Consider the following 144,179-nt stretch of genomic DNA (forward strand, 5'->3'; position numbering starts at 1 on the left):
TTCATGATATCTTCAGAGATAAGTTATAGATAGGAATTAGCATTTAAGAAACCTTTGAAATTCACTGAAAAAACCATAGGTTTCAGGGCGTTATAGTTAGGAATTGGCATTTAAAAAACCTTAGAAATTCACTGAAAAAACCAAAGGTTTCAGGGGCGTTATAGTTAGCTGGACATTTCCCTCGTACAAAACCCTAGAAATTCCCCTGTTATAGTTAGTTCAGCTAACTATAACTCGCGCCCCCGCAATGCACTGCTGATGACGTCACATATTACATCACTCATGACATGGTCAGTGACATCACTGATGACATCTCAAATGACATCACTCATGTCATCACTGATGACATCATCCATCTGATAAATTAGTGTTTCTTCTCACACCCTAATATAACCTTTGATACACCGACTCAAAATTTCAGACGGCCATTTTGAAAATCATAGATACTCCAATACCAATAACTACATACCCACTCATTGACTCTTAGGTCTACATACACCTCCACTCACTCACCTGTACAGTCACTCATACTTACAGTCACTCCGTACAAGACTATCATATGCATTTATAGACCTAGATAGACACTCACACACCACCAATCATCCATTGAGGTACTGACACACCTAGTCAGTTGTGCAAGTAATTAAACACATTCCAATTTACTCACCTATGCAGTTAAACACACTAAAGTTCACTTACTCATAAAAATAGTACCACATTCTTACGCTCTAATAGAATCATTGATACAAGCACACACTCATCCATACAGCCACTCTCACAATCACACACTCTCACATATACCCACTTATATACTCTTACACACATATATACTGCCTTTCACATATGTAGTTAGTCACACATGTACCACTGAGATATACATTCAATCCCTAACACACCCATGCATACACTCACCCAACCATACAGTCCATCACAGATGCACTCTTAAAACCATGCATCCATAGAATCACCCACTCACACATCTATGCATAGAGTCACACACACCCTACCCACACAAACACTCAGGCACCCATACAGATACTCAGACAACCAATCAATAACCCATATAGACACTCATATAGATATTCACAAAACCATGCAGCCACTTATACACCTACACACAGACACATACAGACATTCACACAGTTTAGTCACTAGTCTGCAGTAAGATACATTTAATGACTCACTTAAAGAGTCAGTTACGCACCTACAAAATCATCCATTCACACACTTGTGTACCCACTCATTCTTAAACAGACCTTTCCCTATATATATTAAACATATTAAAACTGTACAGAAACACATACCTACTGGATGATGTCATCAGTGATGTCATCAGTGATGTCATTTGAGATGTCATCAGTGATGTCATCAGTGATGTCACTGACCATGTCATGAGTGATGTAATATGTGACGTCATCAGCAGTGCATTGCGGTGGCGAGAGTTATAGTTAGCTGAACTAACTATAACAGGGGAATTTCTAGGGTTTTGTACGAGGGAAATGTCCAGCTAACTATAACGCCCCTGAAACCTTTGGTTTTTTCAGTGAATATATATATATATATATATAGGACAAGGAAGCCAATAACACGCTTCAAAGCCTTTCTTTACTATCTCAGGGTCCAATTCACAAAATATTTTGATCAAGAAAATAATATTCATGGGAAAAGTGTTATCTTTAGATGTATATGGGTCTGGAGTACAATTTCCATAGTTTCGATGTGAATGCATTTTCCACAGTCATAAATATAAGGGTTTGGAGCGGGCATGGCTGTTCTGGTGGAAACAATCACCAAGTCACAACTTCTTGAGTATTCACCAGTATTTGCAATCATTTTTCATCCGAGTTCACCCGCATGCACATGGTAGGCATTGACAAATGGCATGGAACACCCGCATCTTTTTGTGCACGTGCAGAGGGAAGATATTCTCCACAAGGAGACATGTTTTTCAAGTGGAGAAAAACACGGGGGAAAATGTGCATCCTCTACTGGCACTAACTGTAGGACTGTTCACCAAGAAAATCTAATGTATAGGTCATATAAGTCCTATTTTTGTGAATCGGCCTCTCGGTCGTTAGTATTCCACACAATAACAGAGCAGGGGCCATCACGTGGAAGAGCACCTTTAACACTCAGAATAGCCTTAGGAAGAAAGCCTGTAATGCTATTAGAACATTCCACCCAGTGACGTAGAATAGTCTAAATAAAAAGGGGAAAGATAAAAAGCAAACATTAGGAAATTTGAACCGAAGTTCTATACCAGCAACTACTGACCCTCTCCTACTTACTGTTTTCAATGTAGTTTGCAGCGTTCTGACAATCTAATGTATTTATATACAAAGCTTCATAATTATTGAGATATTTGGGGCATATAACGTTTTGGAAATGCTGCAAGTGCTGGATGAATAGATCCTAAGTGTACCACGGAGTAAACCCACAAAATGCAGAGACCTCTGGGTAGAACAGGAAAGTGCTAGTCTAGCAAAACGCTTGGCATCGGGCAGCACAGTAGGGCACCTTGCTGTGCTGCCCTACGCGAAAGTGAAGGGGCAGGAATACATCGTATTTAAACAATGCAGTGAATTCCTGTCCTTTCTGCCTGTGCTGGGCCCGTTTTGGAAACTGAGCATCAACGTAGGCACGGGTGCTTCCATTGCAGGGAGGATTGTGTTTGTGCAGAATGGGGCACCTTCCTGCACAAAAACAATCCAACAAGGCATATTTATTTTTCTATGTGTGTTGCAGAATGCAGCACACATGGAAAGAGGTAACAACAAGAAGAAATAAACATATTTCTTTCCTCTTGTTACACCTCATGTCAGGAGGAGTATGGATTTGACGCTGCCCCAGGTTTATATCACTTTGTAAATCTGGAGGAGCATCAAATTCCATGGGTTTTGCACGGGAAAACGCACCACAACGCCCATGGAATGCCTCCCAGGCGCAGAGTAAGGCAGCTCAGCAATTTGACCTGTGTCGCCTTACTCATGATCTGTGAGGCCACTCAAAGCCATGCAGGGTGGCTTTGCATGACTTCCTTAATCTTGATGAGAGACCTGTGTCACACATGTACCACGGTGCGTGGTACAAACGTTAGACAGGGCTCTCATAAATAAGCCCCTTACTGTGGCATTGCGGAATGGTTATTTTCGTGAAACTAACTGTTGAGTGTTTTTTCCACACATTTCTTCAATTTGGCAACTTGTATTGACTGATAATTGCCATTGTTTCCACCACAGAAATCAATTCATTTGCCACCCCTTGCCAATGAATGGAAAATGCTGAATATTATTAATGTTGTTCATGAAGTGGAGGAACAGTCAAGAAATTGGCAATGGATTCTGGTGATTTTACTTTTCATTGAAATTTTTGGGCCATCCCTAAACCTGAATAAGGTTCCGTAGTGGCGTGTATTTTTCCTGCTGGTGGGTTTTGATTGAGCAGTTGCAATTCAGATAAGTACTTTATGATCTGGGCTCCCAGGGTTTATGGTGGAGGTGAATTTAGAATTTTGGGTGACAGCCTTTCCATTTTCACGACATGTGGAAACATTTACTGTTGAAGCCTCCCTTGAATTTCTGTAAATGAGATGTATAGCCCTGCCACTTATTAACCTGACTACCTGTAAGGAGATTGAGGTTTTCAAAAGATGCTCAACTTAGCCCTATACAACCGAAGAGTTTTATGTGTCTCCCCTAGCACCAGCAATACCATGACAGAGACGTTCCTAGGTGGTCATTGACACAGAAGACATTTGTTTTTTTGTTTACATTGGTAGTAGGATGTGGCCGTGTTTAGGAAACGGGGGATATGTTAATTCAGAGTTAAATGAAGGAGAAAAAACTGCACTGCTGGCAGGCTGCCTGGTGGGTACTGGGAACATGTCTATGAATAATGTCTGAACAATATCCCAAGAATTAAAAGGCTCTTATTTTTCATGACATTCTTCCGGTGACATTTTTTGAACTGGCAGGCAAGAGGAAATAATTTCACAAACCCATCCACCCACTTAACTACTAATCCCTGTGTGTGCAGCTCTGTCCCTTGATAATAACATCAATGTTGTCATCAAGCTCTCCCCTAGGTCATAGTCCAAAAAGCAGGGGTTTCACAGGAAGTGAATTTACAGGTGGAATGGAAAATATTTTGGTGTCCTAAATATACTTTCTCTGTTGTAATTAGGGTACTGATGTTGGTGCTGTATCTGGTAAAACCACCAACTAAGGATCTGCCATTTCTAGGTGGCATAGGATGACTTTTGTAGGTGGAGGACCTCATGATATCACTTTGCCAGAAAAGTACAATAAGTATTCCAGAGAGAGAAAGGGTTACAGGTCAGGAGAGGATGTGGCCTAATGGACAGATTTCTGCCAACCATTTAGTTTAAAGAGTTTTCATTGACAAATTAAGGTGGGCTTCTATGCGTCTCAGTCATATGTGGAGATTGTTCATTGTGTTACTGATAAAAACCCATATACTTTTACTTTACTGTAATCTTTGGACTGTTGAAAATAAACCAAATAGTCATATGAACAAATGGTCATCAGTGCTGGGATACTTTGACCATTAATTCATACTAATATATTAATGGAGGAATTTGTAAGATCCTCACACCTATGCATATGTAACTGGGAAGCATCTGCTAGTGTACCTGTTTATTTGTTAATATTGTGATATATTATTAACCTAGCCATACCGCTCGATTTAGCTTTAACAGTTTGGACACAAAATGCTTTGGACATGCATCTTTTTAATATTTAATAACTGGTTCACAATCTGCTATGATTCAGAATGCAGCTTGAGTAGAATGTTAATAGTGGTCCAGTAGTATTCAAATTGTTTGTATTCACTAAATGTTCTGCATTGTAAATGAAGACTATATGATTAGCAAATAAGTATTTGCTTAGTATTCTGCTAGTGTTCAAGAAGTATCACTTACATATCAGTAGCCTTCATGCACTAGCCTTCCCAAAAAGAATACTACAGAATACTAAAATAAGCATAAAATAGTCTTCGAATGCTATAAAAAGACAGGTCAACCACTAAATGTAGTATTCAACTTCGGTAAGGGAGGCCTTCCTGTTCCTGGGCCTGCCTAGTCCAGCATCTAGACAGTGCATATGCCTTAAGCATATGCATGGTTAAGGCACGCCTGGTTATTCTTGCGGGGAAAAAGCACATGTGGCGTAGCCCACGTTCTAAAGGACATTTCCCCGTCCACAGGCTTTTTATGTCATGAAAGTGGATATGACTCACAAATGTAGTGTTTTGCTTCATTTTTACTTAATACAATTCAATGTGTGCATTTCCCGTACAGTTACAGTTTGTGATGCCTACATTTACAGTTTGCTTATTTCAAAATATTTATATGAAATTACGCAAAGATGATTTTCCTGTTCATGTTGAAATACAATACTTTTATTTAATCTTTTATAGTGGCGTCCTCCGAAACATAATGCTATACGAGATAATGCATCTGTTGAAATGGCACCTGCTGAAATATTTGTTGTCGAGAAATCCGTCATGCAGAATGCACCAGAAGCAGTCCTTGGCAGGTGCAAAGCGGAGATTAGTTATTGCTCAGCACTTTCATTCTCTTGACATAAACAGAAATGCTTTTCTGAAAGCAGCACAAAGGGCCAGATTCAAGTGATTGAAATCACATGCATAGTGGCAGGCCACCTGAAATATTCAAAAGTGTTATAGAAAGATGATAGCATCGGTTAACAGTGAGAAAGAGAATCTGCTGTTGTATACAAAACACATGCTCTGCTCCTCACGTCGCCATTTTGGGTTAACAACAGCTGACAGTTATGTATCATTTGTCAGTAGCATGGCAGCTGTCTCTGTCGGCATATAGATTAAGCAGGTATTATTTATAGTGTGATAGGTGACAGTCATGCTTGGAATTCAGGCGTACACATGTGTGAATCTAAATTCTGGAGGTGACTCTTTAAAAATCGATATATTGTTTCAAACTAATACAATTGCACTGAGAGAGTAACACAGAAGTGGACCAACGTTTATACTGTTTTATCAGACTACATTTCTAGACCAAAAGATGTGGACGAATGAGAAATCAAATTTCTGCTGCCTTGTAGGAAAGTGGGAGTATTATGTGGTGGGGGTGGGTTAGACCTCACCATGTAATACTATCACGATACCCCAAAGATGGTCCTTGGACTCACACTAATAAATCCTTAGCTCAGGTTTTACTAGAGGAACATGAGTTAAGCACCAACATGGACAATAAGTAATTGACACGATTTGAGTGAAATCCGACACAAAATTTCTAAACATAAAGTACATTTTTATCTTAATTAGACACCAAAATGAACAGAATAGCATACATGGAACCGGAGTTACAGATTTTTGAAGCAATATAAAATTAGTGTAGGATAATAAAGTGAAACGTTATCATTGCAGGCACTTGCAGGTCGACTTTCGGGCACTTGCAGGTCGACTTGCGTCGTACCGTGCAGGGTAGAGGTGATGTGGGTCCCAGGATCAAGCCCCAACAGTCAGTTCAATTATACCTGGCCTGTGGAGCCTGGGTTGAGAGTTGTTCTGGCTGTTTTTGGTGCTGAACAGGACCCGTGGAAGAGCTGCTTTTACCACTGAAATGGTGTTGCGGGGTAAAAGGATGCAAAAAGACAACATCGGTGTAGTTGATAACGTCAGTCAAAGGTTGGATGGAGGTCCCTCTTAATGCAGTGTCGAGTAAAAGAGTTGATTACTGAACTGGCAATCAACAAGGCTTGGCAGCAGTAAGTAGAGCAGAAAGTAACTTCGATGTCCAGTGGTCCACGGGAACGCGGAACCTGTCTGTAACTTTGTGGAAGGCATGACTACAATTCCCGCAGTGCAGAAGACTATCTGGATTTGGGTGATTCTTCTGAGGGCCTGATGGTCAGAGATTCTTCAGATCTGCAGCGTTGTTTTACCTGCAGTTCGCAGGGGACTTGTGCCACTAGGCCAGGGGAACCAGAGGGTGCTTCAGGCTTCCACAGTGGTCCCTCTGTCTGGGGGAACTGAGAGATAGCCTAGGACGAGTCTCAATCAGGCAGTTCCAAGAGCTTTGCCACAGGTAATGTGTATCCCACTTTTGCTCTGTGCAAGAATTGTTGTCGCTGGTACAGGTCTCTTCTTATGTCCTGTTTGATGCAGGTTGTTCAGAACTGAGGTTATGATGTCAGGGGGTCACTTAAATCCTAGATTTAGGGGAGTTAGGGGGTGTGGAAAATAGTTGCCAATGAGTAGCTATTCCCTGCAGCTACTCTGCCCCTGTGGTGACCACATCCGGGAGAGTGGTTTACTTTTTCTTCCCAAAACACTCTATTGTGCTGCTTCTAAAGATGGCAGAAATCACATTTTAGTGTCCAAGCCAGGCTGCTCACCCTAGAGGTGTGGCTAGCCGTCTGAGGCTGTACACCTCCTTGACTAACTCATTTCCTGCCTGTCTGGATGCAAATGTGCCTGGGGCAGGGGGAGGGCTGTGTCCTGTACTGGGAGTCATCCCTAATGCATATCAGCAGCAGTGCAACCTTTGCAGCCACCTCTTTGAAGTGCCACTTCACTAGCCTTCTTTGGGAGGTGGGAGGTGGGAGGTGTGACCTCCTTCTTGCCCAACCCCTTGTCCCTGACTCCTGGGAGTGTTCACACTCCCTGGCAGGTAGTCAGAATCCTGTCTTGGTGGCAACAAATGTGGAAGCATGGGATTGCCGGCCAGAGCACAGAGAAACTGGGGCAACAAGGTAGGCAAAATCTAAGGTAGCCACCTGCCAGCATGCAACATTGCCTTTGACGCAAGATTCATGTCAAGGGTGTGAAGGAACGTTATTTAGTACCAAACATGACATATTTCAGCAGTACCATAATGGAACTGCCAACCTCAAGAATGCCCAGAAGGCAGCCCATATTATCCTATGGACCGCTAACACTTATATTAGTTTACAATGGGAAACGCCTCCATAGGAACATATACGCTTGCTCTTATGTTTCCTCACCTTTAATATATGGTATTCTGCCTCCTGGGCACAGGGGGTCTTACTTTTGTGTGCCTGACATATATCAAAAATAGTGAATTGACTGTGCCACACATGGTGATGGCCCAGTCGAGTTTAAGCAGTTTGCACTTCTCCTGCAATCTGCAATAGCAGGCCTGCAGTCAGTAGTCTACTTGGGTCACTCAGATTGGCGCACAACCATGCTGCAGCCCTGAGGACCCCTTTACCACCTATGCCCTGGGAACCCCTGGTACCATATACCAGGGACTCATAATGGGTAAAGTATTTGCCATTTTGGGATTACTAAGTCAAACATAACAGTTTTGGGAGAGAACACAGGCACTGGGGTCTGTGCAGCAGACTCCAGCGCACCATGAAAGTCATAACCATCAGCATTTGGAGCAGAAAGTGTGTGTGGGGGTGATCATACAAAAGGGCACTTTCCTACATTACCATTCACTTGATTTCAGAAAATCCAAAAAAGTGTAAATCCCAGCATCATCTGAATCACACACAAAAAGATACCACTGTGACAAAGTCCCCTGATTAAAGGAAAGTCCCCACTGCCATACAAACGTAGCATAACAACTCTATCATAAATGTAGATTTATAAGAACAAAGGGATACCAGTTCCCACTTAAGAAATGGTGGAAATTAAAACAAGATCACGTTGCCATCCACTAAAGCTCTTCTGGTTAAACAAATATATTTTATTAAATAGTACATTAAATAGTACAGCTAGCAAATACATTAGCAATCACTAGAAATTCTATTTTGAAAGTAGAAATTCACTAATACTGTTTTTTTATAACTAATATGGCAGTATTGCAGGGAAATGGTTAATGTTATCTGCTGTGTGCTATACAGGAATTTCAGACCCTGCAGCCACACTGACCTGACCAACCCTATCCCTGGACTGTGGGCACCACTTCTGCTTGAAAGGAGACAGGAGGCAGGAAAGCTGGAAGAACACTGTGACGGCAAGACAAATAAATGGGTGGAGGGAAGCTCTCCCAGAGCAGGAACCCTATGTAAGAGTTAGGTAAGCAAAAAAATTAAGAAACTGCATACACTATTCCCCTAACTGGTTATTTCCATGACACAATTGGAAAGCAGAAACATGCAGTTCTATAGGGCAGTGATACTCTACATCTGGTGACAGAGGTTGCGACCCCACATGTACTCCTGAACCATTTTGCAAAATAAAGCACACGTGGGTAGGAGCTACCAGCTGCACTTCACACACAGCCTCAATTATGGGTTCAGTCTGGTGTGTGACCATCCTGATTCGCACACACCACGAACCGAGAGGGTTCATGTCTGAATGGGTCAGACTGCCAACAAGGCATGCCATGCAAACCAGGTGGAAAGCAAAACAGTGCCATTGACAGCAGCAAGATCCCACTACAAACACCCATAACAGATCAGCCCCAACTTATTTGGCTCGGTCACCTCCGGGGTTCGCAGCACTCTGTGTATAGTGGCAGCCTGATGAGGATGCCCATGATCTTGGATGTGAGACCTTTTGAAGTGGTGATTTTGAAGCCAGGCGTATCTCATTGCAGTACATTAGAGCAGCAATCAGCCAGTCAGGTAAGCTCCATAATGGACCAGCAGTACACTGTGGTCACATATGCTAACAGCCAGAAGCACCACTAAATAGAAAGAAAAAAAACAAAGAAGTAAGTTTGGACAATAAAAACATTTTTTTTAAATCTTGGAAAGCCTCTAGAGCAAATTTGTGTTGCCAAGTGACTTGCATGGAAAGACATGCATAAGCCAGTCTAAGGTCTGTTTTATGGACACACCAGCCTAAATCAGGTGTTCTGGAATCTGAATAATTAATAAGATGAAGACTGCATTTATTCATTTGAATATGCAAAGGTGGCTGGCATTTAACCTTCATCGTGTGCCTGCATGCAGAGACGAGCAGACCTGAAGAGCAGTGTCAATAGCTTCTAGTGTGCACGTAAGTGGCAGTGGTTCAATCCAGGGATCAGCACAGCCTACAGGGAGTGGCAAGAGAGGCCAACAACCCCTCTGCAAGGGTAATCATGTCAGCCAGGGAAGGGATGTCCAGTTCCATTTCCGTCACCCACCACGGTTTGACTTTAAACCCTCCCTCATTAAAGGTCCCGGAGAAGGGAAAATGGCATAGCTGATTTAGGTCTAGGTCTCATCTTGGCCCAACACACACCAGGCCTAGACTTCCCAGGCGGCCTATCGGATATGCTAGTTGGAAATTAAGTGAGATGGAAAGTGTCTACTCTCAACTCAAAATAGAGAGTTTTGATGTAGTGAGGACCGTTGACCATCAGTAAATGTTCCTATATGAAAAGTCTTTCACAATTGTGCTGGACCAGCAGGTGGTACTGACCATGTACAGAAACAAAAGAGCCAAAATCCCACCAAAAATAGAAAGGTGGAGAACACACCTCATGAAATACGAGTTCAAGATAATCCACATGCTCAGAAAGGACTGGATCCTTGCAAACCAAGTATCAAGACACCCACTTTCAGTAAAAGAAGAGAAGCCAAGCAGTGCCAAGCTATAATTAAGAGCCTTATATATAGTTTGGCAGTTGGGTTCCATCAAAACGTAGCAGATATCCCATCAACCATATTACAAGTGCCATAGGCTATAGTTGCAGCTGTAACGTGGCATCTGCAACATCCACCAAACTCTCAACAAGACCCTATGTTTTGTGAGTTTTCTTACAAGTTACCAAAAATAGATCTCTTGATCACAAGTTAGCCTACAACTCTATCTTATTAATTACAGCGATACAGGGGCTTATGCATGTGAAGGTCATATCCCAACAATGTACTAATGGACATATTCCAGCAACACGTGCCATAGAAAAACATGTTCCTTAAGAAATGCTCACGCCAGTATGTGGCATTGCATGGCAGAATGTAGTCCTTCAAACACAAGAACACTCTGGACTACAAGATAAATAGTATTGTTGGTAAACTGTTGATAAGCATTTTCTCCCTCTTCTTTACGGTTTGAATATGTCAACACGCAGTCAGCAAGAAGACTAATGGGCTAAGCCTTCAGTCTACCCTTCAAGGTAGTTGCTGGACATGCACACTGTGGGCTCAATTCACAAAGGTAAACGTAGACCTGAAGTCTAGGGGCCCAATTTACTAAGGTAAACTTAGACCTGATTAAAACTAAACATGATGGCGGACCCACTAGCACAAATCCCACCTAAACTGTATATCCCCAAATAATCAAACATAACATATATCTGATATGTGCACTCTATATCAGCACCTGTTGTTAATGTTCAATCCAAAACATAGGACTCTACAAATGTAAAAACCCAGTGAGGTGCACCAAATTGATTATTTTTCTTTTTTTGGTTATTAACAACAGAAACGATCCAAAAAGGAGGGGATTCCCAATTGTATGCAAATATTCCTTTATTCTGTAAGTTGTTTAAAAATTCTTGTATTAGAAATATATCTGTGCTTTCTGAAGTGCTAAGTTTTATAAATATGGAATTGTATTTGTGATGTAATTTAAGCATATTTTTCGGGTTCATAAGGAATAAATATAGGATGTGGGTTTGCTCTTCTCGTTTATCTGTATGTAATTTTGTTGTGTAAATTCTTTGTTTACTTTTATTGCTGTCTTATGTTATATATTTTATGGATTAATGTGTTTATTTATGTCTATATATATTGTTTTTATAGCTGTGAATAAGTTTAGTGTGCTGGATGAAACACGTTGGCTGTTAGCTTGCAGATTTTTTTTATATAAGAATTTTTAAGCGATTTACAGACTAAAAGAAGATTTGTTTACAATTAGGAATCCCTCCTTTTTGGATTTCTTATGTTGTTAATATCCAAAAAAAAGAAAAATAAGCAATTTGGTGCACCTTACTGTGTTTTTAAACTTAGACCTGATGTCTAACTTTTCCATTGTGAATCAGGCCCTATGACTTCAGGATTAAATTTAGACTTTAGGTCTAAGTTTACCTTTGTGACTTGGGCCCTGTGTATGATTTTATTGCAATGCTGTGCACGTTGTCCAATACTTGCTTTCACAAATCACTCATATACGCTGTCAGTAGACTCTGTGTGTGCATAATGTTGTGGAAATAGTTAAGGGAGAAATGAATATGCTGAGCCTCATCAACAAGGTTATACAGCAGGGTCAAATATGCCACAAACCACGGGCCTCATTCACCCCTTTTCCGAGGCACTAGAGCCTTGAATTCCTCTTGTGCTCTTTGTTCACTAGAGGACTGGCAGATGGCAGAAGTGGGCTTTACTTAAAAAAGCGTACTTTTTTAGTACAAGATCCACTGGAACAAATAATCAGTTTGGTGACAAGAAACACTTGCAATATTCACTTGCAGCATTCATCGGTATCCTTCAAAAAAATCTGAAATTATTTGCACATCACATTGATATCTGTGCATTATTTATTTACATGTAAAATAACCTGACATTTATTGTTTGCTACGTTCCTCAGTGAGGCTTGTTACTCCACTCGGCATTATGACTGCTCCCTTGTGTAGTGGACATCAGATGCCTATCAGTATGCAGAGTATTGGGGTGTGGATTTGCAAAAGGGGAAGCTAGCTAGAAAGCTAAAAGGGGGGTAGAAGAGGGTTAACCATGGTGTTCATTCAAGAGAAGTTAAATGAATGGGACGTTTTCTCCAAGCCATATTGCATTCAGTTTTGAAGATAGCTCAGACTCTTTCGGGTTTGCTGTCTAATATTTGGGTTGATTTACAATACTAGTCTGACCATTTCTCTTTATACAGTTTGTAGTTTGTAAGAGGGTATGCATTGCTCTCTTTCCATCTCAAGACATCATGAATTATGAATGTCATTACATCATAGTGTTAAAAATGTAATGATCTGGCACCATATGCCCTTAAATTGAACATCATTAAATTGAGTAATATTAGCACCTGGTATTTACAGCACTTGGAAGTGGCAGAAGTGCTGTAAGAGCTACAGTAATTAGAAAAATTGCTACACTGAGACCTGGAGAAACTGCTTTATCGAATTCTTGAAATTTCATATTGGATTGAAAAACTAATGAAATTAGCTTTGGTTAAGAAATTCTTCAGATGACTAAGATTTGCTTCAATCCTTATATTTCTCCAATAACCTATCTCTGATTCACTAAGATTGGTTTTCCCTCAAAAGTGCAAATATTGAGTCTGGAGAGGCGCTTGTGTGGTTTTCACCCACTCTCACCTGGAGGAATTCTTTCCATACAATGCATCAAATAACACTATGTATGTGATAACCCCGTGTTGTTTGGTACAGAGTCCTAGGGGTCTATTATAATGGCGGAGGATCGCCACCGCCATACGGACGGTGGCGATTCGCCCGCCAATATCCACCGCCTGCATGCAATTTACCCCCGCCTGATTATGTTGCCGGGGGTACCGCGGCGGACGGGAAGACTGTCCGCCGCTTTTCCACCCAGTCGATGAGTCGACTGGGCGGAAAAGGTTTGAATATGGTGGCGGTGTCTGTTAGACATCGCCATCCATATTACTATGCATGCGGGGATCAGCCTTTCCGTGGCGGCCGCCACAGAAAGGCATGCGGATTTTGCTGTTGGGGGCCCGTTGTGGGCCCCCAGGTCGTTAGGGGGGTGCACATGGAGGGTACCTATGGTACCCCCTTGCATTTGCACGGACAAGGTGGCAGGCACCACGCGGTGACTGTCACCTCCTGCATGCCAATGCACAACGTGCATTCCCAGCATTGAGGAGGGCGGTGCTGTGAGCACCGCCCGCCACAATGCTGGGAATAGAGGATGCCACCGCCACGGTGGTGGTGGCATCCTAATTGCCGGTGCAGGACCGCCGCACTACTGGCAGCCGGTCCCAGCACCGCTAGGGTGCGTCTGCCTGCCATCCTAATAGGTCACTTAATAATTACTCATACAAGTAATATTTTAGGGTATAGCCTTTGGAGATTAACAACATTTGGATATGTGCATGTTGTCATAATAATATGATACTACTAACATTTTTATCTTAAGTTAAACTCTATACACAGGTTGAGTCCTTCTCATAATAGTGTGAATTATTCACTAATGTGAACTATGCTGAGCTCCTGTAGAAACTTGTACAAAGCATTGGTTTCCAAACCACATTGTGCAGGAACAGGTCACTAAGAGACCAGTCCAAGTAACAGGTAACATACTATGGGCCAGATGTACCTAGGTTCTCGTTTGCCTTTCTTAAAGAGCAACTAGATAGGAATCGCTATTTTAGAAATGCAAACGGATATAGGAAATGGCATTGCATTTCCGGCTATAAGTGAAATAGGATATGGTTGGCATTTCCTAAATTGCGATTTCCTAATAGGAAATCACAGTTTAGGAAATGCAAAGCCAACGGTGCCTCTGGGCTTAAGGCCCCCCTACAGGCACCCCGAATTTCTTAATGAACATGTAAGTGCACATATGCCTGCGGGGCATATGTGTCCTTCATGTCACAATAAAAAAATACATTTTTAATGCATTTTTTTATTTTGCACATGGTTACCATCTACTTAAACTAGACGGTAATTGCATTTCCTAAATGTCCAATTCGCATTTAGTAAATGCTTTGTACATGTGCTTTAAGAATCGCAAATAGGTAATCCCTATTTGTGATTCCTAAATCGCGGTTGCAATTTGCGAATTCTGCAGTGTAGAAATCACAAATTGCGTCTGTTTTTGGCACTTTGTACATTTGAAAAGTCCATTTAGCATTTCTTAACTGTCCGAAATAGTGATTCGGCCCATTAGGAAATGCTAAATGGCTTCGTACATCTGGGTCTTATAAGTGTTCTGACCCAGCACTGGGATGCTAAGCACTCTTGGCCAGCAAAAGCTTTCAATGTCATAGGCAACGACTTTACCCAGACACAAAAGAGTATACACACTTCTCTGTCCTATTGAGAGGAGGACGGACCATGTACAAGCCTGGGAGTTGGGCTTGTAACAAGGGCATTCCCAATGATAAGACAATGGCCCAGTCTCATGTGTCAGAACAAGGTATGCCAAGAGTTTTTACATAGCTTGGTAGGATTGAGAAGAAATGTAGACTACCATTCTCAGTATACATTTTCTAAACCCAATATGATTTGCCTTTGCCAGTGTTAATATTATTGTTATGACTAATTCATATATGCTGTCTAAAATTAATGTACAATAAATCCAGATTATTATCACTAACTTTTCTGTGTATGCCGATTTTGTGGTCCAAAGCTCTGTAGAATCTTCACCTTGCCTGTAAGTTCTCAGCAAGTATGATGTTTTCCAAAAGCTTTTACTTCTGGTGTGCACAATGTGTTACTAGAACAGGCAATACCCAAGGGGCGAGCCCTATTGAGGGTGGAACTGGTCTGGGGTTGCTTCTGTTGCCATTCAGGGAGGACATGGCAGGGTAGTTCAGGCTGGACTGTTCCCAATGGACCAGGGTCAAGACTGATTTGTATATGGCTGATTCCAAACAGGTGGCATGGTGTGCGGAATAATGATGGATTGGAATGTGGTCAGAGCAACTACCAATGGCTGGATTATTTAAAGAATTTCATCCATCACTTTTTGCTTATACTTCAGTGTGATGCTCCAAGTGGGATGGGTATGCCCAGATGTGAGTCTTGTGCACACTGCTATTGGAGCCAAGCAATACCAGGCTGATTTGTCCTAATGAGGGCGAAAACGGTCTTTGGTTGCTTGTGCTCTGGTTCAGAGAGGTCCTGGCATGGAAGTTAATTCTAGTCTGTGACCATTGGAGTAGGGTTAAGACTAATTTTCATAATGCTGTGTCAAAACTGATAATGATGGAGTGGGATGTGACCGAAGTAAATACCAATGACTAAGATTAATTCAAGCATTCTATCCATCACTTTTTGTATACTTCATTGTGACACCCTAAGTGGGATGGGTTTGCTCAGATGTAGATCCAGGGCACACTGTGCCACTGGAACCAAGCTATATCTGACAGATGGGACCTAATAGGTCAAAATCAGTCTAAGGTTGCTTGTGTTTCAGTTCATGAAGGACGTGACCAGGCAGTTTGGGCTGACCTGTTCCAACTGGAGCAGGGGCAAGACTGACTTGCATATGACTAGGCCCAAATACAACCAACATTGTGTGCAAAAGAATGGTGAACTGGGATGCAGCCCTAGTGATTACTAGTGATGTAGATTAATTCAAGCAATCCTTCAGTCACTTTTTGCATACTTCAAAATACTCTGAACGGACGTTCATAATGAAGTCGGTAGTACTTCACTGAAAAGCTTATGTACTTTGCTGTATTAGAGATTATGGGTGAAACCTGCACCAAAGTAGAGTTTTCCAGTAGTTAGGCCTAGAGACTGGCACACCAATCCTATTGTAAACATTGATCTCAAGTGCAAATTCAATGTCTGTTTTTTCCTATCTGTACTGCTTCAGGTCCTTGAGGATTTGTCACATTTCTCATATTCAGCTTGTTGGACCTGACCCTAATTGCAGGGCCACCCCCAAACATTTTACCTTCCTCCTCCCCTTTTTCTGACCTTGTTTTTTGTTAGTTTAGGACTCTGGGCACTTTACCACTGCTAACCAGTGCTTAAATGCAGGTGATCTTTACTTAAGACATGGTACCATTGGTTTATCCACAATTGGCATATTTGATTTACTTATATGTCCTTAGTAAAGTGCACTACATGTGCCCATGGCCTGTACATCAAATACTACAAGCGGGACTGAAGCACTGATTGGGACACCCACTTAAGTAGCCCTTTAAACATGTCTCAAGCCTCCCACTGCAGAGCCAGTATGTTAGGGCAAGTCCCGTGCACTTATACAATAATCAGTTACACAAAGTTAGTGTGTCTTGAATTTGACATGAAGATACTTCAGCGTAGCAATCTTTGTATTTTCTTTAATAGATCATCAAACAAGAGTAAAAACAGCCAGCCGACACGTGTTTCATCAGAGTAAATGTCAAACTCTGACTCTTCAGGGCAAAATGAACAGGAAATCCACCACAAAGAGTATAAGCATTCGATAAGATAGACCAGAATACGGCTTATTCAAATCACAGCCTTGTCGGTACACAGACTGGAACTAAAATTGTATTCAAAATTCTCATTTAAAACAGGATTTGATCCAGGTAAATGACGCCAGTACAAAAACGGACAGCAAAGATCCTTCAAATAATCATAATTACATATCTCAAAGGACAGGGTTCCTTAATAATCACTTGGAAACACGTGTGTGTGCCATCCAAGACTCCGCTCCGACAAGAGTAAGCGTCCTGGCGTCTGTGAGTCCAAACGGAAGTGGTAAAAGAGCCAGTATGTTCATTATTAAACTGCCATGTCGATCTGGCAAGTTAACCTACTTTCCAGGCCCAAATCTTCTTTTTTATTACATATAGGCCACCCCTAAGGTATGCCTCCAGCAGCCCATGGGCAGAGTGGATCACTGACAGAATGTCGAGGAGTAGAATATCGACCTGCCACAATATCGAGGTAAAAATATCGAGTGACAGAATATCGACTTCCTATCGACAAACAGGTAAGTACAAAAATATCGAACCCTAAATATCGTTGTCAATAACATAAATTGCTAAAATATAGACTTTTTTAAATGTCTTAAAAGTAATATAAAATTAATAAAATAATAAATATAATTAAGTAAATCATACTTAAAAAATAATTAAAAACCGTTAAAATTAATAAATAATAAATGTAATGTAAAAAATAAACATGCTTTTTTATTATATATATGTTAACTTAATAATATTATCAAATTTTAAAAACATAATTTAAAATATATTTACATATATATATATATATATATATATATATATATATATATATATATATATATATATATATATATATATATATATATATATATATTCACTTAAAAAACCATAGGTTTCACACACGTTATAGTTAGGAATTAGCATTTAAAAAACCTTGCAAATTCACTTAAAAAACCATAGGTATCACACATGTTATAGTTAGCTGGACATTTCCCTTGTAAAAAAACAATGAAATTCCCCCGTTATAGTTAGTGCAGGCAACCATAACTCACGCGACCGCAATCCTCTGCTGATGACGTCAGATATCACATCACTGTATTTAGACACCTATTTACCCATGTCTTCTTCCATTAATCTTTAGCTATACACATATTACAAATATTTATTTTTCAGAAAGATACATATGTAATCAGTGATGTAATATCTGACGTCATCAGCAGAGGATTGCGGTCGCGTGAGTTATAGTTGCCTGCACTAACTATAACGGGGGAATTTCATTGGTTTTTTTACGAGGGAAATGTCCAGCTAACTACAGCATGTGTGATACCTATGGTTTTTTAAGTGAATTTGCAAGGTTTTTTAAATGCTAATTCCTAACTATAACGTGTGTGAAACCTATGGTTTTTTAAGTGAATTTGTACGGTTTTTTAAATGCTAAGTTATGTATTTATTAATATATATATTTTTTCAGGTTTTCCACCGTGCGCGCACCCTGCGCGCGCTGTGGGCGCTCGGTGCGCTTCGGGCACCGAGCACCCACGATGCGTTGACCGTGCCGTGCGCGCACGCGCATTTTCGAAAAAAAAAAATGTTTTTTTCACCCTTGGGGTCCTTCAGTGACCCCCTGACAAAGGCTAGGGGGTCAGGAACTGTCCACCCTGCCCCCTTTTCACGTTCTCCACCTTTGTTTTTCACTGCCTCAGACTGCGAGAGACAAAATGGCGGCCGACACTTCCTGATTTCGACCGATTCGAATGTTTACTGACATCTAACAACCAATCAGAATTGCGCTTGCGCACGTCACCGTGCGCGCACGGTGCGCGCCTATAGATATGTATGTACTTTTAACTGCAATTTTCTCAGGAACTAATGAACAGATTGACTCCAGATATGCAAAAGGCACATCCCGGACCTGAGGACTACCTCTTTGCCAAATGTAAAGTAATTCTGTTCAGCCGTTTGGGCTGTACCTTGGACTAAAGGTCCCTATGGAAAATTGCACGGGAAAAACGTGTTTTGGGACCCCCCTTTTTTCTCAGTCCCCACTTGACGAATCCCCCCGAGACTTTCAGGGTAGGAGCGGAGCGCCCCACCTATTTTGAAAATTTCGCGAGGATTCATCAATCGGCGCCAAAGTTATTCCAAATAGAATGTTGCGGATTTCCTATGGAAACACGGTCCTAACTATAACTATCTACTGGCGACCGCCAGTAGATAATATATATATATAAACCTATAATATAAATATAAAAATAAATGATATATAATGAGTTACAACATTAAAATAAATATTTTCAAAAAATAATAATATTTTACACTACATTAAATATAATAATACTGAAAACGTTGCATAGCGTAAAGGATAAAATTACTATTTCCACTCCAACAAGTGGTACAGTAGGGAAAGTGTTGGATAGCGGGTGGATAAAAATTACTGTTCCCCCTCCAGCGAGTGGAACAGTAGAAAAAGTGTTGAATAGCGGGTGGGTAAAAATTACTATTCCCACTCCAGTGAGTGCAACAGTAGGGAAAGTGTTGGATAGCGGGAGGGTAAATTACTATTCCCTCTCCAGCAAGTGCAACAGTAGGGAAAATGTTGGATAGAGGGTGGGTAAAAATTACTATTCCCACTCCAGCAAGTGCACCAGTAGGGAAAGTGTTGGATAGCGGGTGGGTAAAAATTACTATGCCCACTCCAGTGAGTGCAACAGCAGGCAAAGTGTCGGATAGTGGGTGGGAATAATGTACTATATCCACTCCACTAAGGAGCCGATTCCGATCCGGGTCGGAAAGCACTCCGACCGAGCTGGATCCGGAGTGTTTTCCGAACGAGCCGGAGTCCTGCAGTCCGACCGAGCGAGTACGTATGCTGCCGGACTCGGTTCGGTCGGACTCCAATTGAAGTCAATGGGAGCCGGTCGTACGACGTGTACATGGGCTCCCATTGACTGAATGGGTACGTCTTGCGCAAGGGCACCCCCTACAGTGAGTACGCGTCGGTGCCATCCGCATCATACATGCCTGCGTTGGGAGGACCCTTGGATCTTCCCCTGTGTCCGAGTCGTAGGACTGCTGGTGTCAGGGGGTCCGACGTGGACCCCCAAAGGCAACCACCTGGACGTTTTGCAAGCCGGACACTCAGGCTCGCACAGGATGTCCGACGCGTGCATCGTACTGGCTCGGTCGTAAATCGCATCCATTGCACGCCACGGTTAGCTTACGACCAAGACGTACGGAGCGGTTTGGACCCGGAAACTACTCGGTCGGTGAATTTCACGTAGCTCGCATAGTACTTGCTCGCTCATACAGCTGTACGAGTCGGGCGGAAAACACATGTACGGCTTGTAGTTTTTCCGGAGGGATCGCGTTCGGTGCCCTTCCGCATCGGATCGGAATCGGCCCCTAAGTGTAACAGTAGGGAAAGTGTGAGATAGCGGAAGGGAAAAATTACTATTCCAACTCCAGTGAGTGCAATAGTAGGGAAAGCGTTGGATAGCGGGTGGGTAAAAATTACTATTCCCACTCTGATGAGTGCAACAGTAGGAAAAGTGCTGGATAGTGGGAGGGTAAAAATTACTATTTCCACTCCAGTGAGTGCAACAGTAGGGAAAGTGTTGGATAGCGGGAGGGTAAAAATTTCTATTCCCACTCCAGCGAATGCAACAGTAGGGAAAGTGTTGGATAGCGGGTGGGAATAATTTATTATTCCCACTCCACCAAGAGTAACAGTAGGGAAAGTGTTGGATAGCATAGGGGAATAATTTAGTATACCCACTCCTGCAATATAATTAACATTAATTAACAATTCATTATTTTTTTCAAAATTAATTTACCTCCCACCACTTTCCCCTATAAACGTCACCTACAATAATGTATATTATTAATAAATTAACATAATTAATTTAACAATTAACTGATTAACTAATTACAATTAACAATACAATTAATAACCATCAAATCTAAATTAATTCACACAATTAACACTTTAAAATACCTTTTAATAAATATAATATAAAAAATAATAAAAATTACATTAAAACTAAATTACTTCATACCCTACTCCCCTATCAACCCTAAACCCACTCCCCCAAAAAGTACACAATTAACATATTGACAAATTAATTATTAATAATTATTATCTAATTAATAACTACTTATTAAAAAGTACCCCAATTAACATAATTACCAATTAATAATTAACTGTTGTTAATCAATTTATAAATAATTAATAATGAATTATTTAACTTAATTAACAATATAAGTTATTAAATACTAAAGTATTAATTAATAACATAATGAATGAATTAATTTCAATTAAATTACTTCCCACCCTATTCCCCTATAAACCCACAACCCGCTACAGAATTAAATTACGCAAAAACTAATTAACATATAATGAATTAATTCTAAATATTTCAAAAAATATATATTATAATTAAATTACTTCCCACCCTATTCCCCTATAAACCCACAACCCGCTACGGAATTAAATTGCGCAAAAATTAATTAACATAAAATTCATTACTTTAAAAAAATTCAAACATACATTACAAAAATAATACATACTTTTAACAAATATACTAACACTTAAAAAACTGAAAACAAAATCGATATTTTTAAAAACTATATTATGACTGTTGATATTACTAACTTTGATATTATGAAAAACAATATTTCTTACCTGCATTTCCATAGAAAATGTGCGATCTTGCACACTTCAAAGCATCTCTTTGAAGTCTCCCTACTTCATATGCTCCAACTGGCTATAAATACTGGGTCTCTGATACCAACAACTCAGAACACTTCTAAAACTGAGGACATTCTACCAGGAAGAAGGACAGCTGTGCTGCCAGAGGGGCTTTCACTTTGCTGAACTGCTTTGCGGTGTTGGCTTGCTGCCTGGTGCTTCTTGCCTGGGAGTGAGAAGGACTGGTCCTGCATCTCTACATCCCAGAACCTAAGCCTGGATTCACCCGGTGCATCACATTTGGAACCGCCACACTGTGAACTGGAGATTGGCTCAATGAACCCAGCGCAACTCTGCAGTTGCATGGAGTAATCTAGCACAACACCTAACTGTGTGGGGACCAGCGACGATCTTGTACTACCACAAGGATAAAAGTGCTTTTGCTCAGCGGACCCTGCGTAGGTCCTGTAGCCGGCACGCGCTCCATCGCGTGTGGCCCGAACTCTTGACTTTGTCCCAATCCAGCGATACCAATTAACTCTATGAGCACTGGTTGCTTCTACGCACTATTTTTACATTTAAACTTTGAAAATTCATATCTTGATTTACTCTTATTGTTTTTTTGTAAATCAGGATATGTCATTGCAAGATGGTACAATCTTAATGGATTTAATGGTGCTGCACTGATTTATTAGTACAATTCTCAACTTTTATTAATGTGATGACACCCTGGCAAAGCCATTAGACCGCCTTTTGATAGCTACACCCCATTACATTGTGTCTTGCATATGTGCGGAATTGTGGTTTTATGCTTTTTGGATTGCTAGTGGTAAGAACCAGTTAGGAGGGCGTACCTATGAGTTAAGAGTGAATTGGAACATGTTTTAATGAATGTATTTGTTACCTGGTACCATCCTTTGTGGATTTAATCATGTTGCACTGGTTTAGTAGGGACAATTTCTACTTTTAATAACGTGGTAACACCCTCGCAAAGAAATTAGACTAACTTTTAATAGTTGCATCCCATTATATTGTGTCTAGTAAGTGAGGAGGGATATTGTGGTTTTAGGCATCTTGACTTGTTAGTTATGTGAACTAATTAGGAGAGTGCCACACTAGGTATTTTCACCTGACATCATGTAAGTATTTGTCAATGTTTGTGTAGTATTCAGTCATGTGTGCACAATTTTTTTCCTTTTACAAGTAAAAGCCCTGACTGGACAAGGATGTATTGGGTGTTGTTTGTTGCATGCCTGCGGAATGGGGTACTAGCCCACACCACCTCCAACTGGGTACTTGGTTCCCAGAAAACAGATGGTTGCGGACCTATTACTTGAAAATGACTCACCTCCTCTCAAACTAGTGGCACACTTTTTTGCACAAGGCCACATGAATATCTCTGAGACCTAGTAAAATCTAATGCAAGTGTATCCCCATTTTGAGTTACGAAACAAGATGAATGAGAACATCTCATCATTTTCTCCCATACTTTGTAAAGTAGCTGTGTGGCTCACTTTAGAAACATTGGAAACAGCCCTGTTGTCCTCAATTAACAGATCAATAAACAGGTACATCTCTGCTCTGGAAGTCATTGGTTCAAAAGATCTGTTGACCATCCCTTGCCACACATTACCATTTACTAATATCAGCTGATCCTCAATTTAAATCTGTAGCTTAATGACAATAATGGCCTCATAGAGCAATGTTGCTCTAAGTTGTAGTTTTCTAAAAAGAAAAACAGTCTGGACTGCATTGATTTAATATTTTATAAATGCATACATGGCAGCTATTCTATTTTTGGCTTATAAAAAGGTCTGTGTGTAGATATATATATATATAAGATTCTCACACTCTGTAAATAGAGAACATCAATCTGGCTTTTCTACTGAAACTATAATTTTGATAGTAGAGGGACTGGGATGGCAGAGAGTCCTTGAACTAAGAAATTCACTCTCATATGGAGCAATTCACGTTGAGGTGTCTCAGAAATCAGCATGTGCCAGATCTTTGGTCACTTGTGAACAGGAAATACTGTGCTGCTAGACCCCTTCTGGCCCCCAATATTGTTAGTTCTCATTGAGAAGTAGCAAAATGATGCAGGCTAATAACCTTTCTAAGGACATTTGAAGGCGCTTTATACCATTTTAGAATAATTTAGTATAAGGGATGTTTTCTGCAATCAGACACAGTCATCTAGCTAGTTTAAATCTGTGGCACATGGCAAGACAGCCGATCTAGATTTCTTGTCAAATAAAATACTCTGTATGCAAACAGGAATATTTTCTATATTTCTGTATTGTTTTAAGGATTTACATACAACGAACAGCAAATTAATTAACAGAAAACAAGTCCCCCACGCTAGATGGGTAAACTATGCATTCAGCGATATTATCAGGCACTTTGTCAAAGTAATATTGCAATTTCAATTGCTACATCATGCCCTATTATGTTATATATTTCACTTAAATGCAAGCATGGAAAGGGAGCCACATCTCTTGACCATATTAAATACTTTGGGGGTCATTAGTATAGGCGGATCGCCACCGCCCATATGGCGGTGGCGATCCGCCCGCTAAAAACCTCTGCCCGCTTAGAATTTCCCCCCGCCACATTCCCATGGCGGGGGGGAGCCCGGCGGACGGAAAGACTGTTCGCCAGTTTTCCGCCCGGTCGAAGAGTCGACCGGGCGGAAAAGCTGCTAACATGGTGGCGGTGTTAGGGAGACACCACCATCCATATTAGCATGTAAGCGGGGACATGCCTTGCCACGGAAAGGCAGGCGGTTTTCGCAATTGGGGGCCCGTAGTGGGCCCCCAGGGATTCTAGGGGGTGGGGGGTGCACATGGGGGGTACCTATGGTAACCCCCTGCATTTCAATGTACAACGTGGCAGGCACCGCGCGGTCACGTTGTGCATTGAAAGGCACAGGCTGCCTTTGTGGCATTGCGGCGGGCGGTGCTCTCTGCACCGCCCGCCGCAATGTTGCAGATGTGCCATGTGCCCGCCAGTGTGGTGGGCGCATACTAATGAGGAGTGCGGGACCTTCGCACCCTCAGCGGGCGGTCCCGTTTCCAGAGGGTATGGCGGGCGGACTTTTTCCGCCCACCATACTAATGGGGCCTTTTGTTTCAACAAAGAATCAATATCTCAAGCTTAAGGTCAGATGAATCTCATAATGAAGGTAGTCTGTCACAGGGATATTCCAACATAGAAAGACCTACAGACCATATGTGTACACACCCGAACTTCATTTACAGTGGGCACCAGGCCATCTGTGATATTCCAATCTGCTTTTACCAATTTCTGTAGTCTTGCTCCCATTGGCTTCCACCTTGACAGCATGGTATGCTTCCACATCATAGCAATAGATCTCTGAGACAATACTGGGTCCAAATGTGCAAATGCAGTGGTTAATTTAGTTCATTTGCTCTATTTCCACTGGTATCAATGAAAGTGAGCACAGATTGGGGGTACCACCAACATCCAACCAGATACCTGAGATAACCGCCTGAATGATCTCCTCTCACAATTTTGATATGATCCAGCACTTTGGCTACATACAATAGAATAATCCTGTTCAACGTGGGCCTTTGGAGCTGTAACAGGAGTCTAGGCAATGTTTAAGAGGGTGAGGTGGAGCGGATGGAGAAGCAAGCTGACAAAGGAGGGGGTAGGGATGGGGTTATAACAACGGAAGATGGGCAGAAGGGGCTGGAGAGCATGTTGACAACAGATGGTGGGTATGAGGGGTTAGGGCAAAAAGCTGACAACAGAATGTGAGTTGGATGGGCTGGAGCAACTTGCTGTTAATGGAGCATTGGCGAGAGGAGCTAAGGAAGCAAACTGAAAACAGAGGGTTGGCTGGAGGGGCTAGGGGAGCAAGCTGACAATGGGCAACAAAGTCCAGGAAAGAGGACCTGGAGGAGCACAAGAACAATTAAGGTTGGGATTGTGAACCATGTGGGAGCACTCAGACAATGGAGGATGGGCAGGAGGGGTTGGGTAAGCAAACTGACAATGGAGGGAGGGTGGCATGGGAGGACAAAGCAAACTGGCAATAGAGGGTGGGCTGGTGAGGCTGGACCAGCAAGCTGCTAATCAAGGGTGGGCGGGAGATGGCTGAGGCAGTAAGCCAACAATGACAAGTGGACTAGAGGGGATGGGGTAACACGCTGACATGACAGGCTTGTACCAGGGGATAAGGGAGCAAGCTGACACCAGAGGGTGGTTGGGAGGGGCTGGGGAATCAAATGGACAACAGAGGGAGGAAAGGAAGGGCTTGAGTGGTGAGCTGACAATAGAGAATGGATGGAAGGTTTGGGGTAGCAAGCTGACAACAGAGCGTTGGCAGGAGAGGCTGGGAAGCAACCCTTCAAAGGACAACAGATGGTGGACGGCAGAGGCTGGAGGAGCACACTGACAATGGAGGAGGGTCGGGAGGGTAATTGGGGGCACATGGACAATGGAAGGTGGGCAGAGGGGACTGGTTAAACAAGCTGACCATGAAAGATGAGCTGGAGAGGATGGGGAAGCAAGCTGATGATGAAGGAAGGGACTGGGCATACAAGCTGACAATGTAGGGCGGGCATGGAATGGTGAAGCACACAGACAATAGAGGGTGGAAAGACGGGGCAGGGGAAGCACATTGACAATAGTGTATGAGTTGGGGCTGGGGAAGCAAATGGGCAATAGAGGGTGGGAGAGCAGTTATGGTGAGCAAACAGACAAGGGGGAAGTGGGTAAGCAAGTGCGGTAAGGGAAGGAAGCAAAAAAGGCAAAGGAGAAAGGGCAAGAAAGAGGAAAATGGAGAGGAGAGAAGTACAAGAGGAATAGAGCTGGAAAACACACACTCACACACACACACACACACACTGATAGAGTGCTTAACCAAAAAGAAGAAAGGCAGTGCCTGAAAAAGAGCACTGGAAGGACAGAAGTAATGGGTCTGTGTTCCAAGTGAGAGATAAACACAGGAAGAGGAAGGAAAGTCTATTTGAGCTGATGATTAACAAGCAAGCAAATGAGAGGGTCCATAAAGCCAACCGATGCTAAGCAATGTGCAGGATCTAAGCCCACTGTAAGCTAACAATCTGTGGTGAAGCAGACTGTGCATGCCCTGTCTTAGTTGAGATCTAAAAATGAGTACACCACTTTTGCCTGGCTTACCATGCTGTTCATACTTCGATCAATCCCATCTAAGTGATTACAGCTGGTAATTTCAAGGTCGCTCAACCCAATAGCTAATCACTCCCTTTTAACCATCTAAAATTGAGTCCTTTGACTTGTCCATGTTCCCTGAGTTTCAAGTGTGTTTCCTTGAGTTTGTGTAGCAAGGCTGAGCTTTTTATATTGTAAAAACAGAATTTTTAACATTTTGTATCATTATTAATGCCTTTCACGCTCCATGTAAAGATAACCAAATTACCAGTGGTAATGCGTTTCCTATTCCAGGATATTCTGCCAAGGGAAAGTCATGGCAGTATTGTAAGACATGTGCCTGTAGGTTTCGACTCAGCTCCCTGACACAGTTTATGAGACGAGCATCTTCAAAATTAAATAAATAACTTCAGAAATAAAATTGAGAGGGCGTTAGAAGTGGTTGGCAAAGTCTAGTGCTTTTAATTTTTATGCCATGGATAAGTGTAGCATTAGTGAGTTTATAGATGGCTGATTGGTTGAATAAGTAGGTGCATTGATGGATTGATGGATTTTATATTGGTGAGTGAGTGCATGGAAGACTCAGGCAGGTTACACCTATCTCACAACAGGAGGCCTCAGACAGCAGTGTTACAAAAATGTAATCAATTACCATTGTTATGCCAGTGCAAGCCTTATTCAAAGACCTGGACCCTTCATGTCTAGCATGTCCACAATATATGAAGAATTACCAAAATGATGTAATTCCAAGCATTCCTTACATCACTTTTTGTGTGTTTTGTGTACTGCCTTAAGTGGCTTGGGTATGCCCAGATGTAGTGCCCATGCTCACTGTGTCACTGGAACCAAGCTGTACCCAGCTGATGAGCCCATAACTTGGGAAAAAACAGTCCTGGTTCAGGAAGGACCTGGCTTGGCACTTCGGCCTGGACTATTTCCAAGAGGAGTGGGGTCAAGGCTGATATACATATGGCTGGGTCCAAACTGAGGTTGCATGGTCAGCAAAATAACAATGGGTTGGGATGCCACCCCAAGCAATTCCAGTGATTAGACACACTGCAAGCATTCCTCCCATCACCTTTTTGTGTGTTTCATGTACCGCTCTAAATGATATGGGTATGCTGAGACATGGGCCCCATGCTCACTGTGTCCCTGGGACCAAGCTGTACCCAGCTGATGAGCCCATAACCAAGGTGAAACCAGTCCTGGGTTGCTTGTGTTCTGGTTCAGGGAGGACCTGATTTGGCACTACAGGCTGGACTGCTCCAGTGAGGAGCAGGTTCAAGGCTGAATAGTATGTGGCTGGGTCTAAACTGAGGTAGCATGGACTGCAAATGAATGATGGGTTGGAATGCTACCCCAAGCGACTGCGAGTGGTTAGACAAATTGCAAACATTCCTCCCATCACCTTTTGTGTGTTTCATGTACCGCTCTAAGTGACATGGGTATGCCCAGACGTGGGTCCCATATCCACTGTGTCACTAGAACCAAACTGTACCCAGCTGCTGAGCCCATAACTAGGGCAAAAACAGTCCTGGGTTTCTTGTTTTCTGGTTCAGGAAGAACCTGGCTAGGCAGTTCAGACTGGACTGTTCTCATGAGAAGCAGGGTCAAGGCTATTTGGATATGGCTGAGTCCAAAATGAGGTGGCATGGTAAGCAAAAGAAGGATGGGTTTCGATGCTACCCTGAGTGTTTGCCAGTGGTCAGAATAATTGCAAGCATTCCTCCAATCACCTTTTGTGTGTTTCATGTACCGCCCCAAGTAGCATGGGTATCCCCCGGACATGGGTCCCATGCTCACTGGAACAAAGCTGTACCCAGCTGGTGAGGCCATAACTAGGATGGAACCCGTCCTATGTTCCCCGTTTTCTGCTTCAGGCAGGGCCTGGCTTTACATTTCAGGCTGGACTCTTCCCATGAGGAGCATGGTCAAGGCTGATTTGGATATGGCTGGGTCGAAACTGAGGTGGCATGGTGTGCAAAATAAGGATGGGTAAGGATGCTACCCTGAGCGATTACAAGTGGTAAGAAACATTGTAAGCATTCCTACCATCACCTTTTGTGTGTTTCATGTACCGCCCTAAGTGGCATGGGCATGCTCAGACGTGGGTCCTATGTTCACTGTGTCACTGGAATCAAGATAAACCTGTGTGATGATTCTATAAATAGGTTGAAACCGGTCCTGGGTTACTTGTGTTCTGGTTCAGAGAGGAGCTGACTTATCAATTTGGGCTCGACTGTTCCAATTAGGAGCAGGGTCACGGTTGATTTGCATATGGCTGTGTCCAAACTGAGGTGGCTTGGTGAGCAAAATAGTGATGGGTCAGAACTACTACCCTGAGTTATTGCAGTGGTTAAACAAATTGAAAAAAATACTCCCATCACCTTTTGTGTGTTTCAGTGCAATTATCACACCATTGTTGGGCACCATTGTTCCTGGAGTGGCAAGAATGACCAACATTTTTCCAGTGCATGCACAAATTAGCTGTTGGGATCATCATGCCAAGAATGCCATGCCCTGTGATAAGAAATACTACTACAGTTTATTTTCAGATTTGTCCAATCACTCTGTCACCTTTAATGCATCTTCATATGTCCACCACTACTCAATATTTCCAACATATTTAGTTTTGCCCCGTTACTCAGTAATCTTTAGTGTATGTTTAAATTTCACTTCTTCACTCTCATTCATCATGAGTGACTGTTTTTTGGCACTCAGAAATCTTGGATTCTTGGCCAAATTCGCACCATTACTTAGAAGTCTTGGCTAAATAGACAAAAGTGCCCCATCACAAATTATTCCTAGCTCTTATTCATCTTTAAATCATAGAGGCTATAATTGAGTGTTCGGATATTCACTATCACTACTCAGTACAAATCCACATTTGCACCGTCACACAGTAAAACTAGCACATTCTATCTGGAAACATGTCATCCTTTTTCCCCTCTCACATCATAAATGTTAAAGCAACCTAATGCAAGAAATCCAGCATGCAAGGAAAGTTGTTTGATCTCCATTCTGTGACTAGCACACTCACCAAATGTTTCATGAAAGATCAGACCTTGCTCTGATGGCAAGGAAGTGGCCGTGGAGCTATAACAGCTCAGAGAGTGACTGCCTGAAAAAGTGTCAGGGAGCACCTGCCGGGGCTAGTACAATGAGCAAGTAAGACTTGATGGTTGTAAAGATGCTGCATCCAGGGTCTTAGATTGTCCTCCAAATTATTTGCATTAACATGGATGTTTGCTCCCTTTACAGTATACATATGTGCCTGAAAGAGGTCATGCCTGTGCACTAGGAAAACCTGTATCTGCAAGCACATTAGCCCAGTCACAACAGACAGGGCTTATATGTACTAACAATACTCCAAGGATCAAATGTTAAAATTGAATAAAGTGTGGGGGATCTGAAAGCAACAGCAAGGGAGTGTGAGATGTGAGCAGGAACAAGTGTGGGCAGGACTGGGCATCCTTATAACCACAATCATTTATATAAAATCTTCACATCTTCAATGTATCGTACAATCATAAATCCTTCGGATTCGTTTGTATTAGAAAGAGAAAATACTATTTTTTTGCACCACTTTATATAGCGCGAACTCGACCCAAAGGTATTGGAGCGATGTACATGAGCACCGTATTTACATTACATATTCAGGTACGGGGAGATTAAGGGGCAGATTTATGTTTCCTGGCGCATCCCTGCAAATCAGCAGGGATGCGCCAGGAAAGATGCGTCACGCAAGTTTACCCTTGCGCCACCACAGATGTGCCGCATTTACAATGCAGCGCATCATGGCGCAAGGATAAACAGATTTGTGACGCATCTGATGGCATAAGGGCGGCGCATTGCTGGAGTCGTGTCGCAAGCACGACGCAATTCCAGCAATGCTCAGGGCCACCCTATGCCTAACATGCTGCGTCAATTCTTACCCCTGCTTCAAGCTTCAAGCAGGCGCAGGGTTTTGACGCAGCATGAACGTAAAAGTGACTCAGTGAAATCTTGTAGATTTCACTGCGTCACTTTTACGGGGCTTCCTGCGACAGAACGCCCACCCTGCATACATTAAACCTGACGCAGGTTTAATGTGGCGCAGGGCTTCACAACGTGACGCATGTAAATAAGCCGCAACTTTTATGCTGCCGCTGCGTCACAAAAGTGACGCAACGATGTTGCAAAAGTGACGCAAGGGGCTTGTAAATCTGCCCCTAAGTGATTTGCCCAGAATCACAGGATGTGGATGCGATCTCGAGACTCGAACCCTGGTTTCCTGCACCAAAGTCGGCAGTTTAAGCCAACGGACCACATCCTCTCTAGTTGTAGTTGTTGGGCTGAACACACCCTATCAGTGCAGTGAACTTGCAAAATGAGCACAAAAGTGTATTAAGCGAACCACAATCAGGAAGCAGATCTGTTTCATACTGTGTCTTAGATTCGCTTGCTCCTTGTCTGGCAAAGATTAATGGGTAAAGAATATACAGAGATCAAAAGGTTTTCTAAAAAAAAATGCTTAAAGGCTAATTAATTGGCAGTTGTGAAGCTGTTTTATGTTCAAACTTTGTTTGGCCCCAGTTCCATTAAAACAACCCATGTAAAGTGTGTGGTGCTAAAATGTAAATCTGCAACATGAAATAATTGTGCATTGTAACGAATTTTAAGCAATATGTATGATATAAAAACCCAAAACAGCAAAAGAATATTGGTTGTGCGTTGTTTTGCTGGTGTTCTATATGTTGGATCTTCTGCTAACTCACGCACTACTTGATCTTTTTTCATTTCTATGAGTGGCCCTAACTCACATTGTTCAGAAATCAGTAGTTCCAGGGCTCATTTGCATACCTCTGATTCCCTAGGAACAGGTGACAAAGTTGTACTATTTCATTCCTTTCAATTTATATTATACAAACAAAGGGGCATATTCTCAAGAACGTATGATAACTACCGCAAAATTAACTTAACGCAACTCTTCACATCGCAGTCTATCGCGGGAAAATAATGCCGTGTTAACGTGGTATTCCCAACACGGCGGTACCATGCAATAGTTTTACGATAGCGCGTCAAATGAACGCGTTAGAATCAACGCGCAGCCGCAAAAATGCAAAACACAAATGCGAAGATAGTAGCGATGACGCCAATCACGATTCAAAAACCAGCAAAAACCAGCCACAGGCCTGCAATTCCCACGCGTCATGCAGGAAAATGCACTATAAAAGTAGAAAAAAACATACAAACAACAGCCAAACAACAGTGAGCGCAATGGAGGTAGCCGGATCAAGTACAGAGGACAACCAGAACCCCACAAGCCCCCCAGAGGACCAGCCTGGGACCTTGGGTCAGGGAAGGGCAAGTACAGGAAGAGTAGGAGGAAGCAGTTCAGTAAGCAGGAAAACAGGATCCTGATAACAGAAGTGGTGGAACACCATCAACTACTGTTCGTCACCTCCACTGTGTCACTGGCAACTAAAAATTGAAATTGGCAGACCATTGTGGACAAGGTGAATGCAGTTGGAGTGCTGAAGTGGACAATGGAAGAGGTCAAGAGGCGCTGGATTGATGTGAAGCGCAAAACCAAGCAGAAACTTGCAAACAACCGGAAGGCAGTTATGCAGTCTGGAGGTGGGAGTCAAGCGCCACAGGAGGAGCTGGATGAGATGGAGAAAATGGTGTCCACAGTCATCAGTGGGGAGATGGTGGCAGGAGTTGGGGGCCCGGACACTGCTCAACATGACCAGACACAACAGCAACAGGGTGAGTAATGACCAGGGAGTGGGGGGACGGGGGGATGGGCACAATGGCACACATGCACAATTAAGCATAGCACATCTGCAGGCAAACCATGCCCCAGATCCCCAACTCCCACCAAGAGACCAATGCACCCAAGTATGCAGCATCTCAGCACTGTATAAGCACAGAAGCCAGAGGCACACCGCATGTAAGGGATATGGGGAAGCTATTTCAGAGCTGCAGGGGCGACTCCCCCAAAACGCAGCACACACACATTACATGCAGAGCACATCAACAACAATGTGGCACAAACTGCAACACGTCCACAACAGAGCAGAGGAAACAACTGGTGTTGCTTGTGCATAGAAACTGGCCAATCACATTTGGCATTGCAGGGAAATGTGAGTTGGCAATGTACAAGTACAAACACACATCCGTGATGTTGTTGGAATGTCCACTGTCCAGCATCAAATAGGCAGTTCCCCCTAAACGGTCACAATGTACTCTGTCATGTAGCCTGAATGTAAACATGTACAATGCGTCAACATACATGTAAACACAATTTTAAACTGCACCTCCCCTTCACATTGCAGGGGGAAATCCAACACCTCCTGTAGAGTAGGCCGAACCTCTCTTCTCTTTTGACGAAGAGGACCACCACACCTTTGACTCCGATGCCCTCCAACAGCTCGTGGAGAGCCTTTGCAGCCCACTTCCAGGAGCAGGGCCGCCCAGCTGCTACGAGGAGAACCCACCCCCTGCAAGAACACACAGCAAGCAGCACCCCCCACCATGGCTGCCTGCCAGGACCCCCACGACGAACACATTGCCTTCCAATGCCGTGTGTTGGGGTGCCAGGAGAAGCTGGCTGAACAGGTGCAGGTGGGGTTCGACCGCATGGCAGCCAAACTAGACGCCATAAGTGGGTGTCTAAGTCCCATCAGGGACCACTTACAGTCCCTAACGGACACCCACTGTCTGCTCCAAGATCTCCAACGAACCATGGCTGACATCGCTAGAGTTGTGACTCTGCGACAATAATGGCTGTCTAGTCAGAGTGCCTCCAGCCATCTCACCCGGGAGTAGGGAAACATGCGGAGGATCATGGAAAACATGGTGCGGACGAGGCGGAAAGAGCGGCTGCCACGGCTGCACACTAGCAAGAGGTAGCTGGGTCCCTCAATGCCCTAAAAACCCTCCTCATGGCATTGCTGCCACAAGGCCTGGCGCTGATGCATGCTGCTGCTACCACTCCATCCATATCTCCAGCCCCTGATGTGTCAGTTCCACACAGTGTGGCAGGCATTCCACCTCCGGCCCTTGAGGTGTCACTGCTACACAGTGCTGGAGACAGAACACCACCATCCACATGTGAGGCACATGCAACAGCAGAGGACAAAGATGCGGATGAATCTGCCTTTGTGGTCAGAAGGTCGCAGTAGCATTCATCTCCGCCATGTGGCCTGTTTCTGCTTGGTTCTGCCCTTTGCATCATCATCACCTTCCACTGTCCCCTAATGAACTCTGAGACACACACCTTGGACCTCGACATGGACTGCCATTTTCTGTTTGGTCACCAATGACCCAGTTATCAGACTGCGGACTGAACTCCTCCTCTTCTGATGTACTTGTCATTCCCTGAGGGACTCTGGCTGGACCTCCACGCACCAACAATGTAAAGTGGGGTTTGCATGGCCCTGTACTGCTCCAGCTGCAACACTCCACAGAATGTTCAATAAACATTCATATTCACACAGATGTGTCATGTCTATGATCTTTCAAGTGTGGAAGTATGGATGAATGTAGGGTCAGTGATTCCCCCTTACGTCCATGTTGCTCATGTTGTGGGACTTAGGTCACAGGGTGACACATTGCTGACTGCGGTCCAGGTGGCGCCAACACTACTACGGACACACACGCATTAGTTACTTCCTTATCCAGCCCAGGATGGAACCACGCCCAGAGACCCGAGGTCATTGTTCACACCCTTATGCTGGACTGGCATACGTCAGGACAGCCCACTCAGCTTACGCTCACAGGGGGAGGTACACCAATGCCACATGTCCCAGGTCTTCCCTGTAGGAATCTGCTGCTCACAGGTCTAGTTGTCAGCATGCCACAGCCACTCCCTCATGGCTGGTTTACACCCACACCACACTCATCTAGCACAGGCGTCACAGGACATGTCAATAAAAAGGGCCTGGCGCACGTGCTGGACGCCATTTCCAGTCTCTAACTGGGTGTCTCTGTGTGGTTATCATTTATGCATGAGGGCCTAGGACCCTGCCACCTCACATTGCCCAGTGCTGGGGGTGACATGATGGCGTCCGCACCATGGGATTCAATCATAAAGGGTCCACGGCTTGCAGTGCACAGGCTTGGTGACACCGGATACACTGCGGCAGGCACAGGCACACCGCCACGGGACGGTGTCTTGCGGTGCACTGAGGTAGGGGCACCTAAAGAGCCTAGCGGGTGTGCAGCCTGCGATGATGCGCCGTCCTGGCAGACTGGACTTGTAAGGATTAGTATGAGCCCTGCTGGACCGCAGTGTAGGCCTGAGCCAGCGGGCAGTGCGGGCCTCCTGCCACGTGGCTTTTCCTCGCGGTTCACATAGTTAGTGGCATCTCAAGAGCTGAGCGGGTGTGCAGCCTGCGATGATGCTGTGTGCACTGATATGGTCTCTGCCATTGCAAAATCAAGACCCACAATCAAGTGTGTGGCACGCGGTGCGGGGCTGCTAGATGTGCAGCGTGCCATGGTCGCGGGCCCCAGAGCTTGGAGCTCCCACCAGCACGTGGTGGGCCCTCTTGGAGACACGCCGGTGGCGGAAGGTGAGCAGTGAGGCCTGGTTGCGCAGGGGCGGGCAATCACCGCTGGGTGGGTGGAGGGGCTGGGGTGCAGCAGCCTGTGTGTGCAGGGGCAGGCAGGTGATGATGGCGTGTGCAACTGTATTGACTCTGCCATTCATGTCTCTGGAAACTGTTTCAGATAAGACACCTGGGGGACTGCAGTGTATACCGGCACGTGGTTGGAGACACACCGGTGGCAGCAGATGAGCAGTGAGGCCTGGGTCCACAGTGTCAGCACTCTCTCTCCCTCTCTTTCTCTCTCCCTCTCTCTTTCTCTCTCCCCCTCTCTCCTTCTCTCACCCTCTCTCTCTCTATTTCTCTCTCCCTCTCTTTCTCTCTCCCTCTATCTCTTTCTCTCTCCCTCTCTCTATCTCTCTCCCTCTCTCTCTCTCTCTCTCTCTCTTTCTCTCTCCCTCTCTTTCTCTCTCTCTCTCTCTTTCTCTCTTTCTCTCTCCCTCTCTCTCTCTCTCTCTCTCTCTCTCTTTCTCTCCCTCTCTTTCTCTCTCACACTCTCTCTCTTTCTCTCGCCATCTCTTTCTCTCTCTCTCTCTCTCTCTCTCTCTCTCTCTCTCTCTCTCTCTCTCTATCTCTCTCTCTCTATCTCTCTCTCTCTCTCTCTCTCTCTCGCTCTATCTCTCTCTCTCTTTCTCTCTCTTTCTCTCTCCCTCTCTTTCTCTCTCCCTCTCTCTCTTTCTCTCTCCCTCTCTCCCTCTTTCTCTCTCCCTCCCTCCCTCTCTTTTTCTCTCCCCTCTCTCTCTCTCTCTCTCTTTCTCCCTCTCTCCCTCTCTTTCGCTCCCTCTCTCACTCTCTCTTTCTCTCTCCCTCTCTTACTCTCTCTCGCTCCCTCCCTCCCTCTCTTTTTCTCTCCCCTCTCTCTCTCTCTCTCTCTTTCTCCCTCTCTCCCTCTCTTTCGCTCCCTCTCTCACTCTCTCTTTCTCTCTCCCTCTCTTTCTCTCTCTCGCTCTCTCTCTCTCTCTTTCTCTCTCTCTCTTTCTCTCCTTATCTCTATCTCTCTCTCTCTTTCGCTCTCTCTCTCTGTACTTTGATGAGTGCATGACACACCTTCTTATCTAGATTTCTGTCTTGCAGGCTGTGACTTACAGAATGTCCTGAGAAGACCCGCCATGACTCTTCAGAATTGTTGTTTTGGGTTTATTCTGTAATCCAAATATTATTTGGATATTATGAGATGAATGTAAGATTTCCCTTATTCTGACCACACATGTTTGTTAGGTGTTGTGATTGTGCGACTTCAGGCAAATTGTTTGGTTCATGATTTAGTAGAGTTAATGTGCAATATCTTTGTCCAAAGTAGGGGTGGGGGGGGTTGGGGGTGCCCGGGGTAGGCCCCGGGGGGGGGGGGGGGGGGTCCTAGGGGTGGTGGTGGTGGGCGTTGTTGCCCTATTGGGGCTCCAGGCTGTATGATCAGTTGCTCCAGGGCGTCTGTTGTTCTTCACGTGTGTCTATGGGCTGTGCTCCCTTGTCTGGTGCCGGTTGTCGTCCAACTTTACACTAGGTAAGAGCAGGTGTTAAAATCCTGCTGCTAACACTCAGCCCACAAGGACGCCACCTGCAACCACCATCACCTCATCAGGACTGCCAAGAGGACCTCCTTCAAAGACCGCCTCGACAACAACGCATACAATAGCAAGGAGCTCTTCAACATTGTGAAGGACTTTCCAACACCAAAGACATCCCGCCATCGCAAGCCCTGTGTGACTCCCTCGACGCTTTTTTCCACCGCAAGATAGCAGATATCCACGATAGCTTCAACACCCAGACAGCCCCAACATACATCAACACAACAGACTCTCCGCACACCATCGACCATGACCCCCTGCTAGCCTGGGCCAATGTGAGCCTCGATGACACCATCATGACCATCATGATCATGACCATGAGCACAATCCACTCGGGCTCCCCGTCAGACCCTTTCCCGCACCACATCTGCAACAAAGCCAGCAGCTCCATCGCACCCCATCTGCGCAAAGTCCTCAATCTCTCCCTTGAGACCACGACCTTCCCAGAGAGCTGGAAACACGCTGAGATCAACGCCCTACTCAAAAAACGCAAGGCGGACCCAAGAGACCTCAAGAACTTCCGGCCTGTCTCCCTGCTTCCGTTCCTGGCCAAGGTCATTGAGAAGATCATCAACAGACAGCTAACCCAATACCTTAAAGAAAACAGAATCCTGGGCCCTTCCCAGGCAGGGTTCCGCAGCAACCACAGCACTGAGACTGCCCTCATCACCGCCACCGTCAACATCAGGACCCTGCTGGACAACGGTGAGAACGCGGCCCTCATCCTCCTGGACCTCTCCGCCGCCTTCAACACCATCTGCCACCTCACACTACACACATGCCTCCACGCCATAGGGATCCGAGACAAGGCTCTGGAATGGACCACCTCCTTCCTCGCCAGCAGAACCCAGAGCGTCCGCCTCCCCCCTTTCCGATCCAAAGCCTCCGAGATCATCTGCGGCGTACCCCAGGGCTCTTCCCTCAGCCCGACACTGTTCAACATCTACATGGCCCCGCTCGCACACTTCGCCCAACGGCATGACCTCAACATAATCTCCTACGCCGACGACACCCAACTGATCCTCTCCTTCACCAAGGCCCATCACAGTCAAATCCAACCTTCACGAAGGAATGAAGGCCGTCGCCGACTGGATGAAGATCAGCTGAACACGGACAAGACGGAGGTCCTCATCCTCGGCTCTAACCCTTCAGCCTTGGACAACTCCTGATGGCCGACGGCACTGGGGGCAGCCTCGACACCCACCAACCATGCATGAAACCTGGGAATCATCCTCGACTCAACACTCTCCATGACCAAGCAAATCAACGCCGTCTCCTCCTCCTTCTTCAACACCATCCGCAAGATCTACAGGTGGATCCCGACAGACACAAGAAGAACAGTCACCCAGGCCCTCGTCAGCAGCAGACTCAACTACGGAAACACCCTCTACGCGGGAGCCCTGACCAAGCTCATCAAACGTCTGCAACGCATCCAAAACGCCTCTGCATGACTGATCCTCGACCTACCACGCCACAGCCACATCACTCCCCACCTGAGAAACCTGCACTGGCTCCCTGTCAACCAGAGGATATCCTTCAAGCTCCTCATACACGCACACAAGGAACTCCACAAGACCGGTCCAGCCTACCTCAACAGACGACTTTCCTTCTACATCCCCAACCGCCAGCTCCGCTCCGCCGACCTTACACTCGCCACCGTCCCTCGCATCCGGAGAGCAACCACTAGAGGAAGATCCTTCTCCCACCTCGCCGCCAAGACCTGAAACACCCTCTCACTGAGCCTACGACAGACCCAAGACCTGCTGACCTTCAGGAGGCTACTCAAGACTTGGCTGTTTGACCAGTAGCGGCCCCCTGCCGCCACCTCCTAGCGCCTTGAGACCCTCGCAGGTATGTAGTGCGCTCTACAAATGATTGATTGATTGATTGAACATGCCTTATTGCATGTTTTATGATCTTATCGCCGATCTGGCTGGAAATTGAGAATGTTGTGGAGTGGGGTTGTTGCGGCTTTTTGCACGGGAACGCCTACTCTGCATATCATTTGCGTTAGTTACCGGGGTCACAGGTAAACTGGTGATATGGGCTGTTAGCACCAGCTTGTGGATTGGGCGATACATTTTTCGTGACTTTGGCTGCGATAAGGTGCCGATAACTCGGCGATAGATCCTTGAGAATATGCCCCGAAGTTTTTCAGAGAAGCGATTCAGCAGAGGAAAATGCAGTGCAGGTTCTATTCTAATGCGACCCTTTTTTTCAAATATTCTGAGAATGGAGCTTCAACTACCACATTTTTCAGTGGCTTTAGTAGCTTAAGTTTGAATTGCATATGTGATTCTATTGGCAAACTTCCTTTTTAGTCACCACTCCAAAATGTATTGCTGCATAGTAGGTTACTACAAAATGTGAACAACTCTTCCAACAAGCAGTGGGTGAATGACCCAAGTGAGCCAATGACTGAAGGGAGAAACCGAAAGCCCACTCTTGGGGTAATGTGTATGGATGACATTAGCTTAAGCTGTCCATAGCAGATCGGAAAATTAGGCATTTGGTATATCTTCTATTCACATGGTGACAAACAAGCGGAAGGTGCTTCATTGATGAAGTACTAAAATGCAGTGTGAGTTCTACAGCGACTGAAAGGAGTGACTTGGTATTCACATGTTCAATAACGGTTTTTCGCTAGGTGTGGGCTTTATATTACGATGGAGTATTCAGAGTAACTTTGGTAATTCCGCCTTACTCTTTGCCACAAAATTACAGATAATTACGCAATTACTCCTGCTGCATAATTAAGAGAAATTTGGGGAAAAAATCCAACCAGGAGAGCAGATTTAGCAAATGCAAGCAGCTGTTTGCTATTCCTGTTCTCCTGCATTTAGAGCTGTTTCTTAGCACAAAATGCACCCTCGCGTCCATTTTGGATGCAAACCAAAGGTGCATTTTGCACAAAGAATATAGTGCTAAACGCAAGTAGTTAGTTGCGGGAAAATCCCACCCCTAAAGTACATTTAGCGAGCGACTGCTCACACTCATTATTCATGTTCGCTTGCATCTAGCACTATTTCTTAGGGCAAAATGCATCCCTGGTCCTTTTTAAATGTAAGGGGGCATTTTTGTGCTACAAAATAGCTATAAACACAGAATGACTCTTGTCGCATGATGCAAGCATAATCTTGTGGAATTCTAATGTAATTTCAAATGATTACTCTACACGGTACTATTTGAGTTACGCCCATCCCTATTAAGCTCAGCACAAATCTTATTGATTATATGTTTGTGCAGATTTTATGAAATCTATTAAGAGTGAAATAAAGAAAACTGGATACCCGTTTATAGTTATTTTATTACTGAGTGTTCTAGTTTCTATAGAGGTCTGCAATTTGCCATTTAGCGTAGAGAAAGGAGAAAAAGACAAAACCTGTTAGAAATTGGGTTGTTGGTTGACTGGAATATGAGCCCTAGTCAAGCAGCAACCATAGTCCTAGTCAGGGTAAAAAGCGGGCAAACCCTAAACTAACCTGTGCTCACCCTCTGGTAGCCTGGCACAGAGCGGTCAGGCTTAACTTTAGAGGCAATATCTAAAGTATTTTAAAACAGTGAAAACACCACACAAAAAGATTCCACACCAGGTTATAAAAATGAGCTTAATTTTATAAATAAAACTAAATGACAAAAATACAATACGTAGAACTAGAGATCTTGAATTTCAAAGTTTTAAAGTAAATAGCACCAAGAAGCAAAAAGCGCTATTGGGGATATCTGTTTGTGTAGGACTGGGACAAAGCCACAAGTTCAGGCCAACCACGATGGAGTGCGGGCAGCCTACAAGGACCCAGTAAGGCCAGCTGAATAAAGTACATTAATCCTTATTGTGGAGTGTTGTTTAAATCCACATGAAAGATGCATTAAACAGCTGAGGCGATGCGTTGGTTCTGAGATGTGACGAGGCTGCGGCGCATGGTCCTTATGTATCAATGTTGAGAATCCCGTCAATGGGGCTTGGATGCAAAGTCCAGTGTTTAGGATGCAAGGCGCAGCAGACATGATGCATGGGTTCTGACGAGCAGTGAAGCTGAGATGTGGAGTTCGTCAGCGTCAAGGCTGCAATCGATGAGGGATGCAAGGAGCTTGCTCGGGTTGTGTTGTGCAGCAGCAGTTCTGAAGGAGATGTATCTGTCACTAATGCAGGAGAATGCGGCAATGTGAGTCTTTTGTGATGGGTACAATTCACTCAACAGAGGCAAAGCATTGGTTTTGCTCAGGAATGGGCTGCTCAGCTTAGGAGGTGTGTCTGTTCTGCTCAAGGTTGCATTGCTCAGCAGAAAAGATGCATAGGTTCTGCTGGCAAGCACCTTAGGCCCACTTCCAGGGGTCCAGGACTCAGGTGGCACCACTTGGCAGGGTAGGCTCACAGATTGAGTAGTTCAGGTGCAGGGATTGGAAGTCTTTTACATCCCTGAGACTTCGGATCAGGAGAACAACCAATTAGCCCTTGGAGTCACTATGGGTTCTGGGGTCAAGCGATGCAGATCGAGTCATTCGCAACTAGGCAGGAGGGCAGCAGGTCAGCACAACAAAGCAGCAGTCATCAAAGCAGCAGTCCAGCAGAGTGGCAGTACTTCAGCAGCACGGCAGTCCTTCTATGTGGCAGAAGTATCCACTGGTCCAGAAGTGGTAGTGTCTGAGCTCCAGTACTTATACCCAGTGTTGCCTTTGAAGTGAGGGAGACTTCAAAGGCAGGCATTTGAACTGTACAGATGTCCTCTTTGCCTGTTCTGGCTCCACACACACACTACAGGGGGTTATACAGCCCTTTGTGTGGGGATAGGACACAGCCTTATAAGGTGTAAGTGAGGCTGGGTCCAGCTACGCCCTCCAATCCTGCCAGGATGGCCCATCAAGTCACACCTAAGCTGCTATTGTGTGTAGCTGTCTAGGGTCAATAAACAAAACCCAGCTGTTACCAATCCCAGACATGTGATCAGAAATAGGCAGCAGGCACCAAATGGCTAAAGTAAGAAAATGCCAACTTTCTAAAAAAGGCATTTTCAGAGTAGCAATTTAAAATCCGACTTCACCATAAGTTTAGATCCTAAATAGCGATTCCAGAGACACCAAACCTGGAAAGCTATATCTTCCCATTTGGAAATTACTCTTATAAAATGTAATAAGGTAATCCCAATGTTATCCTAAGGGATATATAGGCCTTGAAGTAGTGAAACATGAATGTAAGTTTTTTTCACTACCAGGACATATGAAACCTAAAAGTACATGGCCCGCCTTTTACATACTTTGCACCCTGCCCTCTGGGTTATCGAGGGCCTACCCCGGGGGTGACTTAACTGTATGAAAAGAGAAAGTTTGGGCCTGGCAAAAGGCTCATTTTGCCAGGTCAACATGGCAATGTAAACTGCACACACATGCTCTGCAATTGCAGTCCTGATGCATGGTTAAAGGGCTACTTAAGTGGGTGGTACAATAAGTGCTGCAGGCCCTCTAGTATCATTTAATTTAGAGGCCCTGGGCAGTTGCCCAATCGTCTTTAGACTTCGCTGCGGGATTGTTCATGCTAGCCACACCGTTCACCACGCCCCCTGCCTCATGGCAGGTTATGTGAACATACATATAGCGCGTCTGTGCAGCTGATAACTGCAAGAGATATCATTCTTTTGTACTGTTTTTTTATTTCCTTGTAGGTGGTTCGGCCTCAGCATTTTGGGCGGTACCTCACTCCCAAGTGGAAGACATTTTAGAAAAGGTTGATTCCCTTTCTTTTTATTAATTGTACGTGTATCCTTGCTCACTTTTGCATGAGTTTGCTTTTTTGTTGCCAGTAGTCTCCTGTTCTCAGGGGGGATCTTGAGACAGAAGTTGGGGGTTGCTGGGCACCGGTTTTTGCACTGGTTTTCGTTGCCCACTCGTCTTCAGGTTTGCCACCGTATTGTGCAGGCAAACCACACCCTTGGCCATGCTCTCTGCCTCATAGCAGGTTACTTGAACAGGGACATAGCGCGTCTGTGCTGCTGATTCCTGCAAAGGGGATCGTTCTTCTGTACTGATTCATTAACTTGTAGGTGGTTCATCCACCGCATTTTGGAAGGTGCCTGGCTCCAGACTGGAAGACATTTTTTAAAGGGTCGATCCCCTTTCTTTTTATTTCCTTCCTCACTTTTGCTTTAGATTGTTTTTTTGTAGTCTCCTGTTCTCAGGGGAGCCTGAGACAGGAGTTGGGGGTTGCTGCACCGCAGTTTTAGTTGCCCAATTATCTTGAGACTTCGCTGCGGTATTCCGTGAGTAAGCCACACCTGTTGCCACGCCCCCTGCCTCATGGTGGGTTACTTGAACAGAGGCATAGCGTGCCTGCGCTCAGCGGATTTGCTGCTGGCATGTTGGAGGTGCATCAGAGGCAAGCTTGTCTGCACCCGTCCATGGCCGGAATTGCACCAGCACCAGCCCCCATGCCAGTTTTGCATCAGAAGCACTTTTCAGAATCATGTATTCACGCGATTCACTGCTAATCCTCAATCCCTAAAGTGAGTTTTCTAATTGCTGATTTCCTTTAGCCCAAAAACATTTTTTTTGAACACATGGGTTCACTTACATCCAAGTCACAGCCAATCTCTACTAACTCCCAGAGACATCAGTTAGAATACATTGCGTGGCAGTCTAAATCTTCATGCTACTTGCCTCGCACACTTGATAATGCTAGATCTTTAATAAAACATAGGGCCTGATTATGAGTCTTGGGGTCCATGGACCACCAGACTCATGGGGGCTCGGATGTGGTCATCTCACAACCTCCTTATTACAATTAGGGTGGTCGGACCACCATTGTCCTGCTCCAGCCATGAGAGAACCGCCGTTCCATGGCAGTGATGCGACAGTGTAGAGGCAGTAATATGCTTGACCGGACCGCCATTGTCTGACAAGCATTTTACAAGTTTCCTCTCTGCCACAGTTTTCATGGCAGTTCCTCCTCAAGGAAAACTGTGGTGGTGAGGAAACAAAGGGGGCCCAACAGAGCCCCCTGATGCTTCATACCATGTGGATGCACACAGGGGCGTACAGCAAGTGCCCCCCTGTGTGCGTGGATACCAGGTCCTGCACAGCATGGACTTTACAGTCCATGCCGTGCAGGAACTGATTTTGGCATTCACATTGTGGCAGACAGGAGGAAACTCGTAATCTGGCGGGCGGTCCGACCATGGCTTTGGCGATGCAGCGCCGGGGTGGACCCGACGCTGCACAGCCAATGTCATAATCGGGCCCCTAGAGTTGAATTCAACCTATCTGTAAAAAATCACAATCTTGCCTTGGTCTTTATTTCAGAAACATGGGATTACCCATCAGCCAGCTCTGATATTTTATCAGCCATTCCTGATGCCCATACCATGATCATGCATGCAAGAAGGGAAGAGGGATTGGGGTCATTAATAGATCTGATCTGATGGTCTGTTGCAGCCCTGTGCCTTCTCCCTTATTTGAAGCTATGTCTTTTTGTGTTGATTTGTCCAACTTTCAATCTTTTAAAGGTACTTTCATTTGCTGCCCTCCCGGTCCTTGTTCCACTTTTGCACAGGACATCAGTAGCCTGTTAGAAGCTGATATTTTGCTTAGCACCTACATGGTCCTTGCTGACATGAATTTTCATTTGGAGGTCCTTACTGACGGCAATACATCTGATGTGCTCCAAACCATGTCAGCGCTAGGGTTGTATCAGTTGGTAAATAGTCTTACACATTGGGATGGTCATAACTTAGATGGGTTTTATTCAAATAACTCACCCCTAGCGAATATAAATATTTTACCTCTTCTTTGGACTGACCATAGTGCAATCTCCTTTGAAGTGAAATATAGTTGATCTGATCACCTCCCGATGGCTCACTCTTCCTGGGCTCCCTCCCGTGCTTGGCACAAAATTAAAGCAGATAAGTTTGCCCAACTTTTTAGAACTTCTCCTACTGATTGGTCAGAAGATCTGGAACTTATAGTCCAGCAATACTCACAGTGGATGGACACTGCAGCTCTTTCCTAAGCACCTTTGAAAAGGACTAAAGTAAAAAGACACAATATATCTGCTCCCTGGTTCTCTAAAGAACTTAGAGCTTTGAAACAAAGACAGGAAAAAACAGAGAGTTGCTTACTCTGAAGTAGAGAACACTACTCATAAAAAGTGCTTAGCGATTACAAATCCTTAATTCTGAAGCAGAAAACTGCCTATTTTACAAGAAAAATCAAAGCAGCAGCTAATTCTTCTAAAGAACTCTTCTTCACTGTAAAAAACTTGACAACTGTCACAACTAACATCTCAAATGAATTTAGTCAAGCTTTCTGTAATACTTTGACAGATGCTTTTCGCTCCAATGTTGAAGATGTCTTTAACAACTTCTCTACTCTTGTCTCCAACATCCCTGCGGGAGTTATATCCTTCAGTATGGCAGGCTGTGCAGAGTACGCTTAGTCAATATGTTCCACCTTCTATACCTGAGGTCATCAATTCGATTAAAGCCTCTAAATTTGGATCTCCTAGCCATCCCTGCCCTCCCAGGACTGCCTTTCTGGTAGCAGAGATCATTGCACCCAAACTGACTGATATTTTCCCCTTGAGTGCCTTTCTTACTTATGTCCTTCTGAATGGAAAAAGGCCTCTGCATTGTCTCTTACCAAAAAACCCTCTCTTGATCCTCAAGATCCCAATAGATATTGCCCGATCCCATGTCTATCACTGCCAGCCAAACTGATTGAGAGAGTCATGAATAAACAACTGGTCAGCCAGTGCAGGCGAAAATCTCCTTGATGAAACCCAGTTTGGTTTCCATGCTGATCGTATCATGGAGACTGCACTTATTAAAGCCACAGAGGAGATTAGGTTTTATCTTTATCAGGGTGGCAGGGCCGCCCTTATCCTGCTCGACCTATCAGCAGCCTTTGATACGGTGAATCATGGGCTGCTAATTGAAAGGTTGGGGAGGATTGGAGTGACAGAAACAACTTGGAAGTTACTGAATTATTTTCTTAGTGGACCTGAACAGCTGGTCCGAATAGGTGAGTTTGTCTCCATCACATACTCTTTACCTTGGGGGGGTCCTCACTGAGTCCGACATTATTTAACGTATACGGAACTCCCTTGGCGAACCTAATAAGATCAGTTGGCTTTGCCCTGACATCTTATGCAGACGAGACTCAAATTGTCATCTCATTTGATTCAGATGAAGCTGGGACTGCGTAGGAATGTATGCAGGCAGTCAACTCTTGGATGTTCGATAACTGTCTGAAATTAAGTTCGGAAAAACCAGAGGTTTTGATTTTTGGTGCTCAGTTGGCCTTTTGGTCCCCTGCATGGTGGCCATCTGAATTAGGCCCACTTCCTACAGCTGCAAGAACGGTAAAAAATCTTGGAGTTCTGATAACGATATAAACTGTCTTATCAGGACCAGGTGAATATGGTCACTTCTGCTGCTTTTCACATTCTTTGACTTATCTAGAAAATGTTCCCATTTATGTCTGCAAGCCTACAGAAAGCGGTAGTCACTTCGATGGTGCTTTCAAAGATTGATTATTGTAATGGGCTCTGTTTGAATGCCCATCAGCACGTTTTAAATAAACTTCAAACTTTACAAAATGTGGCAGCACAGGGGCTCCTGAAACTTCCTAAATACCAGTCTGTCTCTAAATCATTGGGGATGCTTCACTGGCTGCATATAAGGCAGAGGGTGCGGTTCAAAGCGATCTGCATTGTTTATAAAGCCTTGCACGATCAAGGTCTGTACTTCTTAAAGAAGAGCTTCTCTTGGTATGCATCCACTAGATCTTTACGATTGGCATCCTCTAAATTTGTGACAGTGCCCAAATTCAAGCGTTACACCTGGGGTGGCAGAGGTTTTGTGCTGAATGCCTCTAAAGCCTGGAATGACCTTCCTCTCTTTATCAAAGCTATGCCAAATCTCTGGGCATTTAGGAAATCTCTCAAAACATGGCTGTTTTCCTCTAATTAATTCTATTCTTGCTCTCTTGTTTGCAATTTAACTAGCGCCAAGACGCCTTCAGGTAATCGAGCTCTTTACAAAAATAATTAACATACCATAACATAGCTGCTGTACCCAAACCTATGGTCCACCCAGCTCTAAATCATGCAGGCGGACTATTATGTTGGTGCTATGTATACTCCGTCACCATTGAGATGGAGTATACATACCGGCAACATATAAATTAGGGCCTTAGTACTTTGAATCCCAATCCACCACAGGAGTACACTTGGGTAGACCACATGATCTCAGGGATGGATCTTTGCAGACTCACTTGGAATCAGACAGAAGCCAACAGCAGCCTGCAATCACCCCTTAAAAAGACCTTGTGTTACTGCATCCTTGCTCACCTAACAATGGTGCCAGAAAAAAAAAAGATGGAAGTAATGCTCAGTGAAAGTGGTACATTATCAATTACTTAACTATTGGGCTGAAGATAAGGGGCATGAGTTTATCTTTAGGAATACTGAATAGAGAATAAAGTGTCCATATGCCCCAGAAATAAAAATTGAGACGGACCAGCCTGTTCTCGCCACTAGTCAAAGTCTGAAAAAACAATTGTGCAAATATTGAAGTGGGAATAGTAGGACAAAGGGGATCTAGAGTGGCAGAAAGATTGTTCTTAAAGCATGCCATCCCAAATCTGATGAAAATATATTAGCACCTTGAAACGAGACAGGGTGGATGATGAAAGGTGAAGGTGATCCATACATATCCATTCTGCTAGACATGGTGTGTGTTATCTGAGGGTGCAATGTGTATATCTATTGCCTTCTTATATTTTTTAGATGGTGGCTGTTTACATATAATATTTCATATTATATGTATGATTTGCATAAATGTTAGCAATTCTTTTCATAATTAAATATACTGCTGTTCTATACTGCCGTACTCTGGGGCTTTGTCGTTGTAATTACAGGTAACAGAATGCACTTATTTGTCACTCTGCTTGGTCTCTCAACAATCACTGGGCTTCATTTTCACTGGTGGAAGTATGTGTCACCACTTAAGTACCTCTAGAAAGATTGTGTAAGCTACATTTTGTAGGAGCTGAAATTAAAAGTGTTTATTTCAACAGATTTACATCCACAAATTGCATGCAAAATTCTCCACCTGCTATATTCCTTAAAATCCTGCATTTAAAATTGACATTCTATCAAACCTTTACTTTCCTCCAACCCCTATTATTTTAAGTGCACCGCTCTTTCCCTTCTTCTTTCTGCTTGCCTCTTCTGTATAACAAGTTACCCTAAAGAAAAAGTAATCAGCAACACAAGCCCGCTCTTCAAACCTCGCTTGAAGAGTGATTACAATCTTTGATGTATTATGCAACAGATGAATTGCAATCAGAAATGAATTGAGTCATTTCATATTACGATTTCAACTTGTATACACTTTATGAATTTTAAATGTATTGTATGAGATTTTATGTGCTCGCACTTTATTGGTGATGTATTATATGTATTGATTATGTTTTTTTGTCTTTGTTCTACACTTTCAGTGTTGATTTCCTAGTTTCCTTATCTGTTCTTTTTTTATAAGAATATTTATATGACTTATGACCTATATGAGATAAATATTATAATTGATTTACCTGTTAAATGATATATTAACAAATGAAGTATATAGAAAAATAATAAATACCACAAATACCTTGTTCCTATATGGCATATATTGTGTAATTATATAACATTCAATTGGTTCCCTTTAGCCTTTCATACATGCCACAGGAGACAGGACATAAGAGTCCTGAGACCTTCTACTAAAGGACTTATGAAGGTGGATGTTGACTAGTACTCTCCAATTGAATGTGGACATTACTACAAGCTGGTACCATTGACTATTTCCATACCAGTAAAAGTATGGTAACTTTCTAATATTATCTTCACACTAATCAAGCGGAGTGACATAGTGAATGGTCCTGAGGAACGCCAAGAACCTTTTCGGTCTATTAAGGCAGAAACCTGTTGACCTGATAGGGATCATCCACATCCCTATTCTCACTGTGTTTATTGTAATCTATCCACTGGGGACACTATTAAAAGATTCATTTTGTCCACCAAGAGATAGTTTTAACTCACATTTAATTTTTGCACTCTACCCCTCACTCTGCCCTACCTTGGATGATACAAAACACATCCTTTGGGGGATGTGTAGCCCACACTGGGTACCTTGCGGTCCCAGTGTGAAAGAGGGAACCCAATGATGAAGCATGTCACCTTAGGGTGAGTGAGGGTTTTCTTCTCAACACATGTGTGCGTCTGTCCCTACCCCCTCCCTTTGATTTTCTGCTGAGAAGTTTAGAAACACCATCCGGTTACTTTTTGTGAGTTCGGATTATATGCAGTGATACTGTGGATGGTAATAATTCCTCCCTCTAGAACCCCTACAGTGAGATGATAGTATTGCTGAATTGTTCCCAGCCCTTAGAACCATGATCCTTTATCAGGGGGTCCCTATCTTGTCCCACTGACAGCCCCCCTTGCTTTGTAAACCTATTCCACAGCAGGATATCTGGTAACCAACCACTCTCTGATAGAAGGGCTCTTTTGGACCTCCAATGGAGGGTGATATCCCTTCTAGCTACAATGAGACCTTTGTCAACCAACATTGTAGCCGCTTTATGGCCACCTCAGTCCTGTGGTTTATTAAAAATTGCTACTTTTTGATTTTCTGTCTATTGGAAGGCCGATCACAGCCTCCTTCCATGAAAATATACGGGACCAATAAGATTGTATAACCCAGCATACCAAAACTGCATGTGAAGGGTTTCCCTGCTCGACCTCATTTTAAAGAATTAGGGTCAGTCCCTCTCCTTATTTGCCACAGTCTTTCAGGTGTATAATACACCCTATGAAACTATTTCGTTTGGATGCGGTACAGTTTGGCCATGATTGCTTCTTGCCTTGCAACCATTTTGGCCTCCACCCATCTATAGTGCCCAAATTCTTTCGCTGTCTAAGGGGTATAATGGGAACATGAAAATGTATTACCAATGCTTTATAGCGATAAATCTCTCTCTTGCCATACAAAAGCAATAATACAGAATGCCAGCCAGGTGTGCCATATTGTTATGCACACTTGTAATTTAGCAGTGGTGGTAGGCCGCAAAAAACATTCCAGTAATGGATTGTGGTACTTCATCCTTGTTCTTCCATGTTTAGACAACCGAGGATGCTTTTGTTAGGCTGAAATATATACTATTAGAACATTGGAACGTTGGAAGCTCCATTGAAAACAATGGAGCGCTCCGGGCTTATAATGGCTGGTATAAGCCCGGAGCACCAACATTCCAATGTGTCTTTGTTCACAGCTCTGGCTGTGAACAAAGACTTCAGGGAGCCGGAGGGGATTTGAATCCCCTCACGCTCCCTGAAGGCTTCGTTTTGTTAGAACATTCTGCCCTCAAGTGGCAGAATGTTCTAATAGCCTTATAGCCCTTCGTAGCAGGGCTATACCGGCTGTTAATGGCCCGCTACTGTTGTTAAAGTCCCTCGCCTTCGGCTCGGGCCTTTAACGCTGCAGCGGGCCATTAACAGCCGGTATAGCCCGCTACGGCGGGCTATAAGGCTATATTAACTTCTGGGTAGTGACTAAAGGAAAAGAAGCAGTAGTAAGGCCATCAAACGGGGCATTGTGGGTGCAGAGTCAAAAGAGGCCTAGACTGACACAAGTATTCTGAAAGGTATGAGAGGGCATAAAATGCAAAAGAATACTCAATAGCATAAACAAATATAAGGCCTCTAAATGCACTGAGATATACAGAGACTGATATTGTCAGTCCCACAGTTAGCTTTAAACACTATGGGCCTCATTTATGAAAAGTGACGCATCACTGCGTGAAAACAGTGATGCGTCACTTTTCACTGCGCCCTCCCTGCGACTCCAATGATGCGTCATATTTACAGTATGACGCATCATGTCGCAAGGAGTCACAGATACGTCAGTATTTCTGACGTATCTGTAGGCGCAAAAGTGACGCATTGCTGGAGTGTGTCACAAAAGTGACGCAACTCCAGCAATGTGTCCTTTCACATGGGGCAAGCCCCATGTGAAAGGGCCTGCGTCAGTCTTACGCCTGCTGTGAGGCAGGCGTAAGATATTGACGCATTTGCACCCTAGAAGTGGCGCAGTGAAATCTCGTAGATTTCACTGCGTCACTTCTATGATGCTTACTTACGTGGGAACGCCCACCCTGCATACATTATACCTGACGCAGGTATAATGTAGCGCAGGGGTTTACAAAGTGACGCATCTAGGTAGATGCGTCACTTTGTAAATATGGCGCATCATGGCGCATGTTTTACGCCACTGGTGCGTCACAAAAAGTGACGCACCGGTGGCGCAAAAGTGACGCTGGGGCTCATAAATGAGCCCCTATGGCCCTAATTACGATGTCGGGTGGACTTGAGTGACAGGCACCTCATGGTGTCCCCAACCAGAGGCTTCGGAGGCATGGGGGCCCTGCTAGGGGCACCCAAAGTCACTTTCCAACAGGCTTTTCATGTCAGAAAGCCTGACATGAAAAGCCTGTCGGAAACCAACATCATAATCGAGACAGCGGGAACGCCGTCCGTAGGGGATTATAAAAACCCAAAGAAAGCTTTATTTAACGGACTTTGACGAAAAGCACCTCACAACTATGCTACAGTCTTATTAGGTGGATGGTTCATGCACACTTCTCAGCACCTGTTGCCTTTTGGTGCCACTGATCACAGATTCCGAAATATTTTACATGTAGAGCAGTGCACTTGAACAAAAAGAGCTTATTCAGTCTTTTTATATTTCTTTCAATCCTTTATTTTCAAATGTACACAAAGTTTCACAAACAAGCAGCCAACGCAGTTCGGCAGATAGCCAAGAGCACTTCTTCAGGGCTCTTTAAATCACACAGACAGACGTAATAGTCTTCAGCATTGGTCAGTTCACAAAATGGGCCAAGAACAATCAATCGCCCAAAATCTATCTTCAAAACAGTATCAAGTCACCTCAATAAATGACAGTAGAACAATAAAAATCAGAAGGATACGTGCCCTCAATCCCCAGTGGGATGAACTTCACAAATTGCAATTCTAACTCAGCAAACAACCTAATGCCGCCATATGCACTTTTCAGTCAAAGTAACACAGAGGCATCATCAAGTACATAAGCATTAAACCTGCTATGGCAGTTTTCTTACCAAGCACTAAAATAGTCGTTGTCACAGGCACTATAAATGCTACATGAAAAAGGCATGTTTAATGAGTTGCTGCCAAATACACATTATCAAAATAACGTAAATGATGGTTATTATTGGTAGTAGAAAAAATTGGCCAAGTGTTCCTATTGATTTTAAAAAGATACTTATTCTTTAGACTTTGACGTTTTTATCTCTCTAAAAATTAATATTAACAGCATGCAGCCTTGAGTGTTTTTCTTGACTGTTCAACTCAAGGGCAACTATTATACTTTATAATTTTGCTTTGTTTCATTGAACATTGCTTGGCTTCTAATCTGAGTGTGCCAATGTTGAAATCTTTAGTGCTTGACATTAATAATGATTGATTAAAGTATATGAACTGTAGTCTTTCTTCTGTGAGAATTGTTCCACTTATAGGAGCAACGAGCAAAGTAGTGGGTTTGCATGAAGCACGGGTATATTTAATAACTGTGCCTCTCTTGGGATCTGTTTCTAAGTGGAAAATGTATACTGAATTCATTTCAAATCGCTTCTTTGCACAGAGAGACTTTTGAATCATTTATAGGTTCCATCTCTTGAGGTTTTCCTTACATATTTAATGTATTAACTGGGTGTATTGATTCCATTTCCTTGATCAAATCTAAACATTAAAGTCAAAGAGGATGATCCAATTCTGTATGGGTATGCGCTGAACAAAATATACACGATAGGGCGTCCAGTTATGGAAAATTAACATTTATTTGCAGAATAGTTTGGCCTAGCAGTGCAAAAAGCATCAGTCAATGAGTCAACACATCTATACTCCATGAGAAAAATAGAATTAATTTCTGGTTATGCTCTCAGAACAGATCACTGTGTATATATAATTACCATTTCTTATGGAAATAATTTCTATCCTCTCAGAACAAATCGCTTTAAATATGTAATTATTATTTCTTAGTGAGGGTTCAACTTGAGTGTGGAAAACAAATGTCGCTCGCATAATTCAATAGATGTTGTGGCTGCACAGAGAGATTTTTTTATTAAGTTTCTCTTTCCTTTAGTCTCCTCTAGGCAGAAAGCATGAACCACACTAACATCACATGATGTTAAACTGAGAAATAACTACTTGTAATTCCTGAAAAAAACAATAACATCATGTTCATATTTGAAGGCCTTTTCTATTCTTTATTGCTGATTGAAAAATATAAGAGTTAGTCCGAGTTCTCCTTGTAGGATGTGTACGGTTTTTCATTATGCAAATGGCTTTGTATACATTCATTCTGCATTAGTCAGCTGTATTTATTATTAAGAAATATGTGTCCAGATTTACTAACTAAAAGTTCACTCAGCGAAGGGCAGCAAACAAAGGTGCAGCGCTGCGCAAACTGGAAAGAGCGAACTGCGCTATAACTTGAAAAAAAAATGACGCAGTTCTGGTCTCTCCGTGGGGCATATTATCAAGCCAGGCGATAAAATTATCGCCGCTTTAGCGTCAGAAAACTGCCGCTAAAACGGCGATAATGGGCTTGATAATATGATCTATGGAATTCCAATTGAAGCGCAGGTTAGATGTCCTTCACATCTAACATGGGCTTCAATTGGAATTCCATAGAGCATATTATCAAGCGCATTATCGTCGGTTTAGTGGCATTTTTCTGCCGCTAAAGCGGCGATAATGTTATCGCCTGGCTTGATAATATGCCCCTATGTGCTGGCACACTTTGTGGAGCCATGCACCAACGCAGGCACCTTTGCGCCATAGTACAAAGGTGTCTGCATCGTGGTCTGCATTGCTTTTGTGCAGGAAGGAGCTTCCTACCCGCACAAAACTATGCTTCAAAACTGTTTCCTATATGTATGTGTGCTGCAGAATACAGCCCACCTGCAAAGAGGAAAAAACTAGGAGAAATAAAGATATTTCTCCTCATTACGACACCCTCAGGGAGGCACAGGATTCTGGTGCAAATCCATGTCTCCAAGTCTACGTAGTTAAGGATTTGCATCAAAATCCAAGGGTGGATTCACGGAAATGCACAAGCACCACTTATGGAACTCCTCCTTGATGCAAACTAATGCAAGACAGAGCAATACACAGCGTTGCATTACTTTTTGTTACATAACAATGCAAAATTCCAATTTGCTTTGGTTTGTAAATCCCAAATAGAATTTTGCACCATGGTATCTTCCCACTCACAACTACTGCACATGGAGCCAGATGGCAGTTCCTGACTTAGGAGTTGCAGTGGAGCTAGAAGTAGGAACTGTGAGCATTATGATATGACAATCGCGCAAGCCAAGAGAAAGCAGTGCAATGTGGCTTACATGGGAGATAACAGACTTTGGGAAGACAAAGGAACAAGCATGGTGAGCAAGTCTCCCCACTTCCACCTTCAGATGCATCAGTTATGGAAAGTTCCTGAAGAGGTACAGATTTCCTCAGAGCTGTACGTCTGCTCCAGCGTACAGCAGACATGCTGAAAGGACACAAGATATGTCATAATGGGTGAAGACCTCAAATGTCGCCTGACACTCAGGCCTTGAATACAAAAGGGGCGTTGAGGCAGTAGAGGTAACATCTTTCAGCATCCTCTGGAAGAGCATTTAGGCACATTGTAGCCTATTGAAACAGCCACTCATCATGATCAGGGGCATATGGCAACAGTGAAGTGAGATCAGTGCACATATCGCAGCATGTCAAACAAACAATTATGTAAGATGTTTACATTTTAGGAGGAACTTCCACCCATCCTACAAATGTCATCTAGAAACTCCTCAAAGCCTCACACGGATGAGTAAATTGACTCAAATGATCATGTTGCTTTCCTCGCAGTCAGCATTTTATTTGGTCAACAAGGCTCAAGAAAGTCTCAGAGGTCCTTGAATCTATACATCAGAGACTGGATTAACAGGAGAGATTTGTCACCACTTGCCTTAAGACACAACCACGTTAAACATTACCACTCTTGGAAAATCCTGAGGCAAGGAACGTGTGTGGGCAGTATGAGTGGATGATTTGGAGGTGATGGGAGCTTGAGGGTCCAGAACTACGCTAAGGCAGTAGGCCCACAAAAGAAAGATCCCCAGACTTCTCAGGGGTGGGAAGAAGTAGGTGTCAATTTGGCTGTTACCACTATAAACTGTTCTGATGAACTCAGGGCATCTTTTATGATGAGTGGAATGGCTCTAACTGGGCCTTCTGGACAAGAAGTGGTTGAATATCAAAGATGGGGGCTCACCAATGAAACATCCAGATGTTTTCAATGGTGTCATAAAACATTTAATAAGTGATGTAATATGGGAAGCAATTAGCAAAGCATGGCGAGGGCGCGAGTTAGTTACTTTAGGTCACAACTTATCGTTACTTGAGATAAATCAAACCAGTGGATGTCAGTGACTCTGTTCGCTTAAAACGGAATGTCTTAACTGACATTTTCACCTAGTTATAGGGTCACTTTAACCTTCCTTCTTCTGTAAATTTCTAAAGCTTTAATGCAAAGTAAGACATTGTTACCGTACCTAACTATAATGTCACTTTAACCTTTGTTTTTTTACTGAATTCCTAAGGGTTTTTTAACATAAAGTAATATTTTTTTACCACATATTACACCAATGCCAAGCCACGCCTTACGTCAAACCACTAGTGGGTAGCGAACTCCATATCACCCGCTTAGGAGGTTGGCCGGAGGGGGTGGCACCAGGTGCGCATGGCTGACTATGTGATGTTACAAAATAAACCATGTCATCATCATCAAATCAAACTTTATTCATTTTTTTCAGATAAAACCATAAAAGTCATATAAACATCAATAAAACTCCACATATGTACGGAATAACCAAACAATGTGAACAGTGTGATTTAGTTACAGCTTAAAAATAAATCCCACTATCAAAGTTAATCACTGCTTGCCCTAAGTCGGATGGTGGCCCTTAAAAAGCTGAGCATATACAGTACGGTATCATTCGAAAAAAGTTGTAAAAACATAAAAGCAAGTCTCACCCTCCTAAAACAAGCCTTTTTAAGAATGGGAATGATAAATGATTTTCTAGGAACCTCATAAACGCTACAAAACATTAAAAAGTGTGTCATGTCCTGAGAAGACAGACTGTGCCTCAATCTGGTCAGTAGGAAGCGATTATGGTTGCTTTTGATCCCTAAAAGATATGGTTCAGTGGTTGGCACAGTTTTTAATCCAATGTACAAACACTGGGCTTGCTCAGCTCTGTTGCTTCTCTATCACAATAATGCCTTGTAAGAAAACACTCTTTTATGCATGTAAAATCCCTCTTACATATACCATCTGGGTTGCCAAATAGATCCACCCTTTCCAGGCTTTGGAGTCCGTCTCTTACAAACTGTAGCAGACTGATGCGATTAACATGGTCAAGGGAAATACAATCTTTTAGAATATCCTTACCAGAGTGTTTTCTTTCTTGGCCCAAATCTTTAACCACGGTGGTAATGGACGAAACGCCAGTTTGTTTGAGAGAAAAGCCATCCCCAGCTTTTGATGCATGACATAGGATGGGACACTCTGCGGTAATGAGAGTACCCATCTCAGGAAAGTGTTTTCTGCAACTTGCAGAGCCTCCAGCCCAGTGTGGCCCCATATCTCACTCCCATAACTAGCCTTTGCGATACATTTGGCTCTGTAAATATTCAAGAGGGCCCCTATTGGTTCCCCCCACTCTAGAAGCAAAGTTAAAAACAGCTGCGGTCGCTCTGACCAGATCCCCCTTCCTCCAGGTAATCAGAGGGGACCAACTCAGAGCATCGTCAAACACTACTCTCAGGTAAGAAAAGACATTTGTCCTCGGGATTGACAAGGTTCCTATCCTAAACATAAACTGCTTTGCTATACAAGGTCCCACCTGCAGATCCAGGTCCTCCATGAAGTAGATGAAGGAGTTCAACAGAAGTCTTAGCGCCCTGGCTGTCCTCGCCATGAGGACAGCATCATCTACATACAGGAGAACCGGCAGGCTGCACTTGCCCACCTATGGGCAGTCAGCTCTTGCCTCCAGGGGGGCCTGCTCCAAAGAGTTAATACATAAAGTGAAAAGGAAGGGGGCCAGGATACACCCCTGGCGCACCCCTCTCCTAATATCAAACTTGCGGGTTACTTTAAGATCTTTTGAGTAGCGGGCAACCACTTTTGAGTTTCTGTGGAGGTACCTTAGAAACAAAACAATGTCCCTGTCAATGCCAATAGAGAACATCATCTTCCAGAGCTTCGATATATTAACACGATCAAAAGCTGAAGAAAGATCCAAAAAGGCTAGATATAAAGAGCCGGAGCGAGCCACAGTGTACATTTTCAAAACCATATACAGGTTTAAACATTGTTCCACTGTGGAATGCCCTGGGCGGAAACCTTATTGCACCTTGGTTAAGATGTTACTTTCGTCCGCCCAGGTTTTAAGTCTGTCCAAAACCATGCGACCCACCACCTTTACCATGAAATCCAAAAAAGAGATAGACCTATAGCAAAGAGTGCTATCCCGATCTCCCTTTTTAAAAACTGGGACAATGGTCGATAGGACCCAAGAATCTGGGCAACCAGCATGAACCGATGCATTAATGACTGCTGTCAGCACTGGCACCCAGGTTTCCACTTTCGCGATGTAAAGGGCTGGAGGAAACTCATCAGGGCCCGGGGCCTTGTTTTTGAATAGTCCCATAATACCATCTCTTACCTCTTGAGCTGAAAAAACAACCTCAGACTAGCCTTCCTCCCTTTCCTGCCCTTCTGTCAGACGGTATAGGTCTGAAAAATGTCCTCAAAGAGGTTTACCCAGTCTTCCTCTAGGATGTGGTCATCCATTATTTTGCCAGTGTCTCCTGCTGAAAATGAACTTTGAAGTATTGCTCAGGGTACTGGCCTCTAGTCGTTCTGACCAGGCCTCCTCCTTCAGGGCAGACTTGCGCTTTGCCAGGGCAATCTTGGAGGTTCTTAACAGCCACCTGGTCACGAGGCGTGACCCCCAGGGCCCGTTTCAGACTTCTGGAGGCACAAGGCACTCAGAGTCAAACCATCTTTGTCCTAAAATCATTGGGCACCCCCCTGGGGCCTGTATTAGCTTCACTATGCCACTGGAAATACTTCCAAAGGCAGGGGTGTTGGGGTGGCCTCGCTATCTCGGCAGATGGCAAACTCCTTGTGACACTGTATTAAAAGGAATTCATGAAACTGCTCCTGAACCATTTGACCCCACTTTAATCTCCTCCCACCATCCACAGCTATTAGAGGTGCACCCAAGGTCTCCTTGATAGACTTGTTAACTCTGGGCCATTCTGTTAAGGCGCATACGGGATTGTGGTCACTATGGGCACTCGCCTTAACAGAAAAGGCCTTAATCAGGGAAAACAATGGTGTGGTGACAAAGGTAAAATCAATAAAAGACTTGCACCCTCTCCCTATGAATGTTGGGACAATGTCAGTTTTCTCTGGGGGCAGCTTATTCATTGCCGATGTTAAGTCGAATTCATGCAATATGGCATTAAGTTTGAGTCCCAGAGGATAATGTTCCATGTGCAAACCAGCTTCTCGACCACAACCTATGGCTTTCAACCCCCCAAGCCTGATATCTCCGCACATATGAATGTTAAAATCCCCCTTTAGAAAGATGTTATGGTAGTTCTGAACCCTTGGAATGATGTTCCATAATACAGACCCAAGCAGTGTTATATTGCATTCTTCCCTATGGGTACCTCCGGCATTATAAAAGTTTAAGAGCAAAGGCTTACTCTTTCCACTCGAAAGCAGCATCACATGTAGGGTGGAAGAAGTGTAGAGCGAGATTGACGAAGCTGCCTAAAACTGCTACTGAGACAAAGGTTACAAGACCCCCGGTTGGCTCATCCTATCCTAGACGGGGTGGCTGGCTCTAAGAAGGTTTTGTAGCCTTCCAAGTAAAATCTATTCTCCACAGCACAAGTTTCCTGAAGGCATATCACGTCAAAGTGTATAACAAAGAGTAACCAGTCCGGATCCTCGGTCTTGCTCACAAGCCCTGTAATGTTACACAAGATAAAATTACACCATGTAATTTTAAGTAAAGCCAACCTTTTAACTTTGTCAAAGGGTCAGAACACCAAAATATAAAAAGTGGGCCCAGTAGCTTTATTAGGAGGTCAGCATAGCAAAATATATAAAGCACACCTATTATCTTTCTCCAAAAATCAGTAATAATTATAATCAAGTGTTTATTTCAGGAAATCACAGTGCAACGTTTAATAAACATGATTGTTATAAAATACTTAACCCTTTTGCTGCTAGTCAATGTTCTCTTACCCAGAATCCCCTGCAAACCACAAATGAATCTAAACATCTAATTTTTCTCACATTTCTGTGTGGGATCACTGCACCGGCACACATTTCCTACCACCCAGCGTTCCCCTCGATCTCCTGAGTAAAATGATACCTTATTTGTGTGGGGTGCCCAAAGCAAAGTCAGCCTTAAAACAAAAAAAAGAATTGTGCTTATCACCTCACTGTGATAACATTGGGGAATCCATGCAAGCAACACCTTCCTGGACTCCACTGGTGTCTAGTTTTCAGAAATGTCTGGGTTTGATAGTTTTCCCTAGATGGTTGCCATGCACGGCACCAAAAATGCAGTTGCCCCCTTGCAAAACCAGGTTGTTTTGTGATCGATAATTTTGATGCCTCCACAATACATTTTGTGCCCTTCCCTAACATGGGCACTTGGCACACCCACACAAGTGAGGTAGCATTTTTATCCGGAGACCGGGGGAGAATGTGGGTGGCAGGATATTTGTGGCAGCTCGGTGATCCCACAGCCTTCTCATACAGAAAAGTGAGAAAATTGTGATTATTTCTTTTTGCAGAAAGACTGTGCCCATTTTGGGCAGTATTGGCATGCCCTTTCTGGACAGCACCCACCCCTACACAAAGTAAAAATAGTTCTTGGTGTCTAGTGGGTTTCAGGGGATGTTGCCAATATCTACCGCCTAGGGGTACAGAAAGACTGTGCCCAATTTTTGAGTGTGTGGGGGCTTTGGCATGGCCATTCTGGTCACCCCCCACTCCTACACTAAGACACAAAAATAATCCCTAGTGCATAGTGGGCTTTCTGCCCCTATGGGGGCAGATCAGGGGCTAGAGCCCTCATCTGCCACCCAGGGAGGGCAGAAAAACATCTGTTGCAATTAATGTTGGGTGGGGGCATGGTCTTGCCCATTGTGAGCAGCCTCCACCCCTCTTTTATTAAAAACATATATATATCCCTGGTGTCTAGTGGGCTTTCTGCCCCCCCAGGGGCAGATCTGGGGTTATAACCCCTATATGCCCCACAGGATGGGCAGAAAGACTGTCTCTTTGTGTTTGGGGGATAGGGGCATTGGCATGCCCATTTTGGGCAGCCCCCACTCCTGCCTTTTAAAAATAATAATAACGCTGGTGCCCATTGCGCTTTCTGCCCCCAGGAGGGGCAGCTCAGGGTAATTGCCTCCAAAAGACTGATTATGCCAAATTACATTTAGTGAGCAAAGGCCCTTGCCCAAGGGGTTGCTCCCCCACCCTCGTGTCTAGTGGTGAATCCCTGCTTGTGTATTGCTCTTCTGCGGCCATCCCCAAGTAGGGATTCACTAGGGAACGGCACCATGGGACAGAGGAGAGTGTCCCCTTTCCAATTATACCTCTCCCGTGTGCTTTGGTGCTCAGGGGGCTGAGATAGCCAGTGCCATGTGCACCAATCGTCATTACACTGAAAAACGAAAAATGCCTCGCTAGGCTGGGGAAGCTCTTCCCTAGCTCCCAAGGCTAAAAATGAAATCCCTCTGTTGTAAACAGCAGAGGAATTTGGTGGTCATGTGCAGAGGATGGAAAGGTTCTGTCCTCAGCACATGAGCACTGTGATGGAGGACTGAACCTTTCCGCCCTCCCCACCAATAAGTTTAATACAGTTTAATTTGAAAGAATTCAACGTCTTTGAGTCTTTTTTAACATTTTTAAAGCTACAAAGTGCAGCCATAGTACCAACCTCAAGGGGCCTTGCACTACAGCTGAAGAGCATACAGCTCCGACTCGAGATGCTTTAAAGATATATGGTAAACTCTCCTGGCGTCATGGATTTAATGACCCACAAGACTTACTGTTTTTTTTTAATGTTCCTCGGAAGCTGCTGTACTCCTTGCAGCACCCCGCTACATAAACAAAATGTATGATGGTACTCCTTCCCCATCTAAGGGCACCACCAGGATCTAAAAAGTGCAAATAAAAAGGCCTTTCAGGGCATAATAGGGTACTCCCACACCATTGTATTTGCTGGAGCCCATGGGGGAGCCCAAGGGGCCCCCACGGTCCCATCCACTCCCTGCTACTGCATGACCAGGCATCTTTTTTCTATTTTGCAGAATGTTAGGGTCTGCAGGGGGAGGCCAATGCCCCCACATCCCTGCTGGCTCCCCTGTCTGCACCGAGCATAGGGGCCCCAGGAGCCAGCATTGCCCCCACCCCATGGGAGCAGCTTTTCTTTTGCAACCGCTGGGCAGAAGCAATTCTGTGTTTCCCTGACTGCAACAGTGCAGACAGGGAAACTTAAATGCTCCCACCCAGTGGGAGTGAATTTCTTTGGTTTGGGAGTTCCCGGGACATCGTGCAATAGCCAGTGATGAGGGATGTGGTCCCTGGGTCAATTCAATGTCTCAAGGATGGGGGAGTGCACCCCCCCTCTTTAAATGTAATATGCGTCCCAGATTATTGGGTCCCCGGGGCCTGATTAAGGCTCAGGACGGGGGCTACATGCCCCTTTCTCTTTAAATTTAAGTTGTGGCCCAAGAAGATGGGGTTCCAGGGGCCTGATGAAGGCTTGTGGAGGGGGACTGTGAGCTCCCCTTCACTTTTATTAAAATTCTTCTCCCCTGGGTATGGGGTCCCCAGGACCTGATGAAGGTTTATGGAGGGGGCCACAAGTCCATTTCCCATTTAGTTATATATCACCCCTGGGAGATGAGGTCCCCGTGGCCTCAAGGAGTCTTGGTGATGGGGCGGTACACCTCTTCCTATACAAAATAGAGTGCACCCCCCCTCCCAGCTCCGGCCCACCAGAGGTGGTTGTTTTTTTAAAGGGTGGAAGACTGTGCTATTATAAAATAAATTTACTGCATTTTGTGGATGCAATGTGAATTTGTACTAAAAGTTTTAAAAAGTTGATTTTGGCCAGGGGCAGGTCCATCTGGGACCACCCTACTAGGCCTAAGGGGGGAAGGCATCACTACCCTGCCACCCAGCCAATCAGATCATCTCTCTAGATTTGTTGGCCCCATAGATCCTCTGTTATGTGAAAATACAAAGTTCTTGGGCTTTAATTCCTCTAAAAACTACTAAATGGATTTATACCATGTGAGAAATGGGGTTACTGACTGACTGGGGTGTGAGCCCTGGACAAGCAACAATCACAATCATTGTCAAGGTAAGGTACAAACAGGACTCAAACTAACCTGTGTTCAATCCCCTGGTGGCTTGACACATAGAAGTCAAGCTTAACTTAAAGGCAATGTGTAAAGTATTTGTAAAGTAAAATTAAGTATTTGTGCAATGCTTCAAGCAGTAAAACAGTGGGAAAAAACTGCACAAAATGATCCCACACCAGGTTAGAAAAATTGAGCTGAAAATTATAAATAAAACAAGACAAAAATGACAAAATACAATCAGTAGAACCGTTGTTATGATTTTTTTTTTAACAACAAATTTTATACGTTTTGAAAGGTACAGAGTGGGCAGAGCCCAACAAAGCATTATATATGATGCAAAAGTCATAAAGTATCTGATTTAAACATTCCATAATAGTTTGGCTTGTAGAACACCAGGGCAAAGAGGTAACAAACTACACTAAACCCCTATAGATAAACGTAATTGCATGTTGCTAAAGACATGTCTGTAAGTAGTCAATTTTGTCAGACGGTGTTATGAATTTTAAAACAATAAAGTGTTAAATAGTGCCTAAAAGCACAAGCGCCAAACGTGGTTATCTAGTCAAGCTGGACTAGTTCAAATTCAAAAGTTCAGGCCAATCGCGATGGAACACTGGTTGGATAAAGCCATAGCTTTGTCCGGGTGAAGATTTTTCTTCTGAAATTTTGTGCCAAGTGTCCATTCACATTGGAGATGACCGAGAGGAGCAAGGAGAGCGGCGTGGGAGGCTGTCGACATAGCGCAAGGAGCAGGAGGCATCACTGACAGGCAGGCTGGAGTTTCGCCTTGGCAGTCCCACACAAACAGTCAATGTGGCAGTGCCAAGAGACTGGCTGGCTCTGGCTCACACTGGTTTTCAGTGCAGGCAGTGCTGGCTCAGTGCAAATGGGCCCATTTGCAGTCATGAAGAGCCCAAAATCTTGATGTGCGCTTGCTGAGCACACCAAGGGTTCAGGACCTGAGGGGCATCAGTTGGGGATCAGGAACTAACTGCAGCTGGGTCCAGGAGCTGTCTGGGGAGACTTTTATGTCCCTGAGTCTCAGATCAGGAGGCCAGCAGCCTTGCCCTTAGAGCCACTCTGGGGTCCTGTGTTTAAGATGACGCTGCAGGTGCAGGTTTTCTTCCCCCAAGCAAGGGCGCAGGCAGCAGGTCAGCACAGCAGGGCTCCTTTAGAGTAGCAGTCTAGCAGAGTTGCAATCCTTTCAGCAGCATAGCAGTCCTACTTCCTGGCAGTGTCCACAGGTCCAGAAGTGTACTGAAGAGTTGGTGTCTGAATCCAGTATGTATACTCAGATGTGCCTTTGAAGTTGGGGAGAACCATATAGAGGGTTTCCTTTGAAGTCCCCAAATGTCCTGGCTTCCCTGTCCAGGCTCTAGACTAACTACAGGGGGTATGCAGCCCTTTGTGTGGAGGGAGGGCATAACCTATTCAGATGCAAGTGGGGCTGGGACAAGGTCCTTCCTTCCATCCTGCCAGTGATTTCTCATCCAGTCACACCTAAGCTCTCTATTGTGTATGCCCCTGTAGCCCAACTGTCAGTTACACCAAGTAATGTGATCAGAGACAGGCTACAGGCACTAAATGACTAAGGCAGGAAAATGCCAACTTTCCAACAGTTCCATATTAAAGATGGTAGAATGTCCTTCACAGTTGTAAATGCTAATGGCTATGATAGACGTGTGCTACCCTGGTATGTGCTCCGTCCATGCGTGTGAATATAAATCTGGATACTGGAACCTCGTCAGGTTCCCAAGGATGCACTGAAATAAGTTTCAAAAATTTAAATATTTCCTTCCATTTTTAAATTCAATTTATTTCAAGTAGTTCATGGTAATCCAAAACGTAATCCAAACATATTTCCAAAGTTCAACGAGTGCCATGTGTTACCATCTAAAACTTAAACTTGAACTTAAAAAATAATTAATCTAAATGTAACCTGCTGTGCGAATGTGAATACATCATGCTTTAATCCGTGCAACCATTCTATTGATTTTGCTCTCCCATCAAAAGATATGTGACCTAACAAAAAACCAAAAAACACTGTCTCCGTGTGTTGGACCTGGCCCTTTTGGCAGGTTCACCCCTAAACTTTTTGCAATTATCCTGCCCTTTTTCCCTATGTAGTGTTAGTAGTTTTAGGCCTCTAGGCACTTTAGCACTGTGTCCCAGTGTAAAGTGCGTGCGCTCTGTGTTACATGTAGTGAGACGGCCTGCCCTCCCATCGGAATGCATGGGGGATATGTGTGTCCATGGTAGTTCCTGATGTGAGAGGGGTGCAGGGGCGAGTTTGGTATGTGCAAACTCGTGAGAATAAATGCTACACAATGCTGTGCATGGATTTATTATAACTATAGGAGAAGTGCCACTTCTAGAGGTTGGCATGTCTGTTTGCTGTATGACGTGAATTGCCTGTCTGGAGTTTGAGTGACAGGGCTGGGGAATTCCAGTAGCCAGGGTGAGTCTGCCCGGTGGTGAACGTAGAGATCTGCATGTAGATGGAGGGAGGAGTTGCACCTGGGACCTGAATAGGGCTGGGCCTTCCCTCCACAATGCCGGCCCCGTGATGCGTCTGATGTCCCTGGCCTGTCCTGTGAATAGGGAGAGGGGCTGAGCAAAACAAAGTGCTCAGGAACCAGTTGCATCTGGTTCACCCCTTCCCTGCACCTTTGAAGACAAAGGATTTTGTGTATAAAAGAGGGGCTGTGGCCCCATGAAAATGTTCTCTTTTGGATCCTGACAGAGGGGGGATTGCTGCTGGTGGGGCCCAGGAGGGACCGCCACTGGGGACTGCCTCCCTGCTGGAGGGCCCTGTGAGCTGGCCCCTAGGCCCAGCCTTCCCCCCCTTTATCCTAAAAAGACTGTTCCTGGACTTGTTCTCCTTTGCTGCAGGCCTTTTGCCTGGACCTAGCGCCTGGTGAGCGCTTTATTTCTTTGTCTAGAGCCAAGCGCTTTATCTTTCCCAGAGGAGGAGCGAGCAGGCTTTGCAGCACTGGGCTGCAATCACCGCCGAGGGAATCCCGACGTAGGGATTCCCCCATGATATTGCTGGGAGTAGCTGGTGTCCACCCCGCTATTGCGGCCTTCAGATTTTATCTTACTAGCGGGTGCCCACCCTGCGACTTTGCCCGTCTTGTTATGCGCGGGTGCCCACCCCGCGACTTTGCTGCCACCGAGATTGCCACTGTAAGTCCCGCTGCATCCGCCCCGGAAGTCAGGCAAGTCCGTCTGTGACGGGGGCGGGGCCACGGCGGGACCGGAAGGAGGAAGTCCAGCGAGGCGGCCGAAGCGGCGGAGAGTAGCACGGGGCTCCTGTAAGGAAGGGAAGCCCCGTGTCGTACCAACTTTCCCGATGCGAGTCCCAGGTCCCAGGAGGGGGCCCGGGTGACAGCACCGGGCCCCCATGACACAGGGAGAGCCCCGCAGTGTAGAAATTGCGGCGCTGGGGGAATGAGGCACTTTGTCGGTGCCTGCCCCGCCGCCTGGGAGAGGACGCGCACGAGAGCCGGTAAGAGTGGGCTCAATGCTGTCCCCCCCTTTGTTTAATCGCTGAGTGGACCCGCCGTTGCGGGCCGCTCCAACGTGAGGGTGCCATTATTGCTTTAGTGCCCCGAGTGACTCTATCGCTTGGGGGAGATATTCATTTACGGAGCCAGTGCGCTCCAAGGGGGCACAGTTGCTTCCTGAGCCTACGTGGCTCCAACATTGGGCTAATTGTTTTTAGAGCCCTGTGTGGCTCCGACGTGAGGGCCAGTTCTTTTTAGGAAATGATTTTGTTTTAGGAGCCAGCCGGCTCCACCGTGGCCATATTTGTTCCAAGGGCCAGAGGGGCCCGTGTTTGCTCCACCATGTACACAGATGTTTACAGCGCCAGTGCGCCCCACGTTTTGGGGGCAAGTTCTTTTCCTTGATTGTGGCCTAATTATTTCAGGAGCCAGTGTGCTCCATGAGACATGTTTATTTTCAGAGCCCGATGGCTCCAACAGTTGGCACATTTATTTCAAGGGCCAGTGAGAGCCCATGCCACATTTTGACTTTCACAGCTGTCCAGCAAGTAGTTGGCAGCTGCACCGTTTAGGTCTTTCTTTTGCTTTGGGGGACATGCCTGAGTTAAGAGTGAGATGCACTCCTTTACCCCTGACATTCACAGCTGCGCAGCACTTACTGCCAGCTGCAACGTTTAGGTTTTGCGCAGTGGCGCACCCTTGACCTTCGCTGCCTAGGCAGCCACTCTGACACTTGGGACCTAGGGCATTTGCGCCCCCTGTTTGTGATGGCCAGTTGGCCAAGGGGGGATTGTTAGATGTGTAGGGCGCCAGGCCCTAATGTGATTTATGTTCATGTGATTATGCCTACTGTGAGTTATGATTAGGATGTTAGTGTCTAATACGTTAGACTTCTAATGTGAGTGTGGTGTTAGGAAATGTTATTCATTTAGTATGATTTACGCCCCTGTGTTGATACCTCCAGATGTGCGTTATGATTATGAGGTTGGTTTGCATATAATGGTTTATGCTTGGGAAAGTTATTCCCTAAAATGAGTTATGCTTAGGAGGTTAGGGTCTAATGGGTTTAGACTTGTGAGAGAATTGTATGATGTGGTTATGCTGATGAGGTTGGCGTACAATGCGTTTGGCGCCTGATATGAGACTAAGCCTAATGTAGTTGATGTTACAGGCTGATGCTAAGTGCCGTGATTACCAGTGGTACTGGTTGTGTTCTATGTTTATGTTAAATTCTACCTCTACTAGGTTCACTTTGTGATGGTTCTGACAGTGGTCCAGGTGGCCCTTTCATGTGTACATATTCCCTTGTAAATATTGCCCAGTGCCAGTTGGCACAGTGTATAATATGTGCATACTACTCTAATGTATTATGATAATACAAAGGCTATTTTTTAGATACATAACCTTGTGTGGAGTTACCTTTGTGGTGGGCCTGGGATGTTGTTGCTGTGTGCGTGTGCAAATGCTTTACACATTGCCTCCGGGATAAGCCTGACTGCTCGTGCCAAGCTACCAAGGGGGTGAGCAGGGGTTATCTTTGGCATGAAACTTCCTTGCCCTGACTAGAGTTGTGGTTTCTGCTTGGCTTAGGCGTACGCCTTAGCCAGCCAGAAATCCCATTTCTAACACCGTGCTTATAACCAGTGCTCAAGAACCATGCTATAGTGAAACTGGTGGTATTCACTTTCACACATCACAGCAGGTTACATTCAGATTCATTATTTTTTAAGTTCAAGTTTACGTTTTAGATGGGAACACATGGTTCTTATGTTGGTTTCCTCAACACAGTGTTCCCTGAAGAAGGACAACATTTGCCCGAAATGCATTTCTGATCACAATTTCCATGTTGGATTATGAGGAATCTTGAGCCTCCATGTGTCTATGAGTAAAGCCTGCACAGGCACTCGTTGTACTTTGGAAAATTTGGAGTTTAAATATGTTTGAATTACGTTTTGGATTACTATGGGCTACTTGAAATACATTGGATTTAAAAATGGACGGAAATGTCTACATTCTTTGGACTGTCTTATTGCAGTGCATCCTGGGGAACCTGACGAGGCTCCAGTATCCAACTTTCCAACAGTGGCATTTTCAAAATTATAATTTAAAATCAGGCTTCACCATAAGTTAGGATTTTAAATTCCAAGTCCTGAGACACCAAACATGAACTGGTTATTTACTCTTATAAAATAAAATAAGGCAACTCCAATGTTATCCAATGGGAGAGATAGGCATTAAAATAGTGAAAAATGAATGTAAGAGTTTTGCACAACCAGGACATGTAAAACTTAAAAGTGCATGTCCTACTTTTTAAATACATTACACCCTGCCCCCTGGGATGCACAAGGCCTACCCTAGGGGTGACTTAAATGTATTAAAAAGGAAGCTTTGGGCCTATCAAAAGTTTTATTGGGCCTGGTCGAAATGTCAGTTTTAAAATGCGCACACATAGTCTTCAATGGCAGGCCTAAGACATGTTCACAGGGCTACGTAAGTGGGTGTCACAATCAGTGCTGCAGACCCACTAGTAATATTTAGTTTACAGCTGTACTGAAGTAGGTTAGCTATGTATTATGCAGCATAGAAAAGTAGCTTGAAACATTGAAGGCCAACGTTTTGAGAGATGAATACTCCAAATTCACACAGCATAAGACTACATATTGCCTTATGAACATCCCCAAACCTGCTTGGTGCAGGTGATAACGCCTTTCATAGATTGCATTCCTACAAGCCAATACATCTTTGAAGGTTGTTGGGTGTCAGTGAATATCTATGACATGAAGATGTGGGTTTACTAGTAGTCCTAATGGGATGGCACATTATAGCACTCTTTGGTATAGAAAACTCAAATTACCTTCTAAGGATGAGTGTAGACATTAACATATGATCTCCAAAGTTCAATATCTCACTCCCTGATGCATGTCACCAGTCAATAATTGAATTTGAAACACTATTGCAGATGAACTAACAACAGGGACAAGTACACTGGCAAACATGTGGGCACAAATGCTGATGGTACCAGTTATGTTTGCACACTCAAGTCACTGTTGAATCACAACGTACCAATGTTGTACATTCACTGCATAAAGAGTGTACTGTATGCCATGTCACGTGTAATAGGGCCAACATCACATGAGAGACAGTAATGATGGAATATCACTGTTTACACAACGAAGACAAGTGGCCTGTTTGGTACAATTGTGACCCAGAACATCAAACAACATGAAATGAATTATCAATTCACTCAGCCAGGTATCTGGTCAAGACAGCAGATCGGTAGTGGACGAGACACTCTGTGTTCCCGGTCATAAAGACAATAGGCAAAGTACATCAGCATGCACCTACTACCAGATCTACACAAACAATAACTCTTCTAGTGCGTTGCACACAGGCCATCCCCAATCTTGATGGGGAAGTGCCTGCCTGTAACACACAAAGTTGGCAATGTAACATGTATGACTCTGGCCAGGACTCACCCCCTTGTAGCTGCTGTTGGGCCCTAAACTGCCCATCAAGCTCCAGGTAGGCCACCCCCAGCATGCGGGCCATTATGAGGTTCAGGGTCCGACACACACCTCATCTACATTGGGAGGCCTTCTTCAGCTGGTCCTCCATGATCTTCCCGACCCAGCAGCTCAGGTCCTCCCAACTCTTCCTGCAATGGACACTGTGCTGGTTAAAGATTCCAGTGTCCACACCTTCCGGGCAATGGCTCTCCAAATGTCACTCTTCTGATGGTCTTTGACCTGTATGGATGCAATAGATGAAGAAACAGATTGTAACTGTAAGTTTTTCGATATCTGTTTGCTTGATACACATCTTGTATACACCTAGCACAAGCATTAATAAATGGTCAACACAATAAATGTGTAAATATCACATGCTAAGCACTACGAAAACATAAATGCACAAGCTGAGGAATCCAAGCTGCGCCAGGGGAAGTCCGCTTCAATGAGGCCCATGGAAGAACACGGCAGCCAGTGGACTTTGGCCTCCTGAAGGCCAGATTCAGATGTCTGGACAAGACTGAGGAAGCCCTCCTCTACTCCCCTGGGACAGTGTGTCAAATCACAATGGCCTGCTGCATGCTCCACAACATTCCCTCGGTGATGGAACATTCCTTTCATCTCAGAGGATAGAGACCATGAAGTGCCACCGGGTGAGGATCCTGAAATGCCAAATGATGATGATAGTGGTGAAGAGGAAGGAGCTGACTTGTGTCAAGATCTCATCGACAATTTCTTCTCATGAGTGTAAGTATGTTGTGAGATACCATGACTTTGACTATTAAAGCAACTCATGTTGTGATGATGTGAGGAGTATGTTTAGAGAAAATATTAGGAAGCTAAAACTTTGGCAAATTCTTGCGAAAGGTGTTTGTGGAGGAAGGTTTTGACACATGTTCATTTTGTTAGTGTTGCTTTGTTTAGCTCTTATTTTGTTCATGGACTGTGATCTCCAGAAGCAGACTATGTGGATTGTGTCATATGTATGGTTTCATAGCTAGTCTCTTTGTTTTGGTCTGTTTTAGATACCTTCACCATGACATCTTCATTTGAACATTTCAGAATTGTGACATTAGCAGGTGTACTATGCTGTTTGGACATATGAAGTGGACATGGATTGTTCCGGGTAATGTCTGTCACAGACTTTGGGTGTACAAAACCCGTACCAAGACAGCTTAAACAGCAATAGGATGGAAGTTAGTAGGAATCCATTGGACTTGTTCCTTGTCGTGTGATGCTCCTAAAAATGTGCTCCAACAAAATATTGTTGGGGGCAAAAATCATGCTAGTCTATCTTCACATTGGCTAAATCCTCATTGTGTATAAACTGTATGTAGTGGTTGATGTGTTTCCTCATTGTAGGCCAAAGTGCTTGTGGCACATCACTGACATTTGTTTGTGACATTCCCCCAGATGCAGCAACACTAGATTGAAATGACCCTGTGATCAGAAACTGTTTTACAGCCATGTGTCAGTGTATTGGTTTAAATAATGTGGGATTCCTTTTGTGAGGTAGGCGATATGGCTCCAGCTGATGACATAGACCAATTTTATTTTGCCTATTCTGTATGAAAGTGTCTTATATATCTCCTCCTTCCATGATGTTAAGGTCTGCACCTGAAAATGTGATCACTTACACAGAATATTGGAGTCATCTATGATTTGCTATGTTTCTGACATCATGCCAGCCTATGATTGGAACAGTGGAATAAAGATGTTATAAGACAAGACAAGACACTTGAATTTATGTGTTGGTGTGACATGGTTGTGATCCTGCGCTAAACATTGTGTGCATGCAACATATCCATGCTTACACAAGTAGCTTGTTTTGGCACTGTAAAGATCACATAGGAATACATATATACATTTCTAGATGTGCGATGTACTATAGCAGAGAATGAGTTTATGACGTGTATTTATTGCAGTGTGCAAAAATAAACAACAAATAAAGTGAAGTAGTTAGTCATGGTGAATAAAACCATAGTTGTAGATGCCAAATTGTCTGAAGTCCAAAGTCTAAAATACTACTCCCATCAGAAATGGAAAAGTGTCCAGAAATAGTCCACAAAGTGAATGTGTTGCGCACACTGGAGGAAATTAAGTGTGAGGTTTCTTACTGGTGGTGGTAGGGGTCTTGCATCCTCACCTCCTAGATTTTTGGGTACATGTCCCCTTCTGCGGGGGAGGGATGATCCACTGCTGCTGAGACAGAGGAGTCTGCAGATGATTCTTCCACTGATAGGGCCTCCCTTTCTGTGGCTAACGCAGATGTCAAGGGCCCGGACGCAGTTGGACAACAAGAAGGGGTAGATGGTGGAGGAAAAGCCCTGCAGAGGGTGGTGTTGATGTCCTGCAGCACCACAATGAGCTGGCCCATGTTGCTGTTGTGGGTGGCCAGCTCCTGGTGTATGTCCCTCTGCAGCTGCTTCATCTCCCGAATTTCCATTAGTACCTGGCCCATCACGCCTTGGGAGTCCTGATAGACTCCCAATACTTGGTTGATGGTGGCCTGGGTGAGTGACCTCAGTGGGCTCACTCAGCAGGCCCACAGTTACCTTCCCACAAACCCTACCCCCCACAGGCCTGTGCCCTTGGCCGAGGCTGCTCCCTCCCACTGGGTCCTGGTTCCTCAGTGACTGGGTTGGTGATTGTCAACTCAGAATCCAGGAATGGGGGTACAAGATGTTAGTGACTGTGCAAGGTACACAGGTTGGAGGGGCAGGGGCTGCTGAAATGTTGCAGCTGGTGTGGGAGGTGTTGTTGTCGGCACAGTGAGACCCACTGTTGCTGTGTGCCCAGTATAATAAGATGTGCCAGGAAGGTCATCCAAATCCACATTTCCACGAGTGTTGTCATCACTGAGGGCTTTATCTGGGGGTGGAGCAGGAGTCTGTTTAGTGGTCAAGCTTGGCCAGGTGCTGTGCCAGATCGACCTGTTGAGAAATAGAGAACATTGCTATTGGGGGAAGTGTGGTGTCTACATCCACATCGTTTGTGTCACAGTATGTAGAGAGCTACGAATAAAAAAATAGGTAGAGATTACAATTCTGATTTATTTTTGTGGTATGTACCTTGTTTACAAGACATTTGGAGACATTCAATACATCCAGCAGAATTGAGCAACTCATTGGATGTGCTGATATGTTGCATCTTGGATTAAGGAACTAACATGACATTTTTCAAACATTTAAGCCAACACAGTATAGAAGTAACATGTATTTGATCATTCCAAGGCATAGGTGGTTACAATACAGGCAAACACATGACTTGGTTGTATATTTAGCATTAGTCCTCACGTAAGCAATGCAGAGTCAATGGGCCACCTGCCACTTCTAATCAGCTAAGTTACCTTCGCGCCTTACATATATTTGAGGTACACACTTAGTATAAATGATGTATGTAGATTGCTCAATCCATGAGATGTGGAAAAAAGATGTAAAAGCTGACAAGTGAGTATGGGCAAACAACACCATTGCATCTTGTTTACAGTTCCAGAAATAGGGACTAATAGTAGTTGTAGTCATTTCAATTTCTACTTCCCCATACTTGACAAATAGGTAACTCCATGAGAAGTGGGAAACAGTTGTAACATGGCTGACAAGTGAGAATAGGCAAACAACACTATTGATTCTTGTTTTCTGTTACAGAAACAGGGCCTCATGGTAGTTGTAGTCAATTCTATCTCTACTTCCCGACACATGACAAATGATTAGTGTGACATACCTGTTATCAAAATACAGTTGGGCCTGACCATACATTTACATATTGAGACATATAATGGAGCCTGGGATGATAATTTAATAGTAATACACTTACAGATAGCATTGCAACATGTGGCATGTAATGGAGATTGATACATGTGATCTTATATGCAAAAATACACATTGAAACTGACAATCAAACATCTATGATACTTTGAGTACTGCATGTTAGGAAAGTAGAGAGAGATCACATTAGCAAAAGCTGAGATAAGAGCATACAGGACATTGAGGTGTTGTGTCAGTTAATGAGGTGTTATTTCCCGAACTCCACTCCCCCAGCTATTCCTGTCAGGCCCTCAGAATGTAGGATGGTGTAGACCTTCTCCTCCCAGGGAAATAGTTATAATGGGATGCTGGGAGGACCACTGCCAGTCTTCTGGTCCTTCAGGTGATGATTGGAGTCCTGGGAACAAACGTTTGCCCTCAGGTACTGCTACCTCTTTCTAATTTCCTGCTGTGTACGCAGGGTGGTACCTACAGCATTCACTTTTTGACTATCCTGGTCCACATTTCCAGTTTCCAACTGAGAGGAGTATGTTGGACTTGGGCTCCAAACAATTTAGCTTTACTCTTATGATTTCATCCATCACGACTGACAACTCAGCCTCTGAAAAGCGTGGATTTATTTGTGCGTAACATAACTAGTAATTAAAGTGGGTGACAACGGCTAACAAAAAACACCTAAGGATACTCGTGAAAATTCAAAGTGTTTGGAGGTGTTAAATGGGATAGTGGAAAAAAGGGAAGCCTTATGTGATGAAATTTGCTGCTCTCTCTTAGTGTGTTGCAATGTAAAGGCATAGGGTCATGGTTCTGGGATGCGGTGTGTTTTATAGTGTGATTTGCAGGTGCATCCACTTGGCCAATGGCCATCAGCTGTGTAGTTTTTTAGTCCATCCATGGCGAACTGTTGTGTTGTGTTGCTTTGCTGCGAGCGTACCACTGTGGTCTACCGTCGTCGTGGAACCACCACTTGTGGACCACCAGTACAACTGTGTTTTGCAATTGGCTCGGCAGGAAACCACAGCCCTGACGGCATGTGAGTATGCATTGCCATCATTGAAGACCACTGTGTCCAAGGAGAACAATGGCATCGACGGGGTCAAGCAGTTCTTGCTATGTGCATTGTAATACGGTCTGTGGAAGACCACCGGGACAGAAGTCTTCTAGGGACCACCACTGCAGCGGTTCGGCCATCGGAGCGTCAAACTCGCAATCAGGTCCTATGTTTTTAAAATATGTATTTGCAAGAAAAACATTTCTACCAGCATAGCTGTAGATAGAAAAAACTGAATAGTTTATAATCATGGATGACACAATGGTCACATAGATCAGTGGTGAATGTAACTGGGAAATAAATGACACATAATATACATTAAACATGTTTGTGCTTCATATTACATTACACAGATTTACAATTTCTGGCAAGGGAAACTGACATGATTTGCCCCCTGTCACATTGGGCACCATGCAAAAAAAGTAATTTGAAAAGTTGGAAATTAATTCACATGGGGCTCACTATACAAAGATGTTGTTGCAGCTTACTCTTGCTACTGATTTCCAGGAGTAAGTCAGGGTAAATTCTGGCTTACTCCTAGAATTCAGGAATTAGACAGAAGTATTATTAGAAAAAGTAACATCTACTCACTACAAAATCTTTGTTAATCAATTCTATATTCTTGGCCTATATTCTGAATGAAGTTCGAAAGAATTCTCAAAGAATTTCACATGTACATACAGGAATCTGAAACTCTTTTCATGAGCATTCAAATAGATTTCAGTGTACTTAAACTGATTTCTGCAGAAATGTGATGCTGATGAGCACATGCACCTCATACCTCTGTTTCTTTGCTTCTTCATGGAAAACATATTTTTGCCCATGGAGATCTCTTTTCCCATATCCACATAAATGTTGAAGGAGTTTCCATCTCATTCCTACAATGTTGCTGCTTCGATAGGAGTAAATCTACACATTTTTTCTGTATAGGATAGGATCTGTAAAATATTTGTGAATGCTTACAAACATGCAAGTTAAGTTTGTGGGTGCTCAGCAACTATAAATGGTGGATTAACCCTGCAATGCACAAAAACCAGCCCTAAATGCATGTTTGCTGAGATGGAATTTCGATCAGAATTTATATGTGCGTAAATGCCATTTACAAGGACAAATTTTGATTAAACCTAATTTTGTGAATGGGGAATTACATTTTGCAACTGCCGATGTGTGTATTTGCGTACTTAACCCCTTCAACGCGGCGCGGATTACCGCGCTGTGCTGAAGGTTCCGTGCGCGGGCGGGGCCACGACAGAGCGGTTCCGTCATGCGCACAGCGCAACCGACGCGCATGACGGAACTGCTCCGTCACTCGCATCGAAGGGATTAAGTGTGACCTATGTTAGTAGATAGCCAGTTGAAAATACATCTCTATCTGGAACAGAATATGCATGGAAATTCTAATAGTGGCTTCATATCCATTGAACTATTCATAAATTGTGGGCTTGTCATAGTCAAGTTGAGTGTTTCAGAACTCAAATCATCCCTGTATGTACTGTTCATACTTTTAAATCTATAGTAACTTCAACTATTGAATTTAGAAAGGTGCAATCACTAATTTCTTTTTAATCAAATTCCACCAATGAATGTAGTTGTTAGACGGCGACATCAGAGGAGCCTGGAAGGGGTCCTGACTACCCTGAGACCCACCCTCGAAGTATCGTAGCCGGGCACTGGCGGGAGACTCCCCAGGGGGAGGAATCTCGTATCTAGGATCGTACTTCTGGCACCACACGACACAGAGTGACCACACCGGGTATTCTGAGAAAACAATCTTTATCAAGTAGGTTATCACTGCAAATATGTACAAGGTGAGCACGGGCTCAAGAGTCTCGGACGGGGTAGGGGGTAGCGGGACAGTCTCTGGTAAAGGTTCAAAGCAGGGACGTATCCGGCGCACAGCTCACAATCCTCGAGCTGGAGGATACGATGTTGTAGTCGGGGTCCGGCGGGACCGTGAGAGTCTGTTGGAGCCGCGAGTCACTCAGCGGGCTCAGGTACAGGTTCGGAGGTCTTACGATCTTCAAGGAGCCGCGAGTCACTCAGCAGGCTCAGGCACAAGTTCGGAGGTCTTACGATCTTCAGGGAGCCGCGAGTCACTCAGCAGGCTCAGGTACAAGTTCGGAGGTCTTACGATCTTCAGGGAGCCGCGAGTCACTCAGCAGGGCTCAGGAGGGTCCAAGTTCCAGGAGCCGCGACCACGTCGGCAGGCTCTCGTTGTTCCAGCGTCGAATCTGCCGGACAGACCCAGAGCACCCCTTGTTATAGGTCGACCCCTCTTTGATGTCCGGAGTCTGTGCAGGCAGGGGTCTTGGCACCTGGGGGTCGCTTGTCGGGATTTCCTGCTATTGTCCTTTGATCCTTTCAGGGCCGGGTCGGGAGGAGTCCCAGACACCCAGCAGGCACGGAGCCAGCCCTCAGGGAGGCCGGAGGGCCGATCGAAACCCATCGTCCCGGGGGAGTTCAGAGGTGCGATAGAAACTGCTCCTCCCTCTCTCATCCCCTGGAAGCGTGATGTCCTCCAGCCGGAGTGGCGCCTCTAGGCCCGGGTCGCGCTGGGGTCGGGCGGCCATCTTGGTGCATGAAGTGGGCACGCGGGCCCGGGGTGGCCGAAAGGAGAGAGGCCATGGACGGGGATGTCCGGGTCGGTGCGTGTGTCCTGGTGGGGAGGTTCGGCTGGGCCGTGTGCTTGGGCTGCAGGTACCAGGTTTCGGTGGTGCGGGGGCACGGAGGGCCATTCTACGAGGCCGGGTCCAACACGCGTCCCCCCCAGCTGAAAGCCGGAGAGAACTGCCCATCAGCTTGGGGGGTTCTCTTCGCTGAGGCGGAAGAACCGGGAGAGGCCGTCAGCATTGGCGTGGTCCGTACCAGGGCGGTGTTCTACGGTGAAATCCATCCCCTGGAGGGAGATTGACCACCGCAGTAGCTTGGGGTTTTCTCCTCGCATCTGCATGAGCCATCGCAAGGGCCGATGGTCAGTTTGGACTCTGAAATGGGTGCCGAACAGGTAGGGTCGTAGCTTTTTGAGTACCCAGACCACGGCAAAGGCTTCGCGCTCTATGGTGCTCCATCTCTGTTCTCGGGGCAACAGCCGCCGACTGAGGAAGGCGACGGGCTGGTCTAGGCCTTGGTCATTCACTTGGGACAGGACGGCCCCAATGCCATGCTCGGAGGCATCGGTTTGGACTATGAACTCCTTGGCGTAGTCGGGAGCCTGGAGGACGGGGGCAGTACACATGGCTTTTTTTAGGGCATCGAAAGCTTCCTGGCAGGCAGCCGTCCACTGCACTTTCTTTGGCTGTCTTTTAGACGTGAGTTCTGTGAGAGGGCCGACAAGGCTGCCATACCCCCGAATGAATCTTCGGTAGTAGCCCGTGAGTCCCAGAAAGGCTCGGACCTCCGTTTTGGTGATGGGTGGTTCCCAGGCCAGGATGGCGTCGATCTTTGGCTGTAGAGGGGCGACCTGGCCGCTCCCGACCTGGTGCCCCAGGTAGACCACGGATCCTTGCCCGATCTGGCACTTGCTGGCTTTTACTGTGAGGCCTGCCTGGCGCAGGGCGGTTAGCACCCTCCGGAGGTGCTGGAGGTGCTCACTCCACTCTGAACTGAAGACAGCGATGTCGTCCAGATATGCCGCGCTGAACTGTTCTAACCCGGCCAGGACCCTATTCACCAGTCGCTGGAAAGTGGCCGGGGCATTTTTCATCCCGAAGGGCATTACGCGGAAGCGGTAGTGCCCATCGGGGGTGGAGAAAGCGGACCGCTCCTTGGCCCCTTCGGTGAGCGCAATCTGCCAGTATCCGCAGGTGAGGTCGAATGTGCTGAGGAACCGGGCTGCCCCTAGTCGGTCAATGAGTTCGTCGGCTCGTGGAATGGGGTGGGCATCGGCTCGGGTAACGTCATTGAGCCCCCGGTAGTCCACGCAGAATCGGAGCTCGGGGGCGACACCGGGGGCCGCTGCCTTCGGGACCAGGACCACGGGGCTGGCCCAGGGACTGTCAGAGGGCTCGATCACCCCCAGGGTCAACATCTTCGAGACTTCCGCTTGAATGCAGGACCGGACCCGGTCAGGAACCCGGTAGGCTCGGTGTCTCACCGGCGGGCTGTCCCCGGTGTCCACGTCATGAACACACCAGTTGGTGACCCGGGGGGTCAGGGAGAAGAGGTCGGAAAATTGTCTTAGGAGCTGGCGGCAGTCCGCTTGTTGCTGGGCAGTGAGGGCTGGGGAGAGGTTCACTCCTTCCACGGAGCCATCCTGCTCCTTGACACACAGGAGGTCCGGGAGGGGATCCGACTCATCTTCGGCCCCATCATCGGTGGCCAGCAGGAGGCTCAGTTCTGTCCGCTCGAAGTGAGGCTTGAGGCGGTTCACGTGCAGGACCCGGAGGGGATCCCGAGGCGACTGGACGTCCACCAAGTATGTGACTTCACTCTTCCGCTCAACCACTTTGTAGGGCCCAGTCCATCGGTCCTGGAGGGCGCCAGGCTTCACGGGGGCCATGACCCACACCTGCTGGCCCGGCTGGAACTCGACCAGAGTGGCATTCTGGTCGTACCAGCGCTTCATCTCTTCTTGACTTGCCTCCAGGTTGGCCTCGGCCAGTTCTCGGAACTTCCTGGTCTGGTTCCGGAGGGCCAGGACGTATTGGAACACATCCCGGGGGGTGGTCTGGGGTGCTGCCTCCCACCCTTCCTTAACCAAACTGAGGGGACCTCGGACGGGGTGTCCATAGAGTAATTCAAACGGGCTGAACCCTAAGGACTTCTGGGGGACCTCCCGGTAAGCGAACAAGAGGCAGGGGAGCAGGACGTCCCACTTACGCCGGAGGGGCTCTTCTAGGCCAGCGATCATCCCTTTCAAAGTCCTATTAAACCTTTCTACTAGGCCGTTCCCTTGGGGATGGTAGGGGGTGGTGAACTTATAGGACACCCCACATTGTTGCCACAGGGACGTCATATATTTCGAGATAAAATTAGTGCCGCGATCGCTCACGACCTCGCGGGGAAAACCCACCCTGGAAAAGATCCCCATCAGGGCCCGGCCCACCACGGGGGCCGTAATGGTGCGTAGGGGAATAGCCTCAGGATAGCGGGTGGCGTGGTCCACTAGGACCAAGATGAAACGGTGGCCTTGGGAGGTGGGGGGGTCCAGTGGTCCCACGATGTCGATTCCGACTCGTTCAAAAGGGGTACTGACGACCGGGAAGGGTTGGAGGGGAGCCTTGCACTTCCCCCCACTCTTCCCACTAGCCTGGCACGTGGGGCAGGACTTGCAGTGGGCTTCTACCGCTGCTCTCATTCTAGGCCAGTAAAAATGGGTCACGAGACGGCTGTAGGTCTTGTCCTGACCCAGGTGGCCGGCGAGGGGGACGTCGTGGGCTAAGCCCAGGAGGAAATCTCGGAAGCGGAGGGGTACCACCAGTACCCGTCCGGATCCCAGCTCCACCGACTTCTGCTCACTGTACAAGATGTTATTTTCCCAATAGATTCGGTGCGTCCCGGTCTGGTCACCTGCGGCTTGGCCCTCGGCCTGGCGCCGCAGCCCGACCAGGGAAGGACAAGTGGCTTGCTCCTGGCAAAATTCTTCCCGGGTGGGCCCGCCCTTGTGGCGCCAATGGGCCAACTCGGGTAGATCTCCCAACTCGGGGACCGGGGCGGGGTCGGATGGTGCGGGTTCGTCACGGGCGACGGACCCTTCTGATGGGGGGACGGGAGGACCCTCGGCGGGGACTGTACTGGTCTCTTCGATCGGGGTGCTCCCGACTTCTCTCCGGGGAGTGAGTCGGGCTGACATAGATCGGGTGGTGGCGCACACCCACTCGGGGAGTCCCATCATTCCTAGGTGGGCCTTGCGCTCGACGTGCTTCCAGGGACAGCTCTCCAGGTCGTTCCCTAAGAGGCAGTCGACCGGCTGGGAGGTTCTTACGGCCACCTTGAGTTTACCTATCACCCCTCCCCACTCAAACGGCACCAGGGCTACCTGACACATACTTTCTCTATTGTCTGCGGATATTACGGGGCAAAAGACGTTGGGGAGGATCTGCTCCTCGGGGACTAGGTGCCTGAGGACACCGGTGATACTGGCCCCGGTGTCCCGCAGGGCCTCTACTTGGTGGCCATTGATCTTGACGAGCTGCCCGTATTTCTGTGTGTTGGAGGGTAGGAGGCTACCAGGGATCATCTCCCTATCTCTCAGGGATACTAGGGCCATCGCTGCGGGTTCCCACTCCTCGGCTTCCTCAACCTCCTCCCCCAGGGCTACGTTGGCTATCTGTCTCGCAGGGGTGGTAGGGGAGACTTGGGTGGCCATGGGGCACTCTGGGTCATTGGCGTAGTGCCCGGGTTTCTGGCAACGGAAACATGTGACGGTCACCCGGTGTCCCCGTCTCCCAGGGGGCCCTGTCACCGGTGGGGGGGGCGCCGGGAAAGGTGGAGGTTGTGTCTTCGGGGGGCTAGGCTGGGACTCTCTCGGCCCTCCCTGGTTCCCTCCCCCTCTCTGGCGGGGTGGTCCCTGACTGGCTCGGGGGTCCTCTCCCACCATGCCCCGGGAGACCCGGGTGTTGGTCCAGCGGTCGGCCTCCACAGCCAGCTTCCGGGGATCTGTGAGCTTGCTGTCAAGCAGATGCTGACGTAGTTCTATGAAGCAGTTCGCAGCCAGATGTTCCCACAACATGAGGTCAGTGAGTTCGGCAAGGGTGGTGACTTTGCTGCCCTTGATCCACCCATCGAAGGCCCGACTGAAAAAGTTTACATACTCCACCCAGGTGGTGCGCGGGATCTTCCTGCAGTCCCTGAATCGCTGACGGTACATTTCTGGGGTGAGGCCGTATCTTGTGAGTAGAGCCTCTTTCATGTGGCTGTAGGAGGTCTGCAGGGAGAGGGGTAGGTCGAGCAGGGTGTCCCTTCCTTCGCTCAGAAACCGCCCCCACAACCCCGCCCCCCAGTCCTTTTGCGGGATCAGATGGGAGGTCATGGCGACCTCGTAGGCCCTGAACCATTGCTGAATGTCATCGTTTTTATAATATTCCTTGACCACATCCTTGGGGATGTGGACCTTCTGTTCCGCTGGGGAGGCCGTCTCTCGGTTTCCCGGGGGCCTCCCTTCCTCGTTTCTGGCCTTGAGCTCGAGTTCCTTCCAGCTGCGTTCGTGCTCCAGTTGGAGCTTCCTTCCTTCGTGCTCCCGTTGGAGCTTCTTTTCTTCTAGTTCGCCTTGTACACGCATTTGCTCTACTGCTAGCTTTTTTTCCGCTAACTTCAATTCGCCCTCGATTTTGAGTTTGGCTAACTCGAGTTCATGATTGCGGCTTCTCTCTCTGTCCGCGAGCTATTCCGGGGATAGGCCCCCGTCCGGTACGATGCTTCGCACCTGATTGCTACTGCTTTCACTTTGGGGGGGTTCGGCTTCGTCGGGGCGCTCCCCCGTGCCTTCCGGGCGGGATGCCCCGGTCTCCACCCAAGTTTTCAGTGCTTTCTGCAAATCCTCTTTAGTGTTAAGACCAGTGGTAGCGATTCTAAGTTCTTTGCAAAATTGCTTTAGCTCTTTGTGTGTGTATTCTTCTAGCTGCTCCACCTGGAACACCCTGTTGGCGTTGGTTTCTGCGGGGCTCACAGCGCTTCCTTCTGCCATCTTTGTCGGTAGTGCTTCCGTTGTTCACGGTACGATCTCTAGGTGATGGGCCCGAATCCCGTCGCTTGCCACCAATGTTAGATGGCGACCTCAGAGGAGCCTGGAAGGGGTCCTGACTACCCTGAGACCCACCCTTGAAGTATCGTAGCCGGGCACTGGCGGGAGACTCCCCAGGGGGAGGAATCTCGTATCTAGGATCGTACTTCTGGCACCACACGACACAGAGTGACCACACCGGGTATTCTGAGAAAACAATCTTTATCAAGTAGGTTATCACTGCAAATATGTACAAGGTGAGCACGGGCTCAAGAGTCTCGGACGGGGTAGGGGGTAGCGGGACAGTCTCTGGTAAAGGTTCAAAGCAGGGACGTATCCGGCGCACAGCTCACAATCCTCGAGCTGGGGGATACGATGTTGTAGTCGGGGTCCGGCGGGACCGTGAGAGTCTGTTGGAGCCGCGAGTCACTCAGCGGGCTCAGGTACAGGTTCGGAGGTCTTACGATCTTCAAGGAGCCGCGAGTCACTCAGCAGGCTCAGGCACAAGTTCGGAGGTCTTACGATCTTCAGGGAGCCGCGAGTCACTCAGCAGGCTCAGGTACAAGTTCGGAGGTCTTACGATCTTCAGGGAGCCGCGAGTCACTCAGCAGGCTCAGGTACAAGTTCGGAGGTCTTACGATCTTCAGGGAGCCGCGAGTCACTCAGCAGGGCTCAGGAGGGTCCAAGTTCCAGGAGCCGCGACCACGTCGGCAGGCTCTCGTTGTTCCAGCGTCGAATCTGCCGGACAGACCCAGAGCACCCCTTGTTATAGGTCGACCCCTCTTTGATGTCCGGAGTCTGTGCAGTCAGGGGTCTTGTCACCTGGGGGTCGCTTGTCGGGATTTCCTGCTATTGTCCTTTGATCCTTTCAGGGCCGGGTCGGGAGGAGTCCCAGACACCCAGCAGGCACGGAGCCAGCCCTCAGGGAGGCCGGAGGGCCGATCGAAACCCATCGTCCCGGGGTAGTTCAGAGGTGCGATAGAAACTGCTCCTCCCTCTCTCATCCCCTGGAAGCGTGATGTCCTCCAGCCGGAGTGGCGCCTCTAGGCCCGGGTCGCGCTGGGGCCGGGCGGCCATCTTGGTGCATGAAGTGGGCACGCGGGCCCGGGGTGGCCGAAAGGAGAGAGGCCATGGACGGGGATGTCCGGGTCGGTGCGTGTGTCCTGGTGGGGAGGTTCGGCTGGGCCGTGTGCTTGGGCTGCAGGTACCAGGTTTCGGTGGTGCGGGGGCACGGAGGGCCATTCTACGAGGCCGGGTCCAACAGTAGTATTTTGGAAAAATATAAGTAAGTGATTTAGGGGCTGGTGATGACTTTGGCAGTCTGTGGACCGCCATGGCAGCGGTGGCAGTTTGACGATGGTCATCCGTCTGCCATATTACGAGTTGCAATGTATGGTGGGGTGAGCGCCAGTGCAGTTCCGTTAACACCGTCACCATGGTCTTTGCGTTAGGTCGACGCAACACTCCAATGAGACCCCGGGAAGCAAGGTCCACCTCTCAAACCGCCCAGCCAATTATGAGTTGGCTTTCAGCCGGCGCAAGAGTGGCGGACCAACCTCCACAGCACTGGAGGCAGGAAGGGAGGGATAGAAAGCCAAAACTCACCTTTACTCATGAGCACACAACCTCTGCAGTCATGGAGGACATTGTACCTGTTGTGTCGCTGCTCAACTTGTTGAAATACCTCTGAAGCACCTGCCATCATGGGCACCATCTCCAGTAAGTCACACCACCACATATCCTTAGCGCTTCGCATACAAAATGATGCGTCGCTGTAGACTAGCCAATGGAGGTGTGTACCCCAAGTGTACGAATTGTATACATTCAGGTGCGTATCTCCATGAGGGGGAGTAAGCCGCTCACCGAGATAAGTCATCTACTGTGACATATCAGGTACAGGGGCCTTTGATCAGTCAAAGTGAGAAGTCCTTCGTTTTTATGCAGGATAATGTTGTGGCACACAGACCTAAACACAAATGCATTTGCACCCTGTTTGTAAAAAAAACACATACAACATATTGGTCATGTAACAAAATATTGTTTCTACTCACCTCATCAAACTACCTATCACATACCTCACCCTTACCTCTGTCTGTTACGACTCCCTCAGGTACCTTTCTTTTTGTGTATTGTCCGACAAGCCATATCCCAGCACTATTGTAGCAAAACCTTAAGCTCACCCCCCCATTTCACTGACAAAACAACGCCCATGTATATACAGGCCCTGCATGTCGTTGTACCTCAATGACATGCCCAATAAAAGTCAAAGGGTGTCCTCACAGTCCCAAAATATCCACTACAAACCCCACACTAAAGGACAGGTGTCAATCACAATGAAAGTTGAAAGTTATACCTACAGTAAGAAGCCTAAACAAAAACAATGGTTCTGTCGGGTATGCACAACAATTTCTTTGTAACAACAGTTCAATTATCTGAGTGGTTATTATACAGTTCTTCAAACATTAAATGGCATAAGTAACACGCACAGGACACACATAAAAGATCGACAACAATTATATGGGTATTGCGTTATTTATATAAATTGCATCATTTATATATACCACAAGTTGGTATAGAGGCTGTCAACAAAGTGTTAAAATACAAGGTGATACGTGATTAAGTGACATATTGTGCTCAGTGATAAAGGTGTATTATGTACAAGGTGATTCGAATATGTACAATGGAAAGGGGGGCCAGAGTACACAATGACTATGCTGCTATATCCAAGTTTGTTCGTTTGCAAGCAAAGCCTTGAACTGAACCGGAAAGTATCGTCGACGTTTCAACCCGAATATATGCACTATTGATTAGTCAATGCGGATCTTCTTCAGGACTGGGAGGAGGAGGGAGGACAGCCTGCGAAAAAGACAGGGAATTAGGGGTGTCACTGTAATGTGTGTTACAAGACCTCACCAATGTTGGTCCTATGATCGGTGAGAGTAAGGTGGAGGTGACTCACCTATGGTTTAATCAGAATGAATCCTAATTGGTAAATCCTCGTTGGAACGCTGAGGTCGGGTCAGCGTGATCACCATCCTATCAAGTTAATTCTGAAAATAAACAGGTGTGAAGATTGATTTAGCACTTACATCAATCTAAATGTAACGGCCCAAGTGCAAGTGCTCTACATAGACAATCCCCTAATCGAGGTTGAGACTCACCAAATAATGCTGGCATGCAAAAGCGGGTGAAATCCTAAACACGGCTTCTTAGAAATTTCAAAAGCGTGAGGACGGAGGATCAGGTAAATATATGATGGTTCTGAAAGAAATTAATAAACGGGATGTGGAAATTGATTTAATCTATAAGCAGAGGCCCAAACGTCAATGCCCTGCATAAACAGTCCCCTATTAAAAGATGGGACTCACCAAATGATGCTGGCAAAGTAAAAGCGGGTGTAATCTTAAACAGCCCTTCTTGGAATTTTGATAAGTGTGAGGGCAAGGACGAAGGATCGGTGAGTTCTGTGGGCATACAGAGAAGGAAGGGGGATTAGGAAGCATCCCGTAACTGTAGCAAAGCTCATATTGTAAGGCAAAAGCCCCTTACGTCAAGCGCTTACCTAACGTGATATCCTTTGTGAGTTGTTTCTTCTTCTTAGAGGGCGATGACAGGCAAACGTACTGTCCAACGCGCTGCGAAAAGTCAGCCGGTTACTATGTGTGTGGCAAGCTCCAGATAAGACTGCCAGAACGTGAGAACGTCCGCGTGCACGTCGCACTGCGACGTGCAGCAGCTGTATGTTGGCGTGTCTGGTTGCCAAGTAACCAGACCTCATAGCCGTGACGAGTGTCAAGCTACGGTGTGCGGCAGGAATATGCTTTGTGGGCCAGTTTGCCAAGCAGCCGAGAAAATAGATTTATGATGGGGAGGCCAATGGCAGTTCCATGAGCAGGCTCAGGAATGAAGCAGATTAGTAACCAGGCAAATGTTTAAGGAATGTGTAGTGCGTATATTGACGTACAGACATTAATTTACGCTAGGGAATAGATTACAAGGCCACAAAATCGAAATAGAAAATTGTGCAATGGTTTACATGCAAAACCACAATTGGTGATATATCATGATCACCTCAAGAATGAAAAATCAATGGTCCTGACATTTATACATAATTAGACATGTTGAATCAGGCACCAGACACCACATAATGATCATTGGTGCAATAACATAGACCAATATACACATTTTCGAAAATGTATATGCTGATCTCTCGCTACTAAGTAGACACCCTTATTTCTTGACTAATGTAAAAACCGCAATGTAGAACCCATCGGGTTGACAATTAAATGAAATCAATGAGCTAGTTAGAATGTGACATATATAGCAAACACTGATTTGGTTTTAACAGCAGAAATGCATGTCTGGGCTTTACAATGGATGTAAGGTCACATCCCAGAGAAAGTTAAAACAGATTAAAACTTGTGTGCACATTATTACAAGTAGATTCCGGCGAGCGGACAACACATTTAATTAAATGGCAAGGTAATATTAACAGTTAAAATGATTCTTCGAGTCAAAAACCCCCTAGCTTAGTTCTTATTATATGCAATCAACTCATATACTGAGTGGTAACGAACTACTGGTGCCAGTTCTGAAAACCACTGAGATGAGCAGAACAGGTTGGACTACGCATACGGCGAACATCTGAACATTACAGTTGGCCCATCTGTCTCGAGGTTCCTTCAAGCTCGTTCAATCCCAACATTACAGGGACTGGATCCACCTACATTCCTTGCGATTTAGGACCATAGATACAGAACCTCCTCTCTGGTGTGGACAAATTTTCTCAATTACCCACCATCTTATGCTTTCTGGAGGATGGTTGTGTGTCATGAAATGATCAACCAAAGGGGCTCCCTGGACCTTGCACCTTATTCTACTCATGTGCTGTAATATCCTTGCCTTAACTTTCTGGGTGGTCTGTCCCACATAAAGCTGATCATACGGACAGCGAATGGTGTATATCACGTTGGTACTGTTGCAATTGGTGAATTGCGGCAGTTTGTGTACTCTGTTGATGTATGTAAATGTTGATCCTTCAATGGTTAGGGGGCAAGCTTTGCAGTGGCCACATTTATGGTGACCAATTATTGGTGGTAGACCAAGGTGGCTCCTAAGATCCAGCGGCTTAGGGGGTTCGAGGTATGCTTTAACCACATTGTCTTTAATACTCCTGCCTTGGCAAAGAGTGGATCTTCAGTTGTATTGAGTTTGCTCGCCACCAGATTCCAGTACTTTCTCACGATTCTTTTGGTGTTGTTATTTTTGGTATTGAATGTCGTCACACAAACAATATTTTCAGTCTTTGCCAGTTTTTGTTTGACCTGTATCAACTGGTCACGCGGGCAGTACCAGGCACGTTTACGAGGCCGTTTCAGCAAACCTGTCGGGTATCCTCTCTCTTTAAGACGGACCGTTAGGGTTTCTTTTATCTTAAAGAAATCGTTCCTTCGTATGCAGTTTCTCCTGAGTCTGAGGTATTGACCATACGGTAAATTGTCCATCAGACTCCGTGGGTGATGTGATTCATACACCAGGAGTGTATTTCTTTCAGTTGGCTTGCGATAGAGATCACAGAACAAGAGACCTTCTTCTACTCGAAATGTAAGGTCCAAGAAATCAATGGCTTCATTGTTACTGGTCATGGTGAACTGGATGTCCCGTGTTCTTGTATTGAGCCAGTCCCAGAATTCTTTAAGATAATTTTCAGTGCCTGACCAGATCATTATGGCGTCGTCTATATAATGCTTCCACACAGTAATCTGGTTGATGTATGGATTATCATGACAGTACAAATGCTCCTCCTCATAATCCTTCATGAAGGTATTCCCCAGGCTAGGTACGTAAGTAGCACCCCTCACAACGCCCTTGCACTGGTAATAAAATTGATTCCTGAAGATGAAGTAGTTCCGTTTCATCGCAATTTCCAACAGAGCAATCAAAAAGTCAGTTGGCATCCAGTGTGGTCTGGGCCGCTTGTTCAATGTGGCTCTGACAACATCCAAGGCCTTATTCTGAGGGATGAAGGTATATAGTGAGGAAACGCCAAGTTTAACAAGCAATTGGGTACGTATGCCATACGGTTGGCCCTTCAACAATTGAATGGTATGCATCGTGTCTCTTACAAAGGATTTAGTTTCCGGGACCCATGGTTGCAAAAAGTAATCAATGAACTGGTTGAGTGGCTCCAAGACCGACCCACAACCAGACACAATTGGTCTCCCAGGCGGCTTCTCCAGGCGCTTATGCACCTTTGGTAGTGTATATATTGTTGGAATCCTTGGTTCTTTTTTATTCAAGAAGTCACTTTCAGACTTGCTCAGGAATCCACCCCTCAATCCATCCTTGGTTAGCTTTTCTATCAGAGATTTTATCTCGACAGTTGGATCTTTAGGTATGGGGCGGTAGCTTTCCGCGACTCCCAGTTGTAGTTGTATTTCTTCCACATAGTCAGTAGTATTCTGCAGAACAACGGCCCCACCCTTATCTGCTGCCTTGATAACAATGGCTTTATTGGTTCCCAGTGCGGACAATGCTGATCTCTCTTGTTTACTGATGGTGTGCTTTATATATTTCCTTTCATCCAATAGCTCCATAGTTCCCTGCAAAACAATCTTCTCATAGGCCAATATTTTCTTACTCATCAGGTGTGAGCCCGGTGTGAAAGTTGATGGTGGTCTGAATGGTGTGGTGGTTGCAGTAGGATTATAGGTATTTTTACTGAAATAATATTTCAGTCTTATTTTCCTGAAGAACCTCTGAAGCTCAAGTAAGACATTGAATGAATCAGGTGCCGCTGTGGGTACGAATAACAACCCTTTGGATAAAACCTGTCTCTCTGCTGCCGTCATCGTGTGGTTTGAAAGGTTAATTATCGGGTCCATATCTTGTGGGTTAGGCGAATTTGCATGCTGTTGTACATTGTGAACCACTGGATCCAAGACAGGCGTCTCATCAGTATTCGAGCAATGTTGCAGGTTATCAGCTAGCATTGATTCAATGATCGCCATACTCTGTATGTCTAGAACGTGAGGTTGTACCATTGGGTCAGGAAGGCTTGTCACTGGGGCAATGGTGCTCTGTGGTACGTCCCTGGGTGGCATCAATTCTGTGTGGGCCAATCTTTGTGTATCTTGACCATGTTGAGTAATAACAGACAATGGGGGAGAGCTGTTTGAGACTAGCGTGTGTTCACTCATCATCTGTATGTTTGCCTGCGTGTTGAGATTTCTCCATGAGTTGCTGGTTGGTAAAAGCGGACTCATGAGTCGGCCTGCTGTGTATTTCTGCCCCTGTTCCATCCCCTTGCCCATTTCCAATTCTGTTCCGTGCCTCCTCCCCTGTTGGACTGTCTGTAACCTTCCCCTAAAAAATGTGGGCCTTGGTTACCCTGACGGCTAGTGGATGGTCTCTCAGAGTCTGAATCTGAACCACTTCCTACTGAGGAGTCTGAGAAGGTGTTGAATCTCCTCGGTCCCTGCCTACTTTTATTGGAAAAGAAACCCTGGCTATCCTGCTGATAGTAATCGTCAGGCAAGTATGGGTAGGTTAATCTTTTGTCGTAATTCCTCATGTCTTTGGACAAAGTGTCCAATTTTCTATTTAGAGCTATTGTAGTGAGGTCAGCTAGTGTCTTCTCTGCTCACTCTAAAGCTTCTCTCCACACCACCAATCCCACAACATTTCAACCAATTATTTTCCACACACAACTCCACAAACAACACACCACAGAGCCAGGTACACATTGAACGTTACGAGTCCTGCAACTCACCATTACCCCACACACCACTAAGTCAGTATGAAAAACACACCCCTATCATGAGGCATTGTGGACAGAAACCTGGACAACATGCACTGGTTACCATCTTCCCATCATAATAGGCACACCCTTGCCTCTTTCCTCAGTCCAAATAAACCAACAATATGGCAGGTTCCTAAAAGACCAACACATCTTCACAGCCACAAAGCTTCACCATACTCACACACATATCCCACATCAAAAGCCAATGTCACCTAAAGGGACATCAAATCTTTGGCAAATACATCCAAGGGCACATCTAAAATACCTCAAGCAGGATATCAATCACACCACATAAGGTACAAAGCACAAAGTTGAGGACACCACACAAGATAGTGCATGTCCATAAACAACATTTGCACCAGACATTGGAATCAAGCATATCTGGGACAGCCAAATGCTTCACATAGTCCCACCCATATGTAGGCAACAGCTGCAGGTAGTAGAAGCAGAAACCTATACACAGCCAAATTGACACATTTCAAGGCAAACACACACAAAAGTATGACAAGCTGACACCCTCCATGTGTGGAAACACAAACATCTCAAGCCAACACATCACACACATATCACAACAACATCACTGGGAGAAGGCCAGCAACATTTGGCAGACATCTGCCAAGGTTTAATACTTCCCCAATGTAAACCCACACAATGCAATGAAACAACCAGTAGGTGTTGATCGAATACATCGAGTTAATTCACATGTCCTCTTGTCTACGATATCTCCTGAACAGTTGCAAAGCTCAGATCACAATCACCACTGAGAAAGGACCACCTATTCCTACCTCCCAAGTACACCAATGTAGTAGTACCAACTGAATGAAAGCATCACTTCATTTTGCATGATAAATAATGAATCAACTAAGGTAATAATGGATGGACAAACTTTATTAGAGTAAAAAAGAAAAAAGTCAATGAAGGACAATGGCCAGTCCAATGCATATTTGTGGTCCAGGACTTTGCCGTACCACACAACTTGCCCAAGTGACACTGCCAGGGAAACCTCCCAGGAAGGAGCATCAATTGGGCAGTCCAGGGACCTCATAAACAAGGGTAGACTGGGGTCGGTAGTGGGATGGGCTAGCTCAAATGGAGGCGCAGTGGTTGAGGCAGAGGCATAGATAATGGGAGCCTCAGTGACTTCCATGTGCATTTGGGGATGGGGGATAATAAGGGGTAGACTTTGAGAGGTAGTGGTAGTGTCGGTCTGTGATATGGGTGAACCTGTTGCTGGTGTCTTTGAGTCTGAAGCAGTTTGTGTATGGGCTTTGTCTGATGGTGGGTGCTTTGTGGGATTGTGTGTAGTGGGGCAGCTGAGGGAGGTCAGTGCCTGGTCAGTAGGTGCATGCATTCTAATCTTTATGCATTTTGGGGCCAGTGTGGTACTTGTGGATGATGGTGTCTGCATGTGTCTATGTTTGTGTTTCGGTGGGACAGATATGGTTAACGGAACTTAGGATGTGGACAAGTCAGGTTGAGGGGTGGAAGGTTGACCGGGGGCAAGGCTGCCATCAGTGAGGAGGCCATTGCCTGAAAAGATCTCTTTAGAGCAGGCATGCTACTATTAATGCTCTCCAGGAACTCCAGCATCTGTGTCATTACATCGGACTGCCCCTGGAGGGCACTCAGCAGTGCAGTCTGCACAACAGAGAGCCTCAAGGGGTAAATAGCCTCCTCACTCAGGGCAGCTGAGGGCACCGGGCTGGGGATGATGTGCTGAGGCAAAGGAGACGGACCGGCCCTTGACAGGAGTGGATGCGGGCAACTTTGTGGGAAACAGCAGGGAGGGTAGAGATGGAACAGGTGGTGGCAGACAAGGGTGGTGTAGACACAGTTCCGGTGAGGTCCACCACCACTACAGAGGTACCACTGGAGCCCAACTCCAGCGAGGATGATGATAATGAATCTGCATCTTCCAGCGCACACTTCTCACCCTCCGAGACTGTGACTCCACTTCTGTCAGTCTCCTGACAAGAGCCATTCTGTTAAGCTGCCGCCCCAACTTCGTCCACATGGTCTCCTCTGCCTGGCTCGGTTGCTGCGGAAAAAATGTGGAAACCACTGTGAGACATATGGGCATACTCAAGACACACATCTCTACAATTGCAACATCAAAGTGGCACACACAACTGCATCAAAATGGGCCAGTACAACTTGCATGGCCACAAGGGTGCTTAAGTAACACTGTCAGCTCAATCACAGATGTCCATGGTAAGCGACTCCTACCACATCTAGGGACATCCGCAATGCACATTGGTCTTGTTGGCAACACCATCACCACAGAATACCAACACATCACTGTCAAGTATTGCAAGGCCTAAACTATACAGATACGTACTATCAATTGTAAAAGAGGTATACCTGTAACCAACATAAAAGGCACACGACCAGCATACACTATTCACACACACTGAGACTAGGCCTCACTAATGTACAAACACCCGCACATAACCAGACAACAGCAGTATCTCACATCCCACATTATCACCTGCTTCATGTGAGCCCTACATCAACACTGGACACATTTACTCCACAACTACACACTACCACACATCTGCCATCGATCGATAGAATGTGGGACACAAATGTGACTCCACAGTCCATTACAAACATAACCCCAACAGTAAGTCATTGGTAAAGAGAGAGGACAAAGTTATAACGTTGGTAACAAACTCACACGTGACTCAGTCTGTGTGCCCACAACAGCACACATACACACAAGAAAAAACCATTTCCATTCACTCATCTGCCAACACATGCCTAGGCCACCCATTCTTATCAACAAACATGTACAGGTAAATAAAATGGGACATCGCCATGGGCAGAAGAAGGCACGCATTACCCCACAGCTACACATACCATCATGTGACCAACAATACACATGGCACTAGTTTCAATTCATACATCACAATGTCCAACATACCCAGCATTACAAGGCCAAATCAGGGTATGTGTCTGCGTCCACCGGCCAATGTCTATCATGACATATGTGAGAACTTTCACTGACATGCCACACATAATTGGTGGACCAACTCTCTTAACACAAATAAGTATTGTGGGGCTGATTCACAGAACTAACTTACGACAAAATCCTAGACTTTCTACTTTTGGTATTCACAGAAGGCATTTAGTAGTCTTAAGATAGGATTTTGTCTTAAGTTAGACAAAATCCTAACTTAAGACAAAATCCTAACTTAGGGCAAAATCCTAACTTAAGACAAAATCCTAACTTAAGACTATTAAATGCCTTCTGTGAATACCAAAAGTAGTAAGTTTAAGATTTTGTCATAAGTTAGTTCTGTGAATCGGGCCCATTGTCCTAAGTGGGACCTCTGTCACACACAACATTACACATGTGTAGGCATCATGCCACATCACTGTGATGGCCTAAAACTGATCTTTTTTCTTCAGCTCTGACTCCGGAGCACAAAACAAACCCCATGCCAAAATTGCAGACAACGATCTCAAAATCTTCCTACTCCTCCCGGCGCCTGACGTCTGACGCTGGTTGCATTCTCCAGCCCAAACCCATTAGGGGCAGCCAATCACGGAGGGCGGGGCCACTAAGCTGTTTCCAGCTATTTAATGCTGGTTGCAGCTCGGGAGTGGGCAGTAGAGGTATCACTGCTGCCCTGATTATTATTATTTTTTTTTAAATGATGCTTTCAAACACCGTGTAATATTGTATTGAATTTGACTTGCCTGTCTCATGGCTATCTGCGCACTTGCACTTTCTTCCTGCTCATCTTGGCACACGACCAAACAAAACCCGGTCTCACACACAGCCATTGCAACCATATGTTCAAAATCATTGTCTGGGGATGCAGTGTCCAGGGGTGCCCTCTGGCCGGGCAGGGGAGGTGTGTCTTGAAGATGACAAATGTGGAGAGCCATATACATGGTACATTGTACAAAACACACAGAAACTCACATATACATCATTGACAGGGGACATCTGACAGTGAATGGAATGGACACACCAATATAGCCGACATCATAGCAAGGTCTCATTCACACTTGGTGCTGTTGTGAGCTGCATTCCACCCCTACATCTTGCTGAAACATAGGCATCCTTCACACAACACACCACTCACTGACATAGACACTGTAGACACAAGGTCAAACCTGGACTGCATTGGAGGAGACATGCTACTCACAGCAGCCAAACTGCAACACACACACCAACGGCCCTCACTGTCATGAACATTGAAAAGCCAGAGTGCTACCTTGCCCAATCCATGTCAACATGGGGAACATTGACAAGTCAAATCACATATGCACGTACAAAACTCAGCACCAGACTCATTAACGATGGTGACATCATCACTTGTATGAAATGAGATGGGAACTAGGAACACTGGAAGAAAACACTTCCTCCAAAACGATCACAGGCATACCGGACTGTGACCAGGTCGTACCAATACACCAATGTGGCACACAAACACTAGCAAACTCTGCTACCACACATGCTCCAATAGTACAACATATCCCCAGTGGAATAGCACGTATGTCCTTGTTAAAGCTCACATGTGTACAGGGATGACACACCTGTGTCAGCAACGTGATGTCCCTTGAGTAATAATGGTCATGTGCAGACAAATCTATCCATGAGCTGGGCATGCATACACTTCGACATGCACATTGAAATGTTTCTTTATGGCTGGGCAATGTGCAACAACAATATCAATCTCTGTCCGTGACAAGCCGGAAAAAAGCATTGTACAGGAAGGCATCCATTTGTACAGTAGAATATGTCATGTTTGTGAACCATTGATGCCTGTAGAAACATAACTTACATTGTGTGTGTCTTCCAAACACAGGTGGTGCTGTGGACACAGCACCAAATGAAGAGGATTCCCAGTCCCAGACTCTGGTGGACACTGAGCTCTCTGGTTTGACTCTGTCTCTGTCCTCTTCGGATGACGACAAACAACCTGACCCCTCTGGTGTGAGTCATCATGCAGCACCAGCAGCATCAACATCTGCACCCCCTGTGCCCACGCCTCCAGCATCTGGAAACAGACAGGGCACCCTCGCCAACACGGACAGACCAAGGCCACTGAACACCCACAGCACAGGGACACAGGATCCCCCGGAAGCTACAGGCAACACCACCGAAGGGGTCCCAGTGTCACCTGTGCGGCCTGCAGCTGGTCCTGACCGTGTGGATAGCTGTGCTGGGAGGGGTGGGAAGCAGAGGCCGCGCCTTGCAGAGGGTTCTGGACTGCATGAGGACCCCCAACTGGCACGCAACATAGATGCGCACCAGGATCGCACCAGAGGATTTGGCCAGGTAGTGGGGATCCTCAAGGACATACAACAGGAGCAGGCTGCCCACCATGCCCACATGGAGGCAAAGTGGGATGCCCTTACTGCGGTGCATCGGGACATTCTCCAATGCCTCCACCAGATCACCACAAAATGTCCACACCTCCCTGTGTGGCCACAACATCTGTAGCCACACCATCTGCCATAGGGAGGGAGGAGGACTCTGGTGGAGAGTCTCCTGCACCGCAGAGGCCTGCACCTGAGTATCCCCCCCAAGAAGAAGAGGGGTCGTCCGAAGAAGGACATGTGAGAGGCAGATGTTCCAGCACATCCCCCAGGGCCTCTAAACCTGTTCTGGACAATGTTCTTTGTGCGTAACCCGTTCACCTTGTCCAATCGCACACAACTCGCCCACATGACATGGAGGGTTCATGTTGGTCCAATGTAGCAGATGACTGTGGACTTTACTCTGGACATTTCATCTACCAACACTTCCAACTCTACTGTGAACTTTGGATTCAAAAACCAATGTACAGCACCCACCGTTCTGTGCACTTTCCCCACACATGTTCGAAAATAAACTCACCAGTACACCATACTTGCCACTGTTGTGTTTCCAACTTGTCATTTGTCATGGAGATGTCGATCTGCTAAACAACACAGTGCATGCCAAATACTACAACAATGTGACCACCGTCAGGTGAGTCATGGTGATGTGACACACGTGAGGGAGACACACCACTATGGCAACACAACACATACTCACCATGGCCATGTTACTCATCCCACACAATGATGTTGACCTGAAACGCATAGGTATGCACAGACACAACACCTATCCACAGTCAGGGGTAACAAGTCCACAGGTGACGAAAGCAAATGTCACTCAGATGTAGGAAGACAGACAACACACCTAACAAAGCATAGCACAGGTTCATTACACATCAGTAACATGTTTATTCAAAAATAGTTGCAAGGCAATTGTACGTTACGGTGGACACACGGTCACAGAGTGTCTGAGAATTGAAGTCCAGGGGTGTGTGGCACATCACTTGATGGCAATTGACTACTCTTACACTGGTGTTGGATTCTGGGTGTTGGGGGTCAGTGTTGACCAAACAACAGGCAAAGTACCCTGGGAAGGACAGACACAAGACACAGTCAAAAGCACAGCACAACAGGAGAGAAATGCAATACACATGCACAAAACATGTCACAAGAAACCTACACAGAAACAAGTTAGTAGTACTACCCTATTGTGGAGTGCACACCACCTGAATGGACACATCACTGCATGCATCCAGTCAAGTGGCACACAGACACACTAAGACAGCAACAGAGCAGCCACAACACATTTCATGCTAACTCCATACATTGACATAACAACCCTGTAAACTCACATTCAGGTGAAGAAGTTGTTGATGAGCTGTGAGCGGACGTGACCCTCATCTTCATCATCACTGGCATCGTGGCCCAGGCCGGGATCCTCCACAGGTGGCGGAGGTCGGTCATCGTCATCCTGGATGAGAGGTACCTTCTTCTGCACTGCCATGTTGTGTAGCATGCAGCATACAAGGATAATTTTGCACACCTTTGCTATCTCATATGGGAGGGCCCCTCCGGTCTTGCCCAGGCAGCGAAAGCGGCTTTTCAGGAGGCCAAATGTCCGCTCAATCACCCTCCTGCTCTGACCATGTGCCTCATTGTAGCGCATCTCGGCTGGTGTCACAGGGTTCCTGAGGGGTGTTAGCAACCACGGCATGTTGGGGTATCCGGAGTCACCTACACACACAAAAATGAAAAATTAGCTGAGTTTTGTAGGAGTGCGGAATACAACATTGCCAAACACACACAATGGCAAACAGTCAGTACACACCGACAAGCCAGGCAGGCTGATCTGGCATCTGTGACATCAGCGTTGCAATGCGACTATTCCTCATTATGTAGTCTTTGTGCACAGAACCAGGGAACCGTGCACACACATGTGTGATACACATGTCTGCAAGACATACCACCAGAGCATTGATCAAGAGGAAATGTTTCCTGTTCCGGTATGCCTGCTCATGTGCCTGTGGTGGTATCAGGGCCACATGTGTACCATCAATAGATCTGATGACGTTCGGCATCCTTCCCAGTGTATAAAAGGCATCCTTTATTTCAGGGAGTTCAGCTGGGCTAGGGAACTTGATGTACAGGTCAAGGAAATGCAACATCCCCTCCAAGACATCGCGTAGCACACGACTAAACATAGTGTGCGACATCCCACCTGCTGTAGCCACAGTGTACTGGAAGGTACCGGTAGCAAAGAAGTGCAGGGCTACCATCACCTTCACCTCTGGGGACAGTGCTGTAGGGTATGTCCGGCCAGGTAGCAGATGTGGCGCCAACTGCTCCGCCAACTCCTCAATCAGTGGCCTGTTGAAGCGGTAACATTGGATGCAGTCGCGTTCCTGCATGGTTCCAAGGTCTGGGAACGGTCGATGGACAGCTGGTGCCCTGCAGTACTGAGATGCACAAAGGAAGATTGTCAGTTCATCCACCCATGTGGACATGACCAGGCTCAATTTCACATGATACATCATGACATTACACAATGTACTGAGGTGTGTGCTGTTGGGCATAGACACATATGTCACCTACATGACCATCACCTCACATCTCAATTCCACATGTCCACATAGTCCCATGTAGTGCAATGGCCAATCATTGGGCTGTGTCCCTCTACCTATGTACTGCTGTGTCGTTACAAACACACACCACAGTGACAAGTGAGGCTTGATGTCTCCCAGGCATCACAGATCTTTGCCATGCAGATACCCAGGGTCCCCGTATTGCCACATCAACACTGGCATGACATGGCGTATCACGTACATGCCACAAGGCAAGCGTGAGGCCCACAGGTAGTGGCCACTGTTGTCTCTGCAGGCCCTACATGTACGTCTCTTAGACACACACACACCATCAAGGTTACTGCACATACTACATGGATGTGGAGACTGTCTCCCATTAGGCACATTTGATCATCCACATCTGAGACACAACATGCACACAGACTGTGGGTGCACATCAGAATTGTGGCTACAGGTCTCACTGTGATGTACATACCATCACCCCCAGGACTCAGGGTATATGTGACATGTCCTAAACATATCCAACCTGCAACTGTGTCCATGACTCATGCCCATTACTGTACAGTTGCACATCACAGTGGTAATGTGCACAACACACAAAGGATTATGCCCCCATGAACACGTGCATACCCTGGGAGTGGCTGAACAAAAGTGCCACACAACAAACCAAATGTTGCCCCCCAACACGCAGGGAATGCAGCCTTACATGCCATGGGACACTGTGTGGCCAATGCTGTGGTGTGGTAGGTGTGCACATGTGTCCCTGGCAAGTAATTGTGTGTTGAAGCAGTCAAATGGTCACACCAATGAGGTCCGACGCGGGTGACAATGCGTATGCATTGCACGGTTCATGACCAAGCCATGTGTATGCTTTGCCATTGACTGCAATGAGGTCCGACGCGGGTGACAATGCGTACGCATTGCAAGGTGTATGACCGAGCCATGCGTACGCTTTGCTATTGACTGCAATGAGGTCCGACGCGGGTGACAATGCGTACGCATTGTACGGTTCATGACCGAGCCGTGCGTACGCTTTACAAATGACTGCAATGAGGTCCAACGTGGGTGACAATGCGTATGCATTACAAGGTGCATGACCGAGCCGTGCGTATGCCTTGCCATTGACTGCAATGAGGTCCGACGTGGTGACAATGCGTACCCATTGCACGGTTCATGACCGAGCTGTGCGTACGCTTTGCCATTGACTGCAATGAGGTCCGACGCGGCTGACAATGTGTACGCATTGCAAGGTGTATGACCGAGCCGTGCGTACGCTTTGCCATTGACTGCAATGAGGTCCGACGCGGGTGACAATGCGTACGCATTGCACGGTTCATGACCGAGCCGTGCGTACGCTTTGCCATTGACTACAATGAGGTCCGATGCGGGTGACTATCATGCATGTGCGTCGGGCAGGTATGTTCCGAGACAGGCGTCCGCCTTGGCCATTGGATCGTATGGAGACGGGTGCATGTGTATTTTCAAAATACTCGTTGTACAGTCAGTTGACCGATCCGTGCGCACCCATTGGCTCTGGACTGTCATGGAGACGGATGCGGATTCAATTTGTACGAGTTGTGCGCTCTAAATTCAGTCGATGCCTACAACAATGTTGCAATTCCTAGGGTTTCATCAAGGTGAAGATTTGAACGATGCGGAAGACGTGTACGAGTCTTACATTTCCATGGATTGGCCAGATTCATAGAATGCAACCGTGTTAGACCTATCACTGGGGACACATGGCACAGATATAAGGCTGGCTGACCCCCAGGGAGCTCATTTGCCTGCACTACATGCTACTGGACCACATCCCTGCTACCACTGCTGCTGTCTCTGCATCCTCTGGCTCCTGCTATGGCACGTACTCTGGAGAGGGCCCCAGCCTTCACTAAGGAGGAGAACCAGGCCCTGCTGGATGGGCTCCTTTCACAGTACAGCAAGCTGTATGGGAAACCAGGGGAGCAGGTGAGTGTGCAGTCCACTGCCTTCCTAATTATGCATGTTGTCTGACTAGCTAGTGAGGCTGTCAGTCCGTGGCCTCCTCCCTGACGGCAGCAGTGTCCCTCCTCCAACAGTCCCTCACCCCTCCTACCCCTGCACCGTGCACGATTCCTAACAGCCTACCTGTCCCAAGCACACAAACCACTGCACATTCTCACAGAGCCACAGACACGGGCAGCACACAAACACCCAAACCAAGGTCTAGAAGTACACACAAGCAAGCGCAGGGGACTGATACCACACTCACAGGGGATGGTTTGCAGACACACACACAGTCATCCACAACCACTCCGCAGTCCTCAGAAACCTCTCCCTCCAAGCCCCCTTCCCTTGCCTCACCTGCAACCCCATCTCCACAGAAAATCTTCCTCTGTGACCTTGGCCTCTTCCCCTCCGACCCAGCAGATCCAGATTACAAGGGGAAGAGGAAGTCCCCACACACAGAGGGGAGTGCCCCTCACACCCGGACACCCTCCCCCAGGTGCCGTCAGACTGAGGCCCCCACCCGCAAGACCCCACCCCGCCCCGCAGCTCCACGACAAAGTCTCCGTCCTCCATCCCCAAGGCCACCACTCCAGAGGTTTCCCTGCCACACCCTGCCCCTGGTTCCCCCACCCACAGTTACACCATCCCCAAAATGCTGAGACCTTTCAACCTACCACTTGCTCCTCCACACCTGGTCAGATGGTTAGTGCCACTGATGAAGTGATCGTGTCCCCCCCTCTGTCCTGCCGACCCAATCCACTCCATCTGACCTGCCCACTTCAGTTGTGCCGGGATCCCACCCCATCTGACTTGTGCCCCACAGTTGTGACTGCACCCACCACTTCAGTCAGCTTCACTGCAGTTGCAAGTGACTCTCCTGCATCCACCACCCCTTCACTGCCTCCTTCTGCTGTGCCCTGATCCTGTCCCTGCGGTGCCTGGCCTGCCCCCATGTATGCCCCTCCAAGGGGATCTCCCCTGTCCATAGCAGTGCAGGCAAGCAACGTGTGACAGTTGTCACTCAAGTTCACTCCTTGTCATTTGATAATGGACTGGCCATTGGCCTTTGTTTTGAATGGACGTTTACATTTTCATATGTTGAATAAAGCTTTTTTCTTTATCCTTGTGAACTTGATTTAGCTGTACATTAGGTTGATGATGTTTAGCATGACCTTGCACCTGTAATGCTTGATTTCCAATGTTGAATACTGAGGTGTTGATGTGAGGTACTCCATGTGGTCAACGAGATATGTATCCTATTCTGGTCGGTATCCATGTCATCCTTTGCAGCTAAATTGGTGTGTCATGATCAACAATTTGTGGACATCTCTGTGAACATTTCATTTGCATGGTCACATCTGTGGCTTGCACACATGCACATATGATGTGCCTCCCATTGTCCAATTGTCTATTTCCCAGACTTTGGGCACATCACCACTGGACCTACAGGTGTGGGCATCATTGGTGTAGGAGCAACTGGGCCCTCTGTGCAACTTGCTGTACATATGTGTTGAGTATGTGCAGATGACTTAAGGAAGACTCCCGTACCCAGTCTGTTGTGACCAGAGCCTTCATTGTGTGGTTACTGATGGCTGAATGACCAAGTGTTCTGCTGACATGACTGAGACGTGCTGTGACTATGTTTGGCACAGCTGGGCTTACACAGGAGTTGGGTCCCCTCAAGTAAGTGTGTTGTTCAGTCACATAGCCTGGGCCCATGGTGTGTGTTGTGTGAGCATGTGTGTGTGTGTCCACATCCCTTTTCATACACAGGGAGTGTTCCCTTAATATGTTATTGGTGTTTATGCTTGCTGAGTGGTACTTTGTTCATCCCACAACTTTGCCATGGGCTACCTGATGTGTGGGTGCATGACACACTACTGTTAATTGGTGTTTCATTATTGGGATTTGTCAGTTCTGAGTTGTGATGATGTTGTCAGACACACATGGGACACAGGCAGGGGTCCCCAAGGCACGTATTTGTTCGCAATATTATGTAGTTGTCCCTAGGTGATACCTTTCAGTAATTGAGACATGTGTGTGTGACTGCTCCCACTTGTCCGGTTCAGGGCTGCAATGTTTGCAGGTGTCAGCATGTGTGTCTTGTGGTTTGCCTTGGCTTCTGCATTGTCCTGGGACTGTGGCAGGTAGTCTGAAAGTTACGTGAGCTTTGACATCATGGCCATGTACCGCATACTGTGCAGTATGTCTGTCATTCACCAGGGTTGTGAACTGTCCATGTGTGATGAGTCTGTGCACCTTAGTTCCTCCTAACATTCCTGTGTTTGTCATGGGTGCATGTGCAAGTCGCCTGTCCATTTGGGCTTCACAGATGCACATTGGTGCAGTTCAGGTTGTGTGGTGTTGAGGGTGGACTGATGTAAATGTTTGCATGGATGGGCCCCTAGCTCCCGTTTGTCCATGGATGACGGGCCATGCTGAGTGATTTGTGTCTGTGTAGATGTGATGTATGTTTGTGGCACAGCAAACATGTCTGGGTTTCACAGCTTGTATGACATCTACCTTTGTCATCACAATGGAGGTGTCATTCATGCTTGTGTCACCCAAATGTCTGGTCCCTGGGGGTAGTGCTGTTGTGTGTCAGTCTCTTGCTGTGTTAGTTTGTGTTCTTTCCAGCTTGTGTCACATGTGTCTGTTGTGCTCCCTCTCATCTCACAATACCTGATTGCCCACTAAGGGGGTCCCAATGATGGGTTACTTTTGTATGGCACTGTGTCCACATCTGTGTCACTGTGGTTCAGCCCCCCTCATGTGTTGTGTAGTTGCCTGGGGATACTGAGACACACACACATGTTGTGTCAGATGTGCAGTGTGAAGTTGCCTGTTTGTATTTGTGCATCTGCACCAGTGCATTGGTATTGCCATTGTGGGCCATTGTCTGGATGCTGTTTTTGTGATTTGCCCTACTGTCCCTGTGAGTCATATCACATCATTCTGCACATTCATCCTGGTTGTTAGGTGCCATTGCTGGCATGGAATGGGAGTTTGTGACCTAACACCTACAGTCTACACAGGTTGATTTGATTTGTGTGTCTATTTTCGAGATGTGTGTATGGTGTGTAATGGTCACTTCTGCTTTTGTGTCATTGTACACTGTATACATTGTCAGCCCCCAAGTGTGGTGCTTGTCTGCACATGGCCGAGAGTATGTTATGTTTTCACAGCACTGTTAGCCTCAGCACATCTCTGTGAGTATGGGACACATTTGCAACAAAAGTGTTTCATGTGTTGGGCCCGGGAATCATACATGCTGTTTGGCATTTTCAGCTTTGACCTTGATGACACTTACCTTTTGGTCACTGTGATGACGGGGGGGTTAGACCTCATCACCACAATGCTCGACATTTGCTGCAGTTTGGAACCCCACACTTAACTTTTGTTCTACACAGTGAGGGGGTGTTATTTTTACATTGACACAGTGCAATAGTGATGCTTTCCTTGTGTAGGCAACACTCATTTTTTGGTCACACATATGATGGTAGTTACATTGTATGTTTGAAGTCATAATCACTGTTGTGGGCATTTGTCACAGACTACACGCTGTTATCATGATGTTAAGGGGCATGTATTTTGCTGACATACCTAATGTTGGAGTATGATGGATGTGTGGCGCATCACCCATTCTATGGGTGGGGGTGGCAGTAGTGATGGACAACAGGTCCCATATGGGTGGGGGTGGCAGTAGTGCTGGGCAACAGGTCCCCTATGAGTGGGGGTGGCAGTAGTTCTGGGCAACAGGTCCCCTATGAGTGGGGGTGGCAGGGGTGATGGGCAACAGGTCCCCTATGAGTGGGGGTGGCAGAGGTGATGGGCAACATGAGCCCTATGGGTGGGAGTGGCAGGGGTGATGGGCAACAGGTCCCCTATGAGTGGGGGTGGCAGGGGTGATGGGCAACAGGTACCCTATGAGTGGGGGTGACAGGGGTGATGGGCAACATAAGCCCTATGGGTTGGGGTGGCAGGGGTGATGGGCAACATAAGCCCTATGGGTGGGGGTGGCAGTAGTGCTGGGCAACAGGTACCCTATGAGTGGGGGTGACAGGGGTGATGGGCAACATAAGCCCTATGGGTTGGGGGGGCAGGGGTGATGGGCAACATAAGCCCTATGGGTGGGGGTGGCAGTAGTGCTGGACAACTGGTCCCTTATGAGTGGGGGTGGCAGGGGTGATGGGCAACATGAACCCTATGGGTGGGGGTGGCAGGGGTGATGGGCAACAGGTCCACTATGGGTGGGGGTGGCAGTAGTGCTGGGCAACAAGTCCCCTATGAGTGGGGGTGGCAGGGGTGATGGGCAACAGGTCCCCCATGAGTAGGGGTGGCAGGGGTGATGGGCAACATAAGCCCTATGTGTGGGGGTGGCAGGGGGAATGGGCAACATGAGCCTTATTGGTGGGGGTGGCAGGGGTGATGGGCAACAGGTCCCCTATGAGTGGGGGTGGCAGGGGTGATTGGCAAAAGGTCCACTATGGGTGGGGGTGGCAGGGGTGATGGGCAACATGAACCCTATGGGTGGGGGTGGCAGTAGTGATGGGCAACAGGTCCTGTATGAGTGGGGGGAAGTGGTGATGGGCAACAGGTCCCCTATGAGTGGGGGTGGCAGGGGTGATGGGCAACAGGTCCCCTATGAGTGGGGGTGGCAGGGGTGATGGGCAACATAAGCCCTATGGGTGGGGGTGGCAGGGGTGATGGGCAACATAAGCCCTATGGGTAGAGGTGGCAGTAGTGCTGGGCAACAGGTCCCTTATGGGTGGGGGTGGCAGTAGTGCTGGACAACTGGTCCCTTATGAGTGGGGGTGGCAGGGGTGATGGGCAACATGAACCCTATGGGTGGGGGTGGCAGGGGTGATGGGCAACAGGTCCACTATGGGTGGGGGTGGCAGTAGTGCTGGGCATCAAGTCCCCTATGAGTGGGGGTGGCAGGGGTGATGGGCAACAGGTCCCCCATGAGTAGGGGTGGCAGGGGTGATGGGCAACATAAGCCCTATGTGTGGGGGTGGCAGGGGGAATGGGCAACATGAGCCTTATTGGTGGGGGTGGCAGGGGTGATGGGCAACAGGTCCCCTATGAGTGGGGGTGGCAGGGGTGATCGGCAACAGGTCCACTATGGGTGGGGGTGGCAGGGATGATGGGCAACATGAACCCTATGGGTGGGGGTGGCAGTAGTGTTGGACAACAGGTCCAGTATGAGTGGGGGGAAGTGGTGATGGGCAACAGGTCCCCTATGAGTGGGGGTGGCAGGGGTGATGGGCAACATAAGCCCTATGGGTGGGGGTAGCAGTAGTGCTGGGCAACAGGTCCCTATGGGTGGGGTGGCAGGGGTGATGGGCAACATGAGCCCTATGGGTGGGGATGGCAGTAGTGATGGGCAACAAGTCCCCTATGAGTGGGGGTGGCATGGGTGATGGGCAACAGGTCCCGTATGAGTGGGGGTGGCAGGGGTGATGGCCAACATAAGCCCTATGGGTGGGGGTGGCAGTAGTGCTGGGCAACAGGTCCCCTATGGGTGGGGGTGGCAGGGGTGATGGGCAACATAAGCCCTATGGGTGGGGGTGGCAGAGGTGATGGGCAACAGGTCCCTTATGAGTGGGGGTGGCAGGGGTGATGGGCAACATAAGCCCTATGGGTGGGGGTGGCAGTAGTGCAGGGCAACAGGTCCCCTATGGGTGGGGGTGGCAGGGGTGATGGGCAACATGAGCCCTATGGGTGGGGGTGGCAGTAGTGATGGGCAACAGGTCCCCTATGAGTGGGGGTGGCAGGGGTGATGGGCAACAGGTCCCCTATGAGTGGGGGTGGCAGGGGTGATGGGCAACATGTCCCCTATGGGTGGGGGTGGCAGGGGTGATGGGCAACATACGCCCAAAAGAGGAGGGCAAAAACAAGTCCAGTGGCAAGACCAACAACCCAATATGATGGAAACCAGGAGCAAAACACAGGGCAGGAGAGTCTAGTGGTTAATTTATCTCATAGACAACTAACATCCACGGAACAGGCAGTACTTCAGAAAGGGCTCGGGTATGTCCCCACCCCCAAAAATGACTGATTCCGGGAACAGTGCGAAATCCAGAACCTGTTCAGAAAAGTACGCATGAAAGCTTACTTTGAGGATAAGGAAGAACCAGCCAGACTAGATTCAGGCTTACGTAATCCCTCGATCTTCACGTCTCCTACGGGCATGATACCGGTGGAGGTCCTGACTTTTGAAAAAGCCGTGCTTAAAGAAATGAAAAACCAGGACAACAGAGCACCGTTTCATAATCTCTCTAACCAGGAACATGCAGCTATTAGATTGGTGACATAGGACAAAAGTATCACAATAAAACAAGCTGACAAAGGGGGAGCAACGGTCATACAGTCCACCACGGACTACAACTCCGAGTGCTTATGCCAACTACAGAACAGAAAATTCTACACCCCCATCACAATAAACCCCACGACTCGATTAACAGCTGAAATTGTATTCGAGGCAGAGAGTAATGGTTGGGTTAGTAAAAAAGAGGCAGACTTTTTGATTACCAAACATCCCAAAACACCTTACTTTTATACTCTGGCAAAAATACATAAGGGGACCACCCCTGTCCCGGGCAGACAAATAGTTTCAGGGATCGGCTCACTCCTAGAACCCCTGTCGAAACTCTGTGACCACTACCTCTAGCCTTTGGTCAAGCAGACTCCCTTGTATATCAGAGACACAACAGATATCCTCTGTGTCATAGGGGAATTGGAAAACACCAGTGATATCAACCTCCTGGTCACTCTTGATGTGGAACAATTATATACCAACATCCCACAGAGAGAAACACTAACAGTGATAGAATTTGCACTTACAGCAATTGAATGGACGGCAACAACTCCCGTTTCTTTCATTATGCAATGTGCCGCTCTGGTACTAACAGAAAACTTCTTTGAGTTTGTCAACCAACTCTTCCATCAGTCTCAGGGTACTTCGATGGGGAGCACATTTGCTCCCAGTGTGGCATGTCTCTACATGGCGGCATTTGAACATGACACTATCCGACATGCCAGCAACCCCTTCGAAGGTAACCTGAGGCTATGGAAGAAGTATATAGATGACATACTCATCTTTTGGCAGGGGGATATACAGACATGTGAAAAATTCTGTGAGTGGATCAATACTGAGAACCAATATTTGAAATTCACCCACACCATATCACCGTCAGAAATCGCCTTCTTAGACCTCACCATCATACTACAAGAGGGAAAACTTACGACAACCCTGAATAAAAAGCCAACTGACAGGAACAGTTTGCTGTTGGACAGCAGTTATCACCCAACAACTCTGAAAAACAACCTTCAGACAATTTTTCAGAATCAGAAGGAATTGTAGTTCAATAGATGACTACAAGTCTGAAGCAGAGATACTGTCAGACAATCTGCTGTAAAGGCAATATCCTAAAAAACAGATCCATGCCTGTATGAAACGAGCAAGAAACAATCACCGAGAACGCCTTCTGGAGGTACATGATAAGGAACCCTCTAATACTTTGACATGTGTAACTATATACACACCAAGATCCAACTTGATCAAAAAAGCAGTGAACAAACATTGGGAGATCTTGAACACAGGTACACTGACAATACCTAAACCCAGGTTTGCGTTCAAGCGTACTAACAATTTGAAAGATATGTTAATACATACGAGACCCAAGAACAAGAATAATTCTAATCAGAGACAACTGTGGAACCTCCCCCCAGTCACGGGACACTACCCCTGTGTCTCATGTACTGTGTGTCCACAGACTAAACACACTAAACAACTGGTTCTTTCAGACACATTTACATGGACGCTGACCAAACACACCAATTGTAACACATCACGTTGTGTGTACATGCTGACATGCCCCTGTGAGAAGAGATACGTTGGCATGACCATGAGGCCCATTACGACCAGAATCACTGAGCATAAGAGCAGTATTTACTGTCAGAAAACAAACACCAAACTATATACCCATTTTTCAGAACTAAGACATCCCCCAGAGAGCTTGCGCTGGGTTATCCTTGAGTCTCACCAATAAATAACACACACAGCACTGTTCAGGATTGAACAGAGGTAGGTGTTTCGACTTGACTCAGCCAATAATGGATTGAATGATGACATCCCATGGAGCACCATCAACTAACAGTTTATTTACATGCATATAGCTATTGTGCCCAACACAAACCACTATACATCAGCACTACCTGTATAGGAATCTCCTCTCTGTCAATTTTGTTTTGACATACAACGTCTTTCCCATAGGACATTTCAAAATGGGTTTTTCTGTTACAATTTAGTTCACTAGAGCACGCAGGTCTGCAACATTTTTATGTATGTTATCGGCTCTGGCATGGTCAGCTACTTTAAAACACTCTTTGTGGTGATTTTTCACATTGTGTTTGGAATATTATTGTTATTGCTGTACCTAAATTGCGGTATCCTGTTCCTATTTCTGCTCTTCCGCAATGGATGCACCCTCTGTGGACCACCGAGAGGAACAGGTGCTCCAACTGTGTCATGAGAGGATGCTCCTGATCTTCGAGATGTTACTTTTGCAAGAGCTGGATCGTGATTGGTCCCTAACATTCACACCTGCCTGGTTTACCTGCTTACAGCACCTGTTACACTGTCTTTGGTGCCCCTTTCATTGGGCATTGAACATTTGCTTGGCTTTACAGAACTCTGTTGCCCCGGACATTGTATTGCTGATGAATCAGTTGGTGTCCCATTATCAGGACTGCCCTTCAGGCTTGCGAACTCTACACAATGCGAGGTTAGAGCAACTGGTGTATGAGTAAGAATGTGCATCAGCACACGTAAACCTGATTGTTAAATCTACAAACATGGAGGAAGGTTATTTGTCACCAATCCCAGCATCGGCTTGAACTCAGGATCTGCTATTCTGAATTCATAGCTTGGGCAGTGGAATCTCTTATGCGTGCTGCATCAGATTCTGGAATGGAGTCTCTGGCACTTCAGCCATGGATTCCACTGGGAGACTATGAATGTGACATATTTTTGGCAAATATTTTTAATCAGTACAAAAATGTTAATTAATAAAGATTTTAGCTTCATACATGTTTGAGTGTGTCTATCATTTTGACATCATGATCTCATTTACTAGTATTCGTAAAAAGGGGAGTCATGTGTTTAATGCATGATCCATAGCCAATTCCCCAGGTCAGCCTAGTTGGCCTAATTGTATGTGGATTTTGATGTGCAAACGTCACTAACAGACATATTATTTTTGTGCTTCTTTGCTTTTCCTGTCATTGACTTTATACGTGTTGAAGAGTTTCAGAATTTTCCATCTAATTAGTATGCACACGCTGTATAATGTTGTACAACCATGTTCCTAGTTATACATGATAGTCATGCACTAGTATCTTGACAAGATAGTGAAATACCAGCGTGGTTTGAGGACACACAGGACTTATGGTGTACATATGGGTCATAATTTGGAGCACAAACTTTTCTGTGCGTGGGTCCTGAAGACAGACATTCTACACTGACTGGGATGTGGGACATCTATCTGTGTATGCTAAGGTATGTGGTCTGCTAGTTACTGCAGATACTTTGAGCTTTAACTTTCTGTGCATGCTCAGTTTCTGTAAAGGGGGGTAGAGGTACTTTGTCTTATACAATGACATGCCCTTTCGTGATTTCTGTATCAGTTGCAATCTAGATGTATTTTCAAATATGCACATACACTGTATTCAAATACACCATTTACAAGACATATTCCAAACTTGCTTGCTGTCTGTCTTTGATCTTTTTGTAGACAAGTATGTATGAATAGGAGATAGGGTGGGGCTTGTTACCGCTGTCCCAGGATGTATTGAGAGTGTTGTGTTCAGGTGTGCCAAATGACTGGCTCCTCTGGTAACGTTAAGGGATGTGTGAGACACTATAGTTAGTCGAACTTGGGCACACACAAAGGAGGCGTTTACGTGCCAACAGACTACAACTACCAGAAGGCCATGTCACTCCAACTCCAAACAAGGGCTGCTGCTGGGATACTGCTCAGGAACAGATTCATTTATTTCGTATTAGCGTTCTCTAAAATGTTTTTTTTTATTAAAGTGTGTATGGTACATTTGAGCTCTTTAGTGTTTAACATCTTCTACAAATAGCCTTAGACTAGAGTGGGAATGGGTAATGTTACCCCTTTAGTGCCAAATATCGTCTCCCAAATGTGGTTAGATTGGAGTGAGAATATTAAATGTTAGCCTTTTAGAGTCTAAGACATTTTTTAGATTGGTTATGTTGGGGTGTGATTATCAAGAATTATAATTTTCATCTGAATTTCTTTATTTTAATTGTATTTCTATGGAGTAGAAAGAGTTTGTGTTATTTTATTAATATTGCTGGTGCTTAGAAATATTTAAAAAATTATTTGTATGTTTGTAGGTAATACTATAATTATTTACACTTTTAAAGAATAAAGACGTAACACATTTTTCTAATTTTATTTATGTTTTAAAGTGTATAATTTTACATTTCTATTTTTATATATATATATATATATATATTCACTGAAAAAAACATAGGTTTCAGGGATGTTATAGTTAGTTGCACATTTCACTCGTACAAAACCATAGAAATTCGGCTGTTATAGTTAGTAGAGCTAACTATAACTCGTGCCCCCGCAATGCACTGCTGATGACGTCAGGGATCTCTGACAAAATTTCGAAGGTCAGAAAATCGACCTACAAAAATATCGCAACAAAAATATTGATGTCAAGAATATCGACATCCTATCTACAACATGGTAAGTACAAAAATATCGATAATTAAATATCGATGTCAAAAATATCGTTAGTAAAAAATATCGTTTTTTTTTTAGGTTAAAAATATATGTAACATAAACCAAATAATACTTATAAATAAAATAAACAGATTTAAATATATTTTATAATATTTAAAATTTAAAATTAATATATATAATTTAATAAAACATTAATTAAACATATACCTATAATATATAATATATATACTTACTTAATAATTAGTTTTAATAACAATTTCTGTAACGTATACATTATTAAATGGTTTTAAAAATTACCAATACACCTATACACATAAAACAATAACATTAATAAAAATATTAAATAATTACATATAGCAAATAATAATCAATAATTTTAATTTGAATATTTTTTATTATTAATGATATAGTACAATAGCTAAAATAATACAAAACATATTAAATATCAGAGACAATAAAACTACTAGTCCAACTCCAACAAAAACAACAGTAAGGAAAATGTTGGATAGCGTAGGGCTAAAAATTACTGTTTCCATTACAGGGAATGTAACAGTAGGGAAAGTGTTGTATAGCGTAGGGGTAAAAATGACTATTCCAACTCCAAAGAGTGCAACAGTAGGGAAAGTGTTGGATAGTGTAGGGGTAAAAATAACTATTCCAACTCCAGAGAGTGCAACAGTAGGAAAACGTTGGATAGCGTAGGGGTAAAAATTACTATTCCAACTCCAAAGAGTGCAACAGTAGGGAAAGCGTTGGATAGCGTAAGGGTAAAAATTACTATTCCCACTCCAGAGAGTGCAACAGTAGGGAAAGTGTTGGATAGCGTAGGGAAAAAAATTACTATTCCAACTCCAGAGAATGCAACAGTAGGGAAACCACTGGATCGCATAGGGGTAAAAATTACTATTCCCACTCCAGCGAATCCAACAGTAGGGAAAGCGTTGGATAGTGTAGGGGTGAAAATTACTATTCCCACTCCAGTGAGTGCAACAGAAGGGAAAACGCTGGATAGCTTAGGAGTAAAAATTACTATTCCCACTCCAGTGAGTGCAACAGTAGGGAAAGCATTGCATAGCGTAGGGGTACAAATTACTATTCCGACTCCAGAGAGTGCAACAGTAGGGAAAGCGCTGGATAGCGTAGGGGTAAAAATTACTATTCCCACTCCAGATAGTAAAACAGTTGGGAAAGCACTGGATAGCATAGGGGTTCTATGAACATAATAACCAATTAAATAATTTGTTATTAAAAAATAGCATTTTAATAATTTATTTACAAAATAATTATTATTATATACCAATAATGTAAACTAAATGTTTAAATAAATAACTTTAAATTACATCCCACACTATTCCCCCTTTAACACACAACACACTACACATACAATAAAAACAATACATTTAACTATCAATTTATCTATTATTTACAATTAATAATACATTCTTTATAATTAATATAGTTATTAATTTACTAGTTAATACATATTAACTACCAAAGTACAATTATTCACCAATAAATTATTAATTAACAATACATTAATTAGCAATAACAACAAATAAAATGAAAAAATAAATTATTTATATTTACTATATTTAACTAACTAATAACAATTAATTACCAATTAATAATTAATTAACAATTAATTCATAATAAATACAAATATTAACCCACAACCCACTACACATAAAAATTCACATAATTAATTTAATTATCAATTAATCACTTAATAAAATTTAATCACCAATTAATTATTAATTAACAATTAATTAATTAACAATGACAATAAATAAATATTAATAAACTAATTATAACTAATATAATTAACCAATTAATAACATTAATATACAATTAATAATTAATTAACAATTAATTAATCATACATACCAATTAAACAATACATATCAATTCATTAATTATAATTAAATTACTTCCCACCCTATTCCCCTATAAACCCACAACCCGCTCTGATACTAAAACGCTAAATTAACTTTAAAATAATTATTAATCACTAAACATTTATTTTTAAATGTATTAAAATACATTACAATAATCTTTAACATACAAATAAAATACATATTAAAATACATAACACTAAAAAAATATCGATATTATTGTCATCGATATTTTTGCTTACGATATTACTTACATCTATATTAATTACTTCGATATTATTTACTTCGATATTACTTACCTTGGGGTTGATATTCTGTCCATCGATATTCTTGACTTCGATATTCTGTCCCTACGATATTAAAAACTCGATATTATTGTAGGTCGATATTAAAAACTCAATATTTTGGCTGACCACCGTCACATATTACAGCACTCATGACATGGTCAGTGACATCACTGATGACATCTCAAATCACTGATGACCTCACTGATGACACCATCCAGTGAATGTGTGTTTTTGTAAACTTTAAATATATTTTATATATGTTAATGCCAAGGTGTATTGAAGAATGAGTTGGTGTATAAGTGTCTGGGTGGAGAATTTAATAGGTGTGTGATTGACTGTATAAGTTAGTGATTAAATGTCTCTTACTGAATGCATGAGTTAGTGACTAAACTGTGTGAATGTCTGTATCAGTCTCTCAGTTGTTGTATAAGCTGCTGCATGGGTTGATGATTAAGTACATGACTGTCTATATGGCTTACTTATTGGTAGCATAAGTATTAGTATGGGTGGCTCAGTGTTTGTGTGTGTAGGTGGGCGGGCGGTATGTAGCTTTCTGCCAACATGTGTGAGTGGCTAATTTACTAGGTGTATGGGTTTAATAGTGCATGTGGAAATAGCTGTTTCGGTGAGTGTGTGTGTATCACTGTGTTGGAGAGTGAATGTATATCTCACTGGTATATGTGTGAGTAACTACATATGTGAAAGGCAGTATATGTGAGTGTTGGAGTATATAAATGACTCTATGTGATAGTGAGTAATTGTGAGAGTGGCTGTATAAATGAATGCGCGCTTGTGTCAGTGATTGTATAAGAGAGTCAGTATATGTTACTATTTTTATGAATAGGTTAGATACTGAATGTATAACTGTATAGGTGAGTAAACGGCAGTGTTATAGATTCTTTACATGACTAGCTACATGTGTCAATAACTCTATGGATGAGTGATGGTGTATGAGTGTTTATATTACCTACTGGCGGTCGCCAGTAGGTAGTTATAGTTAGGACCCTCTTACCATAGGAAATCCGCAACATTCTATTTTGAATAACTTTGGCGCCGGTTGACGAATCCTCGCCAAATTTTCAAAATAGGTGGGGCTTTGCGCTCCGCTCCTACCCTGAAAGTCTCGGGGGGATTCGTCAAGCGGGGGCTGAGATAAAAGGGGGGTCCCAAAACGCGTTTTTCCCATGCATTTTTCCATAGGACCTTTAGACACAGCTACAGCCCGAACGGCTGAACAGAGTTAAATGAAATTTGGCAGAGAGGTAGTCCTCAGGTCAAGGAAGTGCCTTTTGTAGGTTTGGTGTAAATCTGTTCAGTAGATTCTGAGAAAATAGCCTTTAAATCAATATATATATCTGAGCCAGCTTACGGTGCGCTTACGGTGCGCTTACCGCACGCGTACGGTGACGTGCGCGAGCGCGATTCTGATTGGCTGATAGATCTTAGTAAACATTCGAATCGGTGGAAACCAGGAAGCGGCGGCCGCCATTTCGTGTGTTTCAGTCAGAAAAAAAAAGGGAGATAACTTGAAAAGGGGGCAAGGAAGAGAGTTACAGACCCCCTAACATTTGAAAGGGGGACAAAGAAGGACAGAAAAGTACAAAAAAAACATTTATTAATTTTTAAAAAAATCACAGGGTACGCGTACGGTAAGCTAACCGTACGCGTACGGTAGAAAAAAAAAATAAAAAATGAAATGAAATGCAGATTTAAGTGTTTAGATATTAGGGGGCTCTAAAAAGAGCCGTTGTGTTTATGAAGTGATTTTTTAGTGGTACCTACAAGTAAGTACCGATGCAGAGTCTAAGGTTCAAGAGGAAGACTCTGTTCCCTTCATCATTGAAGTGCACACCATCTCCTCTATAAATGTCTTGCATGTCGTAACGCAAGTTGTTGTGGTAAATGGAACCCATACCATAGTCTCGGAGGAAAGCAGAAACAGATTTGTTGACGTGCTTTCTTGCTTTGTCAATCTGTGGACAGAAATGATTGGAGCAGTTCCATTTTTGCCTTTGGCATATGTTAGAAAACACAAAGGCAGTTTTAGGGAAAAGTGAAAACAGTTGTGCAAAGGTCTCCTTCATAAGCATTTCCAGACCTACCCCAGTCAAAGTGCCTAGGTCATTGCCACCACAGTGCACTATTATGAGGTCAGGGTGTTGGATTTGCATGAAGGATTTCACCAATGGCATCAATTGGTGCCACTTTAACCCTCTCTGACCAATCCATTTAATGTCTACATTTGGCAAAGCAAGGTCTCTCACCATACCTGTTTTCTCTGCATACTTTTCACTCCAGAAGACATAGCTGTGCCCTACAATCCACACTGTGAACATCTTCAAAGGAGAACTGGATGCACTCAGGAGGTGTAATTCAGTAGAATGGTAAAAAGAAATGAAAGACAGTTTGGAAATGGAGGCATACATATTTTTTTTTTTTTTAAATGATTGGCTGTTTCATACCATTCTACAATAAAAACTAGGCTGTATCTGTAAATTTATAGAAGCATGTTTTGTATTGGTACAGAAAAATGTGTTACCAAAGAACAGTACTATGGATTTGCTGTTAGGTTTGAAAAGTCAAGCACTCCTGCTCTTTGGAAATGAAACATTGTTTGGTGAACTTCTGACCTAACTCTGCACAGCAGTGTTTCAAGAGCTGTTGCTATGGTAGCAGGCAGAAGTCAAGTTGGGGGAAGGGTACTAGGCAGAAGTCAAGTTGGGGGAAGGGTACTTTTGGAAAAGGGTTGGTTTTCAACCAATAGAAATGTGTGATTACATTTGAAAAAAAGGGGGAAGCACTGAGATTTGAAACTTACATGTATATGTGTGGAAAAAGAGAGGGAAAATGTGCCATTATCTGGTTCTGCTGAGAGGAGAGAGGTGTACAGAACAGAGATCCTGGCTCTGATAATCTGCTGTTTGAGTGCCACATTTCTTTCACAACTAACTAATTTTAAAGGTGAGTTTAGAGTTTGAGAGGGGATGTATATGGTAAATTAAGAAATGAATAATAGAATTGGAATTCCTTTTGTTGAAGTTGTGTTTATCATTTTCTGTTTTGGGAGAAATTTAAATGTGAGGAACATGTAAAATAATATGGACTATGTTTTCACCATAAAATAAGGTGTACTGGTATAAATAAGGAATACTTTAAGGGTTTGAGGTTGCATTCAGTAATGCAAATACATTCAGCATCAGTAAGGCTGGTTGCCCTTGCTGGAGTGTAGTCAGTCACCCAGGCTACACATGTTGTTGGTCTCAGAAAGCTGTTTGGTATTGCTCTGGTGATTTTACATTTCATTAGATGGAAAGGGGGAGGTATTTTTTTCTGCAGAAGCAGACTCTTTGCACACAGCCAGCTGCATATCATGTGGAATCATGCATAGTATTCACAACCGAGTGGGGTTTGAGGTTTCAGTCAGTAATGCAAATACATTCAGCATCACTAAGGCTGGTTGCCCTTGCTGGAGTGTAGTCAGTCACCCAGGTTACACATTTTGCTGGTCTGAAAATGTTGTTTGGACATGTGCTTTTTTAATAATCTGAAAAGTGGATTCATAATGTGTCAGACTGTAAAAGTACTTATCACTTGCCAAAAAAAAGAGTAGTAAGTGTGCTTTCAAATTGGCAAAGAAATTTCGTTTTGTGACTAATATGAAAACATGACTCTGTGTGCAAATAGGAATTACAGGCAGAGATTTATTGCGTATTGCTCTGGTGATTTTACATTTGCATTAGATGTAAAGGGGGAGCTATTTTTTTGTGCAGAAGCAGACTCTTAGCACACAGCCAGCTGCTTATCCTGTGGAATCATGCACAGTATTCACAACCGAGTGGGGTTTGAGGTTGCAGTCAGTAATGCAAATACATTCAGCATCACTAAGGCTGGTTGCCCTTGCTGGAGTGTACTCAGTCACCCAGGTTACACATGTTGCTGGTCTGAAAATGTTGTTTGGACATGTGCTTTTTTAAGAATCTGAAAAGTGGATTTAAAATGTGTCAGACTGTAAAAGTATTTATCACTTGCCAAAAAAAAGAGTAGTAAGTGTGGTTTCAAATTGGCAAAGAAATTACGTTTTCAGACTAATATGAAAACATGACTCTGTGTGCAAATAGGAATTACAGGCAGAGATTTATTGCGTTATGCTCTGGTGATTTTACATTTGCATTAGATGTAAAGGGGGAGCATTTTTTTTATGCAGAAGCAGACTCTTAGCACACACTCAGCTGCTTATCCTTTGGAATCATGCACAGTATTCACAACCGAGTGGGGTTTGAGGTTGCACTTTGTAATGCAAATACATTCAGCATCACTAAGGCTGGTTGCCCTTGCTGGAGTGTAGTCAGTCATCCAGGTTACACATGTTGCTGGTCTGAAAAAGCAGTTTGGACATGTGCTTTTTTAAGAATCTGAAAAGTGGATTTAAAATGTGTCAGACTGTAAAAGTATTTATCACTTGCCAAAAAAAAGAGTAGTAAGTGTGGTTTCAAATTGGCAAAGAAATTACGTTTTCAGACTAAGATGAAAACCTGACTCTGTGTGCAAAGAGGAATTACAGGCAGAGATTTATTGCGTTATGCTCTGGTAATTTTACAGTTGCATTAGATGTAAAGGGGGAGCATTTTTTTTATGCAGAAGCAGACTCTTAGCACACACCCAGCTGCTTATCCTGTGGAATCATGCACAGTATTCACAACCGAGTGGGGTTTGAGGTTGCACTTAGTAATGCAAATACATTCAGCATCACTAATGCTGGTTGCCCTTGCTGGAGTGTAGTCAGTCACCCAGGTTACACATGTTGCTGGTCTCAGAAAGCTGTTTGGTATTGCTCTGGTGATTTTACATTTGCATTAGATGGAAAGGGGGTGTTATTTTTTTATGCAGAAGCAGACTCTTAGCACACAACCAGCTGCTTATCCTATGGAATCATGCACAGTATTCACAACCGAGTGGGGTTTGAGGTTGCAGTCAGTAATGCAAATACATTCAGCTTCACTAAGGCTGGTTGCCCTTGCTGGAGTGTACTCAGTCACCCAGGTTACACATGTTGCTGGTCTGAAAATGTTTTTTGGACATGTGCTTTTTTAAAAATCTAAAAAGTGGATTCATAATGTGTCAGACTGTAAAAGTACTTATCATTTGCCAAAAAAAAGAGTAGTAAGTGTGCTTTCAAATTGGCAAAGACATTTTGTTTTCAGACTAATATGAAAACATGACTCTGTGTGCAAAGAGGAATTACAGGCAGAGATTTATTGCGTATTACTCTGGTAATTTTACAGTTGCATTAGATGTAAAGGGGGAGCTATTTTTTTGTGCAGAAGCAGACTCTTAGCACACAGCCAGCTGCTTATCCTGTGGAATCATGCACAGTATTCACAACCGAGTGGGGTTTGAGATTGCAGTCAGTAATGCAAATACATTCAGCATCACTAAGGCTGGTTGCCCTTGCTGGAGTGTAGTCAGTCACCCAGGTTACACATGTAGCTGGTCTGAAAAAGCAGTTTGGACATGTGCTTTTTTAAGAATCAGAAAGTGGATTTAAAATGTGTCAGACTGTAAAAGTATTTATCACTTGCCAAAAAAAAGAGTAGTAAGTGTGCTTTCAAATTGGCAAAGAAATTTCGTTTTCTGACTAATATGAAAACATGACTCTGTGTGCAAAGAGGAATTACAGGCAGAGATTTATTGCGTATTACTCTGGTAATTTTACAGTTGCATTAGATGTAAAGGGGGAGCATTTTTTTTATGCAGAAGCAGACTCTTAGCACACACCCAGCTGCTTATCCTGTGGAATCATGCACAATATTCACAACTGAGTGGGGTTTGAGGTTGCACTTAATAATGCAAATAAAAACATGTAAAATAATATGGACTATGTTTTCACCATAAATTAAGGTGTAGTGGTATAAATGAGGAATACTTTTAGGGTTTGAGGTTGCAGTCAGTAATGCAAATACATTGAGCATCAGTAAGGCTGGTTGCCCTTGCTGGAGTGTAGTCAGTCACCCAGGTTACACATGTTGCTGGTCTCAGAAATCTGTTTGGTATTGCTCTGGTGATTTTACATTTGCATTAGATGGAAAGGGGGAGCTATTTTTTTATGCAGAAGCAGACTCTTAGCACACACCCAGCTGCTTATCCTGTGGAATCATGCACAGTATTCACAACCGAGTTGGGTTTGAGGTTGCAGTCAGTAATGCAAATACATTCAGCATCACTAAGGATGGTTGCCCTTGCTGGAGTGTAGTCAGTCATCCAGGTTACACATGTTGCTGGTCTGAAAAAGCAGTTTGGACATGTGCTTTTATCAGAATCTGAAAAGTGGATTAAAAATGTGTCAGACTGTAAAAGTACTTATTACTTGCCAAAAAAAAGAGTAGTAAGTGTGCTTTCAAAATGGCAAAGAAATTTCGTTTTCTGCCTAATTTCAAACCATGACTCTGTGTGCACACAGGAATTGTTTTTAGATATTTAATTTGTGATGGTGTTATTGTGATTTTCACTTGTAGGAAAGGGGTACATAGGCCCTCATTTATGAAGAGCTTGCGCCGCCGATGCGTCAAAATTTTTGACGCATTGACGGCGCAAGTCATACTCCATATTTATGAAGTGACGCATCTGCGAAGATGCGTCACTTTCAACTCTCTGCGTGAAGAAAACACTGCGTCATAATGGACTGCGTCACGTAAGGATTTAATTATGCAAGCTGGGCGTTCCTTCGGAAATACATGCGCAAAAGTGACGCATCTATATTTATGACTTTTCCCAATAATGACGCATCCGTAGCTTAAGTGACGCAGCGTTGCGTTTACGTCAAAATCGGTGCGCCTGAAAAACAGACGCGTAGGAAATGACGCAACAACACGTATATATAGGAGAAGTTGGAGTGGACAGTGCTGCATCTACAAGTACACCATGGAGGTAGTAATTCTGCGGCTAGGAGCCAGACGGAGACGAGCAGCAACATCAACCCCACCACAACCCCCCTCCCCACAATCTCCCCCACCCCTCCAAAGGCAACGCATGAGAAAGGAGCGCATATTTCGCCAAAGGAGCACTCTGAGACGAATCAGGGAGGAGGAGGTCATCAGTCTCCTTCGCCTCAAGAAGCAGACTATACAACACCTACTACAACTTATTGCTCCAAGGCTGGAGGCCACAACCAACAGGCCTACCAACATACCTTCACAGGCAAAACTCATGGCTGTGTTGCATATGCTAGCGTCGGGCTCCTTCCAAACAACAGTTGCCAAAGTGGCTGGAATATCCCAGCCAACCTTCTCATCATTCCTCCACACTGTCCTGGACGCTATCATCCATCTGACACCCCACTACCTCCATTTCTCCAACACCCCAGGACAGCAGATGGAGATCAAGCAAGGGTTTTATGAAATAGCAGGCTTCCCACATGTGCTGGGTGCCATGGACTGCACACATGTGCAATTTGTACCTCCAGCAGCAACCTCACATCTGTACAGGAATCGGAAACATACTCACTCCATCAATGTACAGGCCATTGTGGATCACCGTGGACTTTTCACAAATGTGCTGGCCAAATACCCTGGCAGCGTACATGATGCCTTCATATTCCGGCACAGCATCATAAATGACCGCTTCAAGAATGGCCAGTATGGCAATGGCCTACTTGTAGGTAAGCTAAACAGTATGACCTGACGCACCATTCATAATGCCATACTGGCAACATTGTGCTGCTTGAATGACACATTAATGATGTTCTGGATGGAACAATGTGTCACTAGCATATATATATAGAAGGTCATGTAAAGCCACGTAGGGTAGCAATCCATGCCCTCATGCCCTCACAAATATGTCTCCAGTTCCATGTAGAATTATGTGCAAAACATGTGTTGGCTGTGTGTTGCTGGGTGTGTTCTCTGCAACATCCATGCCTTCTGGACACTGCACTTTCTACAAATGTACACGCCTTATGGCCTATACTTTACCCTAACTATGTCAAAGATTTGATTGTATATTTTCTTGTTTATTTCAGCTGACCAGGGATATGGTATACAGCCGTGGGTCATGACACCCTATGGAAACCCACAGTTGCCGCAGGACATCGCCTACAACCAGGCTCATTGCAGGACAAGAAACATTGTAGAAAGAACCTTCGGTCTGCTGAAGGCCAGGTTCAGATGCTTGGATATGTCTGGTGGCCGATTGTTGTTCTCACCACAAACAGTATGTAAAAGGATTTTGGCATGTGCAATACTGCACAACATATGTGTGCTAACAAATGTCCCCTGGGATGAGGAGCCTGAAATCAATCAGCATATGGCAGGGGATGACCAGGAGGATGGCCAGGCTCCAGCAAATCCAAACACAGCAGCAGGCATACGCAGACGTGCCAACATAGTCTGTAATTTCTTTTCATAATAGTAACCTGCAAATATTCCTTATGCACCCAGATTTGTGTTTACAAAAATAAAAATACAGTATAAAACTATTACTTGCCTGTGTATATATATATCACATGTCAAATTAACATGGACAAACTTAGACTTGGAGTATATGTCAAAAATGGACTCTAATGTCCGATGCCTGGCATCAGATATACATCAACCCACATTTGCAATAATATTGTGCTGCCTTGCGTTTCCCCCAGCAATGGCCCTACACTTAGCAGTGTATGGCCAACACAGGTACCCTTGCACCATAGTGCAAGTGTGTCTGTGTGCAGGGTAGGATTGCGTATGTGTGGGAAGGTGTCCCTTCAAGCACATAAACAATTCAATTTTGCCACTTTCATGTGAGCTGCTTAAAGCATCACACATTAAAGTCACATACACATCATAAATTTGGAAATCGATTGTTTATATACAGGAAGGGGGACATTCATGTACAGTAACAATCCATGTCAATTTTGCTTGTTCGATGTGTGATGCACAAGGCAGCACTCATGGAAAATGCAAAAACAAGGATGAAAAAAAAATTCTCCTTGCTTAGCAAACTTAAGAATAGATTTTCCCTGGTATCAATTTTGGCGCTGCCTCCTGTGTATGCCACTCTTGTACATAGGGGGCAGTGTCAAAAACAATGGGAAGTGGGGTGGTACACCCACTGCCACACCGAATGTCCACACCTCTTACGCTAACAATAGTGTGAGAGGGGTCCTTATTTACAAGGCAGCGTTAAGCCACATTAAGTGGATTAACGCTGCCTTGTAACTAAGGCTAAGACCCTATCGCCAACACAGCCTTGGAAAAATGACATTGTTGTGGCCTGAAACGCTTGTACATATGCCATGAAGATTACTTCCATTGTGTTTATTTCTCCAATGACACATGAAATAAGCCTACATAGACACTACATTCCCAATTGTCATTAATCTAATTTTACCATGAATTAACATTGTTTACTATTCCACAAAATACATGGCTGAAGGTGACCCCATATAATGAAATCTCACACAACAGTTCAAACAATATAAATATTTATGTATGTTGTCAAATTTTGTGGATCAAAAATGTATAATAGGACAAACATTAAAGAAAACATCCAGTTGGACAGTGGTGGACTGAAAAATTATGTCATGGAGTGAAAAAGGTGCTGTCACTGCTCGTCAGAGTTTGCATAGTCCTAAATATAGCTCACCCCCAAATGACGTTTATGCATCATATGTCAGAATCAGACATATGCATTTCCCACTCAAGTCCCAAAATTGACGTTAGATCAGGATACGTCATATTCAGACACATGCATTTCTGACTCAAGCCCCAAAATTGACGTTAGATCAGCATACGTCACATTCAGACACATGCATTTCTGACTCAAGCCCCAAAATTGACGTTTGATCAGCATATGTCACATTCAGACACATGCATTTCCCACTCAAGCCCCAAAATTGACGTTTGATCATCATATGTCACAATCAGACACATGCATTTCTGACTCAAGCACCAAAATTGACGTTTGATCAGCATACGTCACATTCAGCCACATGTATTTCTGACTCAAGCCCCAAAATTGACGTTTGATCAGCATACGTCACATTCAGACGCATGCATTTCTGACTCAAGCCCCAAAAGTGACTTTTGATCAGCATACGTCACAATCAGACACATGCATTTCCCACTCAACCCACCCAAAATGACGTATGTGCATCATAAGTCAGAATCTGACACATGCATTTTTCACTCAAACCCCCAAAATGACGTTTGTGCAACATACGTCAGAATCAGACTCAGCTGAATATACTACCACCATAAATTGACACTCTAAAATGTAATGTGCCTGTTGAGGCACTTTTATGACAAACGGGAAATACGCATCTGGTGTCCTGCGTGCAAAACAGTGCAACTGTACATTGACAACTACGATGAACGATGCGTCATAAAATGATTTTTGACGCATGCAAATAATGACGCACCGGTGAAAACGTGTCGCATCGAAACAGGATATGATGTAATCAGCCTGCCATGCTGCACACCAGGAAGTTCAATGTTGCTTTCACTTTCTATTTCACTCATTTGCAGTCTGTTCTAGGTGTAGGAGGGTGTTTTTGCTTGCTAGTGATTTTGGTCAAGTTTAAAAGCTGTTTGTCTGTCTGTGTCTTGTTTATTGTATCCATATTGTGTCTGAACTGTTGTGTAGTTGTGTATTGTGTAGTTTTGTGTTGTTTTGAAAGGGGTGTTTGTCTATTTAGGGGTATTTCTTCATAGTTATAGGGGGAAGAGTTGTTAGGCAATATAGTTACGTTTTTTATTTCAAAATTGTGTTTTGTGCTGTGTCACAAATATGTCGTGCAGGTCCAGGAACCTGACTGAGCAGGAGTTTGGGGGGCTACTGTGGCTCATAGTCCACTATCTCCCGAACATGATTGGGAGCGGAGGCAGGGTACTACAGGGGTACCCGACACAGGAGAGGAAGACAAGGTGGGAGAAGGTGCGTTACCAAATGGAGCGCATCTTTGGTGTGGAGAGGAGCCTAAGGCAATATAAACACCGCTGGGCAGACATAATCAACCGAGAGCAGGATCTCCTGGACCACCTGGGCCTGGAAGTTGCCAGATTAGTAGGTAGGTTTACTGTCAGTGATGTTTTGTAGTAATCCATGTGGACAAATGTACAGCACAATTTTACAAAAACCAACGCAGCACGGTTGCGCAAGTCAGCTTTCTGAGCAGCACTGTGTTAGGTTTTGAAGCACAGTGATGCAACATAGTTCACTTTACATGATGCATCTCTGTGCTTTTCCAGGCACTGACACATAAACTGATGACATGCACTGGCTCAGGCACCCTTGCCCCATGGTGCAAATACGCCTGTGTTGTGGGTAAACAGTTTTTCCTACAAGGGTCTTGCGACACTGTTATTTCACTTTTTACCAGTGACGTATCAGTGGCGCAAGGGCATTGTAAATAAACACTGCTGTTTTACAAATCGTTGGGCTAGCTACGTCATCCCTGCATTGCTGTAGCATTCTGACGCCTTTCCAGAATCACAATTGCTAAAACTTTGTAAATGCATTAGTGGACATGGGTGTTGCTGAGGAAAAGCCACAGCAACACCCATGGAATACCCCTTTCATGCACTTTAATGCGTGAATGATGCCAATTTCATTTTTTGGTGAACCATGTGACGTGGCTTTCCTTGCCCTATTATTATGCCTGTAGCACATTGTGCCACCAGTACATAATAGGCATCCTGGCAGTACAGTGGTGCCAGTCCAGCATCATAAATGAGGCACGCTATGTCTGTTGCAGGTTGTTGTGGGGTTTGTATTTCATATGGGTTCTGTTGTGTTTGCACCTGCATGTGGCAATTCACAGGTGTGGCAGTGGGCTGGTACTGTGCTTTTGACATATGTATTGTGATGTACATGAGAGACCTGGATTGAACTGTGCAACATCTGACTGTCCAGGGTACAAGGCTTTTATGTGACACTTCACTGTTATTGACATGCATGACTTCCCTTTGCACAACGCATGTCACTAATGAGGCCTGGTACCTTAGTAAATGCACTGCACAACATTAACTTGTTACCAACATTGCCCCTTGTAACAACTTACCCTGTGTGTCTTGCAGTTCCTCATGCTCAGCACTCTCCTGTCCTGGAAGTCCTGCCACCAACTCATCTGGGATGACAGCCGCCACCCACTCCTCAAGGGCATCCAGCTCTTCCTGGTGTGCTGGGCTGCCTCCTCCAGTCTTCGTTGCTTCCTTCCGATATTGTGCCATTTTTTCTTTTGTCCTGCGCTTGATGTCATGCCAGTGTTTCTTTATATCGGTCGCTGTCCTCTTTGATTGGGCCACACAGTTGACCTTTGTAAATATGGACTGTCAAATGGCCTCTTTTTCAGATAATGGCAACTTTGAGTTGACAAACAGCTGGTGTTGGTGGTCTGTTACCTCATTAATGAGTATTTCGTTCTCCTCCACACTGAAATTTACTTTCCTCTTCCTCTTCCCCTGGGTTTCGGGCTGGACATCCTGGCTGGCATGTGGGAGGTTATCTTGACTGTTGTTGTCTCCTTCATACTCCATGGTAGCTATATTTGCCTCAAGAAATGAGTTTATAGGTGGATGCGTGTATTTTTAGCTATTTTCCGAATACAGACGCAACGAAAAAGTGGTGCAGGGCAAGGTTGACTTGCGTCAGAATACGTGAATCTGACTTACGACACTTTTTCAGCAGTTGCGTCAGTTTTGGTTACGTCAAGACGGCAGCGTCTGCGTGTGGTTTTTTTTACTTTCATCATCACTTACGACATGATGCGCCAAACCATAAATTTGACGCATCGATGTCGGAAAAAAGTGACGCAGCATGTCGTACAGAATTGTGACGCATCTCTGCGCCAGCGCAGAGTTGCGTCACTTTTCATAAATGAGGCCCATAGTATTTTAAGATTTGAAAAGATCATAAAAAATGTAGTAATATATTTAAATAAAATAAAGGATTTTTTTTTTTTTTTTTCAGGTATTGCTGAAGAGCAGTGAACAAAATTTCAGATGCCTACAAAATCCAGACAAAGGAAAAACCACAAAAAAAATCCATATTTGAAGACAACTGGAGGACCTAAGTTAGCTGGAGATGCTCATGTTGGGAAAAAGAGAAAGTCTTCTGGTAAGCAGACAAAATTTTTTTTAAAGAACATCTTCAAAAAAAGGAAAAATGTACAAAATGTCTGTACTGGAAAGAATCTTTTCAATAGAAAAGAACAGGAAAAAATTGAGAATTTAGTTAATGCAAATATACCTTCTGCAATAACAAAGATTAACTTAAACAGAAAAACAGCGTTTAAAGAGATACGTAGAAAAATGTTTCAGAGAAGAGTTATGTCCAATTTGATAAAGGATGTAAAGAAATATAAGAAAAAGGCAAAATATTACAAGAGAAAAAAAGAAATTGAAGCCATTGCAGCAAAGGCATTAGAATTAAAAAGGAAACTATTCATTTTAATTTTGAATAGGATGCGTACATTAGATAAAATGGTCAATGTACTGAAATCACAAAGCAAAAGGAAAAGAGTAGTGAAAAGAACAAACTTTTGTAAAGTGTTTTTAGGAGAATGGATGCATAGTTCAAGTAGTGAACCTTTTTTTAATGAAGAGAGTTATTTTCAAAGTAATAGTTTGCTGCATGCAGTTGACACCAGAGTTCGTGCTTACGAAGTGAAAAATGGTTGTATAATGGAGAAGGTGAAAATGGTTCCAAGAGATGAGGTACAAGTGATGGCGGATGAGGCTATGGGGAGACGTCCTAAAGCCCCAGTGTACACTTGGAATTGTAGTAGTATTTGCACTGTGCGTCAGGAATCTATTGATAAATTTTGTGAGTTTCTAAGAGAATATAGTAAAAAAAGTGTAAAACAGAAGATTAAGGTGCTTCAAAGTCTAGATCCATGCAGAGTGAGAGAGAATACTGGTTTGCAGGGTCATTCTCTGGCTTGTCTATCTAGAAAAGTGTGTAATAGTGTTTTCCATCATTTTAGGATGCTGGCTGTTCATCATACTGAAATGAGAAAGTTTGTGAGACGGTTGTATTTTGCTAAAAGTCCAGCAATAAAGTTAGATGAATTGAATAGGGCTCTGTTCCGTGGATCGGTATCAGATGTAGAGAAGGTTGTTGATGAAATTCAGTTTTGTTACTTTGGTCCTGAACAAGACAGTGCAGAAAAGGACACAGTAAATGAGGAAGAAGTGGAAGAGAATGTAGAACCCTCTGTAAGTAAAACATTTAATGATCACATAACAAAATTTGCAATAATCTCTAATGAAAGACCAAATATAACTTGTATTTGTTGCCGCAGAACTCATTATAGAAAACAAACTAGGAATGTTGATCTCTACAGAAAGAGTGAAAATGAAGATAATTATAAGTGGAAGGATTTTGCCACATATATATTTCTTGAAAATTGTTTTGAATTGGGTGAAGATCAGCGTATTTGTAAATACTGTTACAACAAGTTAGAGGAAAATAGAATGCCGACCAGAGCTGTACATAATAATTTAGAATTGGATGCTATTCCTGCCGAACTTTCTGAATTAAATACATATGAGTCTATACTTATTCAATGTGTTCATCCCTTCCAGACCATAGTACGTATGGAGCCCAAAACTGGTAAATTACCTCCTTCAGATTTACTGAGAGGTTTAAAAGGTAGAGTGGTGTATTTGCCCTTGGATTTGAAAACAAATATGGAAACTATTGATGCAGATACTTTAGAAACTGAACCATTAGTTATTCTGGTTAATGGTGTACCTTCAAAGAATAAGAAGATTTGGCAGGAGCTGGTAGATGTACGGAAAGTACAAAGAGCAAATTTGTATTTGAAAAGGAATAACAAATGGTATGAATCAATTTATATAGAAGAAGAAGAAGAAGATTTACAAGAAGACACAGAAACACCAACTGGACAAATTGAAAAAGTGGACAAGTCAAAGGAAGAAGAAATTTATGAACATTTTAGCATACATCCTCTACATTCAAAAGAAGCTATGGGAGACAATATTGATCTGTTTCAGATGAAGAAAGCAAAAGGAACTCCCGTGAGTGTATGGGAGGAGAGCTTGGAAGCTCGATGTTTTCCCCAGCTGTTTCTAAAGGAAAAGGAGGACGATACGATGAACGTCCAGAACAGATTCCAGCTTCTGAGTATCGGACTACAAGACTATATGCAGAAGATCCCAGATTTCGACAAAGTATTCCTTATTTGTTCCATCTTTTATTTGAAAGCGACTTGTCTGCACTATCTTATGCAGTAAATCACATTTTAAAAAGTGGAGTACATTTACAAAATGTGTCTGCTAAGGATTTTATGGAGAAAGTGCAGCACCGAGATGATCATTTGGAAACACAACTGATCAATCTGATGGCTTGTCAGCGTGGGACAAATGAATATTGGTACCGACGCCATGGTGAATTAAAATGCATGTTACGGAATTTAGGAACACCAACAGGGTTCCTTACCCTAAGCTGTGCTGAGTACGCTTGGGATGATTTACTGGATTTTCTACGAGAGGCAAATTCAAACATTAAAAACATTGAATACAAGACAGCAGGAGAACTGTGCTCATTGGATCCGGTTAATGTTTGCAGATATTTCAATCATAGATTTGAGGCTATGATGTCCTTCATCTGCAATAAAAAAAATCCACCCCTTGGAGAAGTAGTGGATTTCTTTTGGAGAAAAGAGTACCAGGCAAGAGGTGCTCCTCATATTCATATGCTGTTGTGGATCAAGGATGCCTCAAAGTTTGGAACAGATACTGATGAAGCAATGTTATCTTACATTGAAGAATATGCAACATGTGCTATACCAAAAAGCACAGAAGAGAAAAAGTTAAAGGAGCAAGTTTTACGTTTCCAAAGTCATCGGTGTGGAAAATACTGTCGACGGAAATACAAGAGGAAAGATAAATACTACACTAAATGTCGATTTGGATTTCCTAGACCTGTTCTTTCAAATGGAAGAGTAAACAGTTTTATGTCATCTGTGAGACATACTATCACAAGAAAATCACCTAAGAATACCTACAACCTAAAAAGAAAAGAAGAATCAAAAAATATAAATGACTACAACCCAGTCATTTTATCCATGTGGAATGCTAACATGGATATACAGTATGTAGCTGACAATTCCATTGCTGGTGCTCGATATGTAACGTCTTACATTACTAAATCTGAAAAAACTGAATTGAAAGAAATGTGGGAAGAGATTTCTCACGAGAAGACTGTCAGTAAGAAGCTGTACAGTTTCAGTTTAAAGATGTTATCGCATCGAGAAATTGGATCCTACGAATGTTCAGATAGGTTATCTTCTGCAAGTCTCTACTCGAAATCAAGAAGAATAATTTGGGCAAGTTTAGGCCTTGCAGCAATGAGAAATCGGGTACTGAAATCTGTTGGAGAAATTGAATATTTGGCCGAGAATGACCCAGAAAGTACAGATATTTTGAAATCAAACATGTTGGACACATATTATCCAAAAAGAAGTCATCATCTGGAGAACATGTGTCTCTATGAAGTGCTGCAGAACTACATTTATTCACGGAAATCCGCAGAAGACATCAACAATGGAAAATATAAAGTCATTGGTGAGGAAGGATGTTTGGTGAAGCAAACAAAAGGAAGTTTGATAAATCACAGGAAGCTGAGTTGCGACACTACTGACAAAAAGGAATTTTACTACTTGGCTCTTTTACAGCTGTTTAAACCATGGCGTACAGAGGATGAACTACTGGGAGAATTTCAAAGCTATGAAGATTCTTTTAATGCTTGCAAAGACAGCATACAATGCAGTACATTCTCAACTTATCTGCAAATGTTAAATGAAGAAATTGAACAGGAAACTACAATTGCAGCTGAAGTAGCTAGAGACAGTTCTCAAGACAGCCAAAGTTCAGGAACACTCAGTCAAGATCCCCTAGGACAACCAATCGTTGAAAATGAAGCATCAATAGCCATGAATGAAGTGGAAACGGCTATGAATCAAGCTCAAGAAGAATTTATAGACTTACAAAATTTGGAAAGACAACTGAATGAAGAGCAGCAACAAATTTATGAAGAGATCAGAAGCAAAATTGATCACGGATTTCTACATGAAAAAAAAGAGTGCTCATGCACATCATTTCATCCAATCAGGATGTATGAAAGCGGACAAGCTGGAACCGGAAAAAGTTTCTTAATAAAAGTCATCAGAAGCTACCTACATCAAAAAACGGATTCTACTTTGTCTTGTGTGGTTACTGCTCCAACTGGGTTAGCAGCATATAACATAAAAGGAATCACCTTACATCGTTTGCTAATGTTACCAGTGGAGCATGAGAACAAAATACAATACAACAAGCTAACTGGAGAAGCATGCTTGGAAGTTTCAAGAGTATTGAAGAAGATGCAAGTTCTCATTATTGATGAGGTGAGCATGGTATTAAACTTAATGCTTGCCTTTGTGCATTTAAGAATGCAGCAAATTCTAAGGACAGACTATGACGTGTTATTTGGTGGAAAACATGTCATAGTTTTTGGGGATCTTCTACAACTTACTCCAGTTAAAGGACAACCAGTGTTTAATACTATGACACATGAAGACACAAAGAAGTCATTGGGAAGCATCGGTAATGCAAATATTTGGTCCTTCTTTGAGTACAAGGAACTTACTACTAATATGAGGCAAGCAAACGATGAAGAATATGGAAGTATTCTGAAAGATATCAGCATTGGACTACTCACAGAAGTTGGCAAAAAAGCATTACAGAGTCGGCTGCTACATAATTTATTTCCAAAGGAAGAAATAGTTGTAGAGAAGATATACAAGAACATTGCAGAAAAGAAAAGTGTCATCTGCTTAATGCCAACTCTACGTGAATGCTCAATATTCAATGAGGAGCTTTTAAAATTGGAAAAGGAAGATATCAGGAAATTGGAAACAGTGGACAAAATTGAGGATGGAAGAATTACTATCACATTAACAGGCACACTGAAAAATAAATTGGATTCACTAGAGAAGAACATTTCCAAAACAGCTGGATTAGAAAAAAATCTATATGTTTGCATGAACTGTAGAGTATTTTTAAGGAGAAATTTGGATGTTGAAAAAGGTTTAGTTAATGGAGCTATGGGAAGAGTTGTGGGTTTTATTAATTATCAGAAAAAAGATGGAATTGAATGTTTAAAAATAAAATTTGATCAGATAGAAGAAGTTAAAGACATTTGTCGTTGTTCAGTTCGTTTCATGCTTGTGAAAGACTTATATGTACGTAGGAAGCAGTTTCCGTTTTCTCTAGCATATGCTGTAACTATTCACAAGTCTCAAGGATTGACTGTAGATTGTGCTTTTGTGAACATTGGTTCAACTGTGTTCAAAGAAGGTATGGCTTATGTAGCTTTGTCACGAGTGAAAACATTATCTGGTTTATTCATGATAGACTTTGATGACTCAAAAGTTAGTGCTGATACAAATTGTGTAAAGGAGTATAATAGATTAAGAAGAATCTATGCTCCTCATTTAGGTCAGTATCCTGTGTTTGAGAAACGTGTAGTTTCTCGTAAAAGGAGAAATGAGAATATCTGTAATGAGGATGTAGAGAGGAGGAAAAAAAAGAGGAGTGATGTAATTGCAAGCAAAAAGAAAAAGGAAAATGAAGAAGAGGTTGTAGGATGTCATTTTGAAAATAGCTCTGGTGTCAACTGCTACGCTAATGTAGTGCTGAATGTTGCATTTTATCTGGAAAGTGTTCAAGAGCAGATAATAGTAAATCAGAGAAAAAGATTCTGTTCTGAGTTGAGTCTCCTTTTTCAAAAGCTGAGTAATGATAAAACTCAAATAGAAAGTGCTACTGAAATTAGAAAACTTTTAGATGTATGTTCAGGACGAACACAGTTTTCTCAAAATGTACAGCAAGACGCACAGGAATTCTTGATGTTTTTTCTTCAGGTACTGGAAGAAGAAGGGGTTCCCATTGAAAATATGTTTGGTGTCTCTTATAAATGGGAACATAGTTGTGAAAACTGTTACAATACATGTGGCTCTAATGTTGATTCTGAAAGGTTTATTTATTTAACATTGCCAGAAAGTAAAACAGTCACTTTTGCTAAATTAGTTAAAGATGCTAATCATAGCATGGAATGCAGTGAGTGTCAATCTGAAATGTTTTCAACGTTAATTTTAAAGGAATACAGACAATATGTAATTTTAATGATGCAACGATGTAAAGCTGATGGTTCAAAATTGGATACTTTAATAAAGAAGTTTACAGGACATCAATTATCAATTTCAGGAAAAACTTTTGTAACAGTTGCAATAATTTTCCATGAAGGACCTACTGTTACTTCTGGACATTACACAGTTTATCTTAAATGTGAAAAAGGCTGGACACTGTGTAATGATTCCCAATTGATTTTCAAGCAACGTTTGCCTTTTGATTTAGCAAATTCCTATCTAATCTTCCTGAAACCTAAATTTTAGAGAGACTTGGCAAGATCTGTACAAAACAATTTTACCATTTTATTGGATTACCATTGGAATTTTCAAAAAAAATGATTTTTCAAATTACCATTTGGCCTAATGGAAAGGTAACCAATTGTAATGTGGACTTTTTAAATTTTTAATGAAACTTTGGAAAACCAAAAATTTAGACAAAATCGGTAACATCTGCACAATTTAAATTTTGGAATGTTATTGGATTGCCATTGGAAATTTATTCAAAAAAGATTTTTAAAATTACTATTTGGCCATGAGGAAAGGTAAACAATTGTATTGTGGACTTATTTAATTATTAATTAATCTTTCGGATACCAAAATGTTACAGAGAATCGGTGAGATCTGTACAATTTAAACTTTAGAATTTTATTGGATTAACATTGGAAATTTAATCAAAAAAGAATTTTAAAATTACTATTTGGCCTAAAGGAAATGGAACCAGATGTATTGTGGAGTTATTTGAGATATATTTTTGTGATTATACTTCTGAAACAAAAATGTCAGACGGTATTTTAAAGAAATAAGTATTGATATTAGATGATATTTTTTTAGAATATTATGCATTTCTATAATGTTATGTTTAAGTAAAAAGAGATTCTGGGCTTTTTTAAAACAATCTTTGAGATTGTTATTTTTTTTTTGCCCGCTGTTAAATGATGAATGCAATTGCTTTCACAATTTATAGTGAAATGCAATATATTCTGAAAACAGCAAAAAAAAGGCAAAACATTTTTTGGGAAAATATGTAAATATGTGTACTGTATTATAAAATGTTTTATTAAATATTAATACTTTTTTCTTTTTTTTCAGATTGAGATAGAAAATTTTCGAAAACTTGAACCATTTTTAAAGCAATTAAAATTAAATTTTAATTAATAAATAATTTTTTGAGTGGGTATGGTAAGTCAAAAATTTCATGGTCCCTTTTTTCCACTTCTCCACAATCACATTTTCAATTTTTCATTGTAGTCTCTCAAGGACCTTGTAATGTGATAATTGATTTTTAGTGTTTTAAAAAAAAAAAAAAAAAAAATTACGCGTACGGTAAAAAAAAAAAAAAAAAAGTTTAAAAAAATATATAAAAAAAAGTTGAAAGGTAAGGTTGGCTCTTAAAAGAGCCGTTGTGTTCATGCAGGGACAGAGGAAAGAAAGAATGGGAATATTAGTCGGTACGACAAATGTGCTGATCTATTAAATTGTTCACTAGGGCAACACTGGTCTCCCTATGACAAATTAGATCATGACAAGTGGTGCACCGAATTAAAACCCTCGCAAACCGATGGTTGGTTTCCAGAGGACCAGAAAAAGGAGATGCTCCCCCCACAGATGAAGGGCTCAGCTGACCTGCCGAAGATGGACTCGGCCCTGCAGATGATGGACCAGGCTGAGCTGCTGTGGATGTGCTTGGTTGACTTACTGAAGGGTTACCTTCAGTATGTCGAGCATATGTCCTACCGTGTACATCATGAAGGTGTCTCAACATGGTGTGATTCCCGAAGGAATACTTCTTGTTGGGATTCCCTCTTGAAAGTACACGGTCACAAAGCTTACAAGTCACTAAGGGTGCATTTACCTTTTTCTTGCCCTCTGGAAAAGAAAAATACTCCCATATGAAATAGCTTTTTTGTTTCCTCCTTCTCTGCCTCAAGGTAGTGCTGCTAGCCTCACTCTCAGAAGAGGTCTGCTGTTCTGCCATCGTATCACAAAGACAACTCAGCTCCTTCTCCTAAGGGATCACAAGCAGAAATGAGGGGAATGGGTGTGGTGTAGGAGAGTTCTAGAACTGAAAGTACTTTAAACCACTCAAAAGTTTTGTTTCTTGATCACATGACCTACAGTGCGCGTACGTTACGCTTACGGTGCGCTTACGGAGCGCTTACGGCAAAAGTACACATGCGCGTAAAAAAGACACGCGCACGCGCGCATGCGCAAAACACGCACGCCCCTTCACTTCCGCATAACATGCGCGTGCAGCGTACGCGTTACGCGCTACGCACGCGTGACGTACGTCTACGCAAATTGCGTAAATGAACGCAAACAGCGTAGAAATCTAACGTTATAAACGCAAGACGTGCGCTTACCGTACGCGCACGTTAAAAAAATACTAAAAAAAAAAAGGGGAAAAAAAACCAATATGTTATATTAATAAATCTTACCTGTTTAGTTTAAAAAAATGGTAAAAATAAAAAATATATTGTAGAATTTTTAAAATTTAACCATAGTCTTTAAAAAAGGATAGAAAATTAAAATAAAAATATGTAAAAAAATTGAAAAAAAAAAAAAAAAGAAAAGGTAAATATAAGAATTAGCATTTAAAAAACCTTGCAAATTCACTGAAAAAACCATGGGTTTCACACACGTTATAGTTAGGAATTAGCATTTAAAAAACCTTAGAAATTCAATGAAAAAACCAAAGGTTTCACACATGTTATAGTTAGCTGGACATTTCACTCGTAAAAAACCAATGAAATTCCCCCGTTATAGTTAGTTCAGCTAACTATAACTCGCGCGCCCGCAATGCACTACTGATGACGTCACATATTACATCACTCATGACATGGTCACTGACATCACTCATGACATCACTGATGACATCTCAAATGACATCACTGATGACATCACTGATGACATCATCCTTGTGATAGAGTGGCAGACCTCCTCTTCCCCTAATATAACCTTTGATACACACATTCAAAAATAGAGACTAAAATTTTCAAAACAATGGACATACCAATACCCGTTACAACAACCTCTTCAGTAATTCTAAGAACCACATACACATCCACTCATTCACCAACAGTCATATACAGTCACTCATACATGTACTCACTCATCATATGTACTCATACACCTATACATCCTGTTACACAATGCCACTCATCCATAGAGTTACTCACACATACTCACTCATGCTAATAAAGAAACAAACATACATTTATTTGCATATACAGTTATACACACACCACCACACTTACTTCTATGGAAACTTACACATACTTAGTCTTATAAACAGTCACTTATAGAAACACATACTTATTCATACAGGAACTCTTTCAATCTCTCACTCTCACATATACTCACTTATATACACCAATAGTCACATATATTAGTTTAATAGATATGTAGTTACTCATAAAGACACTATTGAGACAGTCATTCACTCACTAACACACCCATACACACACTCATCCACCCATACAGTCCTGCACACATGCTGTCTTCAACACATACAAAGAGTGAATCACTCATTCATGCACCTATGCACTACGTAATACCCCCACCAAACCATGCAGACACTCAGACTGATACTCAAAAAAACAACTAATAACCTATATAGACACCCATGAAGCTAATCACCAACCCATGCAGCCACTTATACACAAAGTGAGAGACTGATACAGATATTTTCATATTTAAACATTACTCAGTAAGCCATGTATTCACTATGATACACTTAATCAGTCAGTTACACAATACATTTTTCAAAAATAAAGCATCCATTTAGACACTTATATACCCATTTATTCTTCCATTGACCTTGAGATATACATATTTAAAACATATTTAATTTTCAGAAAAACACACATTCACTGGATGATGTCATCAGTGATGTCATCAGTGATGTCATTTGAGATGTCATCAGTGATGTCATGAGTGATGTCAGTGACCATGTCATGAGTGATGTAATATGTGACGTCATCAGTAGTGCATTGCGGGCGCGCGAGTTATAGTTAGCTGAACTAACTATAACGGGGGAATTTCATTGGTTTTTTACGAGTGAAATGTCCAGCTAACTATAACATGTGTGAAACCTTTGGTTTTTTAATTGAATTTCTAAGGTTTTTTAAATGCTAATTCCTAACTATAACGTGTGTGAAACCCATGTTTTTTTCAGTGAATAGGTATATGAGTACATATAATAGTGCTATATTGATGAGTGACTGCATGTATGAGTTACTGTATGGGTGAATGAATGAATGTGTGTGTATGACTAGGAAGTAGTCAGTGGGAATATAGTAACTGCTATTGATTTGTCTATGGTTTAGAAAATGGTAGTCAGTATTTTAGAGTGGGTGTATCAGAGGTTATATTAGGGTGTGAAGAGGTGCATCAAATTATCATGTGGTTGATGTCATCAGTGATGTCATCAGTGATGTCGCTGACCATGATATGAGTGATGTAATATGTGTCGTCATCAGCAGTGCATTGTGGGGGCGCGAGTTATAGTTAGCTCTACTAACTATAACGGACGAATTTCTATGGTTTTCTACGAGTGAATTGTGCAACTAACTATAACGCCCCTGAAACCTATGTTATTTTTCAGTGAATTTCAAAGGTTTTTTAAATGCTAATTTGTAACTATAATGTCCCTGAAACCTATGTTTTTTTTTGTGAATTTCAAAGGTTTTTTAAATGCTAATTTCTAATCATCATGTTTATTAAACCTATGGTTTTTTCAGTGATTTTAAATTATCATTCCATTTTCAACCTTGTGAAAACAGGCGATATCGCCAGTTTTCCAGCAATAGCTTCCGCAAAAAAATTTGCCACAAATGAGAGCAACAACTAACGCAAATAATATGCAGAATAGGCGTTCCTGTACAAAAATAACACAAAAACACCACTTCCCGATATTTTCAACGAGCAGCCAAATCTGCGGTGCGGTGCGATCCAAAAACAGGTGATAAGCTGCGTTAGCAGTAGGAATGTACCATCTGCCTTTCACTGGTGTAAAGTAGGATGACTACCTACAGTGTGAAAGGGAGCCCAGCCCAGAATCAAATCAAAAATCCTACACATGTCATAGAGCTACTGATCATGCACCTCCGACACCCAAGAAGGCCACAAAACCCACTGTAACCACCCTCAGGACCCCCCCAGACCACCCCCCGAACTACCACAGAGGCAGTGCACAACAGGACAGTGAACCTTCTAAAAACAGCATGGCCCCTCAGCCACACAATAGCTGAATGTTGCGAGATGTGGCAACCAAGCATGTGAGAAGGACGCAAGTCACCCACCAATAATAATGCACACAATACCAAGTGTAGCGGTGATGTGCAGGACAGACCTCACTATGCAGAGCACAAACCTCTCCATGTGTACATGTACTGCTGGTGCTTATAGTGTTGTGGAAAGTGGAGGCAACCATGTTACCTCAGGCAGTGGGGAAGATCTCGTTCATGTACCTGTATCGTCGTCCCATATAAGCGGAAGTGCAGTGGGCTGGTCCAACATACGCCACTCCAGCATAGAAGTGTGAATAAATAGGCCGGGACTCTGGCCATGGTTCACTTGTGTGAAAGCCAACGCGTCTGACAGAGCAGCGGCCCTCACCCTGCCACGTAGCTGCCGCCATATCCTCCGGCCTCCTCGACACAGGCCCCCTGCGAACACAGTGGCACAGCACCGCAGACTTATGTCTGTACAGACTACTGACTTCGAACTACACTGCGGACAGCAGGGCTCACAATTCAGATGGATTGGCGATTGCAGATGACGCAGTCCAGTAGGCAAGAGACATTCCTCCCAGTGCGACCCGCCCACACCACGCATCATCACTGGCTGTGTACACACTGAGCGCCAGAGGTACCACTAACTCAGTGCACCACAACTAAACGCCACGTGGCCTTATTAAGGCAGAATTCATTAGACAAAAGACATTCCTCCCAGTGCGGTCCGCCCACACCACGCACCATCGCTGGCTGCGCACACGCTGAGGGCTTCAGGTGTCACTAACTCACTGCACCACAAGTCATCGCCACCTAGCCTTACTAAGGCAGAATTCATTAGGCAAAAGACATTGCTTCCAGTGCGGTTCACCCGGACCACACATCATCGAAGGGTGCGCACACGCTGAGTGCTTCAGGTGCCACTAACTCACTGCACCACAAGTCATCGCCACGTAGCATTATTAAGGCAGAATTAATTAGACAAAGAACATTGCTACCGGTGCGGACAGCCCGGACCACACATCATCGCAGGGTGAGCACACGCTGAGTGCTTCAGGTGCCACTAACTCAGTGCACCACAAGTTACGCCACGTGGCCTTACTGAGGCAGAATTCATTAGACAAAAGACATTGCTACCAGTGCGGCCCTCCCGGACCACGCATCATCACAGGGTGCGCACACGCTGAGTGTTTCAGGTGCCACTAAATCAGTGCACCACAAATCACTGCCACATGGCCTTACTGAGGCAGAATTCATTAGACAAGAGACATTGCTACCAGTGCGGCCCGCCCGTACCACGCACCATCGTGGGGTGGGCACACGCTGGTTGCTTCAGGTGCCACTAACTCAGTGCACCACTTATCGCTGGCTGCACACACGCTGAATTTCCAATAACTGTGCAGCCTTACTGAATGCCATGTGGCTGTGGGCCCTTGCTGACCGCTGCCTCTGGCCTACACTGAGGTCAGCACGGCTCAAAATTAAAATTGAGTGCTTATTCATTAATTACAGAGTCCAGTAGACAACTAACTACAACGTCTTCAAAACCTAAATAATATCCTTTTAGTATCCTTGCTTCAAAAACTTTTTGATATCAATTATAGCTTCAGTACAATCACGAAATTCATCTTGCAAGTCCAAAGGAACACTGAATGGCAGTCTACACTGCGGCCAGCAGAGCTCACAGTTCGAATTCAGTCTTGAGTCATGAATTTCAGAGTCCAGTAGGCAACTAACCATAACGTCCCCGAAACCTACACATTTCGACAATGTATTCCAGACATATTTCATCTTTTGTTACCTACACTGCGGTCAGCAGAGCTCACAATTTACATAGAGACATGATTTATTAATTGCAGACAGAATTGTACTCTATGTCCTCCGATTTTGTCAAGAGGAAGTGACAAAAAGCATTCCTCGATGTCTGTGCTGACTACTGCCTTCCATCTACATTGCGGATAGCAGGCCTCACAATTCACATTGAGTCGCAATTGCAGATGACGCAGTCCAGTAGGCAAGAGACATTGCTCCCAGAGCGGCCCGCCCGGACCACACATCATCGCTGGCTGTGCACACGCTGAATGCTTCTAATGCCCCTATCTCAGTGCAGCACAACTCATGGACCCTTTATGATACAATATTTTGTGTATAATTTCACATCTGGTGTCTCTACCTCAGTGTACCACAAGTCCTGGACCCTCTACAATAGAATCTGTTCTGTATTATTTCACATCTGGTGCCCCTACCTTAGTGCAGCAAAAATCAATGACCCTTTATGATTGAATCTCTTTGTTTGATCCAATGATTACTGTTCTACTTGTTGCCAGCACCAACCATTCATGGAGGGCTGGCTTACACTCACACCACACGCATCCAGCTCAGACGTCACTGGACATGTGACCCTGGTAATAAAAAGGAGTCGAGCGCACGTGCCCGTACCCAGTTCCACTATCTATCTGTGTCCGTGTGTTCATAATGTATGCAACATGCTGCCCCTGGGCCCTACCACATTACATTGTGCTCTGGACAGCGTATGCAACCAACTTACCTTTGACAGTGGGAGAAAACTTTGGTTATGTAACTTTGTCTCGGTCATTGTACAAGTACGTCCGTAGAGACTGGATGATTAGAGTACTGCAAGACGTGTGTATAGTGAATTTATAAGTGCGTGGGGATTGGCGGAGTGCTTGTATAAGTACTTATGTTCGCGCAGCCTAACTCCGACAATGAGCTTGTCTCTAATTGGCTGCCCCCCATGACCCAAAAACTGAATTTTGGACTTTGCATGGCCCAGTATTGCTACAGCTGCAATACTCCATTGAATGTGCAATAAACATTCACATCCACACAAATGTGTCATGTCCACCATCTTTCTTGTGTGGAACTATGGATGAATGTAGGGCCAGTGATTCCCCGTACTTTCCATGTTGGTCATGTTGTGGGACTTGGCTCACAGAGTGACATAGTGATGCTTGTGACCTGGGTGATGGCAGCACTATAACAAGAACACCCGCATGCCAGTGTTGCCAGATTTTTTAAGCATTCTCTATCCCAAAGACAACCATAAAGTAGCCCAAAGTAGCCCAAAATTGCTACTTTAAGGAAGGAGGGGCAAGGACATCGTCAAGCAGGCGGTGAATGCATTGGATTTGATGTTGCAGCAGGCTGCCATGTAAATATTTGTCTAATAAAGCGCTTTAACATACTAGTTTGCTGGAGCGCTGTATATATATTTATAATCTGTCAACTAGCACACACCAAAATTTTACCGCACAACCGGGAAAAATATACAATTCTGCATGATCTAGCCCAATCTGGCAACAGCGCTGCGTCAGTTGATTCCTCATATAGCTCACGATGGAGCCACGCCACGCCCATAGCTGCGGAGTCATTCTTCACAGCCTCATGCAGGACTGGCATACGCCAGGCCAGCCCACTCTGCTTATGCTTACAGGGAAGAAAAACGCCACTTGACCCAGATTTTCATTGTAGTGATCTGCTGGTCACAGGTCTAGTTGTCATTATGCCACAGCCACTCCCTCACGGCTGGTATACACCCACACCACTCCCATCCAGCACAGGCATCACAGGCGTCACAGGACACGTGACCCTACCAATGAAAAAGACCGGACACACGTGCTCTACACCATTTTAGAGTTGCTCCCACCGCATGCACTGTCATGGCCCGTCCTGGTGGTCCGGACACCTCATGTAGGCCTGTGCCACCAAAAAGGAACGCCTACCGTCACATGCGTGGCCTCACTGGTCACTGAGTTAGTGGCACCGCAAGGACTGAGCGGGTGTGCAACCTGCGATGATGATAGATGTACTAGTATGTCCTCTGCCATGGCAAAATCAAGACGCAGCCCCAAATGTGAGACTTGTTGGCCTGCGTAGCTGGACTGCATGATGTGAAGGGTGCCCTGTCCGCGAAAAGGTGAGCAGTGAGGCCTGGGTGCGCAGCGGCAGGCAAATGCGTCTGGGCAGCAGGAGTGGATACACAATGGCGGCACAGAGATTTAGGCATACACAGTCGTATATACTCTCCCATTACTAATTCTGTACTATGTTTTCAGATGTGGGAGCTTGAGGGCTCCACTAGGTCCTAGCACAGGGTTGGAGAGACAGTGGAGGCGTAAAGATGAGCTGTGAGGGTTTTGTCAACATTAAGGGCAATCACTGTCCCTCTTCATCTCTTCATTTCTCTCCTTCACACTCTTTCTCTCTCTTCTTCTCACACTGTTTCTCTCTTTCTCTCTCTTCCTGTTTCTCACACTCTTTCTCTCTCTTCCTATCTCTCACTGTTTCTCTCTCTCTTCATCTCTCTCACTCTTTCCCTTTGTCTTCCTCTCACTCTTTCTTTCTTTTTCTCTCTCTCTTCCTCTCACTCTCACTGTTTCTCTCTTTCTCTCTTTCTCTCTGTTATCCTCTCACTCTTTCTTTCTTTTTCTCTCTGTCTTCCTCTCACTCTTTCTTTCTCTCTCTATCTCTCTTTCTCTCTCCTTTGATGGATGCATGATGCACAATCATATCTTGCTTTTTATCTAACAGGCTGTGATTCACGAATGGACGTCCCCCCCAACACCACCACAGCTGAACGCGTGTAGAACCTGCGATGATGCGTAGCCATCCTGACAACACCTCAGAAAGTTGCTTCGACATGTGGTGCACCGTCTTACACGCACGCCAGTGGCGGAAGGTGAGCAGAGAGGCTTTCTTTCCGCAGAAGCGGGTAGTCACCTCTGGGTGCTGGGAGCGAATAGTGTGCAGCAGCCTGAGCGCACAGACACCTCCAAGCAGTGGGAGTGGATGGGCAGCAGCAGCCTGAGAGCGCATAGCCGAAATAGAGAATTAGGCGTAAGCAGTTGTATGTACTCTGCAATTACTAATACTATACTATCTTTCAGATGACTAAACCTGAGGGTGCACTATGTCCCGGCACGTGGTTGGAGACACACCCGTGGCACAAAGGTGAGCTGTGAATATTTTCTCCAGTGTCAACTCTCCCTCTCCATCTATTCCTTTCTCTCTCTCACACTTTCTCTCTTTCTCTGTCTCTTCCTCTCTATTATTCTTTCTCTCTCTCTTCCTCTCTCTCACACTGTTTCTCTCTCTCTTTTCCTTGTATCTTACTCTTTCTCTCTTTTTCTCTCTCACTCTTTCTCTCTTTCTTTGTCTTCCTCTCTCTCACTCTTTCTCTCCTCTCTCTCACTCTTTCTGTCTCTCTTCCTCTCTCTCACTGTTTCTCTCTCTCTGTTCCTCTCTCTCACTCTTTCTCTTTCTCTCTCTCACTCTTTCTCTGTCTTCCTCTCTCTCTCTCACTCTTTCTCTGTCTTCCTCTCTCTCACTCTTTCTCTCCTCCCTCTCACTCTTTCTGTCTCTCTTCCTCTCTCTCACTGTTTCTCTCTCTCTCTTCCTTGCTCCCTCTAACTCTTTCTCTCTCTTCCTCTCTCTATCACTCTTTCTTTGTTTCTCTCTCTCCCTCACTCTTTCTCTCTTTCTCTTTCTCCTTTGCTGGACACATGACGCACCATCCTATCTTTCTATTTGTCTTGCAGGCTATGATTCACAAAGGGTCCACCGATTTTTTTTTAAATAATTTTTTTTATATGTAAATCCATACATGACTAAGATTCTAATTTGTCCAACCTAACATGACTGTCACATTTGTTTGTGGGGGGTAGGGGTGAGGGGGGATGGTGGACAAGAAGCTCCTGCTGGGGGATGTCGAAGCAGTGTTGGGTGTCCGACCTGCATGATCGTTGCCTCCATTGCATCTGTTCTCAGAGACTTACGAGCTGGCGGGCTGGCTCGTAGATGAAGAGCTGCGAGCCAACTGGCAGGCTCATAGCGGGTGAACTGCGGCCCATCAGTTTGCAGAGGGAGAGCTGCGGGCCAGCTCACAGAGGAACACCTGAGGACCGACTGGTATAGGGAAAGGGATAGCTGAGAAACAGTAATGTGGGGAGAGGAAGCGTGAACAGGGTATTTCCAGTCTTGCCTTCACAGATGCAACTGCAGGCCCGAGAACTCGCACCCGAAGAGTGTGAGCCGACAAGTGGTTCCCAGAGGGAGACTTGCGGGCCCAAGAATGTTGTTGGAGGTATGCTGTTGATGGGGTAAAAGGGTGCGTTACCTGCTGATGTAGGGAGACGCAGCGTGAAAGAGGTATCTTGCACAGACAGAGCTCCGGTATATTAAATTGCCCACGGGACCTTCCTTTTATATTTTCACTCGATGCGAGGCACAAGTTGATTGCTAACACTTCCTGGTTTGAAGTGTTAGCAGCCAATCAGAGGCAAGCTCGTGCTCGGGAGTTAGGCACCGTCCAGTTATATATATCTTTTTTTCCTTTAATACCAAAAAAAATACCGAACGTATTTACACCATTTCAACAAAAGCGCGCTTTCTGGACCAAGACCTTTCTCCCTGCCAAATTTGGCGTAATTCAGTTCAGGAGTTTGACCTGTAGCCTTGTCTAAAGTTTCATATGGAAAATGCATTGAGAAAACACTTTTTCAGACCCCCCTTTTTTTCTCAGCCCCTCCTTGACCAATCACCCTGTAATATGTCTTTGCAGCTGGATGGCTCCGGTCATGGGTGCAAATATTTTGCAATAAACGTGCTTTCAATCAACAACCAACCTTGTACGTCCTCAATACACCCCTAAACTTTCAAGATAAGAGCTCATCAAAAAAGAGAAATTTTCTGGAAAATTTAGTAAAGATGCGTCAAACGACGCCAAAGTTATAAGCACATGGAGGGCTCCAAGAGGGGGGACGCGCAACCCCCCTCCCAACATCAGTAAAGCGCCGGGTCTGCGGGGACCCCAGCGGGCCCCCGCAGCCCCAGCGAGCCCTCACTATTATTTTTTAAGAAATGCCCCCGGGACCTAGCCCACCCCGGGGTCTCATTAAAATAAAATGCGGGAACTTGCGACCCCAGAGAGAATTGCGCCGATATATATATTTTTTTTAAACTGCTTTCTTTGGCCCTGAGGGTCCTTCTGGGACCCCCTGAGCAGGTCTAGGG

Source organism: Triturus cristatus, chromosome 5_1, assembly GCF_964204655.1.
Source record: "Triturus cristatus chromosome 5_1, aTriCri1.1, whole genome shotgun sequence".
NCBI classification, from domain to species: domain Eukaryota; kingdom Metazoa; phylum Chordata; class Amphibia; order Caudata; family Salamandridae; genus Triturus; species Triturus cristatus.